This window comes from Phaseolus vulgaris, chromosome 6 (genome assembly GCF_051622355.1).
Source record: "Phaseolus vulgaris cultivar YP4 chromosome 6, ASM5162235v1, whole genome shotgun sequence".
NCBI lineage: Eukaryota > Viridiplantae > Streptophyta > Magnoliopsida > Fabales > Fabaceae > Phaseolus > Phaseolus vulgaris.
The window spans coordinates 5,554,100-5,675,995 of record NC_143503.1 but is presented as its reverse complement, the minus strand read 5'-3'; the positions used below and the strand labels follow the sequence as shown (position 1 = coordinate 5,675,995).

Here is a 121,896-nt window from a genome sequence, read left to right as displayed (position 1 = left end):
TTGACATTCTTAGGAGCAACTTGAGCTGGATTTGAAAGGCACTTTACTTTAGAATTGGATCAATGTTCTAAATTCAAGAACTCACCAAAACTTAGCACCAACCAAGACTCATATGGAAGTCCATGTATTGTCAAATTGAATCAAACACAAGGAATGAAGAACAAGAATTAAAAACTGGACAAAATTGAAAAGCTAGCTACTGAACCGAATAGAATAAATGGAAACCAAGCTGAAAACAGAAATGTAAACGGTAGAAAAATGAAGGAAAACACTAGGAAATTAAGCTACCGAATGGAAATTGAAGAAAAGGAAGAAGAACACTTATAGAAGAAGATGCTTGCTGGATTTTGAGAATTGGAAGAAGCCATTCACGCCACTTGGAACCTTGAACCAAGATAAGTGATGGAGTGCCACCACTTGAAGCTCACCATAGCTCACAAGATAAGGCAAAGAAGAAGAAGACTCAAAACTCACAAATTCTCACCAAATTTGAGTATAGTCTCTCTACTATAAAATTCCAATCTGAATTGTGAAGGACCTAAGCCCTCCTTTTATAGGAGTAAGGGCTGGTCATTTACATAGCTTATTCCCTAAGCTACCCAAAAAAACTCCTAAGATCACACCCCCCTTACTAAGCTCACTCCCCAAGCTTCTAGAATTTGCTAAACTAAAGCCTAAAGATGCTTTTACAAAAGAGGTGTCTCATGTTTCCCTCTAAGCACCTTTCTAAACATTATTCTATATTATTTACAATTTAAAAGAAACTATAAAGAGAGATATTTAATATGAAGCCTATTATTTGAGAGTTTGTAGACTTCTTTATCTTTAGGCTTGATCTTCTCTTTGACTTCTTTTAATTTATGAGAAGACTAGAAGGAAGAACTTCAAATGTGTAGGTGAAAATCCTCTTCCTTCATTAATAAAATCCTCTCCTAGTGGATATCCATCATAAAGCAATGTCATGAATTATAGGAAATACTATTATAGAATAAATAGCAACTTTATTACTTGTGACCAAGTCTATTTAATGCTGAATTCATATAACAATTTTGCAACAATTTCATGGGAAATGTAAAATAAATTCCATAACAAAAGAAGTAAGATGTATTGTTAAATTCAAAGCTTTATAACAGAAACAAAAAACCCAGTAAACGAACATACTAAAAATAATACAAAATGGACTACATAGTTGCTTTTCTTTAGGTGTTATAATATGAGCATTGATCAATGTTGTATTTAATGTCAACACATATCAATTCGCACCTCATGTTAATTACATCTGTACAGACCAGGTCATCAGGTGTGATGACATGGACAAAAGGAAAGTAGTTGGTCCAGAAGTCAACATAATCGGTCATCGCCAAGATGAGTCATCGCTAGGAGAAGGACATCGCCCGAAGAATTAACCCGCGTGACAGAAGCATTTCGCAGAGAAGAGGGCCCACACGATGGAATAACCCTAAGTTGGGTGGCGGCGCTGCGGGACCCTCCGCACAGAGTAAACGATCAAGTCAAAGGGGGCACGTGACAATGTCCACGTGCTCATTAAAGACCTCCAAGGAAGGCTGCATGCATGACACGTGATTAATTAGGGCACTCAAATAGTATGATGGTGCGAGAAATACAGTACCTAAGTTAGAGCCCAAATGGCCGCAAGGTGATTCATTGCACTCTAGATAAGGGAAGTCCATGGGCCAGATACGCTAAGATCCTAAGGATAGCGGCGCAAGGACCTTCTCCAAGGAACCCTAGATAATAGCAGCAACACAAAGGTAAACCCTAGTTTTCATCTATATAAAGGGCACGAAGAACCCTAGTAAGGTACGTTTTTTCACAGTTTACAAGCTTTAATCTAGTTCTCATAGAGTTACTCAGAACATTAGACCCTAGTTGTTCTTGACGGCGCACCCAGCTGTGAGCACAAGGCAATTAGGGCAACACAGTTTAGCCACACAGTTCCAGTTATTGAGATAATCATACAATTTTCAGTCACTTTGGTGTTTCTCGCTAGCTGACTTGACCGTCGGAGTGCAAACGGCCGCGAGGGCGCCCCTTTGTTCTTCTTTTTCAGGTACTCATATACAGGAGAGAACGGAGGTGCTCTAGCTCATGAGTACAAGCCACTCGTAAAGACGACCCAGGTCAACCGGCCGGAACAACATCATTGCAAAAAATAATAAATAAAAGAGAAACCTCAATATAAGAATGAACAATTAATAGAATCATGGAAATATTGTAAATTATTAAGAATGATTGAGTACCTGTCATAGGTTTTGTCTTAGTAGTTTAAAGAAATGTACTGCTGAAGTTAATAGTTATGAAACAAATAAGATAGAATAATATGATACAATAAATTTAATTAACAAAAGTTTTATTAATTTTTGGTGACTATGCTGCTTGTTTTTGTAAACAAAGAACCATAGACCTGTCTGAATACAGCTGAAGTCTGATCACTTTATTTAGGGAGCATTATGTAACAACACATATGTAAAATATTATAATATAGAACCTATGTAAAGTATAATAGCTTCCCATTTTATGTACTGAATATCTCCTTGTTTCTCACTAAGTACAATGAAGTTTCTTTATTAAAACCCTCCAAAAGAAACAAATTTATCAAACCAAAATTATACACAATTTAAATTATGAAATTTATTAAGAAGTTATAGATGAATACCATTCTTTGTAATGCAATATAGTCATGTTGAAAGATTTACTATGGAAAATAAGAAGAAACCTGTAAATACAAAAAAAAAAAAATATTGGTTTCTTGTTGATATATTAGAAGAAATATATGAGAAATATAAATAGTTTTGGATTAAAGAATTTTCATACCTAGTATGGCTGTAACAATATGTTTCAAACATTTTCAAATATTTATCTGTAAACCATATTAGTAGTTGAATTAGTGGTATTTCCATCATCATCCAAAATCAATATTTTCAACCATTTATTGGATTTTATTATGGAAACAACAACATATAACTGTCCATATGTAAACACTGGACGTGGTAGATATAAACCAACTTTATTAAGTGTTTGACCTTGGCTTTTGTTTATTGTCATAGCAAAGCACAAAGATATTGAGAATTTTCTTCTCTGAAACTTAAAAGGCATGCCAGATTCAAAAGGAGTCAAATTCATTCTAGGAATAAATATGTTATCACCAATATTTTTTCCGGTAATAACTTTGGCACCAATAACATTCTTCCCCAAGTGAATTACTTATTCTCTAGGCATTAAACATATGATAAATTCATTAACTTGATCTACACATTCAGTTGTCGGACTAAGTATTGCACCGTCATAAAACGCTGCGCATGAACCCATATGAAACGCAGTGCATAATCCAATAAAAGCAAAACAACGAGGTTCAAATTAATGAATTGGATTTTTCAAAATCCAATATAGATCCAATCCAAATCCAAATAAATGGATTGGATTTAAAATCCAGATCCATTTTAACTAGATCAAATTTATTTGGATTTTTCTTAAATCCATTTAAAATGGATTAAATCTAGATTAAATCCACTTTCTTAATTAGATTAAATCCACTTTGTCAAATACATTAAATCCATTTTGATATTGACACAACCTAACTTGGCTCGAATTGGGCCTAATCCGACTCAACTTGGACGTGGATCGACGCGGACCAACTCGGCTCAACATCGACCCAGACCCGGACAACTCAACATCCTGAGCCCCAAAGACTCAACATCGGCCCAGGCACATACGACCCAAAATTGGCCCAAGCCCGGACGACTCGACATCGGCTCGGGCCTGGACGACTTGACATCAACCCAAGCCCAGACGACTCGACATCGACTTGGGCCCTCTCGGCTCGACATTAGCCCGGGCCCAGACGGATAGACATCAGGCCCGGGACCGGACAACTCGACATCAGTCTAGGCCCGTATGACTTAACATCGGTACGAGCCTGTACGACTCGACATTGGCCTGGGCCCATACGACTTGACATCAGCCCAGGCCCGTACCACTCGACATCGACCCAGGCCCGTACCACTCAACATCGACCCGGGCCCGTACGACTCGACATCGGCCCAGGCCCATACGAATCGAGATTGGCTCGGGCCCGTACGATTCGAGATCGTCTCGGGCACGTACAACTCGAGATCGGCCCAGGTCCGTACGAATCGAGATCGGCCCAGGCCCGTACGACTCAAGATCGGCCAAGGCCCGTACAACTCGACAACGACCCGGGCCCTACGACTCGACATCGACCCGGGACCGTACGACTCGACATTGACCCGGTCTCGTACGACTCGACATCGACTCGGGCCTGTATGACTCGACATCGACCCAGGCCCGTACGACTCGGCATCAGTTTGTGCCCGTACGACTCGACATCGGCCTGGGCCCGCACGACTAGACATCGGCCCAGACGCGCACGACTAGACATCGACCTGAGCCCGTACGAATTGACATCAGCCCAGGCCCGCACGACTCCACATCGGCACGGGCCCGTACGATTCAACATCGGCCTGGGCCTACTCGGATCGACATCGGCCAAAGCCCACTCGGATCGACATTGGCCCGGGCCACCTCGGCTCGACATCAGTTTGGGTCCGCTCGACGTGACAACGGCCCAGACCCACTCGACTCGACATCGGCCTAGGCCCGCTCGACTCGATATCAGCCTGGGCCCGCTCGAATCGACATGACCCGGGCCCACTCGGCTCAATATCGACCTTGGCCCGGTCAGCTTGAAATCGCCATCGACCCGGTCGACTCGACATCGGCTCGGGCCCGGACACTCGATAACTACCCAGGCCCGAACAACTCGACATCGGTTCAGGCCTGCTCTGCGTGACATCGGCCGGGGCCTGCTCGGCTCGACATCTTCCCGGGCCCACTCGACTCAATATCGGCTTTGGCCCGCTCGGCTCGACATTGGCTCGAGCCTGGACGACCCTAACATCGGCTTGGGCCCGCTCAACTCCATATCGAACCCGAAAGACTCAACTCGACATGGGCATGGACTGACTCGAGTAGACATTGGCCTAGGCCAACTTGGCTCGATATCGGCTCCGGACGACTCGGGTCGACTCAATATCGGCCACTCAGCTCGACTTGGCCCATGGTTGACTCGGCTCGACTTTGGTCCAGAACGACCTTATCAACTTTGGCCCATACCGACTCGATTCAACTTGGGCCCGGACGACTCGGCTTGATGTGGACTTGGGCTGACTTTGCTCAACTTGGGCCCGGATTGTCTTGGCTCGACCTGGATCGAGCCAAGTCAAAATCCAACCCAAAATGCAATTTGGATAATCCAAAAATGTATCTAATCCATATCCAATTAAATGGATTAGATTTAAAATCCAAAAATATGGATTTGGATTTGAGATAAATCCATTTAAATAGATTAAAACTAATATGGATTTGGATCATTATGGATTGGATTTTGTAATTTGGATTTTTTGCCCACCCTTAGTTTAAATGAATATGAAATAAATCGACGAATGCAATGAGAAGAGGATGAAAAGAGAATGAACATCAATATGAAATGGACCGAATAATGGATGAGAATAGCACACTTCAAAAAATTAAACCAGATGAACATCAATATCAAAGACATCTAAGAATCGAATGAGAAGCAGAAAAAAAAAAAAAAAGATACTCAATGCAGTGCAAAATCAATCTAGAAGATGAGGTATATGTAGTCTGAAAAAGGCGCCACAATTCATCCGAAATCAAATTTGAATTTGAAAAAACATTACCTTGTTTGTGATTTATGATACTTCTGCAAATTGTTCTGTAAACACAGTTGCGAAAAAAAAAATCCAATTTAACCTTTGTTGAGAGAAGAACGAAACCCTAATCCTCCATTTTGAAGACATTGCTTTTGGGTCAAATGTGAAGCAATGAACCCTTCAGAAGTTCCGTATGAGTGACACAGTTGCCAAAATGGTGAAAATGAGTAAAGGAAAAGGACATAAGCGAGGGCGGAAGGGCTGCCATTAGGGTTTTAGGTAAAGAAGAGTTTCAAAGAGAGAGAATGGAGAAAACGGAATGAGAGAGAAAAGGAAAACGAAATGGAATGAGAGAGAAAAAAAAAGTGATTTTAAAAAGTGCTACGTGATACGTTTTGGTTGGTCCAGGTGTGTTGTTTTCATTTGTGGAAATTTTCCTACTTTTGGTATTAAATGTTTTTTATTTATTTTTTTTGTGAAAATTTATGGAGATGACATGTGTTTAAACTTATCCTGAGAGCCCTCCCCATATTTCCATCACCAATCTTTAGAATCCAATCAACAAATTATTTGATATCTCTAGCACTTTCAACTGATTCCTAACTTGTTAATCTCACATTCTCTAGAAGTTCCAAATACAACAACTTTACCATCAAAAGGCTTGTTACTGTTCTCTTCATCTACAACCTTCATAATAATAATATCATAAAATAATTATAATAAAAATACAATAAAATTGTATATATTAATTTTAATTAAAAAAATTTAGAATGATTTGATATAATGTAATGTGTAGATTTTGAAACGTATTAAATAAATTGCACGTGTAAACAAATCATTACATATTAGTTATAATAAATAATTCAATAATTTTTAAGTATAAATAATTCAAATTTTCAAATAAATAAATTCTTAATGTAGTAGTTGGAAGTCATTATTAACAATGCTTACTGCTGCAACCATCTTTATTTTAAAAGTAATGAGTTTTTATTTTTTTTTTATGTAGAGTTTGTAAAATTATCATTGATTTTAATTTGTGACTTTATTTGTACATTTGTTAATATATTTTAAGAAATATTTTGTTAAATTAGACATAGTTGCAATATTTTGTATTAATGTAAGCTAGATTATTGAAATAAATAAAAAAAATAATGACAAAATCATTTTGTTCCAAATAATATGAGATACTAACAATAAGTACCTGAGATTTTCAATTTATTGAAATTATTATGGTTAAAGAAGATTGATAATTATTTGCAATAGATAGACAAAAATATTTGCAATATTTATTAGAAGAAATTTGTTTTAAAAAATGGATTTAAATGATAAACCGGAAACAATGCCAAATAAAATATTCTATAAACCACAAAGATTTAATTATTTTCATTTTTATTACTAATTAGACATAGTTGCAATATTTTGTATTAATGTAAGCTAGATTATTGAAATAAATAAAAAAAATAATGACAAAATCATTTTGTTCCAAATAATATGAGATACTAACAATAAGTACCTGAGATTTTCAATTTATTGAAATTATTATGGTTAAAGAAGATTGATAATTATTTGCAATAGATAGACAAAAATATTTGCAATATTTATTAGAAGAAATTTGTTTTAAAAAATGGATTTAAATGATAAACCGGAAACAATGCCAAATAAAATATTCTATAAACCACAAAGATTTAATTATTTTCATTTTTATTACTAATTAACTTTTTTAAAAAATCAGAAAATTATTTAAATGATAAACCGGAAACAATGCCAAATAAAATATTCTATAAACCACAAAGATTTAATTCTTTTCATTTTTATTACTAATTAACTTTTTTAAAAAATCAGAAAATTATTTATTGTTATATGCATATCTGTTTGGATTTGTGCAATTACACAATGTTTGAAATTCTTCCCCATTTTTACTCTAATAATTATTGTTTATTGAGTTTCTTCGCTATTTTTATACCATTCTTCTTTGTTATATTTTTCAAGTTGTTTCTCTTAGTTGGTTTGAGAGAAGAGAATAACATTAAATAAAAATAAAAAATAATATTAAATAAGGAAATAACATTAAATTACATTAAATAAAATTGCAGAAGAAAACACACATAGAACGCATATAAGGGTATAAATCAATGACATTACAATAAATTTAAATTCACTTTATTTTTAAAAAATTAATAAAAGAGTAGTGATTATAATAATGAAAATGTGACACTTATAATGAAAACAGACACTTATAAATTTTTTGCTTAAGTTTATTAAGCTTTTTCAAGTAGTAATGATTTAGTGCAATACAATTACGAAATTTAAAGTCTGAAAAAATATAATTTTTTATAAATTGTGTTAAGTTTAGTTATTTATTTATAATTACAATTTTATTTCATTGTATTCCATTTTATTAAATGTTCATAAACGAAAAAAAAAACTGTATTTTTGTTCTCATTTAATTCTAATGTTATTCCACTTTAATATGTAATTTGTTTTTTTTTTTAATTTATTAACCCAAATTTAGTATGAATATTTAGGGTTCAAAATTTTAATGGAGAAAACGAATTAAAATTATAAATAAATTCACAACACTTTTAAAATTAAATTAAAATTGAAATAACAAAATACAACTTACACGTTAAATGAAAATTACATTATATTTAATTTATATTCCAATTTCACAACATTTTTGAATTGTACATTTGAAGGAAAAAAATCCTAAAAGAAACCAAAAAAAAAGGTAATGAAGTGTAAAAAATGAAAAGAGGGAGCCTTAGCGCCAAAATAAATGAAAGAGAGAGAAATGAAAGAATAATAAAAGAGAGGGAAACGAAAGAAGTAATAAAAAGAAGAAAGCATGGTGAAGAATTTTAAAATGAGAGTTTCACTTGTTACTTACTCCCATAAAGATTCCTATTTTGGGTTAAATTTGCATTGTTTTTATTTTGAACTTTTTCTCTTGTGTTTGTTAAAAGTTTCCGTGAGAATCCCCTCTATTTGATATTTCTGCTGCCCAATTCACACATTATAATTTTTTTCTTTTTCTTCTCTCATATTTTGCATCATCAGATCCAAAACTAAAAGAAAAGTAATTAAAAAAAATTATAGATAAAATTAAGTTTACCATTGCTTGTCTCAAATATGGATGTTGTGTTCGGATTTTGATGTTATGGAAAATAACACCCATGAAAAGAAAAAGTCGTTTTATAAAATAACATAAATAATACACGTGAATAAATAAATTGTTTAAGAATAACCAAAATTCTTCCATCCCACTTTAAGTTTATTTATTTATTTATTTCAGATTTTATTTAAATAGGACATTAAATATTTAAAAGTTGTATTTATATAAGATTTTCAATAATTTAAAAATTTTAAACATTAAATATTCAGAGTTTCTTTCTTTGGCAATTTTGAATAATTTTAAAAAATTAATTTATTTCGTATTTTTATTTAATTAGTACATTAAATAATTTAGGTTTTGTATTTATTTAAGATTTTGAAAATTTTAGAAATTTTATTTATTTTTACATTATTATTTAAGTAGGAAATATAATAATTTAAGATTTTGAAAAACTTCAAAATTTTATTTATTTTAGATTTTTAGTTAATAATGACATTATAATTTAGGATATGGGTTTATTTATAATTTTAAATAATTTTGAAATTTTATTCATTTTAATTTCTATTTATTTAAGAATGACATTACAAATTTTTGGATTTTTATTATTTAAGAATTGAAAAATTTAGAAATTTTATTTATTTTAGATTTTTATTTAAGTAAGAAATAAAATAATTTCAAATTTTGTATTTTATATGAGAATTTGGAAAACTTAAAATTTTTATTTAAGAATGGCATAAAATAACTTAGGATTTGTGTTTATTTTTAATATTTTGGATATTTTAAAAATTTATTTATTTTAAATTTGTATTTAAGTAGGACATTAATTAGTATTTATTGAGATTTTGAATAATTTAAGAATTTTATTTATTTTAGATATTTATTTATTGTAATTATTTTGTTTAAGTATGACATTAAATAATTTATTATTTGTATTTATTTAGGATTTAGAATAATTTAATAATTTAATTTATTTCGGATTTTTATTTAAGTAGAACATTAAATGATTTCGTTTTTATATTTATTTTACACTATTATTTATGTAGGTAATAAAATAATTTAGGATTTGTGTTTATTTAAAACTTTGAAAAACTTAAAAATTTAATGAATTTAGATTTTTAGTTAATAATTTAAAATTTTGAATAATTTAAGAATTTTATTGATTTTCAATTTTTATTTAAGAATAACATTAAAAACTTTCTATTTTTTTATTTAATATTTTGAATAATTTACAAATTAATTTTATTTTATATTTTCATTTAAGTAGAAGAATAAATCATTTAGATTTTGTATTTATTTTTTATTATTATTTAAGTAGAAAATAAAATAATTTGGGATTTGTATTTATTTAGGATTTTGAAAAACTTATAAACTTTATTAATTTTAGATTTTTAGTTAATAATGAAATTACATAATTTAGGATATGGATTAATTTAGAATTTTTAATAATTTAGAAATTTCATTAATTTTCTATTTTTATTTAAGAATGACAATAAAACTTTTTGGATTTTATTTTTATTTAGGATTTTGAATAATTTAGAAATTTAATTTATTTCAAATTTTTATTTAAGTAGAACATCAAATCATTAGATTTTGTATTTAGTTTAGATTATTATTTAAGTAAAAAATAAAATAATTTAATGTTCATGAGTTGATTTTAACTTGCTCATGAAACCCAGTACATTCTATTACACAAATCAATGAAAGAAGAAAGTAGTAGTATAGAAAAATGAACTTGCATCCTACTTCCTCACATTTATCCTCTTAGAAACATGGATTCTCAAAACGGTTGTAACAAACAACGTAGTTTACCTCTTTTTTGATTCTCGTGATTGTTCGGTTCAGTTCTCAAACATTTTACTTCTGATCCAACCTTGCGAGTTCTTATTCCAAAGAGTATGACCTAGCATAGAAAATCTCATGGTTAGTAATTTTTTTCCCTTCCTTTCTTGGCCAATATTTGTAAGTAGCAGCAACCAAGTAGAACAAAAAATGATTGCACCACTATGATCTCTTCCAAAATCTCATACACTACACTTTAATATAGGTAGTGATTCACAGTCAACAACATATAAATGGGGAGACAAAATAAAAAAACTGACTAAAAATTTTCACAAAGTCTATTCAATAATAAAACAACTGATAGCCTATCCATATCAGAATAGAACACAAAAGATTGAATAAAAGAATATATCAGTGTCAAAATAAAAAGAGGAAAAAGCATATGAATGTCACATAACCAAAATAATGTACATGAACTCTGATGTAACAAAGGACTCACCCTAAACGTCGAGTCGAATAACCCGAATTTCATTATTTGGTATGTTAACCTCTGCTTCAAAACAATCTTATTGTCTTTTTTGAAGTCATTTAACATAAAGTTATTTCATTCTGCTCCAAATTTTGTTGATCTGACGAATTTTCTTTCACTTTTCTGTATAAAAATATAATTTATATAATTATATATATATATATAAATAAGAAAATAAGAAAGTAAAAATAAAATTACAATTCAAATATTAATATAAGAAATAAACAATAACATATACAAATAAGTAATTTTAGAAATTTTATTTATTTGAGATTATTATTTAAGTAGGAAATAAAATAATTTAGGGTTTTTATTTATTTAAAATTTTAAAAAACATAGAAAATTATTTATTTTAGAATTTTATCTAAGGATGACATTAAATAATTTATAATATGAATTTATTTAAAATTTTGATTAATTTAGAAATTTTATTGATTTTTTTATTTTTATCTAAGAAAAATATTACAAATTTTTGGATTTTTATTTATTTAGAATTTTGGTCCTTCATGAATGTACGTTTCTTTTAACGCGAAACAGGATCATAATGTTATTTAATACATCTCATTATGGTAACACATGCATAATAATAACGACTAAATGAAAAACAAAGTATAAATACAATAAAGTCATAACAACACATTCAAAACAATATATTGCTAATATGCTTAAATTAAATAAACTTGAAAAAAATAAATTAAGTAGAAAATGTTATTTAGAAATTTTATTTCTTTTAAATTATTATTTAAGTAGAAAATAAAATAATTTAGGATTGGTATTTGTTTAGAATTTTGAAAAACTTAGAAATTTTATTAATTTTAGATTTTTATCCGAGAGAAATTAAATAATTTAGAATATGGATATATTTAGAATTTTGAAATTTAATTAATTTAGATTTTTATTTAAAAATGACATTAAATAATTTATTTATTTTTATTAATTTTCAATTTTTATTTAAGAATGACATTAAATTTTTGGGACTTATGTTTATTTAGAATTTTAAAAACTTGTAAATTTTATTTAGCTTAGATTTTTATTTAAGTAGGAAATAAAATAATTTAAGATTTTATATTTATTTCATATTTTTAACTTTAATTACCATTAATATTTTATTTTATTGATTAATTTGTCAAAATTATAATTTATAATGGGTTCATAAAATTAGATGGAAAGAAAATCAAAAACATTAACTTTACTATGATTTGACAGTCTTTACTCTATTCCATGATATCTGTATATACATTCATATAAAATCAAATTAACTTCATGTGTTATGGTTTGAAAATCTTGATTTATGATTTAAATTTAAATTATGGTTTAAGTAAATATTTGTTTTACTGTATTAACAAAAACATATTATCGAGTAGTACTAAAAATTGTATGAAGAAAACCAACACTGTATATATTGTAAAAATCAGTATAATTCACTAAAAATTCACTATAATACAGTACAAATTATGTGAAGCTGGACACAACAAATTAGGTCAACTACAATTTAAAATTTAAAATAAAAAATATAATTATATTGCATATTACATTGAAATTACATCAAATTTATCTTCTAAAGATATCAATTATACATGAATGAATAAATAAATCAAAAAATTCCTAAAAAATGAACGTAATCATATTCCTACATCAATATCAGCTTACCTCTTACCTTCAAATTGAAATAATATGTGTATCTATACGGAAATAGATTATGGAATTAGGTAGTAACTACTGAATTAAAATAATAAAATATAAATACAAAAAAAATAATAAATTATTGAATGTTGAATACATGATTTTCACATATAATTATGTCAAATACTCCATTAAATCACACTATAAACACTATAATGGTTTAGAGCTCAACAAAAATAATATAATACATATTACTATTCAAATTAAAACCTGAACTCAACAAAAATAATATAATACTAATTACAATTCAAATTGGATTGAACTCAATAGAAAAATATAATAATTCAAATTCTCAACATAAATATGTATACAAATATAAATGCAATAAATATCTTGTTAAAAATTACTCTAGTGGCAAAAAAATATATATAAATGCATAAAAAACAAATATAAATGAAAACAAATATCACAAAAACGAACAAAAATATATATATTACTAATTACTATTTACTAATTACTAACATTACTAATTACCTATTGTACCGACCAGGTAGTCGGGAGTGATGACGTGGCAGCAAGAGATAAAATAGGCGTGCTGAGCGGAACACCTGGCTGGCAGAAGGGAAGCACATCGGGGAGTTCGTGTAGTCGCCAGTCGTTAAGTTGGCGTGCTCCGATCTCTAGCATATCTAAACCGGCGGTCACCAGGCTTGTGTTGTAGTCGCCGTATGCGAGCTTGGGTGACCAAGTGATCAGAGATCGCCGAGAGGAGGACATCGCCGAAAGATCAGGAAAGCTTGTTCAAGGCTTTCAAAGGGCACGAGTGCGAAGGATGAAGTTATCAGATGATCATTCCCTAGCTAGCCAGAGGTTGAGGCCAGGGAACAGCTTACCAGGACATGCACGGTGAAGCAAGTGAAGCAGATCATGATGGCGGCCGGCGAGACCACAGAGAAGGTGTGCATGGTGACACCCCGCACTCGCCACACAGAAGAGATCGCGCTCCAAGGCAGCTATACACCGAGTTGCTCATTGCATGGGTAACTTAGTCGAACAGCCTGAAGAGTAAGAACTGACGCTCAAGCAGAGGACGCTCCAGATGGTGACACGTGTACAGCTGGATGCGAGCCACGTGTCCAGAGGTGTAACTGTCAGGAGAGAGAAAGTGCACAGGTATATAAGGGATTCTAACGAACTTCTGAGGTACGCGCGTTTAGAACACTTCTTTACGCTTGAGAATACTTGAGTACGCTGAGAGAGTTTTTGCACGGTCCCTTGAGTTCTTAGTTTTCTCTCTTAGAGTTTTTGGTGGTTCCGTCACTGACTTGAGCGTCGGAGCGCGATCGGCCGCAGCGGCGCCACTCTGTCTTTTGCAGGTTCTTGAGGTGAATCGAGGTGTGAAGGACGGAAGCTAGCGTGGTGTAAAGCCGATCCAGAGGAAGACACCTTTGACGAGGCAAGGCTCTTGCGCTCTGGTCAACAGGCAGGATCATCAGGCGTCCACCGTGGGGCCGTGTAAAACCTGTTCCCATCCACAACGTCAAGTTCTTGAGGTTTCTGTAGTTTCCGCGTGGTTGTGTGCTGGTGCAACCATTTTCCACCGTTCGTTCGAGTTTTGTTCGGTGAATTCGAGTTTTCCACCGTTCGTTCGAGTTTTTGTTCGTTGAATTCGAGTTTTCTGCCGTTCGCTTGGGTTTTAATCGGTAGTCTGAAGTTTGCCACCGTTCTTTCGAGCTTTCGATCGTTTTCTTGAGGTTTCTTGCTGTTTGTGCGGTTTTCAATCGGTTGATTCGAAGTTTTACCGTTCGTTCGCGTTTCTGATCGGTGAATCGGGAGTTTTGCTGGAGAAGCGGTAGGTTCGTGGTGAGGTTGCTAGATTCTGTGAAGGTTTGGACGTCCGAATCTATCGGCGTGCTGTTGTGGTTGCGTTTGAGGAAGTTCTTGGGAGTTTGGAAGTTTCGGACCGATTGACTACTGGATCGATCGTTTGCTGGAGAAGGTTTTGCTCGTTGAAGTGTGGTTTGCTGAGTTTTCATGAGAAAGATGAGAAGCAACCGTTCAAGTCCCGTTGTGCCAGTTGCTACAGAAGGCGCCATGACCATGGCGCAGATGGTGGAGATCATGCGTGCGCTGCAGGCGAATGTGGAGGCCTCGCGCATAGAGCAAGCGAAGATGCATGAAGACCTGGTCGCCTCTCGGGCCAGGAATGAAGAGCTCAGTAAAGTAACTGAGGAGTTGCGTCAAGCTATTCAGGAGCAGAGAGGACGCCCAGCTGTTGAGGAGGTCGCGCCGTCGTCGCCACCGCGCGTTTTCCCTATGCCGTTTCCTCAGGCGATCACAGACACGCCTATTCCTGCGAGCGTAGTACCAGTGAAAGCTTCTTTCACCGGCGTGGAGGACCCTAAGGCACATCTCACCACGTTCCACACGCAGATGATGTTGTTAGGAGGCTCGGATGCTGTATACTGCAAGATGTTTGTGAGCACGCTCCAGGGAACAGCGCTAGAATGGTTTGTGAGCTTGCCTACAGGTCACATAACCAACTTTCAGCAGTTTTCGAAGCTTTTCGTCGAGCAGTACATTGTGAACAAGGCGCCACCTAGGGTGTCTTATGACCTGTTCAACATAAGGCAATACCAGGGAGAGTCCCTCAGGGACTATCTGAATCGTTTTGGAGCACAGATGGTCTGCTCACCTGCTAAAGACGAGGAGATGCTGGTATACGCCTTCAAAAAGGACGTGCTGCGGGGACCTTTCTGTGAGGCGTTGATTAGGGCACACCCCGCCACGTTTGTTGAAGTTAGGCGACTTGCGGTGGCCCACATCGCCGATGAGAGTGAGGTCGCCGAGAAGAGAGGGAGCGTGGCCCCTGCTAGGCCACGTGCCCAGACGAGAATCCAGCCGCAGAGGGTGCTGGAGACGATGGCGGCCAGGAAGGATCAGAGGACTCGCCATCCTTATGATCCCAAGAGAAACAAGGGAAGGGGCCCAGGGCGCCCCAGGGAGTACAATCGCCCACCAAAGCACAAGTTTGTCATGGGGTTGGTGATCTGATCGCCTTTCCCAACATAGCAGCCAGGCTTAAGGCACCTGAGAAAGTGGGCGACAAGGTGTTGGGACCAAAACCAGACGCCTGGTGTGAGTTCCACCAGAGTTTTGGTCACACCGTTGATTCGTGTTTGGCCCTGGGATACCAGCTCGACGACCTGGTCAAGAGCGGTTTCTTGAATGATTACCTGCTGGACAGGAGGACGGGGGGTGCGTCGAGCTCCCAGCCGGCGAGTGGTGAGGGTCAGCAGCATGAGATGCCAACCCACGGCGAGATCCACACCATCGCTGGAGGTTTCTCGGGTGGTGGATGCACTGCATCACAGAGGAAGAAATATGCAAGGTCTGTGATGACGGTGGACATGTTCGAGGACCACTCGCCAGATGTGGACATCACGTTCACAAAAGAAGATCTCAGGGACGTTGTGCCTCACGACAACGATCCCATAGTCATCTCGCTCGTCACAGCGGGAAGGAAAGTCCACCGGGTGTTAGTGGACCAAGGAAGCTCGGCAGATGTAATGTTCTGGCCGACTTTCACACAGTTGCAGCTACCCGTTGACCAGCTAAGACCCTATGGAGGATGCTTGTATGGGTTTGCTGGCGATCAGGTGGAGGTCAGGGGGTACATCGAGCTAAGAACAACGTTCACGAATGAGGTGGCCTCGAGGACGGAGAAAATCAAGTACCTCGTTGTGAACGCCCCCTCAGCATATAACATTCTGTTGGGGAGACCAACCCTCAACAGAATAGGCGTTGTGCCCTCAACTAGGCACATGAAGGTTAAGTTACCATCGATGGAGGGGGTGGTGATCACTATCAGATCTGACCAGAAGGAGGCGAAAAAATGCTATGAGAATAGCCTAAAGAATAGGAGGTCAGTAAGTTACATCATCACGACCCCGCCTCCTGGTGTGAAGCCCAAGCCAACAGAATGGCGAGTTGTTGATGCGGCGATAGAGGAGGCCGCCGAAGGCGATGTCACCATGGTGGAGGCTGAGGTTGAGGGAGAGAGCGTCGGACGGGGGGAAGAGGCGAGGAATCGCCCGGAGGAAGCGAGGGAATTGGGAATCGCCAGGGCGGTGATCGCCAGGGCGGTGATCGCCAGGGAAGCCAGACCCAAACCCGTCGAGGAGTGGCTCGAAAGGGAGATCGGGGGGAAGATCTTCAAGCTGGGAAGATCTTTGGAGGCTGAGCTCCAAGATCAGATCGCCAAGGTGATAGAACGGCATCTGGATGCTTTTGCATGGTCTGCTTCAGACATGCCGGGAATAGACCCCGACTTCTTGTGCCACCATCTAGCAATGGACAACCAGGTCAGACCAGTGCGGCAGAGAAGAAGGAAGTTCAATGAGGAGAGGAGAGAGGCGATCAGGGATGAAACACAGAAGCTCCTCGCCGCAGGCCATATCAGGGAAGTCCAGTACCCTGAGTGGTTGGCTAATGTCGTGCTGGTGAAGAAAAGCAATGGGAAGTGGCGCATGTGCGTCGACTTCACTGACCTGAACAAGGCTTGCCCAAAGGATTCGTACCCTTTGCCAAGCATAGATGCCCTGGTCGACAGTGCAACAGGGTGCAAGTTGCTGAGCTTTCTGGACGCCTTCTCAGGGTATAATCAGATAAAGATGCATCCCATGGATGAAGAGAAAACTGCCTTCATGACTGAGAGGTCGTGCTACTGTTACAAGGTGATGCCCTTTGGGCTGAAGAATGCGGGGGCCACGTACCAAAGATTGGTGGATAAGGTACTTGCACCAATGCTGGGAAGGAATGTGCAAGCGTACGTAGATGATATGGTCGTGACCTCGCCAGAAAAGAGCAAGCACGTTGCGGATCTAGATGAGTTGTTCACCACAATCGCCAAGTTCAGATTAAAGCTGAACCCCGAGAAGTGCATTTTTGGCGTGGAGGCAGGGAAGTTCTTGGGATTCCTCTTAACTGAAAGAGGAATAGAGGCAAATTCTGATAAGTGTGCTGCCATATTGGTGATGAGGAGCCCGGCTACCGTGAAGGAGGTGCAGCAACTTACAGGTCGGATGGCCGCCCTGTCTCGTTTCGTATCGGCTAGCGGAGAGAAAGGCCATCCGTACTTCCAGTGTTTAAGACGAAACAATAAGTTTGTCTGGTCGAAGGAGTGTGAAAAAGCCTTCGTGAAGCTTAAAGAGTACTTGGCGAGCCCGCCGGTTTTGTGTAAACCCTTGGTAGGAACCCCTCTCAGGTTGTATTTTGCTGTGACTGAGAGGGCGGTGAGTGTGGTGCTCGCCCAAGATCAAGACCAGGCTCAGAAGCCTATTTATTTCGTCAGCAAGGTGTTGCAAGGCCCGGAGGTGAGGTATCAGGCCTTGGAGAAAGCTGCACTGGCTGTAGTATTTTCGGCGAGGAGGTTGCGCCACTATTTTCACAGTTTTACAGTGCTGGTGATGACCGACTTGCCCATCCAGAAAGTCTTGAAGAAGCCTGACGTAGCTGGGAGAATGGTGAAGTGGGCGGTGGAGCTGTCGGAGTTCGACATCAAGTATGAGCCCCGAGGTCCGATCAAGGGGCAGATCTTCGCCGATTTTGTGGTCGAGCTCTCGTCGGAAGCGACACGAGTTGAAGGGGACGATTTTCGTTGGGTGCTCTCGGTGGACGGATCGTCAAACCAGCAGGGTAGCGGTGCTGGAGTCATTCTAGAAGGGCCCAACGGCGTGCTGATAGAACAATCCCTGAGGTTTGCCTTCAAAGCCAGCAACAATCAAGCAGAGTATGAGGCGTTGATCGCCAGGATCCTGCTGGCTAAGGAGATGGGAGCTAGGGTGTTGATGGCTAAGAGTGACTCGTTATTAGTCACGGGACAAGTAACAAGCGAGTTCCAGGCCAAGGATCCACAAATAGCGGCTTACTTGGAGTATGTGCAGGAGTTGAAGAGTTCCTTTGTCTCGTTTGAAGTGGTGCATGTCCCCAGAGAGCAGAATGCCCGAGCAGACTTGCTAGCTAAGCTCGCCAGTTCGGGCAAGGGGGGTAGGCAGAGGACAGTGATCCAAGAAACTCTGAAGACGCCTAGAGCATTTTTGGCAGACCACCTGGTTCTTCAGATAAGCAAGTCGACGGAGAAAGCGGCGAGGAGTCACAGGTCCTTGACTCAGGAGACCTTGAGATCGCCGAGAATAAGAGCATGTCGGGGGGAGAGGGTGAACATGACGCAAGTCTGTGCCATGCATGAGCCAGACACGTGGATAACCCAGTACCAGCGCTCCTGGCAGATAGCCTTCTCTCGCTGGATGGAGGCTAGAAAGATAAAGAAGAACTCCAGCAAGTTCACCATGATTGATGGCGAGTTGTACAGATTTGGGTTCACACACCCACTCCTGGAATGTGTGCACGGAGAAAAATGTACAAGAATTATGGCCGAGCTCCATGAAGGGATATGTGGAAGCCATGTCGGGGGTCGAGCTCTGGCTGCAAGAACTCTCCGTGCAGGCTATTATTGGCCAACAATGAGGGAAGACTGCAAGAAGTATGCACAGTGTTGCAAGCAATGTTAGCAGCACGCCGATTGGCACAAAGCGCCTCCAGAAGAGTTAAAGTCAATTTACAGCCCTTGGCCGTTTCATACGTGGGGAATTGACATTCTGGGACCTTTCCCATTGGCGATCAGGCAGATGAAGTACTTGGTGGTGGCGATTGAATACTTCACCAAGTGGATCGAAGCAGAACCAGTAGCCCAGATCACCGCACACAAGATTGAAAGCTTTGTATGGAAGAACATTGTGTGCCGGTTTGGTGTGCCTAAGCGCCTGGTGTCTGACAATGGGACTCAGTTTGCAAGTCACCTACTGAAGAAGCTATGCGAAGAAGTGGGAATTCAGCAGATGTTTGCATCCGTCGAGCACCCTCAGACAAACGGCCAAGTAGAGTCCGCCAATCGGGTGTTGCTAAGAGGCTTGAAGAGAAGGCTGTAGAAAGCTAAGGGGTCGTGGGCCGAGGAGGTACCCCGCATAGTTTGGGCGTACCATACCACCGAGCAGTCAGGAACTCATGAGACCCCGTTTAGCTTGGTTTATGGATGTGATGCAATGATTCCAGTGGAAATCCAGGAGAGCTCGCCGAGATTCCAGAACTTTGTAGCGGAAGACTCGAACGAAGAAAGAAGGTTGAATCTGGATTTACTGGATGAGGTCAGGGAGGAGGCAAGGGTAAAGGCTGAGGCAGTGAAAAGGAGATTGAACGAAGGTATAACTCGAAGGTGATGCCAAGGTAGTTTAAAGAAGGCGACCTGGTGATGAGGAAGGCCCACCAGTACGAGATGGAAAACAAGTTATCGCCTAAGTGGACAAGACCGTTCAGGATAACCGAGGCGCTCGGGAGCGGCGCCTACCGCTTAGAGACATTGGAAGGAGGGGCGATTCCTCGCACTTGGAACGCCACACACCTCAAGTTATATTACAGTTAAAGCTTTGTAAGTAAAAACAAACACGAAGAGATTTGCAAGCTTTCTGTTAAAACAGTTTGAAGGGGGCACTCTTTTTTCCCTAAGGAGGGTTTTTAATGAGGCCACCCAATAAAGAAGAGTTTTCAAAGTTTAAAGTTCTTAAGATTGCATGCTTGATTGTTTCGAAAGTTTTAGAAAAAGACCTTATCACTCGTACGTGATTCAAGGCAAGTTTGAAGTTATGCTGCATGTTTTCTAAGAAAAAGTTTTAAAGTCCCCATCGCTTTTCGGCGATTGGCGGCATCAGTTAAAGTTTTGAAGTCCTCATCGTCTTTCGGCGATCGGAGGCACCAGCGACGACTAAAGACCTCCTCGCCCTCGAGCGAGCGCAAGCGAGAAAGAGTAAAAGACCTCCTCGCCCTTGTGCGAGTGCAGGCGAGAAAGAGAAAAAGTCCTCAGTGCATCCAGGGGGGAGGAGATGTACACCCTGGGCAAGTTGAGGCACCAGATAAAGTCCTTCTCGCCGTCGAGCGAGTTCAGGCCAGATAAAGTCCTTCTCGCCGTCGAGCGAGTCCAGGCGAGAAAAAGTTCTTCTCGCCGTCGAGCGAGTTCAGGCAAGATAAAGTCCTTCTCGCCGTCGAGCGAGTTCAGGCGAGAAAAAGTCCTTTTCACCTCAGAGTGAGTTCAGGCAAGATGAACTGAAAGGTCAGGGGTGTTCGTAACTTTAAACGGCGGGAAAGGAAGGAAAACGCCTTCCCCCCTTTAAGTGAAACATCAATATTGACTTAGTAAGACCAGAGAAGACTTCCACGCTTGTAGGCGGTGTGAAGGCAGATAAAATCCTTCTCGTCTTGAACGAGTTCAGGTATGGCGTGAAGGGTGGAAAAAGTTTTAAAAGATGGCTAAGGTAGGTTCAAAAAGAACACCTCGCTATCCGGCTTATTGTTCTGAAACTCAGGGAGGTAGAGAAGGATCCGAAAGGCGCCTCTACCCCCCAGATGAGGGAACAATAGCCAAGTTATGAAGGCAATGAAAGCTTACATCGCCAGAACCCTATGGCGATCAGAAGAATTCCGGGCGATGACAGGAGTAAAGGCTAACCTTGCCGGGCATATCAGGTAAACTGTATTGTGATACCAGTTTAAGTTAAAACTTGCTGCCTAGTAAGTAACTAATTGCCTTAAGTTTGCAAGTTATGTTAAATGTCATCGCTTGAAGGTTAATGAGTCGCTCAAGTTTTACTTCGAGTTAACAGTTCGATAAATTGTTATGAGATTAATGGTTTGCTCAAGTTCAAAGCGTGAGTAAGAGAGCAGATAATGGATGATGCGAATCGGTTAAGATGCAGCAAATATCAACAGAAGAAGTAAAAGAGGTACCTTTTTGTGATCGGATGAGCGTTGAAGAGAGTTGGAGATTGAGAGAGTTAAGAAGCTTCGTGGGTTCGCAGAGAAAAACTTAGAACGTGTGAGAATGCAGAAAAGTGATGTAACAGTGGAAACGAAAGGGTTTAAGGGTTTTTTCGAACGTTTCTGGAAGCGCAAACGTCAATTGAAGATAACTGTTGATGAAGCCACGTGTCGAGCGATGGGAAAGGAAGTTGGTGGAGCGTCAGAAAACAGAGGGTACGGATGTACGGAAACCTGCACCAGAGCCACGTAGATCGAGAGTGACGTGACCTCTACTCTTTTCGCTGGACAAGTCTCCGCTTAAGACTGGGGGGCTTGTGTATCGACCAGGTAGTCGGGAGTGATGACGTGGCAGCAAGAGATAAAATAGGCGTGCTGAGCGGAACACCTGGCTGGCAGAAGGGAAGCACATCGGGGAGTTCGTGTAGTCGCCAGTCGTTAAGTTGGCGTGCTCCGATCTCTAGCATATCTAAACCGGCGGTCACCAGGCTTGTGTTGTAGTCGCCGTATGCGAGCTTGGGTGACCAAGTGATCAGAGATCGCCGAGAGGAGGACATCGCCGAAAGATCAGGAAAGCTTGTTCAAGGCTTTCAAAGGGCACGAGTGCGAAGGATGAAGTTATCAGATGATCATTCCCTAGCTAGCCAGAGGTTGAGGCCAGGGAACAGCTTACCAGGACATGCACGGTGAAGCAAGTGAAGCAAATCATGATGGCGGCCAGCGAGACCACAGAGAAGGTGTGCATGGTGACACCCCGCACTCGCCACACAGAAGAGATCGCGCTCCAAGGCAGCTATACACCGAGTTGCTCATTGCATGGGTAACTTAGTCGAACAGCCTGAAGAGTAAGAACTGACGCTCAAGCAGAGGACGCTCCAGATGGTGACACGTGTACAGCTGGATGCGAGCCACGTGTCCAGAGGTGTAACTGTCAGGAGAGAGAAAGTGCACAGGTATATAAGGGATTCTAACGAACTTCTGAGGTACGCGCGTTTAGAACACTTCTTTACGCTTGAGAATACTTGAGTACGCTGAGAGAGTTTTTGCACGGTCCCTTGAGTTCTTAGTTTTCTCTCTTAGAGTTTTTGGTGGTTCCGTCACTGACTTGAGCGTCGGAGCGCGATCGGCCGCAGCGGCGCCACTGTGTCTTTTGCAGGTTCTTGAGGTGAATCGAGGTGTGAAGGACGGAAGCTAGCGTGGTGCAAAGCCGATCCAGAGGAAGACACCTTTGACGAGGCAAGGCTCTTGCGCTCTGGTCAACAGGCAGGATCACCTCTATATATTACTAATTAAATTAAATTAAATATATTAATATTGATATATTAAAATATATGAAATATTTTAATATATTAAAAAAATAAATTACAAATATACATATATTAAAATTTAAAATATTAATACATTAAATTAAAATGGACTGATATGAAATAAAAGAGTAAGAATTAGAAAACATCATTACACATAATTATAAATTATATTGAAATTGGAAATGAACACCATTGAAAATATAAAACAATAATAACATGTTATAATGACTTTCAAAATATTTAATGCAAAAAGGTAACTACTATGCTTGGATTAAATAATAATAATAATAATTATAGTTAAATAATATAAATGGTGGAAACAAAAATATTTTTTTAAAGTTGAATCAAATACACAAATTAGGTGAAGAAAAAAAAATGACAAAGTTATCAATAAACCCTAAATGAGATCAACAAAATGGCCGCCATAGACTAAAAGATTTGGAAGATTTCTCCCAACTCATTTACTGTACAGAGATGAAATGTAATATTTGAAATCAGAGACTGTACAAACTGTACCATTACAATTAGATGATTTTTACAACTTTTTCCTTGTTTTTTTTTAACCGTCAACAGTCGAGGAAGTGAATACAGTATACCATCTGACCAAAATCAAAGGTCAGGGATAACATCCAGGATTTATTATCAACTTTCCAAATTACCCTTCTTTACCATTGTCAAAGCTCGTACCCACGGATCACCGATCACGGATCACAGATCAGCATGCATGTCAACACTTAGCAAACCTTTAACTTTGAGTACAATCAAATGGAGCCATGCGTAACGAATCCTCCAATCTAAACGGTTCCATAAGGTCAAAGGGCCTGCAGATAACAAAATCACTTAACCCAAAAGATATCTGAATAGTTGATTCTTTCAAAATACACTAAGGGATAGGCCAATATAATTAAGCATATCAGTGTAACACAAATAAAAATCTAATAATGGATCTTAACAAACTGTCAAAGATGAGACGTTTACTTCATAATAATCGGTTTAAATAAGCTCTTATCAAATAACTGTGATCTCTAAAGTTGGAGGTGATGAGTAATATAGAAAAATGGACATGTATGTTAATAAGTATTTCAAAAAAGCCTCCCAATATTAAGAGAAGAATGACAGACTAAAATACAAGTCATGCTCATTACTGTGCATTGCCACCATCAATTAATAAAATATGAGGTCTAAAATTCTTACATTATAGAAAGACGGCTACCAGATAAATTTTGTTGATTGCTCTCCATAACAGCCAACACATCACCAGTTTCTGGTCCTGCTGATCCACCAGCTACAGAAGATGGAACAGGAGCACTCGGAGTCCATATCTAGAATAATGTACCCTCAGAAAGCTTCAGAGATTGAAGTTTTTATTCCATTTAAGAAATACTAGCATCATATAGTCACCATTCTCACCTTTACTGTGCTATCAATCCCACTGGTTGCTACAACAAAATCAAATGGATGGCATTGTATGCAATTTACAGCTGTAGCATCAGCAAGAAAACAACAGCTACAGACAACCAAACAAAAGAAGACTAAATAAAACCTGAAAATCATAAGGAAAACAGTGTTTACCAGATCCATCACCATTTAGAACTTTTATGAGTCTACCAGTACGTCTTTCCCAAATAAACCATCTGCCATCATCACTTCCACTGGCAACATACTCTCCTACAAATAAACATGTGAGATGATCTTGAACAAATTTCCAACTATGTCAGACCAACTTTGAACTCAAAACTAACCGCTTATATTAGGTTCATGCCTCAACAACAAAATACATTTCTTCTGTGCAAACAATATAGAACAACTGTTTAACGAACTTACCCCATAGTTTTATGTTATTCTGTTATTATTTTCATCTATAAATAAACACTCCAAAACATGTATATTCTATAAAAGGGATATCAATCTTATATTTATTTTCTTCATTCTTAATAGCAACCATAAGGAAACGAAAAAAAAAAAAAATTTTATATTTGGATTGGTATATGAGGACTCACTATGCAGAACCAATTATAATTTACAAAATCACGCGTGAAAGAAATAACAGACCTCTAGAACCAAGAAAATTGGCCTGTTTTATGTCCGTCCCAATATTGCAGTGGCCAATAAATCTACGTTCATATCAACAGCTGTTTCAGGCTGCAATGACAAGCAATCAAAAGGCCTTTACAAATAAAACCTATAAATAAATAAAAAAAAAAACTTCTAAAACACTTCAAATGTTGTTGCACCATTTCCACATAACACTAACCATTACATTCAAGGATTGTGCATTAGAACCAATAGAGAGAAAAATAAATAAAATCAAATGAAGCAATTACAAAACTCCAGGAAATAAAATTTAAACAGAGAAATATTTTGTCATAGTAATGAGAAATCACCAACAATAATTAAATTTGAAGATAGTAATATGTACCGGATAACAAGGTGATTCACATGGGCCACTAGCACCTGCATTGTCTCTAGAGTCACCTCTCCGGTGAATTCTAACATTTAAACTTCCATGAAGAATATTTGAATCGAGATCATGTGCCTCGTCACCAGATATTGATGCTTCGGCTGTTAAACCAGTTAGGTCCAACATAAAATATTAAAAATATAGTACATAATTTTCTGATCATAAAGAGCAATATTTGAAAGTAGATTTTTTCTTTAGCAGTTATGAAAATAAAGTAACTGTTAAGTACTCTCTAATATCTTTTGTCGACAAAAGCAAAACATAAAGCATGTTACAGAACCTGGTCACAAGCTTCTTTAAGCAATACCTAAAGCAATAACCTTCTTCAAATTCTCCACTCTTTCTGCGACTTCAGATTTGAGTGGGCCAGTGAATGGGAAGCAACAGCAAAATCAAAAGCATCTTCATGTCTACCCAACTGCAACAAAATAACATTAGTATAATGGGTTTTAAAACTTAATAGGCAGGTTCTACTATAACAGGGTATACATGCAAACAAAATGGCATGAAGTCAAAAAGACCCATACACAAGTTCCTCCAGCCAAAAAAAGGCAAAACATAAACACATACTGAACTGTTTTGTCAAATATGCCTTCAATCTCAATTTTTTTTTAATATAAACTTTTTGAAATCCTGTACAAATATTTTCTAAATTTTATCAAGTTGGGGTTGACACCTATAACTTCAAATGAAGATATCACAGATAAAATGGTCTCAATTTCAAAATACTCTTTGGTTTCTCTGTTTCCTTCTGGGTTTCAATAGGGTTGGTAAAACAATTCATTTATCAATCATCCATGTGATCTATCCATAAGTAAATTCATCCGTTTCATACATTGGATCAAATCCATCCATCTAATTTTATGGATGGATCACGATCCACCTATTATTTATCAAAATTCAATGAATCCTCCTGATCCCGCCGGTTGACTTAGCGCAAGAGCGTTGCCTCGTCACAGTCTTCCTCACCAGCTTGACACCACGTGCCCTCCAAGTCCACACCACAGATAGCCTCTCTGAGAACCTGAAAAACACACGGTGGCGCCTCTGCGGCTGGTGGCGCTCCGACGCTCAAGTCAATGACAAGAACACCCAAAAAACTGAGAGAAAATATGCTCTGTAGGACCGTACTGAAAAGCACACAACTCTAGCAGAATGAGCCGTAATGAAAACGTACCTCTGCAAATTCTGTTAAGGTTACCTTTATAGCTAGGTTTTTTCTCTCTCCAAGCCGTTATGCTTTTGGACGCGTGGCTCGCATCCAGCCCTGCACGTGTCGCCATCTGGGCTGGGATGGCAGGTAGCACCCAGCCCTACACGTGTCATCATCTGAGCTAGGATAACTCGAGCGTCACTTCTTTATTTCTCCCAGCCTTACACGTGTCATCACCTGGGTTAGAGTAACTGAGAGCATCAAACCCTACACGTGTCGTCATCTGGGCTGGGGCAACTTGAACGTCACTTCTGCGTAGTAGCCAGTCGCGCGGCTAAGTCCTCAACTCAAGGAGTAAACTAACACGCGACATGCTCTAGAGCACCACCCGACAAGGCGAGTATCGAGTGCAGCAAAGTGCACCATCTCTGTGATATCGCTTGTCTCTAACGACACCCTCCTTACCGCTGCGCCATGCATGTTCTGGCTGGGGAAACCTTGCCATCAACGAATGTCCACTCTGGGAATCCCGTCGTTGATAGGCGAGCTGTCCCCTCAACCCAAACTCCTTTCACGCCCCATGCTGGCGCAACAATCGCCTCACTGGAGTTGTACACTTGAACTTACACCTCTGGGCCTTTATCAGCTTCAATCTGAGCTTGTCGGAAGATCTGGCGACGTGCTTCCTGCGGCGATGTCAAGCTACATGATCGCCAATCGCCAAATACGTCGATGACGAGCCAACCTGGCGACAACCGGGCATGTTCATCGCAAAACGCCAGTTCCATGAACCAGCGACCACGCTCACCTCTGAACCATCCATCTTTTCTTCCCTACGTGTTCCACTGAGCACGCCCCACCTAGGCACGTGCAAGACACGTCATCACACCCGATGACCTGGTCGGTACACAAGCCCCCCAGTCTCGAGCTGCAACTTGTTCAGCGAGGAGACTAAAGAGGTTTAAATCCGGCGGCTTACGTGGCTTTGCGCGTTGGCGCTAAAACTGTTCACTGACTTGACATTTCACCAACTCCTTCGATCATTCGACATGTGGACCCATCAACGGCCATTGTTCACTTTCGTTTGCACTTCTTGCAACGTTTGACATTCTTCGAAACTCTTAAACCCTTCGCGTCATTTCACTGTTTCATTATCTTCCACCTCTCTTCGAACTCTCAAAACGCTCCAGCGAACGCTCCGATTCTCCCAACCTCCATCTTTCTGACCACTCTTCCGATCATACAAAGGTAACTCTTTTGTCACTCCTACTGATATTTGTTGCATTTTAATCGGTTTGCATCATCCAATACTTGTCTGGAGCATACGTTGTGGGATGTTTCTCTGTTTTGTTTTCTTCTTTCTTCGCTTAGGGTTTCTGAACCTTTCTCTGCGAACCCCTGTTTGCGAACTCTTATGCCTTTTCGTCTTCTTGTAGCTTCGTCAATGACTCGTCCAAAAACCACACCAAACTCTCCTCCATCTCCTCGCAACCCTCCGGCGAAAACCCGTAGGGCAAATCCCTCATCTTCCCGCGACCCCCCAAGGGGTTCCAACGTCCCTTCCGACCGAGTCGCGAGACCCGCGTCCTCTCATCCCAGCCAACCACAACCAAACCCACCACAAACTAACGCGATGGCGAAACCTCTCCCAGATTATAAGCGTCTATACCCGTGGGCCTCTGCAACTTTGCTGGGTGAGACTTCAACCGTTAACTCCGACCTTGACATCCTCCGCCTCAAGAAGGGTGACAGGGAAAACCTCTCTTTCAGTAAAGAGCATGACGACAGAATGGTCGTGCGACCTTGTCCTCCCGGTGAACCAATCTGCACCGATGACCAGGGGAGCGACGAGACCCCCTTCTGCTTCATATACACAACCATGTTCAAGAAGGTCAAACTCCGATTTCCCATCACACGCTTCGAGAGGGAGCTTCTGACCAAGCTCGACATTGCCCCCGCCCAGCTCCATCCCAACAGCTGGGCGTTCGTGCGAGCTTACCAGGTTCTCTGCGCCCACTTGGGATTCCCGGCCTCCGTCGATGTATTCTTGTACTTGTTCGAGGCGAAGAACCCGGGTAATCGCTAATGGCTCAAGTGTCCAAGCTCGAGAAGAAGTCAACCGAAAGGGAAGTTCTTTTGGGTAAAGTCGAGCAAGATCGGGATAAGGCGATCAAAGAACTAGGCGAGACTGCTGCTGAGTTGGCCCGGGCTCGCGAAGAGAACAACGAGCTCAAAGAAAAAGTCGAAGAGCTCCAGCTTGAGGCCGCCCAAGTTCTTGTTTCCGGCTTCGGGGTAGCTCTAGAGCAATTCGCCTGCAAGTTTCCCGATCTGGACCTGTCCGAGTTCTCCGTGTACAGCGAGGTGGTCGATGGCAAAATCGTGCCCCCAGCTGATCCATCGCCTTAAAACCCTTCGTACCTCACTCTGACCCGTATGTAATATTTTCATTATGTTCGAACTGTTTAATACTTATGTGCACACATATAGATATATATGTATGTTAATCTTTCGACTTATCTGCCGTGCGATTAATTGTTTCGAACTGCTTCTTAACTCATGTACTTCGCCCCAACCTGTACTTAACTTTTAAAACTCAGCGCACTTTGCACTCACCGGTGCTTAACTTTCTGCAAACCACCTTAACTTAAACAAATGGTTAATTTGAAGCGATAACGTTTAGTACGAAATTACTTACTTAGCACTTGGAACTTCTCTCGCCTGACCCATCAAGGGCCAAAGGCATCTCTACATTGTCGCTCAGAACTTCGGTTGTGCGGCTCTTGCCATGCGGTTCGCCTTATACCTCAATCTTAGAACATGGGTTTCTGGCGACGCCACCTTCCTTTCAATCGAACGCGTCCCGACGGGGCCGCTCCCGATTTTCCCACCTTCTTATTCTGGGACTGCTTATCTCCTTGTTCCCCCATCTGGGGGTAGAGCCACCTTTCGGATCCTTCTCTACCTCCCTGGGTTTCAGAACAATCATCTGGGTGGTGGGGTGCCCTCTGCGAACCTCTCCCACCACCCTTTAACTTCTAACTTAACTGGTCTTACTAGGTCAACATTGGTGTCTCACTCAAGGGGAAAGAGTTCTTCTCCAACCCTCCTTTCCTATACTTGAGATCATTAACACCCCTGACTTTTCAGTTTCATCTTGCCTGAACTCACTCGAGGGTGAGAAGAACTTTTCCTGATGCCTCAACTTGCCCAGGGGCTACATCTCCTCCCCCCCGGATGCACTGAGGGCTTTCAACTTGCCTCAACTTGCTCACGCAAAGAGGTCTTGCGATCTGTTCTTGCCTGTGCTCGCTCATGGCGAGTAGGACTTTAATCTTTTCTCGCCTACGCTTGCTCGAGGCGAGGAGGTCTTTTAAATCTCTTTCTCGCCTGCGCTCGCTCGAGGCGATGAGGTCTTTTTAAATCTCTTTCTCGCCTTCGCTCGCTCGAGGCGAGGAGGTCTTTTCTAAATCTCTTCTCGCCTAGCGGCGGTCAGAAAAAATTTAAATCTACTTGTGCCTCCGATCGCCAGGTGGCGGTGAGGGCTTAAAAACTTTGTTCCTGTACCTCCGATCGCCGGGTGGCGATGAGGATTTTAAAGACTTCACGTTTCGAAAATTTTGTACTGGATGCATGCTATTTGGGTTTACTATTTTTGATCTTTCCCCGCAAACAGCATGCAAATTTAATAACTGGGAAACTTCTAGAAACTTCGAAACTTTCTTTATTGGGTGGCCTCATTAAAAACCCTTCTCGGGGGAAAAGAGTGCCCCCTTGAAAAATTGTTTCAACTGATACATCTCAAACTGTTGGAGTTTATTGCTACTTACAATGCCTTAGTTGTAGTAAAACTTGAGGTGGGTGGCGTTCCATGTGCGGGGGATCGCCCCTCCCTCCAGCGTCTCCAAGCAGTAGGCGCCATTCCCGAGTGCTTCGGTTATTCTGAATGGACCGGTCCACTTGGGCGACAATTTGTTTTCCATCTCGTATTGATGGGCCTTCCTCATCACCAGATCGCCATCTCCGAACTGCCTCGGCTTTATCTTGGAGTTGTACTTGTGCTCGACCCTTCTCTTTACTGCTTCGGCCTTCACCCGCACTTCCTCCCTGACCTCATCCAGCAGATCCAAGTTCATCCTCCTCTCTTCGTTCGAGTCTTCTGACACGAAGTTTAGAAACCTCAGGGAGCTCTCTTGGATTTCAACTGGGATCATCGCGTCGCACCCGTACACCATGCTAAACGGGGTTTCGTGGGTTCCCGATTGCTCAGTAGTATGGTATGCCCACACTATGCGGGGAACCTCCTCAGCCCAAGACCCCTTGGCCTTTTCCAACCACCTCTTCAATCCTGTGAGCAGAACCCGATTAGCGGACTCCACCTGCCCATTCGTTTGCGGGTGTTCCACAGATGCAAACACTTGTTGTGTCTCGATGTCCTCGCAAAGTTTCTTCAACAGGTGGCTTGCGAACTGGGTCCCATTGTCTGATACTAGACGTTTGGGCACGCCAAAACGACACACAATATTCTTCCAATACGAAACTCTGGATTTTGTGTGCGGTGATCTGGGCCACTGGTTCTGCTTCAATCCATTTCGTGAAGTATTCGATCGCCACAACCAAATACTTCATTTGTCTGATTGCCAATGGGAAGGGTCCCAGGATGTCGATTCCCCACGTGTGGAACGGCCAAGGACTATAGATTGACTTTAACTCTTCTGGGGGCGCCTTATGCCAGTCGGCGTGCTGTTGGCATTGCTTGCAACGCTGGGCGTATCTCTTGCAATCTTCTCGCATCGTGGGCCAGTAATAGCCTGCACGGATAGTCCTTGTTGCCAGCGATCGACCTCCAATGTGGCTCCCGCAAATCCCCTCATGGAGCTCAGCCATAATCCTCGTGCACTTCTCTCCGTGTACACATACAAGAAGAGGGTGCGTAAATCCAAACCTGTATAGCTCGCCGTCAATAAGGGAAAACTTGCTGGAGCTCTTCTTTATCTTTCTGGCCTCAGTTGAGTCAACTCGAAGCACATCATCCGCTAAATAGCGTTGGTATGGCGTTATCCACGTGTCTGGTTCGTGGACAGCGCAAACTTGCATCGATCTCACCCCTTCCGCTGGGCGCGCTTAGACCCTCGGCGTCCTCAGAGTTTCCTGCGTTAGGGATCTATGACTTCTCGCCGTTCTTTCCATTGATATGCAAACATGAAGAACCTGGTGGTCTGCCACGAATGCTCGAAGCGCTTTCAAGGTTTCTTGAATGACAGTCCTCTGCCTGCCCCCCTTGCCCGAACTGGCGAGCTTGGCTAGCAAGTCAGCTCGGGCATTCTGTTCTCTCGGCACGTGCACCACTTCAAATGAAGTGAAAGATCTCCTTAGCTCTTGCACGTACTCCAAGTAGGCTGCCATCTGCGGGTCCTTGGCTTGGAACTCGCCAGTCACTTGTCCAGTGACCAACAACGAATCGCTCTTGGCCATCAGCACTTTCGCCCCCATTTCCTTCGCCAGCAGGATTCCGGTGATCAAAGCCTCTCTGCTTGATTGTTGCTTGCTTTGAAAGCAAACCTCAATGATTGCTCTATCAACACTCCGTTGGGCCCTTCCAAAATGACCCCAGCCCCGCTGCCCAGCTGGTTGGACGACCCATCAACCGAGAGTACCCAGCAAAAGTCATCCTCGGCGTTCTATGCTACTTCGGAGGACAACTCGACCACAAAATCGACGAAGACTTGCCCCTTGATCGATCCCCGGGGTTCATATTTGATGTCGAACTCCGACAGCTCGACTGCCCACTTCACCATCCTTCCGGCCACATCGGGTTTCTTCAAAACCTTCTGGATTGGCAGATCAGTCATCACCAATACCGTAAAGCTCTGAAAGTAATGGCGCAATCTCCTTGCCGAGAATACAACCGCTAATGCTGCCTTTTCTAGGACCTGGTACCTCACCTCTGGGCCTTGCAGCACCTTGCTAACGAAATATATGGGCCTTTGGATCTGATCCTGACCCTGCACGAGCATTGAGCTGATCGCCCTCTCAGTTATGGCAAAGTACAGCCTGAGCGGTGTTACGGCTTGGGGCTTGCACAGAACTGGAGGGCTCGCCAAATATTCCTTGAGCTTTACGAAGGCCTCCTCACACTCCTTTGTCCAAACAAACCTGTTGTTCCTTTTCAAACATTGGAGGTATGGGTGGCCCTTCTCTCCGCTTGCCGATACGAATCGGGACAAGGCGGCCATCCGCCCCGTGAGTTGCTGCACCTCCTTCACATTGGCGGGGCTCCTCATTGCCAAAATGGCGGCGCACTTCTCGGGGTTAGCCTCGATTCCCCTCTCCGACAGGAGGAACCCCAGAAATTTCCCTGCTTCTACACCAAAAACACACTTTTCAGGATTCAGTTTCAGCTTGTACCTGGCTATCGTGATGAACAACTCTTCCAAGTCGGCGATGTGCTTGTCTTTCTCCAGGGACGTCACGACCATGTCGTCGACGTGTGCCTGCACATTCCTTCCGAGCATGGGTGCGAGCACCTTGTCCATCAGCCTTTGGTATGTGGCCCCTGCATTCTTCAACCCGAAGGGCATTACCCTGTAGCAATAGCATGACCTTTCCGTCATGAAGGCGGTCTTCTCTTCGTCCATGGGGTGCATTTTGATTTGGTTGTACCTCGAGAAGGCATCCAGAAAACTGAACAGCTTGCACCCCGATGCACTGTCTACCAGGGCGTCTATGCTTGGCAAAGGATAAGAATCCTTTGGGCAGGCCTTGTTCAGGTCTGTAAAGTCAACACACATCCGCCATTTTCCGTTGCTCTTCTTGACCAGAACAACATTAGCGAGCCATTCTGGATATTGGATCTCCCTGATGTGGCCCGCTGCAAGGAGTTTCTGTGTCTCTTCCTTGATCGCCTGTCTCTTCTCCTCATTGAACTTTCTTCTTCTTTGGCGGATGGGCCTGACTTGGGGGTCCATTGCTAAACGATGGCACAAGAAATCGGGGTCGATTCCCGGCATATCTGAAGCAGCCCACGCAAACGCATCCAAGTGTCTACTTATCACCTTGGCGATTTGGTCTTGTGTCTCACTATCCAGGGTTCTTCCCAACTTAAACACCTTACCGTTGATCTCCTTCTCGAGCCATTCCTCTACTGGCTGAGGTTTCCTTTCGCTGGCGATCAGCGCCCTCGCGATACCGGTTTCTCTGGCGGTCTCCGAGCAGTTTCTTTCTCCCTCCCAGCTCTCTGACCTCGCCTCTACATTCCCCATCGGCACATCGTCCTCGGCGACCACCTCTAACGCCGTATCCGAAACTCGCCGGGATTCGCGCTCCGGCTCCACGCCAGGGGGAGGTGTTGTGGTTACGTGGCACACATACCTCTTGTTCTTAAGGCTGTTTTCGTAACACTTATTCGCCTCCTTCTGGTCAGAGCAAATAATGATGATCATGCCCTCCATAGACGGCAACTTGACCTTCATGTGCCTTGTCGAAGGCACAGCTTCTGTTCTGTTGAGCGTTGGCCTTCCCAACAGTATGTTGTACGCTGACGGGGCGTTTACAACAAGATACCTGATCTTCTCCGTTCGTGAGGCCAAACCGTCAGTGAAGGTCGTCCTCAACTCGATATACCCCCTCACCTCCACTTGGTCCCCGACAAAACCGTACAAGCAGCCCCCATACGGTCTCAGTTGATCGGGGGACAGTTGTAACTTCTCAAAAGTCGGCCAAAACATCACATCTGCTGAACTTCCTTGGTCTACCAGCACCCGGTGGACAGTCCTTCCCGCCGTGACAAGCGAGATCACAATAGGGTCGTTGTCGTGAGGCACCACGTCCCTAAGATCCCCCTTGGTGAACGTGATGTCCACGTCGGGCGAGTGATCCTTAAAGATTTCCACTGACATTACCGACCTCGCGTACCTCTTGCGTTGCGACGCAGTGCACCCCCCGCCGGAGAATCCGCCAGCTATGGTGTGGATCTCACCGTGAATGGACCTTGTGCTGCTGCCCTCCGCTGCCCGCTGGTTGAGATCCTGCCGCTTGGTCCGCCTGCTTCTCTAGCAAGTAATCCTTTAGGAAACCACATTTGACCAACTCGGCGAGCTGGTGTCCCAGAGCCAAACACGAGTTGATAGAGTGGCCAAAACTCTTGTGGAACTCGGACCATGCGTCTGGCTTTGGCCCCAAAACCTTCTCCGTCGTTTTCTCAGGCACTTTGAGCCTGGCAGCAATGTTTGGGATGGCGATCAAATCGGCCAAACCCATTACAAACTCATACCTTGGGGGCGATTAGTCTCCCTGGGCCACCCTGGCCCCCTGCTCTTATTTTTCTTAGGGTTGTAAGGATGGCGCATCCTTTGTCCCTCTTTCCCGCCGCCGCCTACATTACCCTTTGCGGCTGTACCCTTGCTTGGGTGCGCGGTTTAGCTGGGGCCACGTTTCCCCTCTTCTCGGTGATCTCGCTCTCGGCGGTGATGTGAGCCACAACACGTCGCCGGATTTAAGCAAACGTGGCGGGGTGGCTCCTGATGAGCGACTCACTAAAAGGCCCAGGTAACACACCCTTTTTGAAGGCGTGCACGAACATCTCTTCGTCCTTTCCTGGCAAACAGACTATCTGAGCTCCGAATCTGTTCAGGAAATCCTTCAGGGACTCCCCTTGGTACTGCCTTATATCAAACAGGTCGTAAGACACCAAAGGTGGCGCCTTGTTCACTATATACTGCTCAACAAACATCTTGGAAAACTGTTGAAACGTGGTAATGTGGCTAGTAGGTATACTGACGAACCAGTCCAACGCTGTTCCGCTCAAAGTGCTCATGAACACCTTACAGTACACCGCGTCTGAGACCCCCGAGAGCATCATCTGAGTATGAAACGCCATGAGATGGGCTTCAGGGTCCTCCACCCCAGTGATAGACACTTTCACCGCCACAGTGTTAGCCGAGACCACCGAGTCCATGATCTCTTGGGAAAATGGCATAGGAAAGCTGCGCGGTGGGGATGGGGGTGCAGATCTGTCCCCAGTCGCACGCTCCTCCCGCTCCTGAAGGGCTTTATGCAGTTCTTCGTTGATCCTGTTAAGCTCTTCATTCCTTGCTTGCGAGGCTACCAGCGCCTCATGCATCCTTTACTGTTCAGAACGCGATGCAACCACGTTCTCCTGCAGCGTCCTCATCATGTCCATCACTTGTGTCATGGACACAACATCTTCGTCTGTTGATGGCGCGACTGAATTGGAGCGTGTTGTCCTCATCCTTCCTCAGCAAACTCAGTGACTCAAAGAACTCCAAACAAACGGTGAAGACTCCAGGAATCGACTGCGATAGCGAGCAGTCGAACAGAAAACACCAAAAACACCACAAACACGAACTATGGTTGAGAATCACCTTTTATACGACCCCACGGTGGGCGCCAGATGATCCCGCCGGTTGACTTAGCGCAAGAGCGTTGCCTCGTCACAGTTTTCCTCACCAGCTTGACACCACGTGCCCTCCAAGTCCACACCACAGATAGCCTCTTCGAGAACCTGAAAAACACACGGTGGCGCCTCTGCGGCCGGTGGCGCTCCGACGCTCAAGTCAATGACAAGAACACCCAAAAAACTGAGAGAAAATATGCTCTGTAGGACCGTACTGAAAAGCACACAACCCTAGCAGAATGAGCCGTAATGAAAATGTACCTCTGCAAATTCTGTTAAGGTTACCTTTATAGCTAGGTTTTTTCTCTCTCCAAGCCGTTATGCTTTTGGACGTGTGGCTCGCATCCAGCCCTGCACGTGTCGCCATCTGGGCTGGGATGGCAGGTAGCACCCAGACCTACACGTGTCATCATCTGAGCTAGGATAACTCGAGCGTCACTTCTTTATTTCTCCCAGCCCTACACGTGTCATCACCTGGGTTGGAGTAACTGAGAGCATCAAACCCTACACGTGTCGTCATCTGGGCTGGGGCAACTTGAACGTCACTTCTGCGTAGTAGCCAGTCGCGCGGCTAAGTCCTCAACTCAAGGAGTAAACTAACACGCGACATGCTCTAGAGCACCACCCGACAAGGCGAGTATCGAGTGTAACAGAGTGCACCATCTCTGTGATATCGCTTGTCTCTAACGGCACCCTCCTTACCGCTGCGCCATGCATGTTCTAGCTGAGGAAACCTTGCCATCAACGAATGTCCTCTCTGGGAATCCCGTCGCTGATAGGCGAGCTGTCCCCTCAACCCAAACACCCTTCACGCCCCATGCTGGCGCAACAATCGCCTCACTGGAGTTGTACACTTGAACTTACACCTCTGGGCCTTTATCAGCTTCAATCTGAGCTTGTCGGAAGATCTGGCGACGTGCTTCCTGCGGCGATGTCAAGCTACATGATTGCCAATCGCCAAATACGTCGATGACGAGCCAACCCGGCGACAACCGGGCATGTTCATCGCAGAACGCCAGTTCCATGAACCAGCGACCACGCTCACCTCTGAACCATCCATCTTTTCTTGCCTACGTGTTCCACTGAGCACGCCCCACCTAGGCACGTGCAAGACACGTCATCACACCCGATGACCTGGTCGGTACACCTCCTATCAATACGAAACATATTAAAATAAAAAAAATGAATGTCTATATTTATTTATTAATTTTTTTTCAAAAATATATGTTTCAAAATTTATTTTAAATTTTTAAAAAATTTGTCTTTTATATGAAAAAAATTGTTAATGGATCAAAATGGACTAATAGATTTTTTTGTATCCGAGCCTTCCAGTTTACCACCCCAAGATTTCCATGACCTTGTCTCTTCATGCTTTAGTTGGCATTTTCTTATCTACAACAAATTTTTCAGTAGTTGAACTATCTTGTTTCTCAAGAGATTTTAAAATGTTCCCAACTTGAATAGCGCTCCTCTAATACTCAAGTTTATAACCCTTTGCTAGTCCCACACCAATACCCTGGTTGGCAGGGGAATGTTACGGATTTTAAAATGTTCCCAACTTGAATAGCGCTCCTCTAATACTCAAGTTTATAACCCTTTGCTAGTCCCACACCAATACCCAAAGACACTAATAATAATTGATATCGGTAACAAGTACTTCTGCCTCAATTATCTCTCCCATTCTCACTACTACAACAACCCTATGTGTACCGACCAGGTCACCGGGTGTGATGACGTGCTCAACAGTACACGTGGACAAGAGAAAGAGGGATGGTTCAGAAGTGTACATGGTCGCCGTTTGGATAAGTGGCGTTCTGCGGTGCACATGATCGGTTGTCGCCGCAAGAAGCACATCGCCGGTTGTCGCCAGGTTGGTGTCGTCGCCGTGTTAGATGACGGAAGATCAGGTGGTCTGACATCGCCGCCAGAAGCACATCGCCGGATTTCCCAGTAAACTCAGTTGAAGCTGTTGGGGGTTTAGGCGAGGAAGTTCAAGTGTGTAAGTTCAGTCAAGATGATTGTTACGCCAGCATGATGCGTGAAGGTTAAATGAGTTGGAGTAAACAACTTGCTCCTCGACAACGGGATTCCCAGAGTGGACATTCGTCGATGGCGAGTTCCTCTCAGTTAGAACATGCATGGCGTGGCAAAGAGGAAGGTGGCACCTGCGACAAGCGATATCACAGAGATGGTGTACTTTGTGGCATCCGATACTCGCCTTGTCAGGTGGCATTCCAGAGCGTGTTATGTGCTAGGTTGCACCTTGAATAGGAGACTTGGTCGCGTAACTGCATGCTACATAGAAATAGTCCTCAAATTACCCCAACCCAGATGACGACACGTGTAGGGTTGGATGCTACCTGTTACCCCAACCCAGATGATGACACGTGTAGGGTTGGATGCTACATGGAAATGACGCTCGAGTTATCCTAGCTCAGATGATGACACGTGTAGGGTTGGGTACTACCTGCTACCCCAGCCCAGATGATGACATGTGCAGGGTTGGATGCGAGCCACGCGTCCAAAGCATAACGGCCTGGAGAGAGAAAAAACCTAGCTATAAAGGTAAACTTAACAGAATTTGCAGAGGTACGTTTTCATTACGACTCATTGCTAGGGTTGTGTGCACTTTAGTACGGTTCTACAAAGTATATTTTCTCTCAGTTTTTGGGTGTTCTTGTAACTGACTTGAGCGTCGGAGCGCCACCGGCCGCAGAGGCGCCATCTTGTGTTTTCAAGTTCTGAGAGAGACTATCTATGGTGTGGACTTGAAGGGCACGTGGTGTCAAGCTGGTGAGGAAGATCGTGACGAGGCAACGCTCTTGCGCTAGGTCAACCGACAGAATCATCTGGCGCCCACCGTGGGGCTGTAAAAAAGGTGACTCCCAACCATAGTTTGTGATTGTTGAAGTTTTGGTGCTTTTGCTCGACTGCTCGCTGTCGCAGTCGGTTTCTGGAGTTTTCACCGTTCGTTTGGAGTTTCTTTGAGTCGCTGAGTTTGCTGAGAAGGGATGAGGACAACGCGGTCTAGTTCAGTTGCACCGTCAACAGATGAGGATGCTATGTCTATGACGCAGGTCATGGACATGATGAGGACGCTGCAGGAGAACGTGGCTGCATCACGTTCTGAATAGGAGAGGATGCACGAGGCGCTGGTGGCCTCGCAAGCTAGGAATGAGGAGCTCAACAGGGTCAACGAAGAGCTGCGTAAAGCTCTTCAAGAGCGGGAGGAGCGTGCGGTCGGGGACAGATCTGCACCCCCATCCCCACCGCGCGGCTTTCCCATGCCATTTTCTCAAGAGATCATGGACTCGGTGGTCCCGGCCAATACGGTGGCGGTGAAGGCGTCTTTCACCGGTGTGGAGGACCCTGAGGCTCATCTCACGGCATTTCACACCCAGATGATGCTCTCGGGGGGGTCGGACGCGGTCTACTGTAAGGTGTTCATGAGCACTCTTAGTGGAACAGCGTTGGACTGGTTCGTCAGTTTACCTACTGGCCCATAATGAGGGAAGATTGCAAGAGATATGCCCAGCGCTGCAAGCAATGCCAGCAGCACGCCGATTGGCACCTGCCGCAGAGGCGCCATCTTGTGTTTTCAGGTTCTCAGAGAGACTATCTATGGTGTGGACTTGAAGGGCACGTGGTGTCAAGCTAGTGAGGAAGATCGTGACGAGGCAACGCTCTTGCGCTAGGTCAACCGGCAGGATCACTATGCAACCAAAAAACTTTTTTTTCCATGAAGATAAAAACAGAATACACGTGCTCAAAAAATCCTTCCACTATCAGCTTCATTGGTATAAGTACATTTCCATTTTTCACTTTTATGAAGCTTTTGTTTCTGCTAACAAACAAGAAAGTATACGACTTGGTACCATATTTTAAGTAAGAGGCTTAACGAGTCTCAAAAACCAGTATAATGCATTATTTCAAAGTGAACATTTTCAAATTTGAAGTTCATACAATAAAATTACCTGTGACAGTGCTTCTGACATGTAGTACAGTGCAATCTCTTATAGCCATATGTGCATCATTTTTCCACTCCCTCTGGATAAAGAGTGGAAAATTCAAAATATGTCCAGTCCAGCGAAAATGATAAAAACAACTAAACTGAAAGCAGGAAAACAAAATGCCGAGACCGAAAATAATAATAATAATAATAACCTTGATCAATAGCATAGCACGAGTGCACAAGCATGCATTCATGTTTCAGTGCAGACTCAATGATATGGCTATAGCCATTCAAAACTTCATTACATGCCTCAATTCCATAATAGGGTGTCCCATTGTCCAATGAATTCTTAGCATATGTTATAAGTTTCCTGCACTTGTCAAGCTGTAAAACCCAATTAGTCAAGAAAAATATTATGCAAAACTAAAGTGACATCTCTTAGTTACAGCCCTTATCTACTGTAAAAATATACGTAGGCATTCCCCGTCCCCCCAAAAAATAAAAACTGCATACCTTTGCATCAATGTTCTTTTCACTAGTAATTTCATTTGGAGACTGCAATTCTGTCCCATTAATTGTTGGAGAGTTAGTCATCATCTCTTTGATACGTCTCCTGAAGCATATTGCATCTTATTCACTCCAGCTGCATAATGAAAAAAAAAATAAGTACTGTCTCAACTATAAAATCTACATAAACATAGAAACCAACATAACAGAATGGAAGTTACTTCAGTAACACAGTTATAGATAGTTGAGTTGAGAGCATCCAAATCCACACCATAATAAAAAATTAGAAAATAACTGACACAACAACGAAAACCTGCCGACAAATGAAATAAATACTGCCTTCAAAAGGATTATTTAATAAATTGGAACTTCTGCTTAGGTCTTCAAAAGATGCATGGCGAGTTCCAGTTGAAAACGCTAAACAAAGAGTATAAAATATGCAGGATTAGCATGTAGATCACATCATGGAAGACATCAAAGAGAAACACAGTATCAATTAGCCTCTTAAAAACACAAGAAAATAAATAAATAAAGGATATTTTATTCCATTATTTAGAGTTTCAATATTTTCTAACCAAGAGTTCATATAACAACACATTAGACTTATGTATCTAATAATGTGACTTAAAGGTTACAATGCAAACAAGCATAGCATAACCAAATAAAATGACACTGCAAGAAAAACAACGTATCCCCTTTCCAGCCATTCATAAAGCAAACTGTCAAGAAGTTAAAGAACTTCTATAATTTACCCATATCTCAAGTTGAACAAACAAACAAAAACATATTATGTTAACACTACTTCTGAAAAACAAATAAATAGGAAGTGAAGAATCAAGGTTCAAAGTGATACACTTTACCATGATTTACATTCATCAGGTAAGCATGCTCTCCACTATAGATGAGGAGAACCTCATGTCCATCCGGACTGAATGTAACATGAGTTAAGTGTATGCTTGAATGTCCCTGTAAAAAAAGATACAATTTGAGAACAAAAACATTTGGCTTGAAGTGTTATAACTACTTACATGTCCATAACACAACATATACCAAGGAGGAAATGGAAAACAAATTCGATAAACCTAGAGCATGTAGTGCATTAGGTATGAAGAATGAAAAACTAACATTACAAACTGCTTTATTTCGGTTTAGGCATTTTGCATAATAGAGATAGGAAATACTAATGATATTTGTAAAGCAATTTTTTTTTTTAATATGTGTAGACTCCTGTGTATCTTAAATTCATTTTCAAAGAACACCTGTTTAAAATTAATAATATAACCAATATCCAAAGAAAAAACTGCCACCACCACCATCCCTATTTTATGCTTTGTATGATATACATATATATGTTCATCATTTGTGCTTCCACACACTAGAGGATTCTATCACATGAATATGTCATTCCTCTCTAGAACAACAATATAAACACTTCAAGAATTGATAATCACATATAAGTCAAGCAAATGACTCACACGATCAGAAACATGCATTGGACAAAAGTAATTAACACAAGGAGGAGGAGACATTGTTTTTCGACATGAGCTAAGAGATGGCAGCATCCTTCTATCATATAAGCGTGCAAAGGAATCACTACAAGATATAGAAATTCTAACATCAGTTTTGAAATACAAGGATGAATTAATTAACATAATTAATCACCAGAAATATTTACCTCCCACCAACAAAGAGGAAATGAGGCCTAGTTGAACTAATATCAAAAGACTTTAAAGAAAGGACTTGTTTAGGAGGATCAGCAAGTTATCTTTTAGATCCACCTCGTAAGTCAAGCTAACATTAAACAAGAAAATTAGTTAAATTAGTTAATTAAAAAAAACCAAGGATTCCAACTTTATAAAACAGTGATCATAGTTAATCAGCTTCCTGACTAACTTACAGTACAAAACTACAAAAACTACACTCTAGAAAGATTGTTATCACACACTGACTATTACTAGAGCCATTTAATTTCCAAAATGTTTAAGAAAAGGCAATAACGATAGCATCGTGAGATCAAAGATGCAACCAAGATCTCAAGCATAGAATTAACAATTCTCTTGACATGCCTTTGTCATATAGGTTTCCCATGTGCACTTATGATGAGAATCAAAAAGATGTTATCAATAGAAGAAATGGACAAGGGCCAAAGCATTTAAAGTTCTTCTTATTAGTCTTTGCAAAAGATGAGGCCCAAGCCCAAAGCCAAGCCCAAGAAGGCCAAGCACAAGAAAGCCCAAGTCCAAACCATGAGGGGCATGACCAAGCATTAAATAAAAGAGCATCATTTGAATTACTTTTGTATAGTTGTAGGAGGTGTGAATATTAAATAAAGAGTGTGAATAATTACGGGGGTGTAGACGCAATTTTAGGAGGTGCTAAAAATAGGAAGTGAATCACACTTACTTCATGACTAGGTGGCACCAATTTGAATTAGATTTAGAGGGAAATTTGAATTTCATTAGCTTTACATTTCAGCACGTCTAAAGGTTATAAATAGAGGTGTGTGCTCTTGTAAAATGCAGATTGGAAAAATAGAGTAAAGTTACTATGCTCCATTTGTGAGTGATTGTGAGACTAGTTCTCCTTTTCCTTGTCTTATCTTGTGATGCATTGGGAGCATTCAAGTGGCGGCAAATCTGCACTTATCTTGGAACATTCATCATCCAAGTGGCGTGTCCATTCCCAATCCTTGCTTCAATCACATAAGTCATCTTCCTTCATCTTGTTCTTCAATTTCAATCGGTAATTTTATTTCTAGGTTTTTTTCTTCAATTTTAATCGGTGCATTTTGTTCTTTTGATGATTTCAATCGGTAGATTAATTTCTTCTTTCAATTCTGTCCAGTTCTTGCAATTTACACATTTCAATTGTGTTTCTATTTGTGTTCTTGTTTTTGTTCTTGCTTTCCTTTCAATTCCGCCAAGTGTTTGTGATAAGGACATGACACTCATGATGTATATGAGTTTGGCTCTTCATTTGGATGGCTTTGTCCTCCATTAATTTGTCCTTAAGCCTCCTTAAAGTGTTGTTTCTTATCAAAGTGCCTATCCAACTCATATCAACTTATAGTTAGCAATCTACATGAAAAATCAAATTAAAAGTTTGATCCCTCCTCTCCATCCAATAACAACTTCCCATTAGTGTAATATGCATAATATATAATGGGATGTTTTCATTTTAATGAAAAAGAATAAGCTCATTGATGAGACAAACATAAATGCTACATGATGCTCTAATAGCAAATGAATTATTCTCAGCAAACAAATTGATAATTTGGTAAAATCAAATATTACAGAAATGGAGGATAATCAGTTTTCCCATATCACATATATGCATGGAAGAGCTGTAGATTTTAAATTTACAATTCAACTCGGATGTTCATAACAGACAAGGTTCAATTGCATTCAAAACAATTAAGTATGAATACAACTGAGTTGAACCACTTACAACAATATTTCGACACTCTTGGTGTGAAGACCCAGCTGGAAGACAAGAGCTACCTTCCCGAAAATCATGTTGTCTCAAGGTCCCATCTTCACTAGCACTCCATACTACAGTAGGGGTGCCATCTTCAACCTGTAAAAAGAGAATAAGAAAGACATGAAAACCAACAGGATGCAAATTAAATTAGGCATTCCTACATAGGTTTTGTTTTATTTCCTATAACCTTATTGATGTAATGTTATTCAAACTATGCTAAATTGGTAAATTCTTAGACCACATAACTTACAGCCAATTTCTTGACTCTTTGAGAGTGGCATTGTAAAAGTGCATATGGAGTGTTGCTAGAGCGAGACAAGTTAAACAACCAGACCTGGCAAAATGAAAATAAATGAAATGAGAGAATTAAAGCCGTATTACTCATTAAAAATATTAAAGAATCACAATACTACTCGAGCATCTCCAGCTGCAAAGGCTACAAGCTCATCAGTTTCTGGTAAAAACTTGGTACAAAATATATTTGTACAATGTCCGGTATCAATTGACAGTAGAAGTTTTCGATCAGAATAAATATTCAACTGCAAAATTTCAGAAACAATTAACAGCTGAAAAAATACCATGGGAGTGTGTTTGATATCTTTTGACAGTTATGACTATAACATTCAAAATAAATTACTTACCCGAGTGTCATCGGACCCAGATACCAATAGTGAACCTCTCGAATCCCAAGCCAACGCATTGACACAGCCAACGTGGCCCTTAGATTATTTGTTTCGAGGGTACATAAAATAGATATAAGAAAATGATAAAAAATGTTTGTTCTTCTCTTATGTGTATGGTTACATCACTTCATGTATAGGAAATATATAGGGAGTTTCTCTCTCCAAATTACAATCTAATTAGGTAGGATACTAATAATGAGATTCTATCATTATTAAATTAATTGCATATAATTGGGTACAATATCGTATAATATTGCATACAATAATTGCATATAATTTGATAATTATTATTTTCTTAATACTCCCCTCAAGTTGGTAGGTGAAAATCATGAACCCCCAACTTGTGTCGTAGCGTCAAAACCGTTCCTTGTCTAGTGCCTTTGTAAAAATATCTGCAAGCTGATACTGTGTCGGTCTATCTCAGCTTGTAATTTTTCTCGCAAAATGTGACCGTCTATCTCAATGTGTTTTGTGCGTTCATGAAATACTGGGTTTCCTGCTATATGTAATGTCGCTTGATTGTCACAGAAAAGTTGAGCTGACAAGTTACATGACACCTTTAAATCCTGCAACAGATATCGCAACCAAACTATCTCCAAACAAGTATTGGCCATCGTGCGGTATTCTGCTTTCGCTGATGATCTTGATACGTTTGTTTGCTTTTTTGACTTCCATGAGATAATAGAAGAACCAAGAAAAATGCAATACCCAGATACTGATCTCCGAGTTGTCTGACAACCTCCCCAGTCTGAGTCGCAATAAGCTGTCAATGTCAGATTGTTTTTGGATGGCAATAACAATCCTTGTCCTGGTGATCCTTTGATGTAATTTAGGACTCGAATTGCGGTATCCCAATGAGGTTTCCGTGGATCCTGTATATATTGACTTAGGGTCCAAACCGAAAATGCTATGTCAGGCCGAGTAACCGTGAGGTATATGTCGTCCCACAAGTCGCCTGTATTTGACTGGATCTATTAATAACTCTCCATCGTCTGGTGTGAGTTTTAGGTATTGTTTGATTGGAAATTTGTCTGGACGAGCACCTGTGAGTCCCGTATCCTGCAAAATATCAAGCGCATATTTTCTTTGGGATATGTAAATACCAGCTTTGGAACGGGAAAATTCAATCCCTAGAAAATATTTTAAGTCTCCAAGATCTTTAATGCGAAATTGTTGTCATAAACAATCTTTAACACGCTGAATTTCTGTCAAAAGAATATCATCCACATAAATCAAAAGGGCAGTAAATGATGAGTTATTCTGTCTTGTGAATAGAGAGTAATTTGTCTTGGACTGTTGAAATCCTACAGATTTAATCACATGAGAAAATGTTGAAAACCATGTTCGAGATGCTTGTTTGAGACCATAAAGGGATTTGTTGAGTCGACATACAATGTTCTCCCCCTGTCGATGATGCCCGAGTGGCAAGTGCATGTAAATAATTTCATGCAATGTGCCATGTAAGAAGGCATTTTGCACATCTAGCTGGTGAGTAAACCAATTTCTGGTTGCTGCAATGGTGAGGAGACACTTCAAAGTTGTTAATTTTGCTGTTGGTGAAAAAGTTTTAAAATAGTCGACACCTTCAATCTGAGTGTACCCCTTTGCGACAAGGCACGCCTTATATCTATCGATGCTACCATCTGAGTTGTACTTTATTTTATAGACCCATTTGCATCCGATGGGTTTCTGCCCAACGGGTAATGGTGTCAAGGTCCACGTTTGATTTAGCTATTAGGCGGAAAGCTCTTCGTCCATTGCTTTTTGCCAATTTGGATTAAGTATAGCTTGAGCATAAGTGTGAGGTTCTTTGGTGGCTGTGATGTTAGCAAGATATGCACTATGTGTAGAAGAAAATCGTGAATTAGAAAGAAAATGATGCATAGGATACCTGGTTCCGTTTGGCCGGTTTTGGGCAGTGGTCGAATGATTGGCTTGGGATCCCGTTACGTAGTCTTGAATCCAGGAATGTGAGGTTGATGTGCGACTGGATCGTCGAACAGGAAGGTCGGTTGGAGAAGGTTTGGTAATGGGTGCTAGACTTCTTGGCATGGGAGAAGAAGGTTGGTCTACTGGAGGTTCAGGTGTATTATGACGAGTAGGAGAAGAAGGTTGGTTTGGTGGAGGTTCAGGTGCATTGTGACGAGTAGGAGAAGAAAGTTGGTTTGATAGAGGTTCAGGTGTATTGTGACGAGTAGGAGAAGAAGGTTGGTTTGATGGAAGTTCAGGTGCATTGTGATGAGTAAGAGAAGAAGGTTGATCGAGTGAATGTTAGACAGGAGTGGGTAAGTCAATGTCAATAGTGGGCAAAATACCTTGTAATGGAGGTGAGGATTGTGTCTGTGACTGTTGGTAGAATGGGAAAACACTTTCATGGAAGATGACATCCCGACTTGTAAAAAAAGTGCCTGCATCTGTATCAAATAATTTGTATGCTTTTTGACTGTGAGGATAACCAATGAAGATGCATTGTCGGGCGCGCAGATCACATTTTTGCTTAGGTGAAACAACAGTTGCGTAATAGAAGCAACCAAAAGTTTTTAGGTGAGAAAGTGAAGGTGGTTGATTATATAGTAACTCAAAAGGTGATTTATTTTTTAGTAAAGGTGATGGCAAGCGATTAATGATATATGTGGCGGTTAAAACACATTCTCCCCAAAATTCTAATGGTAAATTGGACTGAAATAGAACGGCTCGTGCTGTGTTTAAAACGTGTCTATGTTTGCGTTCTACTACTCCATTTTGTTGAGGAGTGTAGACGCAAGTGCGTTGACATTCAATACCTTTTTTGAGAAAAAAATCATACATTGAAGTAAATTCTAGTCCGTTGTCAACGCGGATGGTTTTAATAGATGCTTGAAATTGATTTTGTGCAATGTAATGAATGACTCTAAGAGATGTTGGGTTTCAGATTTGTGATTCATAAGAAATAACCAAGTACAATATTGTACAATATTGCATACAATAATTGTATATAATTTGATAATTATTATTTCCTTAATATAAGAAACATAAAGAATTATTCCCTAAATTCTTGGAGTGATGTTAACCAAGGTTGTCAAACTTAAACATGATCTTAACTTAATCTACTACATCAGTTATCAATATCGAATAACATTTTGGAAGATACGTTACCAACCTCTAACTCTCCGTCTAGGGAAAGCTTCCGAACGAGGGAGGAATGAGTCTGCAAAGTGTGTTTAACCTCCTAAAGAAAACAAGAGGAACATGTGGTCAAGAATCATAAAATACAGCACAAGAATCGTACAATATCGTACAATATTGCATACAATAATTGTATATAATTTGATAATTATTATTTCCTTAATATAAGAAACATAAAGAATTATTCCCTAAATTCTTGGAGTGATGTTAATCAAGGTTGTCAAACTTAAACATGATCTTAACTTAATCTACTACATCAGTTATCAATATCGAATAACATTTTGGAAGATACATTACCAACCTCTAACTCTCCGTCTAGGGAAAGCTTCCGAACGAGGGAGGAATGAGTCTGCAAAGTGTGTTTAACCTTCTAAAGAAAACAAGAGGAACATGTGGTCAAGTGATCCGATCGGTCATCGGTAGTCGATGACGTCAGCAGCAGAGGACCACGTGGACCACTCGCAGGGTGACACGTGGACCAAGTGACAGAGAGATCAAGGAGACGATCACCGAGAGCGGTGATCGGGGGTCAGTAACCGAGTGACCATCGACAGATCAGGCGGCCGAGAGGTCAGGGCACAGATCACCCAGAACGGTGATCGGTGGTCAGTAGCCAAGTGGCCACCAACAGACCAGCTCCCAGACTCACGCCTGGGGGCAGAACGCGAGAAGCAAATAGAGCACTGATCAGTCATCGGGTGCATTGACATCGGGGTCTCGTGTTACACGCAGTTAAACTGGGACTTAGGTTCCCAGCGAGAGCGTTATACATGGACCTCGCATGAGCACATCTCAGTGAATCGCGCACGAGAGTGGCCTGAGGGAGCTAGTAAACCGATCAGTGATTGGTGACTCCCTCAATCCATTACGTGCGTGAGGGGTAAGTCGTCTACGCAGAGAGCAACGCTTGGTGAGTGTGCCTAGACCAGCCACACCTGGCGTTCTCCTGAGAGTATGCAATTTACCCAGATGAAAGAAATATGCTAAGCTACTCTGTAAGGGAGTAACTTAGCACGCAAAGAGAAGCGCTAGAGCCCTTCCAGTAAGTGACACGTGTGTGGTTAGATGCGAGTCGCATGCCTCCACGTGTCATCATCTGAGAGGGGTGCGGTCCAGATAAAGGTGCACTCCGTACCACTAAAGGTACAGACAGGTACAGACAAGCGCAGCCAAGCGCAGAGACGCGCGGACACGCACAGACACCCACACTCTACTGATTCTGCAGGTACACTGTCTCTGAAAAGCCTAACAGGGTTCTGACACATGTCAGGAAAGCATAACAGAATTCTGTTAGGCCCAGAAACAGAGAGAGAGACATAAAAGAGAATCAGGGAGAGATTGAGGGGATACGAAAAAAACAGAGAGCAAGAGTTTTCACACACACTACTAGTTTTCTGATCTTTGGTGGTTCTGTGGACTAACTTGATCGTCGGAGTGCAAACGACCGCTAGAGGCGCCGTCTGTGTCTTTTGCAGGTCACGTTTGGAGATCCAAGAGAAGGTTCTGAGGGTGATTCTGCAGAAGACACAGTCGCGTAGACGGGACAGAGAGTGCTACAAAGCGATTCCTCCACGTTCGAGTTGCCGGCAGGATCATTTGGCGCCCACCGTGGGGCCCGAGTGAATCGTGGTCCCATATACACCACAGTATTGAAGCTTACCAGAGTTTTACCAACTTCTTTGATAGGGAAAGATGCCAAGAAATAGACAACCATCACCTGCGCCATCCGCTGACGAAGGAGCTGTGACAATGGCGCAGGTCCTGGAAATGGTGCGCACGCTACAGGATAATGCCGCAGCGTCAAAAGCTGAACAAGAAAGGATGCAGACGGAGTTGGCCGCGTCGCAAAGCAGGAACGACGAACTGAATCACGTCAATGAAGAATTGAGGAGGACGTTGCAGGCGCAGAGAGAACACGTGGTTGACGAAAGGATGTCTAGGCAGCCGTCACCCCCAAGAGCGTTCCCCATGCCATTCTCCCCTGAAATCATGGGAACCATGGTGCCTCCCAACCTGGTGGGGGTGAAGGCGTCGTTCAAGGGGGTAGAAGACCCGGAGGCACATCTGACGGCGTTCCACACCCAGATGATGTTGTCTGGGGGCTCAGACGCTGTGTACTGCAAAATGTTCATGAGCACACTAAGCGGAATCGCCATGGAGTGGTTCGTGAGCTTACCAGAAGGGCATATCACGTCTTTCTCTCAGTTTTCAAAGCTCTTCACTGAGCAATATATCGTCAACAAAGCACCTGCAGTGGTGTCATACGATTTGTTCGACGTGCGTCAGTACCAAGGTGAGTCGTTGAAAGACTACCTCAACCGCTTTGGAGCACAAGTGGTTAGACTTCCCAGTAAAGATGAAGATATGATGGTGCACGCGTTTAAGAAGGGGGTGTTGCCTGGCCCCTTCAGCGAGTCTCTCATCAGAAGCCATCCCAGCACCTTTGCAGAGATCCGACGACGCGCGGTGGCGCACATAGTGGCAGAAACAGAGGTTTCTGAGAAGAGAGGAAGTGCTGCACCACCAAGACCGCGTGGAGGGCAAGGGAAACCGCAGCAAGCAAGGGTGCATGAGGCCAAGGAGGGGAAAAAGGTGCGGGAAAAACCTCGTCCCTATGCACCAGGCAAAGATCAGAGCAGGGGGCGTGCAAGGGAGAACAATGCGCCCCCAAGGTACAATTTCATGGTGGGATTGACGGATCTCATCGCCCTTCCTGCTGTAGCAGCAAGACTACGCGTACCGGAGAAAACTGATAAGGTACTTGGTAGAAAGAAGAACGAGTGGTGTGAGTTTCACCAGGCCTTTGGCCACACACTTCACTCCTGTTTGGCGTTGGGTCATGAACTGGCAGAGTTGGTGAAGTCTGGGTTCCTAGCAGATTACCTGCGTGAGCCGCAGGGTGATCGCGCATCGGGGTCCCAGACCGGAGAACAGCAGCATGAAGTCCCTGTACATGGGGAAGTGCAAACAATCGCGGGAGGCTTCTCTGGTGGGGGATGCACAGCGTCACAGAGAAGGTTTCTTATATTGGTGTGTTTAACCTCCTAAAGAAAACAAGAGGAACATGTGGTCAAGAATCATAAAATACAGCACAAGAATCGTACAATATCGTACAATATTGCATACAAATATTGTATATAATTTGATAATTATTATTTCCTTAATATAAGAAACATAAAGAATTATTCCCTAAATTCTTGGAGTGATGTTAATCAAGGTTGTCAAACTTAAACATGATCTTAACTTAATCTACTACATCAGTTATCAATATCGAATAACATTTTGGAAGATACGTTACCAACCTCTAACTCTCCGTCTAGGGAAAGCTTCCGAACGAGGGAGGAATGAGTCTGCAAAGTGTGTTTAACCTTCTAAAGAAAACAAGAGGAACATGTGGTCAAGAATCATAAAATACGGCACAAGAATCGTACAATATCGTACAATATTGCATACAATAATTGCATATAATTTGATAATTATTAGGTTCCTTGGGCTCATAATAGTTTCTATGTTTATGTTTTTTAGGGTTTTTTTGGTAGTAGTCTTTTTTATGGCGACTACTATGATCATCTTGGCTTTGTGAAGGGTTTATATGATGAATGCTTCTGTTTGTGAGACCGTTCCCCATACCTACTCCTAGACCTATAGACTTTGTCTTCCTGAAGTTGCAAAAGTCTATTTAATTTATCCTTCAACTCATAAATATATTTTGTTTATTTTGCTAGCGTTTCATGGACATCATTAGAATATTGAGGGTTAAGGTTACCATGAACACTGGATTTATGTGAGGGATCACCCATATTTGATTTAAAACATAAATTGTTTCCACAAAGATTTACAAATCAACTTGAATGATCAAAGATTTTTGAAAATGTTAATTTTTTTGAAGTGAATCAAGGAATCAAGTATGAGTATTCCCCAAGTTCACTTTCAGGAAAGTGAGGTGAGTCACAATGAACTATTTAAGTACCAAAAATTTCCTACCTAGAGTTTAACTTAGATAGTTTTCACAAAAGTTCACTTAAAGAACTTCAGTACAATTTTTTATGAATGTGAGTTTGTGAATGCAATAAAATGATCCTAAGATCAAAGGAAGATAAACTAATAGCAAGAAATTAAAAATGCTATGTATCACAGAGACTTAAACACGAGCAAATAAAGGAAGGAAAAAGCAAAAACAAAGGCAAGAAAATAAAAGCTAGTAAAGTAAACTAGTCGAATCCTAAGGTGAAAATGCAGTTGACACGAAGAGCCCACTGACACACTTGCACCACTAATGCTCGTGTAAACTATTAGAATGTCTAAGACCATCCTTGTTAAAGACACCATTCTTCTCAACTAAGAGAAAATGTTCAACTTGGAAGAATTCAGAAATAATATTTGCCTTAGTTTTTGTATAAAATGTAAATAATATAATATTATTTTCTGGCCTTGTAATTTTGAGCCAACTTTAGAATATGAATATCTTTCTCTCCGAACAAGACTACCTTGGGGCGCCTCTTTCTTTGTATGTTGACTCTTCAAGCTCCTTAAGAAGTTAGGCGCCTCCTTCCATGACCCTCCAAATCTCTAAAAGTCACATCTCAAGCTATGAATGGAGAGCTTTTTGTAAATAAGATTGACACATGGCAAGCTAGGAATGAAGAGTCTCTTGTAAATAGGATTGCCACATGACAAGATAAAAATGGAGAGTTTTCTATATATAGGATTGCCACATGGCATGTTAGGAGTGGAAAGTATTTTGAGAACTCATTAGTCATTTTTAGGAGTCTCTTTAGATTACAAAATAAGAGACTCCTCTCTTGTAATTTCTAGACTTGATAGATATATGAAATTGTGTTTCTGAAATTCTCAACACACTTTATCTATGTCTCTCTTTATGATGCTCATTGCATTCTTAGAAACTCAAGGAAGTTGGCCTAACATCTTCCTTGGCCCTTGCACCTTGTAAAACTCGTACCCAATCCAAGAACTTCCATGTCCATTCGGTGCATCCTCCATAAACCTACAAGTATTTCGTTGTCCATCAATCTCCACTCAACACTCAAGAAGAATTTAAGTAAACTATTAGAATTTCTACTGGGATTGCCTTTGGAGCAAATTCCAAATCAACCAAAAGTAAAATTCCACAAAGGTTTTCTGATACAAAAATTCAAGAACAAAAATAGAACACAATTGTGATGAACTCCTTTAGTGATTGAAGATTCTTGATGTGGAAGATGAATTAAAGTTGTCCTCTAAAATTTATTTTCTCCTTCTCTTCTTTTATAGAAACTTTCTCAACCAAGTATCACCCTCAAAGAAGAAATCCAAAAGTTCTCTTCCTCAACACCAAAAGTTGAATCAACAAACCTGTTAGAATTATAGGCCTTAAACAAGAGGGGGTGAATTGTTTATGGAAGATTTTCGCAAATATTGAAGTTTGATTGAAAGACAATGAAGAATCAATCAATTAGAAATCTGTTAAGCCAAAAAGAAAACTGATTTTAACTTGATTCCAAAAAATCAACCAGTTGTTTTTGCGAAACAAATGGTTGTTTATATCAGCAGTTTATAAAATCAAAGCTAAAGTAGTTTAAAGAGTATAAGGAAAGAAAAGCTAAAGTAGTTTAAAGAGTTTAAGGAAAGAGAGATTCATACTGAATGTTTATATTGGTTCACTCTTTACCAAGAACTACATCCAGTCCTCAAAAACCAATGAGAACACTAAGTAATCAAACCTTGATTACAAATAACACACCAAAGTGATGATCTAGAACCCTTCAAGAACACACACCACCTTTGGCAACACCACACAGTTTTCAGAACAACCTCTGAAACTACACAACACCAATTCACACAGAATTACAATAATTAAGAAAGAATAAATGGAGCACACCTGGATACAATCTTAGATTAAAGCACTATTGATACAACACAATCCTATTCCACTCTTAAGAATGATCCAAAGCTCTTTGCAATCTTGGAAAAACTGATTTGAATGTTTTCTCTTAGTTGATTAACAACCAGGAGTGTAAAACAACTTATTTAAACTCCAAACAGTTGGTAAAAACATTTAATGCAAGAGCCAAAATCAGTTTAAATCATTTAAAGCATATTAAAACCACTTAATAGAATTTTGTTAAGGTATTCAGAAAAACAATCGATTGAAAACATGAAACAATCAATTGAATTGGTTTGACAACAAAGTCAACCAAAGTCAAGCTTTTTCAAATCCTTTTCAAAATACACTAAGTGTAAAATATTATATTTAAATATCACTTCAATACACAAGAGTTTGAACAAATTACTCCTAATCCCAAAGGGTGGAATTAGCCATTCATGTTGGCCATTACAAGCATGAAAAGTAAGAAATGAAGATCCAGGATGTTTCTCCTTGATGGCTGCCTTCTCAAGGGTTTTCTATCACCTTCTATTCTCCCAATGATGTTTAGGGTTGTGCCTCACGCCTCATATTTAACCTAGTTGGACTTTGGCTAATTGACTTCTCGCCTGGGCGAGTTGGACGAGAAAAAGCCCAACTTCGCTGGAATGATCTCGCCCAAGCAAGATTGGGCTCGCTTGAGCGAATTCCTCTAGAGTGCTTCTAGCTTAGGCGAGTTTTTGGGCGAGTTTTGAGCATTCCAACCTTCCATTTTCACCCTGTTTATTCTCTTTTAGCCCTTTCATCTCCATTTTCCCCTAGAATCCTGAAATTAACACAAATTTGGGAATAAATCGTTTTATTCATATTATAAGACTTTGGATAAAGTGTGATGAGAATTTTAGAAACACAATTTCATATATCAATGAAGTCTATATATTACAAGAGGGGAGTCTCTTATTTATAATCTAAAGAGACTCCTAAAAGTGACTACTGAGTTATCAAAATACTCTACATTCCTAACATGTCATGTTGCAATCCTATGTATAAAAAACTCTTTATTCTTATCTTGTCATGCGAAAATCCTATTTACATGAAGCTCCCCATTCCTAGCTTGTCATATGACAATCATATTTACAAGAAACTCACCATTCATAACTTGAGATCTATCTTTGAGTAATTTGGAGAGTCATGGAAGGAGGCACCCCAAGGTAGTCTTGTTTGGAGAGAAAGATATTCCTATTCTAAAGTTGGCTCATAAATACGAAGCCAAAAAATATTATTCTATTGTTTACATTTAGTACAAAAACTAAGGCAAATATTATATTTTAATTCTTCCAAGTTGAATCTCTGCTCTTAGTTGAGAAGAATGGTAGTTTTAGCAAGGATGGTCTTCCATCATAAGAACTCAACGATTACAAAACAAAAGGGTTCAAAGTTTATACTACAATTTTATGACACACAAAAAAACATAAACACATGGTGTGCATTCTAAGAGACATTTTATCAAACACATATAAAGGCTAAAAACTAAAATTATATGACAAAATTAAATAAAATTTAGACAAGACTATTGAAATACAAGGTTTAAAAACACAAAACAACACCTAATAGTACACATATCTTGAATCAAACAACAATTAAACCAAGAAATAAAACCCAAAAATCAAACTACAAAGAACATTAAACTCTTTGGGGTTTTGTTGCGGAAAGTGTATAGAAAGAAATGGCACAAGAAAAAATCAAAACAAACGAAACTAAATCGATTAAACTGACAACAAAAGGATATTAAAAGGTATAAAACATCATGAAACAAAGAAAAAACTGATTACACTCAAGAAAATTGCAAAACCAAGTGATGAACATCAAGAACAATGAAAATAAACGGTGAAAAATGAAAATAAACGGTAGAAACTCAAAATAAATGGTTGAAACTCAAAATAAACGATGAAAACTCAAAATAAACAGTGGAAAATTGAAGAACAACGTAGAACACATGACAAAAACACAAGAACATAATTTGGAATTCAAAGTCCTTAAGAACACAAAAAATAAATTGGGATTAAGGCTTATCTAAATCATGTTGCCTTGCTCTGATCCACTTGATGCAATCTGGTTCTTGAGTTTTGGAGGAGATTCATGGAGGAAGTGAAATTTTTGGAAGAGATTAAGTGAAGCACCAAAATGGGTTTGGGGAAAAGGAGAGGAAAGAGAGATTTCTAGGTTCAAAGGCCAAGAAAGAGGTTAGGCCAACTTCCTTGAGTTTCTACTAGTCTAGAAAGCATCTAGTAAAGAGAGACTTGGCGAGAAATGTGTTGAAAATTCAGAAACACAATTCAATATTCATTCAAGTCTAAAGAATACAAGAGATGAGCCACTTATTTATAGGTTCAAGTGTTCACAAACCATGCCTCTTGGATGCCTTCACCTTAGTTAAGTGAAACTTAACATGGTGAAGGTTAAAGCTCAAAACTGTGTATCTCTCCTCAAGATGCTTCTAGAAACCTATCATTACAAAAAAAGTGTATATTGTGGCGGTTATTTTCATATAAATTGGCGTTTATAACCGCCACAATATACACGTTTGGCGGTTTCCCAAACCGCCATAGAACTGGCCGCCACAAAGTTTAATGTGGCGGTTTTATGCTACTCGCCACAACACTCGCCACTTTAAACAGTGTAAGTAGTGGTGGTTTTTATATGTAGGTAGTGTCAGTTATAACTTTCGTAATTTAATTCATTGAAGAAGATTATGGCGCCATTATATATGGTATAATGTGGCATTTTTAACTAACGTAATTTTAATTTTGAATAAATAAAATTTAACCACCACTTTTTTACAATCTGTTTTGTACAATTAACCTAAACATAATAAAATAAAATAACGTATAAAGTTATAATCATCCATTCATTTCATTGAAAATTAAAGCACACATAATATTGGTCTAAAGTTTATACATAATTGAAAATTAAAACACATAAAAAGTTCATACATCCTTAATCAAGTTTAAAAGTACAACATGTACCGCCCTGGTGGTCGGGTGCGATGACGTGGCATCCTGCTACAGTATAGGCGTGTTGACAAGGCGCCAGGTTGACAGTTGGGGAGGAAGTCGGGAGGCACGTGTAGTCGCCGATAGTTAAGTTGGTGTGTTCCGATCTCCAGCTTACCAGAATAGGCGATCGCCAGGTTGGGGATGAAGTCGCCAGATGCAGACTCAGGCGACCAGGCAGTCGGAGATCGCCAGAACAAGCACATCGCCGAAGATAAAGGAGAAGCAGATTATGAAGGCGGCCAGCGAGACCACAGGGAAGGTGTATGAAGGCCTTACCTCGCCAGTTTCAGTAGAGATCGCACTCCTGAGTTAGCTATGCACTGGGCAGTACCATGCATAGGTAACTTAGCCAAAATGAGAGTAGAAACAGCGCCAAGTCAGGAAGCCTCCAGATGATGGCACGTGTACAGTTGGATACGAGCCACGTGTCCAAGTCTGTAACTGCCAGGAGAGAGAAAACCACCAGGTATATAAGAGTTCCTAACGGATTTTCTAAGGTACGCACGTTCAGTTCATACACTTTACGCTTGCGAGTGACAGAGCTGTTTGTGAGAGAGATTTGCACGGTTCCAGTTCTTAGTATTTGGTGATACCGTCACTGACTTGAGCGTCGGAGTGCGATCGGCCGCAGCGGCGCCGTATCGTTTCTTTGCAGGTTCTTGAGATAGATCCAGAGGAGGAACAGAGGTGAGAAGCGGCGCGCACGTCGATCCTTTGACGAGGCATTCTCCAGCGCTCCGGTCAACAGGCAGGATCATCAGGCGCCCACCGTGGGGCCGTGTAAAACGTGCTCCCATCCACAGCGTGAGTTCGTGGAAGTTTTCGAGGTTTTCTGCGCGGTTGTGTGTTGGTGCAACCGTCGTTCTTGGTTTCTTTGAGTTTCGTTCGGTGAAGTTTGTGTTTTAAACCGTTCGTTCGGCTTTTCGATCGGTGGATTCGAGTTCTTTCGTTTGGTTGTTTGGTTCGCGGGGAAACGGTGGTTTTTGGTGAAGCTGCGATCTTCTTCGAAGGTTTGCGGCGTTCTTGAAGTTCTTGCGCAGTTTCTTGAAGTTTTCTCCGGTTGATCGCTGGTTCGATAGTGGTTGAAGTGTCGTTTGCTGTATTTCTGTGGTTCGCTGAAGTTAATGAGAAAGATGAGAAGCAATCGTTCCAGTCCCGTGGCTCCCGTCGCAGCTGAAGGCGACGCCGCCATGACCATGGCGCAGATGGCAGAAATGATGCGCTCATTGCAGGCCACTGTAGAAGCCTCGCGCGTCGAGCAGGCAAGGATACATGAAGACCTGGTCGCCTCTCGCGCCAGGAACGAGGAGCTCAGCAAGGTAGTTGAGGAGCTACGTCGAGCTCTTCAGGAGCAGCAGGTTCGTGCTTCTGCTGAAGAGGTGGCACCGTCGACGCCGCCTCGTGTTTTCCCAATGCCTTTCATTCAGGCGATTACCGACACGCCAATTCCCACGAGCGTGGTCCCGGTTAAAGCTGTTTTTACTGGCGTGGAGGATCCAGAGGCTCATCTGACCACGTTCCACACACAGATGATGCTGTCAGGAGGGTCGGACGCCGTCTATTGTAAGATGTTCGTGAGCACGCTCCAGGGAACGGCGATGGAGTGGTTTGTGAGCCTGCCTAATGGCCACATAACTAATTTTCAACAATTCTCGAAAATCTTTGTCGAGCAGTATATTGTGAACAAGGCACCGCCCAGGGTGTCCTATGATCTGTTTGATATAAGGCAGTACCATGGGGAGTCCCTCAGAGACTACCTCAATCGCTTCGGAGCACAGATGGTCAGATCGCCGGCTAAGGATGAAGAAATGCTGGTTTATGCCTTCAAGAAGGGCGTGCAGCCAGGGCCATTCTGCGAAGCCTTGATCAGGGCTCATCCAGCGACGTTTGCTGAAGTCAGGCGACTTGCGGTGGCCCACATCGCCGACGAGAGTGAGGTCGCCGAGAAGAGAGGCAGCGCGGCTCCCGCCAGGCCACGCGCCCAGACCAGGATCCAGCCACAGAGGGTGCTGGAAAACGGCAGCGGCGGCCAGAAAGGACCAAAGGACTCGCTATCCTTACGATAGGAGAAATAAGGGAAGAAGCCAGGCGCGCCAACCGCCGGCACGCCAACAACCAGCACGCCGGGAATACAATCGCCCGCCTAAGCACAAATTCGTCATGGGACTAGCGGACCTGATTGCTATCCCTAACATATCTGCTAGGTTGAAGGCGCCCGAAAAGGTGGGCGACAAGGTGCTGGGGTCGAAGCCGGACGTCTGGTGCGAGTTTCACCAGTGCTTTGGCCACAACCTGGACTCGTGTTTGTCTTTAGGATACCAGCTCGACGATCTGGTTAAGAGCGGGTTCCTAAACGACTATCTGCTGGACAGAAGGACCGGAGGAGCGTCGAGTTCCCAGCCGGCAGGTGGAGAAGCCCAGCAACACGAGATGCCCATCCATGGGGAGATCCACACCATTGCAGGGGGTTTCTCAGGTGGTGGATGCACCGCATCGCAGAGGAAAAAGTACGCACGTTCAGTTCATACACTTTACGCTTGCGAGTGACAGAGCTGTTTGTGAGAGAGATTTGCACGGTTCCAGTTCTTAGTATTTGGTGATACCGTCACTGACTTGAGCGTCGGAGTGCGATCGGCCGCAGCGGCGCCGTATCGTTTCTTTGCAGGTTCTTGAGATAGATCCAGAGGAGGAACAGAGGTGAGAAGCGGCGCGCACGTCGATCCTTTGACGAGGCATTCTCCAGCGCTCCGGTCAACAGGCAGGATCACAACACATAATTGTTCAAAAGTTCATACATCCCTAATCAAGTTTAAAATTAAAACACACATCCCTAATCAGTTTTGCTTCTAGTACTTGATTTTATTATTTGATTAGGTGATGGAGCACCACTTCCATTATCTTATGCCTGAAATAAATAATTTTAAGTTAATGAATTTGTATGTTTATAATTATAAAATAAAAGACACCAATAAATATTTAAATATATTAATACCTCATTGATGGATGCATGAACCAAATTAGCTGCCATTGCAGCAAAATGTTATGGAACATCTTTTCTTGAAGCAATATATGCAAGCAAAGTGCTCATTTGATTTTTCACAGTTGCAAGCTCAGTTTCCTCCACATTTGATGAAGTTGAACTAGAGGAAGCATAGTTCATACCACTTAGCCTTGTTGTGGATCCTTTGAAAGCAAGGTTGGGACAAACTCCATATGATAACCCTCTAACTCGACCCGGATGCTCCTTACCAAATATGACACCAATTGAATTTTCTGCAGATATATCTGAACCACCTTTTGGATTTGTCAACATTAGTTCAGCAATTTTTTCCTTGGATAAAATTGAAAATAATTAAAAGAACAACATCAACAACTAAGCCTAATCATACATGTCGAGGATCATTTGCAAATTCTAAATGCAATAAATCAAATGATTTCCAAGCCTCAAAATCTCTAGGTTTCCTCATCAACCCATCTTGATTATCCTTTGATGCATGCCATGTCATAGACTCAATCGTCTTAGAACTCAAAAAATCTTTGCAAATGCGGTTTTAATGGAAGGTAACGCAAGATTTTTGCGTATTGCTTCTTATCTTTATTTTTCCACTTAGATGTTTTGCACCGTTTACATTCTTCTAAGCCTTCATTGTCTTCACCCGAATAAAGCATACAGCCTTTTGGGCAAGTTTGGTAATCACAGTCTTCGCCTCATAGACAAGTTAGGAAACTTAGCATGTTCAAATGCGTCCTTTAGCAACTCTATAATCATGGTCATTGCTTTGTCACTCATTCTACTCATGCATTTGATATGGTACAACTTCAACATGAATGATAACTTCGAATACTTTGTACAACCTTCATATAAGGGTTCATTATTATCCCTCATCAATTCATCAAAGTTTGTATTTCCTTCATCACCCATAGTTTGCAGAACATCAACTTCAGTATCCTCATCATGCCCCGTAAACTCGAATGCATCAATCAACATGTCTGCCATCGGATTTTGAGATTCCAATAAATCTTCAATGACATGCACACTTATAGCGACCATTGACTCAGTTACACTTGATCTGCAAATACCAAGTTTTGTAGTTTTGAGAGAAAATTGTACATTTTAAGTGTTCTTGAACTACATCCCTTGTTTGTCACTTTTTGAAACCAGACTTTGCCTATGGACACTTAATTACAGGGCCATTAGCATGTTGAAATGCAATATCCAAAAACACGTTCAACCCATTTGCATACTCAATGGTGTTTCGTGGTTTACAAATCCACAATTTATCAATTGGCGTACTGCAATTAATGAATGAATGAAACTTTACAGGAAGAGATTATTAAGTTGCAAATATTATTTAATATGAATAGTAATTATATATAATATATTATTTAACCAAAAGTATAAATTACATTATATATTATTTTCTGAGCATAACTTAAATATTGGTTTATTATCCATAATAAAAACAAATAGAAATGCGTGTGCACATCACTGTAATAAGAAAACTGGTGTGAGTATTTAATAAATATAAGATTATTAAGAATGAACATAGAAATGCGTGTGCGTAGTTGCTAAATGGATTTTCAATAATATTGTAAAGGTTTTTTAATGTTTTTGTGTTGTATGGTGAAGGGAGATAATATAATTAATAATATAAAAATTATTAATAATATTTATATATTTAATATCATTTATATTATTAATTTCATTAATATTATTATTATTCAGATACACATCTCACGAAAACAACTGCTTCAGTTTTAGATATTCACAAACATACAAACATGAGTTTTTGAGTAATGTTGAGGAGAGGTGTAATCCTAGGGTTACATATGTGATGGATCCATATTATTTAATTATCTTATTTTATTTAACAATAAGCGTTGATTATATATTAACTTAAATATAATTATATTTATATTTTATTATTTATATAAATATATTATAAGGTCTATAATAAAATAATAATTTTAATTGTATATTATATATTATGATGTTAATGACAAACTTCACTGCATATTTTTGTAAGACAATATTGACAACATTGATAAACCTAATTTCAAAGAGTTTGCCTTTTTCTCATAATAAGCCTAAATACGAACATCTTATTCATATCTTAACTCTGAGATATTTGAAGATATACCTTCTTTCAACATATGTGGAGAACAATATTTCAACATATGTGGAGAACAATACATGATAACTAATTTAGTTATAACTTATATCTTTCAACATATGTGGAGAACAATACATGATAACTGATTTAATCATAACTTATATCTTTCAACATATGTGGAGAACAATACATGATAACTGATTTAGTTATAACTGACAGAATTATAAGTTTCAAACTTATTTTTGAATATTTTAACCAGTTATAACTAAAAGCCTACAAATAGAGATTGATTCATTATCCTCTATATTTATGCATTTATACATAATAACAAACTTTGTACTTAATCATTTATATTTTATAATTATATTTATTTTTAGAAAGAGATAAAATTTAATAAATAGTACAAGTCTATATCATTTATAAAGTATGAAGAAAAAAGAACATAGTCAAATAAAAATAGTGTTAAATTGAAAAGATAAGATAAAAAAAAATTGTTGACCGATGAATTATGTACTTTTAATTATTTATTCTATAATTTTATGAATTCTGATTATATGTTTTCTTTTTCACTTTAACACATTAGTTGTATAATTTCTTAAATTGTTAATGTATCGGTGGGTACTAGACGAGTCAGTCACTCGATCTTAGTGACCGACCAATCGTGTCAAAATAAGTATTGTAATTGTAAAGTGACACAATGAAAGTAAAATTATCTCTTTAATAAAAAATTATGAGTTCAAATTTAAAATAGACAAAATTTAATATTTTTCACAATTACTAGTGATATAATAATAACGAAGTTGGTATTTTATGATATGTTATATTAAATAATCATTATTAATTTATAAAAATTCAATAAATTTTTTATTAATCATATTTTTATTGAAAGAAAAATAAATTTATCATATGCTATTTTACATTAATAAATAATTATTTATAACATGTATATTTTTTATTTTTAATAAAAATTTAGTGACAACTTAAAAATAGTCACAAGTAATATACAAACAGTGACAACTTTAAATATAGTCACAAGTAATATACAAATAGTAACAACTAATATACAAATAGTGACAATTTAAAATATAGTTACAACTAATATACAAATAGTGACAACTTAAAATATAGTCACAACTAATATACAAATAGTGACAAATTTTATATATAACACTATTAATTACATTATCACAAAATAAAAATAATATTGAATTATGAAAAATAAGATCATAAATATAAAATAACATAAATTTAATAGTTTTTTTCGTAACAATAAATTTATAACATATTACTATTGATACAAACTTTGTTATAATTCTAAAGTGGTATAGTGGAAATAATGAATTTTTTTCATTCAAGGGTTTTGAGTTCAAATTTAAAGTAGAACAATTATTTTTTAACTTTTTGTGACAAAGTAAAAAAATAGTCATAATTTTTATACTTATCATTGTTAATTATATTATCATAAAATGAAAATAATGTTAGACATATTATAACAAACTAATAATTAATAACTTATCATTGATAAAAATAACTATTAATTTATAAATATTTAATAAATTTATATTAATTATATTCTTATTATAAAAAAATATTATATATTTTTTAGTAATTATTTATGATGTGTTCTTAACCTTTTAATATAGTTATTGTGATATTTCTTAATTTTGTCACTATTATAAATAACATTTGTGACAAATAAAATGAGTAATCACAAATAATAGATAAATAGTGACAAATTTGATTTTTATCACTAATTTTAATATATTTATTGTGATATTTTTTAGTTTTGTCACTATTATAAACAATATTAGTGACATTAAAAAAAATAGTCACAAATAATATATAAATAGTGACAAATTTTATGTTTATCACTAATCTTTTGTCACTAAAACTAATTTTTCCTGTAGTGCATGGTGGATGTCCCAGTTAAGGTTCCATATAGCATATTAATTTCGTGGTTTTACTTATATCCTAATTCTTTTAAATAAAGAAAATTAGAATGTGGTAGATATATTGAAAGACCTCCAAAGATGAAAGTAGCATAGCTGGAAAAATTCTACTTAAGGTAGGTCAACTTACACTAGAATGTATATATGTTAATGACATAGCATAACTAGCATACAAGTTTTGAATTCTACAGTATTACTGAATAATCTACATTACTCTATCCAACAATGAAGTAAGTTGACTTACTTACCAAAGTATAAAACACTCTCAAATAATTTACAAGATTAACAACAGTCTTACCATATTATAAGATAGAATAAAGATGAACAAAAGAGTAAAAGGAAGACAAATGATATGAGAATCAATATATCTTTTTTATTGATTGAAATCAAATCAAATAGTTTGAATATATACAAGCAGTACACTCATTCTAGGTCTAGCTAAAAAGAGAAAGAATTAATCAATAAATACTAGAATCATAACAGACAAAGACAAAAATAAAGGTTATTCACCTCTATAAAGAGAAACAACTAAGAATTAGAAAAGACACAATTAATATTAGCATCCTTCTACAACTCTTTTATCCATATCCTTTAATATCCCCCACAAGCTGGGGAACAAATATTGATGAGACTCAGCTTGGAACAAATACTCTTGAAAGATTGAGGACTTAAAGTTTTGGTATAAATGTCAGTCAGTTGCTCTGTGGTGGAAATGGGAAGCAAATGGATGAGACCCTTCTTTAATTTTTCCTTAACAACGTGACAATATATTTCTATCTATTCTTACGCTCGTGAAACACTGTGGATTTGTTGCAATATATCTTGCTGAGTCATTGTCACAATATAAAAGAGATGGTTGCTCAAAAGGAATTTTGAAATCTTGAAGAAGATAAGTTAGCCATTAAATTTCATATGTAACAGTGGTCATTTCCCTGCATTCAGCTTCATAAGAACTCTTTGATATTGTTCCTTGCTTCTTTGATTTCCATATGAGAGAATTCCCAAGATACACACTAGAACCATCACTGATTTTCTTGAATCACTACAGGTGCCCCAATCACTAACACAAAAGGCTTTGAGATGAGCAGAAGTGTTGGAAGAGAAAAATAAACCAAGACTTAGAGCTCTTTTAATATATATGAGAATTCTAATCGTTGCAGTAGAGTGAGCAATTGTAGGCTTAACAAGAAATTGAGAAAGTTGTTGCACGAAAAATGTTATGTCAGGTCGGGTATTAGTAAGATATATAAGTCTTCCAATCAATCTTTTGTAGGCTTGAATATCTGTGAAAGGAACACTTCCAGTAGAAGAGATTTTTTCATGATTATTAATAGGAATGAGTGCAGGTTTGCAGGCTAAAAGGCATGCATCTGTTAACAATTCCAATGCATATTTCCTTTGATTCACCATTAATCCTTTCTTACTTCTTGCTACTTCTAGACCAAGAAAATATCTTAAATCCCCAAGATCTTTAATCTTGAATTTCTTATTCAAGGGTTCTTTAATTCGAGCAATCTCTTCTTTATCATTTGCTGCCAATATTATATCATCAGAAGAATGTTGTAAAAGATCCTTCAGAAGAATGCAACATACACCAATAATGTTGTAAAAGATCCTTCAGAAGAATTAATGTTCCCGCCGGTTGACAGGGTGCGTCTTCGTGCGTGGCTTGTCCTCGCGAGCTAGGACACCTTCGTTCTGCTCCGTCTGTGAGTACCTGAAAAGAAGTGAACAAAGGGGCGCCCTCGTGGCCGTTTGCACTCCGACGATCAAGTCAGCTAGTGAGAAACATCAAAGGGTGACACACCCCCGTATCGGAACACCGTGAAGGGTTGCTCTGAAGGTGGTCGAAAATACTGAGGAACTAATACTGTGTTGCCCTAATTGTTTGTGCGTACAGTGGGTGCACAACGAAGCAAGTAGGGTTTACGTGTGTGTAAAACTGCGAGAATTAGGTCAAAACTCGGATCCTCTTTCAAACTTCCCAAGACCCTTTTTTTATACACCTCCCGCATTTAAAGCGCGTTGAAGCGCATTGAAAGTGTGTAAAAGTATGCCTTGAAATATTTGATACGTAAACTAAATTAACGCGTACCTTAGCGAACTTTCAGGAGAATATTGATGTTCCAGTACTTATTGCCACGTGTTCTTCTGACTTGATCGTTATCCTACGCGGAGAACCTCATAGCGTCGTAACCCAACTTAGGGTTATTCCATTGTGCGAGTCCTCTTTCCTTGAAGTGCATATGGTGCGTGGGGTGACTTTCTGAGCGCCAACTCAGACCCCCCCAATCCTCTAGTCGCTTCCCCTGGGAGTGTATTTACCTTCCTCTCGCACTACGCACGTGGTTTGCCCTTAGGCGTGGCCCTCTCATGGGTCGTATCTATCCTAAGGGCCTCCCAGCGGTGGCATGAGTACTTCACGAGTCAGGTTACTCCCTATTAGTACTAGAACTATGGACTTGAAGCCACCTTTCTCTTCTCTTTGTTACTGTTCTAGGCCACGTCTTAACCTGGCGATGCTTCAACTTGATGACACCCTCTCCTGGTGACGCCTTACTTTGGCGACGCCTTCTCTTGGCGACGCCTCATCTTGGCGACGCCTCAAGCGGTCAGTCTGTTGACTTCCTTCCTTGGACTCCTCGAGTGGTCCCACTATATGTTGACTTTGACTTAATCATTGACTTTGACTTTGGTCAACGCCCGGGGACGGGACGGTACAATTAATAAACAAGGAATGATCATTCATAGATTGAGTATATCCCATAGAAAGCAAAAAAGATGACAGTTTGACAAACCACTCTCTGTTAGATTGCTTAAGGCCATATAAAGCCTTTTTTAGTTTACAAGCTTTTTCTGGTGGAATGGAAGTCAATCCAGGAGGAGCAACCATGTATACATCTTCTTTCAAATCTCCATTTAAAAAGGCATTATTTATATGTAATTGTTTCAATTCCCAACTATAGATAGAAGATAGAGAAAGAAGCAACCTTATGGTGGTCATCTTTGCTACTGAAGAGAAAGTATTAAGGTAGTCAATGCCTTCTGTTTGTGTGTATCCTTTTCCCACTAACCTTGCTTTATACCTCTCAATTGTCCCATCAGTCTTATATTTTATTTTGAATACCCATTTGCAACTTGTGGCAGCTTTGTCCTTAGGAAGAAGAGCAGTCTCCCAAGTTTGATTTGACTCCAAAGCAAATATCTCACATTGTATAGCTTTTCTCCAACAGTCATGTTTAACAACTTCAGAATAAGTGTTTGGCTCACCATGTGAAGAAATAGACATGACAAAAGATGTGTAAGAAAGTGATAAATTGTTATAACACAAAACAGAATTCAAAGGATATTTAACCATTGAAGATGTATTGGAAACATTAAGATTACAATGATAGGTGGTCTTTTTATTCTTGTACTCATTCGGATAAATTGATCTTATTCAAAATTTTGTTCTATGGCATGACCTTCATTGAGGTTTTGGTATATATGGGAACAAACTTCATCTGGAAACTCAATGTGTGACTGACATTTATTATTAATGTTATTTTCAGCATTATCACAAGGTGCAAAAATGGCTTGTTATGGCTAACTCAAAACAGGTTGATCTTTAGTAAAAAAAAATTGATCATGAATGTTAGGACTGTTAGTTTCATTGTTAGTATCTTGAACCCTTTGATATGGAAAAACATGTTCATAAAAGACAACATCCTTAGACACAAAAATTTCTCTTGATTGAATATTCAACAAAATATATCTTTTTGTCCCCCTTTTAAAACCAATAAAAACACATTTTGATGCCCTTGGATCAAATTTTTTTCTATTTGTTGACAAAGTGCTAACATAACATAAAGAACCAAACACTTTTAATCCATTAAAATCTGCTTCAATTTTGTAAAGCATTTCATGAGGAGAAGAATAGTTTAAAACAGGTGTGAGAAACATGTTTATAATATACGCAACATGCATCACAGAATATGACCAATAAATTTTGGGTAAATGAGATTGTATCATGAGAGCTCTTGCTACATTTAATAAATGAGCATTTTCCTTTCAACTATACTATTTTGTTGTGGAGTATTGACACATGATGTTTGATGTACTATTCCATTATTGACAAAGAAATTAGTCATGAAAAATTCAGTTCCATTATCGCTTCTTATTATTTTTATTGCTGTCTCAAATTGTGTTTGAACAAAAACAACAAAATTTTTCAAAACCTTGACAACTTCAGATTTTTGTTTTAAAGGAAAAATCCATGTGTACCTCGATAGTCATCAACTATGGTCAAGAAATATTTATGACCATGAATTGATGGTATTGAGGATGGTCCCCAAATATCTTCTGCTACTAAATTTTACTCAATTAGTTACAACCACGAGGGCTAGTACTGGTGGGACTAAGAGTAACTCTTTGGTTTTTCTTAATGTTCAATAATATGTTCCAGTACCAAGTTTTGTTATCTCTATTTCTGTAGATCTACAGTTCTACCATACTATGCCCTTTTCTATATCTTAGGTTGCTTCTACTGATATGTATATATCATGCTATAGAAAATAAAAGGAGACAAAATAAATCACTTATTCATGGTTAAATAAAACACAGTTAACATAGCAGGTAGTAAAACTACAATTTCAAAGAACCAAGGAGAGTGTCAATTTACTTGGTAAATAACTGATACCCCTTTCACCTCAAAAACCCATTTTCCCCAACCAATTTCTCTGTGATTTACAATAAAATAAATTGCGTCTTTACTGTAAATAAAATATAACTAAACTGTGAAAGAAAATGTCACATGTTTTATTATTCATATCTTATTTTGTTCATCAGAATGCATGATCACATTGTGTTCCTGCTAGGGAGATGGGACCTAGAGAACTATTGAAGTCTTCGTCTTCCTCCTTCGATCGGGCAGGTTGCTAGGGCTTCACTGGGATCCTTCTCGCCTTCGTGTTACTCGGTCTCGGGTGAATGCCAAATGGGGGAGGTACCTGCAGAACCTCGCAAAATTTCATTTTATCTTCTTGCCCTCCTCGGGCTCTACTGGGAGTATCCCATCAGCAAGGTAGCGCCTATAGGGCGTCATCCACGTGTCCCCTTCTTCCAGGACGCACACCTGCATGGGGTCCTTTCCTCTTGGTGAGATCGGGTAAATGCTCAGGCTGGGGGTTCTTACCGTGCCCTGAGTCAACGATCGATGACTCCTCACCCTACCTTTAGACCTGCTGATCTGGAGGACGTTCACCTTGTTATCTACCACAAACGTTCGCAACGTTTTGAGGGTCTCCTGTATGATCGTCCTCTGCCTTCCCCCCTTTCCCGAGCTGGCCAGCTTGGCGAGCAGGTCAGCACGGGCATTCTGCTCCCTCGGGACGTGCACCAGCTCAAACGCCACGAATGCCCCCTTCAGAACTTGAACATAACTTAGGTACGCAGCCATTTGTGGATCTTTGGCTTGGTACTCCCCGGTTACCTGTCCCGTGACCAACTGCGAGTCACTCTTTGCTAGCAGACTCTGCGCACCTATCTCTTTGGCCAAAAGCATTCTAGCTATCAAGGCCTCAAACTCTGCCTGGTTATTACTTGCCTTGAAGGCGAACCTCAGGGCCTATTCGATCAACAACCCGTTTGGCCCCTCCAGGACTATGCCGGCTCCACTTCCATGCTGATTCGAGGATCCATCCACCGAAAGCACCCACTGGGAGCCAACTTCCTCTTCCTGTTGCGCGCTCCCTGGCGAGAGCTCCGCCACGAAGTTCGCGTAGACTTGTCCCTTTATAGACCCCCTAGGCTTGTACTAGATGTCAAACTCAAACAGCTCCACCGCCCAGTGGACCATCCTTCCCGCCACGTCTGGCTTTTGCAACACTTTCTGAATAGGGAGGTCCGTCATTACCACCACCGTGAAGCTTTGGAAGTAGTGACGGAGCCTCCTGGTCGAGAACACCATGGCCAGAGCTGCCTTCTCCAAACTCTGATACCTCGCTTCTGTCCCTTGTAGGACCTTGCTTACGAAGCATATCGGCTTCTGCGTTTGGTCCTGCTCTTGAACTAGCACCGAACTAATTGCCCACTCAGTTACCGCGAAATACAACCGGAGGGGCACGCCTATCTGCGGCTTACATAGCACGGGAGGAGCAGCCAGATACTCATTGAGGTTGAGGAATGTCGCCTCGCACTTCGCAGTCCATACGAACCAGCTGTTTCTCTTCAAGCACTGGAATTAAGGGTGACCCTTGTCCCCTCCAGCGGACACGAATCTGGACAGGGCCGCCATCCGCCCTGTCAACTGCTGCACCTTTTTCACCGAGGCGGGGCTCCTCATCGCAAGGATCGCCGCACACTTGTCAGGGTTCGCCTCTTTCCCGCTCGGTGAGCAGAGTAGGCCTGCACGTTCCTACCTAACATGAGTGCAAGGACCTTGTCCATCAATCTTTGATAGGTGGCGCCTGCGTTCTTCAACCCAAACGGCATCACATTGTAGCAGAAATAGCACCTCTCGGTCATGAACGCCGTTTTACACTCGTCGCGAGGGTGCATCTTAATTTGGTTGTACCCAGAGAACGCGTCCAGGAAGCTAAGCATTTTTCAGCCCGAGGTGTTGTCCACCAGCGCATCGATGCTTGGCAACGGGTACGAGTCTTTTGGGCACGCCTTGTTCAGGTCAGTGAAGTCCACGCACATCCTCCACTTCCCATTCGCCTTTTTTACTAACACCACGTTGGCCAGCCACTCAGGGTATTGGATCTCCCTGATGTGGCCAACGCACAACAGTTTTTTCGTCTCCTCCTGCACGACCAGTCGCCTCTCCTCGTTGAACTTTCTTCTTCTTTGGCGCACAGGTCGAACCTTGGGGTCCATGGTGAGATGATTGCACAGAAAGTCCGGGTCGATGCCTGGCATATCCGAGGCGGTCCACGCGAAGGCGTTCAGGTGACGTGAGATCACTTCCGCCACCTGGTCCTGCTCCTCTCGATCCAACGATCGACCCAGCTTAAACGTCTTACCACCAATTTGTCTCCCCACCACATTCTCGACCGGCTCGGACCGCCTCTCCCGAGCGCTCTCTGCGCGAGATACGCCTATGCGGCCCTTTTCCCTGGGTATGGCCTCTACAAGCGCCTCCTCCATGGTTAATACCTCCGCAGGCGCCTCCTCCAAGGGTACTATTTCCATGGGCGTCTCCTCCATGGGTGGGCGTTCCACCACCATGAATACACCCCTCTTCGTTTTAAGGCTATTTTCATAGCACTTCTTGGCTTCCTTCTGATCAGATTTAATCACGACCACCTTCCCACTAAGGTCGGGCAGCTTCAACTTCATGTGCCGTGTAGACGACACCCCCTTAGTCTATTCAAGGCTGGCCTTCCTAGCAAAATGTTGTACGCCGAGTTAGCGTTCACAACCAAGTACCTTATGTTCTCGGTGCGAGACGCGGTGCCATCTGTGAAAGTCGTCCTCAGCTCCAGATAGTCGCGCACCTGCACCTAATCCCCTGTGAAGCTATACAAACATCCTGTGTATGGTCTCAACAGGTCGGGAGACAACTGTAGCTTGTTGAACGTGGACCAGAACACCACATCTGCCGAACTGCCCTAGTCCACGAGCACTCGGTGCACCTTTCTTCCCGCGGTCACAACCGAAATCACCACGCGGTCGTTATCGTGCGGAACAACATCGTGAAGATCGACCTTAGTGAATGTGAGGCCGATGTCTAGCGAGTCGTCCGCCCCCTGCTCTGCTATTGACATTATTGACCGCACGTACCTCTTGCGCTGAGAGGCAGTGCATCCTCCACCCGAGAAATCGCCAGAGATAGTGTGGACCTCCCCATGGATAGGCATCTCATGGGCCTGGTCCTCTGCTGATGTCGTCAAGGTCGCGGCTTCTGATGACCCCACCAGGTAATTGTTCAAGAAACCGCTCTTCACAAGCTCATCCAATTGATCGCCCAAAGCCAAGCAGTTGGTGATCGGATGCCCGAACGCCTGATGGAACTCACACCACGCATCCTTGCGTGGTCCCAACACCTTATCCGTCTTCGTCTGGATCCTCAACCTATCCGCTATGTTGGGCACAACGATTAGATCTTTCAGCTCTACCACAAAATTGTGCCTTACCGGCCTATTCTCCCCTGAGCGTCCCCTAGCCTGAGGCTTTCTGGGCTCGTATGGGCACTTCCTCTCTTGACCTCTCTGTTGAACCAAGTGGTGTTCAAGCTTTGAAGAATCCAAACCCTTTGAAGGATGTTGAAGGCTAGGTTGTGCTTGTTGTTGCTGAGTTGTCTTAGATAGGATCTGGGGTAGATTGAGTTTTGTAATCCACTCTTGATTGAATCCAAAGCATAGGCATTCTCAATCTTTTTAAAAGAAAAGTGTTTTTCAAGCTAAGTGAAAAACAACCTGTTGTTTTGCCCAAAACAACCGATTGTTTTATACTTAGGTGTTTTTAGAAAAGATTAAAAACTGTTTTTCAAATGGTTGAGCTGTCAAAACCAAAACAACCGATTGATTCGTGGAAACAACTGATTGTTTGTTTTGGTACCTTAACAGAAAACTGTTTTGTGCTTTGACTGAGCATTAAATGATTTTCTAACTGTTTACACTCCAATTTTTAATGCTTTGACCAATTTTTAAATGCAATGAAAAGTTTGTTAAGATTTGATAACAAACAACAACTTTGATATATTCAGGAAAACAGATTTGAGTTTTTCAATTAACACAAGTTTTGAGATTTTGAAAGAGTTGAGATTTGCTTAGAGATTGAGATTGATCAAAGAGTGTGAGCTAGGATTTCTGCTTGTATTGATTTCAGATTTGCTTATGTAACAAGTGTAATCCTTGTATTTGTTGAAAGAACTTTGTGTGTTTGCTGAGAAGTGTTGTGTGTTCTTGAGGGGATCAAGATCAGCATTCTTAGTGTTGGTGTGTTGGCCAAGAGAAGTGTGTTTCTTGAAGGGATCAAGGTCACTTTCTTGGTTGTGTTGTAAGTGATCTAGGTTTGGTTGCTTAGTGGAATTCCTCATTGGTTTCTGAGAAGACTGGATGTAGCTCTGGGTTTAGAGTGAACCAGTATAAATCTCTGTGTGCATTTTCTCTATCCCTTAACTCTTTAAATTCAGTTTTGATATTTGTGAACTGATATAAACAACCGATTGTTTCTGCGAAATAACCGATTGTTTTTTTAGTGTTGTGCTTTTTGCTTTGTGTTTTGGAAAACTGATTTCTTTATCAATATATTCTCGAAGCAATTTAATTCAAGGCTTAAAAGTTTTCGAAAACCCTCTTTAAACCATTCACCCCCCTATAGTTTAAAGCCATATATTCTAACAATTGGTATCAGAGCTTGGTTCTTGAATGTTATTCAAGTTGATCCAAAAATCTTTTTTCTATGGCTGGAAAACAATCTTTTGAGGAAGGTGCTTCAATCTACAAACCACCTTTATTTTGTAGATTGAATTACAAGTATTGGGAAGCTAGAATGAAAATCTTTGTGGAATCGATTGATTAAGGAATTTGGGATTCAATTGAGAATGGTCCTTACATTCCAAAGTTTAAAAAGAATGGTTCTTTCATTGCAAAACCTTTGTCTCAATGGACCAATGATGAATGTAAAATGGCCAAGCTTGATTGTACTGCTCAAAACATAATAGCTTCTGCACTAGATACTAATGAGTTTTTCAGGGTATCAAAATGCAAAACTGCTAAAGAGATGTGGGACACACTCAAGGCTGCTCATGGAAACAATGAACCAAAGGAGGCAAGGTCAAAGAGTCAAGCAAGAAGGAAAAGAAGGAAAAACAAGAAAAGCCTCAACCTCTGCTTCATGGCCAGAAAGGAAGAAGACTCAAGCAGTGTAAGTTCATCTAACTCATCAAATTCTGAAAATTATGGTCAATTGCTTCAAGCCTTTTAAGAAACGTATGAAGAAGCCAACTGATTGGCCCTCTTTAACAATCGATTAAAGGAAAAGAATAGTTAGCTTGATAACAAAGTCAAATCACTGGAAGAGGAATTAGAAAATTTGAAAAACAGATTTTGAAAACCTTGAAATTGTTTACAAAAACTCCTCTTGCAAGTGTGATACTCTTATTTGTGAAAATTACGAAAATATTGAAAAGAAGGTCCACTATCTTGTTAAAACTGTGGATAAGCTTTCCAAAGGTCAATCCAACTTTGAGACTGTCTTAGCATCTCAAAACTGTGTTTTTGGAAAATCTGGATTGGGTTTTAACCCACAAAACAAGCAAGATAGATTTTCAAAGTCATTTTCGAAAATGCCAGTAAAACAACCGATTGGACCATCGAAACAACCAATTGTTACATGCTTCTATTGCATGAAAAGAGGTCATTCTGTGAGGTTTTGTAAAATCAGAAAATATGTTGTTCCTACGGGCTTTATGAAGTGGATTCCTAAGTGCAATAAGAATTCTGATCCTGCCTGTTGACCAGAACGTTGGAACCTGCCTCGTCAAAGGATCAACTCGTGCACCGCTTCGAACCTCCGTCCTTCTTCGAGATCCACCTCAAGAACCCGCAAAAGAACAGAGCGGCGCCGCTGCGGCCGATCGCACTCCAACGCCCAAGTCAGTGACCGAACCACCAAATACTAAGAGCAAGAACACTCAAGAAAACTCAAGGAACCGTGCAATGTTCTCTCTCACAGTAAGCTCTAGAACTCGCAAGCGTAAAGAGTGTAATCTGAACGTGCGTACCTCAGAAAGTTTGTTGAGAACTCTTATATACCTGGTCACTTTCTCTCTCCTGGCAGTTACAGACCTGGACACGTGGCTCGCATCCAGTCGTACACGTGCCATCATCTGGAGACTCCTTGACTTGGGCGCTGCTTCTGACTCTCTTTTTGGCTAAGTTATTTATGCATGGTACTGCCCAGTGCATAGCTAACTTGGGACGCGATCTCTACTGGAACTGGCGAGTTAGGGTGCCCTCGTACACCTTCCCTGTGGTCTCGCCGGCCGCCTTCATAATCTGCACCACTTTCATCTCTGGCGATGTGCTTGCTCTGGCGATCTCCAATCGCTTGGTCGCCTGAGTTCACATCTGGCGACTTCACTTTCTACTGGGCGATCGCCTGGTATGCTTAAGATCGGAACACGCCAACTTAACAACTGACGACTTCACGAGCCCCCGACTTCCTCCCCTTCTGTCAACCTGGCGCCTTGTCAACACGCCTACACTGTAGCTTGGTGCCACGTCATCACTTCCGACTACCAGGGCGGTACACAAGCCCCCCAGTCTTAAGCGAAGACTTGTCCAGCGAAAAGACTGAAAGAGTCACGTCAACACCGACCTACGTGGCACTGACGCAGAATTCCAAGCGGTTGTACTTTCTGCTCCTCTGACGCTCCACCAAACCCCTCACCCATCGCTCGACACGTGGCTTCATCAACGGTTACCTTTAGTTACCGTTTGCGCTTCCCAAACCCATTTCGAAAAACCCTTAAACCCATTTTCACTCCACACTGTTCCATCACTTTTCTTCGTATTCACAAACGCTCTAACCTTCTTCTGCGAAAAAGCTCTCGACGTTCTTCAACTCTCTGAATCACCAACATTCTTCATCGCCTTTCTGATCATAAAAAGGTACTTCCTTTTCTTCTTCTGCTGGTTTTCCCTGCATTTTAACCGATTCGCATCATCCTGTAACTGCCTGGTGCATACGTTGTGGGTTGCTTTTGCCATTTCTCCTTCTTCGTAACTTAGGGCTTCGTCAATCGTTGCAACGAACCTACGTTCGTTCGTTTTTCACCTTTCTTCCATGATCGAGTCAGCCTCTGTGACCCCTGATCATTTTTTCCTTTTCTTCTTCCTTTGCAGCTTCCATCATGACTCGCACCAAGATCACCCCGAATCCTCCTCCTTCATCGCGAAACCCTTCTTCTCAAACACTCAACCCACCGCGAGCACGCGGTGCTTCATCTTCCCAGGCTGAGAGGCCTGCACCTTCCTGCCCCAACCTGGCCCAGGCTACTCCGCCAGTCACCGGAGGAGCCTCCGTCCCCACACCAGACTTCAAAAAATTGTATCCCTGGGCCAACTCGACCCTGCTGAGGGAAACATCTTCTGTGAACACTACGGGGGCAGTTTTGCGGTTGAAGAAGGGGGATGAACTTCATCAATCATTCCACAAGGAGCACGATGAGAAGATGACAGTGCTACCTTGCCCCCCCGATCTGCCCGTTTGTGCCGACGATAAGGCGAGCAATGACGGGTCCTTCTGCTTCGTCTACACAACGCTATTCAAGAAGGTGAAACTAAGGTTTCCCTTTACACGTTTCGAGAGGGAGCTCCTCACCGAGCTCAACATTGCCGCCGCCCAGCTCCACCCCAACAGCTGGGCGTTTGTGCGAGCATTCCAAGTGATGTGCGACCATCTGGGGTTGCCAGCATCCGTAAACGTATTCTTGTTCCTTTTTGAAGCCAAGCACCCAGGAGACCGCCTGTGGGTTAGCTTAAATGGGATTGCTGGGAGGTCGATCCTCTCCATCTTCCAGCAGTCCTATAAAGACTGGAAGGGAAAGTTCGTCCAAGTGCGCCCCAACGACAAGGACACTTCCCTACTCGACGGCTTCCCATTGTACTGGGTAAACAAGGGGAGCAAAGAGTCCAAGAGCTGCTTCAGGAGACCCAGAAGTCCTGATAGCATGGGTGCACTGGACAGGGATCTCTGCTTCTTTTGGAAGAGTGTGGCGGATGCCAACATCACCTTCCTCACCACCACCCTGATCTGCTTCGAATTCTTTGAGGACCAACTCGAAATTCGAATAGGTTAGAACATTCGAGCTTCTTGTTTTAATACTTGCTTCTGTTAACTGTTTCTGGGCGTCTTGTGCGTTGTGCGCAAGACTTTGGTTTTATATTTCTGCACTATTTGTCTGCTTTGCTGTTGCATACTGCCTTATGCATTTATCTTTTCTCTGAACTAACCCATGCATTTTTGCTCTTATGCAGATAACATGTTGGGCCAGGACAAGCTTGCTGAATTGAGGACGCTCTCAAACAGTGCCAAATTCTGTGGTGGAGATCGCCGCCGCACAGGGCCGATCGCCACCTAAGGGCCCAGCTCCCTCCGACGTCCAACCCGCCGCCCAGCGTAAAAAACTCGTTCTCAAAAGGCCCAAGAGGAAAGCTCCCCAGGTAGTCCACGAGGAGGAGGAAGAAGACGACGAGGTCACCGAAGATGGCCTCGTTACAAAGAGGAAGAGGGTGGCACCTTCTTCACCACCTGCCCCACCCCCTCTTCCAACCTCAACACCGCCATCCACACCTGCTCCACCTCCAACAATGCCATCTCCACCAGCTCCCGCTTCCCCAGTCCAAGCCATTCCATTGGCAACTGCACCACCCGCGGTTGAGGCCGCCGAAGACAATTTCTTGGAGGACCCCCCAAGCGCCTCCACGCCATATGTATCAGCTGGAGGGGGACCTCCTTCCAACGCCTCAGCCGCAGATGTTGCTCCAATCGGGGATGAGGTTGCCCACACCTCTCCGATTCTGATCACCGAGTCCCCGACGTCGCCACCACGAGCAGAAGCGCCTACTGAAGAACCAACTAAAGAAGGTGGCGACGAAAACCAACAACAGGCCCACCCAGCGCCTCTCCAAGCTGCAAACCTCCCTCTTGAGGTCACGAGGATGTGGGAGCCTTTATCTGCTAAGCTGAAGACGATAGTAGAAGACATTCCCGCCATCATAACTAGAGCTGTGCAGAGCTCCACCAGGAAGCTCCAGGACGACCTCTTCAACCTTAAAACTGAGAACAGCACCATGAAGGTTGAGGTGGAGAAGTTGTCCTTCAATCTCACGCTCGCGGAGATTGAACACATCCGAGTAGAAGATGCGATGAGCACCGAGCTCCGATTGGCGCGCAAGGAGGCCACTGAACTCCGCCATAAGGTACAACAACTGGCTCAAGAAAAGATCGAACTAGAGAGCAAAATTGTGCCTTCTCGCATTAAGGTGGCTGACTTGGAAGCTTCGATAAAAACTGACGCCGCCAAGGTGAAAAAACTGGAGCAGAGGTCTGCTGATCGGGAGATCTTCCTGGGTAAGGTGGAGAAGGCGAGGGACGACGCCATTGCTGAGCTTGCCGAGGCCAACAAAGAGAAAGGGAAAATCACTGCTGAACTGGGCCAAGTGCAAGCGGAATCCAAGAAGGTTGCTGAAGACCTTCTCCAAGCTCAAGAGATCAACGAAAAACTCAAGAAACAAATCGAAGAGCTGGAGCAGCAGAATAAGGGGCTGAAGGAGCAAACTGAAGGACTCCAGAAGCAGATTGAAGATCTTAAAATGAGTTCTGCCCAGATTCTGGCTGCTGGATTCGCTGCTGCACGGGAACAGTTTGCATGCTTGTTTCCCGATCTGGATCTCAGCATGGTGTCTTTAAACAACGAGGTGGTGGATGGGAAGGTGGTTCCCGTCGAAGACTGATCAATTTCCCCTCATCCATCACCTTTATGCTTTTTTCTTTGTATGCAGTTGTAATGAACTTTCTTCTTTTTCTATACATGTGCTTTGAATTGTTATTTACTTTAATGAAATTGCCTTTGTATTTCTTTCTGCAATTTCTTTGCCTGCTTCAACTTTCCTTGCGCAATTTTACTTCAGCAAAAATAACTTAGTAATTTTGTAGGCCCGATCTTGCACTTAACTGTTTCGAACCGTTTCAACTTCAAGCAATAATCACTTTCAGAGCTCGTAATCTTAAGGCAATTAACCTTAACGTAAAGTCCCTCTTCAAGCAACAAACTTCAACTCAACCACTGGCTTAAAACATTTCTTCACCCGATCTGCTCCATCAGCACGGGTCTTTAACTTTCTCGCCGCTGCTTGAACTTTCCCTGGTAGCCAAAAACTCTTGGCGATATCAGCTTCTTTCTGGCTTCATGCCTTGGCCATTGTTCTTTTATTTGGGGGTAGAGGCGCCTTTCGGATCCTTCTCTACCTTCCTGAACTTCAGAATAAAAGACCGGGTGGCTAGGCGTTCTCTTCGAACCTACCTCAGCCACCTTCCAAACTTCGTCCACCCTTAACACCATACCTGAACTCGTTCAAGACGAGAAGGATTTTATCTTGCCTGAACTCGCTCATAGGCGAGAAGGTCTTTTACTTGCCTCTACATTGCCCCGGGGGTTACATCTTCTCGCCCCCAGAAACACTGAGGACTTTTCGCTCTTCCTCGCCTGCACTCGCTCGACGGCGAGGAGGTCTTTAACTCGCCTCAGGACGCGCGAGGGCGTTGAGGGCTTTTAGCTGGTGCCTCCGATCGCCGAAAGACGATGAGGACTTTAACTTTAACTTGTGCCTCCAATCGCTGAAAGACGATGAGGACTTAAAACTTTAACTGGTGCCTCCGATCGCCGAAAGACGATGAGGACTTAAAACTTTTAACTGGTGCCTCTGATCGCCGAAAGACGATGAGGACTTAAAACTTTTAACTGGTGCCTCCGATCGCCGAAAGACGATGAGGACTTAAAACTTTTAGAAAGCATGCAACATATCTTTAACTTGCCTTAAGCCACATACAAGTGACAAGGTCTTTCTTCAAAACTTTCTGAAAACAACAGGCACGCGATCTAAAAGAACTTGTACTTCGAAAACTTCTCTTTATTGGGTGGCCTCATTAAAAACCCTCCTTAGGGAAAAAAGAGTGCCCCCTTCAAACTGTTTCAACAGAGACATTGTAATATAACTTCGCGTTTGTCTTTACTTACAAGGCTTCTTAACTGTAATACAACTTTAGGTGCGTGGCGTTCCAAGTGCGAGGAATCGCCCCTCCTTCCAATGTCTCTAAGCGGTAGGCGCCGTTCCCGAGCGCCTCGGTTATTCTGAACAGCCCTGTCCACTTGGGCGACAGTTTATTCTCCATCTCGTACTGGTGGGCTTTCCTCATCACCAGGTCGCCTTCTCTAAACTGTCTTGGCATCACCTTCGAGTTGTATCTTCGTTCAACCCTTCTCTTTACTGCTTCAGCCTTCAATCTCGCCTCTTCCCTGACTTCATCTAGTAGAACCAGGTTCAGCCTTCTCTCTTCATTCGAGTCTTCCTCTACAAAGTTCTGGAATCTCGACGAGCTCTCCTGGATCTCTACTGGAATCATTGCATCACACCCATAGACCAAGCTGAATGGAGTCTCATGGGTTCCTGACTGCTCGGTGGTGTGGTACGCCCAGACTATACGGGGTACCTCCTCAGCCCAGCTTCCTTTGGCTTTCTCTAGTCTTCTTTTCAAACCTCTCAGCAACACCCGATTAGCTGACTCCACCTGGCCATTCGTCTGAGGGTGCTCGACGGATGCAAACACTTGTTGAATTCCCACCCCTTCGCACAGCTTCTTCAACAAGTGGCTTGCAAACTGAGTCCCATTGTCTGACACCAGGCGCTTGGGCACTCCAAACCGGCACACAATATTCTTCCACACGAAACCTTCGATCTTGTGTGCGGTGATCTGGGCCACTGGCTCTGCTTCGATCCACTTGGTGAAATACTCAATCGCCACCACCAAGTACTTCATCTGCCTGATCGCCAGCGGGAAAGGTCCCAGGATGTCGATTCCCCACGTATGAAACGGCCAAGGGCTGTAGATCGACTTCAACTCTTCGGGAGGCGCCTTGTGCCAATCGGCGTGCCAGTAATACCCTGCACGGAGAGTTCTTGCGGCCAGAGCTCGACCCCCGACGTGGCTTCCGCATATACCTTCGTGGAGCTCTGCCATGATTCTCGTGCACTTCTCGCCATGTACGCATTCCAGGAGTGGGTGAGTGAACCCAAACCTGTACAGATCACCATCAATCAATGTGTACTTGCTAGAATTTTTCTTTACCTTCCTAGCCTCTGTCGGATCCAGTGGGAGAATGCCATCTGCCAGGCATCGCTTGTACTGTGTTATCCAGGTGTCTGGCTCATGGATCGCGCAGACCTGCGTTATGTTCACCTTCTCTCCTCGACATGCTCTAATTCTCGGCGATCTCAAAGTCTCTTGCGTCAGGGACTTATGACTTCTCGCTGCTTTCTCCGTCGACTTGCTTATCTGAAGAACCAGGTGATCTGCCACAAATGCTCTCGGCGTCTTCAGAGTTTCTTGAATCACCGTCCTCTGCCTACCCCCCTTGCCTGAGCTGGCGAGCTTAGCTAGCAAGTCAGCTCGGGCATTCTGCTCCCTGGGCACATGTACTACTTCAAAGGAGGCAAAGGAACTCTTCAATTCCTGCACATACTCCAAATAGGCCGCCATTTGTGGATCTTTAGCCTGGAACTCGCCTGTTACTTGCCCTGTGACTAGCAGCGAGTCGCTCTTGGCCATTAACACCCTGGCTCCCATCTCCTTGGCCAGCAAAATCCCGGCGATCAGTGCCTCATATTCTGCTTGATTGTTACTGGCCTTGAAGGCAAATCTCAAAGATTGTTCGATCAGCACGCCATTGGGTCCTTCTAAAATGACTCCAGCACCGCTGCCCTGCTGGTTCGACGATCCATCCACCGAGAGTACCCAACGGAAGTCGTCCCCTTCAACTCGCGTCGCCTCAGATGAGAGCTCAACCACGAAATCTGCAAAGATTTGCCCCTTGATCGGGCCTCGAGGCTCATATTTAATATCAAACTCTGACAATTCTACTGCCCATTTCACCATCCTTCCTGCAACGTCAGGCTTCTTCAAGACCTTCTGGATGGGCAGGTCAGTCATCACCAGAATGGTGAAGCTATGGAAATAGTGGCGCAACCTCCTCGCCGAAAATACCACAGCCAGCGCAGCCTTTTCCAGGGCCTGATATCTCGTTTCGGGGCCCTGCAACACCTTACTCACAAAATAAATAGGCTTTTGAGCCTGATCTTGATCCTGGGCGAGCACCGCACTCACCGCCCTCTCAGTTACAGCAAAATACAACCTGAGAGGGGTTCCCACCAACGGTTTGCATAAGACCGGCGGGCTCGCCAGATATTCCTTCAGCTTGACGAAGGCTCCCTCGCACTCCTTCGTCCACGCAAACTTGTTATTGCGCCTCAAGCACTGAAAATAGGGATGGCCCTTTTCTCCGCTAGCTGACACAAAGCGAGACAGGGCTGCCATCCGACCTGTTCGCTGTTGAACCTCCTTCACCGTAGCTGGGCTCCTCATCGCCAGGATGGCGGCACACTTATCAGGGTTGGCCTCTATGCCTCTTTCAGTCAAGAGGAAACCCAAAAACTTTCCAGCCTCCACGCCGAAAATGCATTTCTCTGGATTAAGCTTTAATCTGAACTTGGCGATCGTCGTGAACAATTCTTCCAAGTCTGCAACGTGCTTGCTTTTTTCCGGCGAGGTCACGGCCATGTCATCGACGTACGCTTGCACGTTCCTTCCCAGCATCGGTGCAAGTACTCGATCCATCAGCCTCTGGTACGTGGCCCCCGCGTTCTTCAGCCCAAACGGCATCACCTTGTAGCAGTAGCACGATCTCTCCGTCATGAAGGCTGTCTTCTCTTCATCCATGGGATGCATCTTAATCTGATTATACCCCGAGAAGGCATCCAGGAAGCTCAACAGCTTACACCCTGCAGCACTATCCACCAGGGCGTCTATGCTTGGTAAAGGATACGAATCCTTTGGGCAAGCCTTGTTCAGGTCAGTGAAATCGAAGCACATGCGCCATTTCCCGTTACTCTTCTTCACCAGCACGACATTTGCCAACCATTCAGGATACTGAACTTCCCTGATGTGGCCTGCAGCGAGGAGTTTCTGTGTTTCATCCCTGATCGCCTGCCTCCTCTCTTCATTGAACTTTCTCCTTCTTTGCCGCACTGGTCTTACCAAGTTGTCCATCGCCAGATGATGGCACAGGAAGTCGGGATCGATCCCGGGCATGTCCGAAGCGGACCATGCAAACGCGTCCAGATGCCGCTCAATCACCTTGGCGATCTGGTCCTGGAGCTCAACCTCCAGGGATCTTCCTAGCTTGAAGATCTTTCCCCCGATTTCTCTCTCGAGCCACTGCTCGACGGGTTTTGGTCTGGTTTCTCTGGCGATCACCGCCCTGGCAATTCCCAGTTCTCTCGCTTCCTCAGGGCGATTCCTTGCCTCTTCCTCCTCCAGACCAACATTCCCCTCCTCCAGACCGTCGATCTGGGCTTCACACCGGGAGGCGGGGTGGTTGTTACGTAACTCACCGATCTCTTGTTTTTCAGGCTATTCTCATAGCACTTCTTTGCTTCCTTCTGATCGGATTTGATGGTGATGACCACCCCCTCCATGGACGGCAACTTCACCTTCATGTGCCGGGTTGATGGTATGGCACCTATCCTGTTGAGCGTGGGTCTTCCCAACAGGATGTTGTACGCTGAAGGAGCGTTTACAACCAGATACTTGATTTTTTCCGTTCTTGAACCCGCCACGTCTGTAAACGTTGTCCTTAACTCTATGTACCCCCTGACCTCCACTTGGTCACCAGCGAACCCATACAAACACCCTCCATAGGGCCTCAGCTGGTCAAGGGGCAGCTCCAACTGCGTGAAAGTCGGCCAAAACATCACATCTGCCGAGCTTCCCTGGTCCACCAACACCCTGTGGACCTTTCTTCCTGCTGTTATCAACGAAATTACTATGGGATCGTTGTCATGAGGCACAACATCCTGGAGATCTTGCTTGGTGAATTTAATATCCACTTCTGGCGAGTGGTCTTCAAACATATCCACCGTCATCACAGACCTTGCGTACTTCTTCCTCTGTGATGTGGTGCATCCACCGCCTGAGAAACCCCCTGCGATGGTGTGGATTTCTCCGTGCGTGGGCATCTCGTGTTGCTAAGCTTCAGCACCTGCTGGTTGGGAGCTCGTCGCGCCCCCCGTCCTTCTGTCCAGCAAATAATCATTTAGGAACCCGCTCTTTACCAGATCGTCGAGCTGGTATCCTAGTGCTAAACATGAGTCCACTGTATGGCCAAAGCCTTGGTGAAACTCACACCAGGCGTCTGGCTTTGGTCCCAGCACCTTGTCGCCCACCTTTTCTGGCGCCTTCAACCTAGCGGATATGTTGGGAATGGCAATCAGATCCGCCAATCCCATGACAAACTTGTGCTTAGGCGGGCGATTGTATTCCCGGCGTGCTGGTTGCTGGCGTCCTTGGCCCCTACCCTTGTTCTTCCTTGGATCATAAGGATGGCGAGTCCTCTGATCCCTCCTGGCCGCCGCTGTCTCCAGCACCCTCTGTGGCTGGATCCTCGTCTGGGCGCGTGGCCTAGCGGGAGCCACGCTTCCTCTCTTCTCGGCGACTTCGCTCTCGTCGGCGATGTGGGCCACCGCAAGTCGCCTAACCTCAGCAAACGTGGCGGGGTGCGCCCTGATCAACGCCTCGCAGAATGGTCCCGGCAACACGCCCTTCTTGAATGCATAGACCAGCATTTCTTCATCTTTGGCCGGCGATCTGACCATCTGCGCCCCAAAGCGATTCAGGTAGTCTCTGAGGGACTCTCCCTGATATTGCCTTATATCAAACAAATCATAAGACACCCTGGGCGGTGCCTTATTCACAATGTACTGCTCGACGAAAATCTTCGAGAACTGTTGGAAGCTGGTTATGTGACCATTAGGCAGGCTCACAAACCATTCCAGCGCCGTTCCCTGGAGCATGCTCACGAACATCTTGCAATACACGGCGTCTGATCCCCCTGACAGCATCATCTGCGTATGGAACGTGGTGAGATGAGCCTCGGGATCCTCCACGCCAGTGAAAACAGCCTTAATAGGAACCACACTCGCGGGAATAGGCGTGTCAGTAATCGCCTGAACAAAAGGCATAGGAAAAACACGAGGTGGCGACGACGGCGCAACCTCTTCAGCGGAAGAACGCCCTTGCTGCTCCTGAAGAGCTTGACGTAGCTCCTCAGTCACCTTGCTAAGCTCCTCATTCTTGGCGCGAGAGGTGATCAGGTCCTCATGCATTCTCGCCTGTTCTATGCGCGAGGCTTCCACAGTTGCTTGCAACGAACGCATCATCTCCGCCATCTGTGCCATGGTCATGGCGGCGGCGCCTTCAGCAGCGACGGGCGCAACCGGACTTGAACGATTGCTTCTCATTTTTCTCATGAAACTTAGCGAATCACAGAATGCAGCGAACAACACTTACTTCAGCCACGATCGATTCAGCGATCAATCGGAAAAACTGCGCGAAACTCCGCAAGAACACCGCAAACCTTCAAACAAACCTGCAACTCCACCAGAAACCACCGCTTCTCCCACAGATAACCAAACGAGCGAGGGAACTCAAACTCCACCGAACAGATCGCACGTAAACAGCAGAAAGCTTCACTTCACCGAACAAAAATCCACACGAACGGTGGAAAATGCGAAAACACCGAACAAATCTCAAGCGAACAGCAAACTACGGTTGCACCAGCACACAACCACACAGAAAATCACGAAAACCTCCAAGAACTCACGCTGTGGATGGGAACAGGTTTTACACGGCCCCACGGTGGGCGCCTGATGATCCTGCCTGTTGACCAGAACGTTGGAACCTGCCTCGTCAAAGGATCAACTCGTGCACCGCTTCGAACCTCCGTCCTTCTTCGAGATCCACCTCAAGAACCTGCAAAAGAACAGAGCGGCGCCGCTGCGGCCGATCGCACTCCAATGCCCAAGTCAGTGACCGAACCACCAAATACTAAGAGCAAGAACACTCAAGAAAACTCAAGGAACCGTGCAATGTTCTCTCTCACAGTAAGCTCTAGAACTCGCAAGCGTAAAGAGTGTAATCTGAACGTGCGTACCTCAGAAAGTTCGTTGAGAACTCTTATATACCTGGTCACTTTCTCTCTCCTGGCAGTTACAGACCTGGACACGTGGCTCGCATCCAGTCGTACACGTGCCATCATCTGGAGCCTCCTTGACTTGGGCGCTGCTTCTGACTCTCTTTTTGGCTAAGTTATTTATGCATGGTACTGCCCAGTGCATAGCTAACTTGGGAGTGCGATCTCTACTGGAACTGGCGAGTTAGGGTGCCCTCGTACACCTTCCCTGTGGTCTCGCCGGCCGCCTTCATAATCTGCACCACTTTCATCTCTGGCGATGTGCTTGCTCTGGCGATCTCCAATCGCTTGGTCGCCTGAGTTCACATCTGGCGACTTCACTTTCTACTGGGCGATCGCCTGGTATGCTTAAGATCGGAACACGCCAACTTAACAACTGGCGACTTCACGAGCCCCCGACTTCCTCCCCTTCTGTCAACCTGGCGCCTTGTCAACACGCCTACACTGTAGCTTGGTGCCACGTCATCACTTCCGACTACCAGGGCGGTACAAATTCAAATGATGAATGTAAACAAAATGGACCCACATTCATAAGGGGACCAAATCTTTGTACTTGAAAATCTTCTTTTTAGGAAATCTTGGAGGAGAGCAAGCAACAATGGTACTTGGACAGTGGATGTTCCAAGCACATGACTGTGGACAAATCAAAGCTCATAAGCATCTCCTTTAAGCAAGAAGGGCATGTCACCTATGGGGACAACAACAAGGGAAGGATTCTTGGAAGAAGATCCATAGGAGACAAAGACATCTTAGTCATCCATGATGTGCTCTATGTAGAAGGTCTAAAGCACAGTCTACTGAGCATTATCCAACTATGTGACAAGGGATATCAAGTGATGTTCAAGTCAAACACATGTGAAATCTGTCTACCCAACACCAAAGAGGTTCACTTGGACTCTTTTCTTGGAATCAAAGAGTGATGCCTTTTCTGCATTCAAGAAGCTAGCAAGGAGGTTGCAAAATACAAAGAACAGCAACATAGGCTCTATTAGAAGTGATCATGGAGGAGAATTCCAAAATGAGAAGTTTAGCAAGTTCTGTGAAAAGATGGGGATTCTGCACAATTTCTCTGCACCAAGAACTCCACAACAGAATGGTGTGGTAGAGAGGAATAACAGGTCTCTTGAAGAGCTAGCAAGGACAATGCTTAGTGAATCATCTCTTCCTAAGTACTTTTGGGCGGATGCAGTGAGCACTTCTTGTTATGTGATGAATAGAGTGCTTATTAGGCCTATTCTGAAGAAGACTCCATATGAACTCTTCAATGGAAGGAAGCCTAGCATCAATCATCTCAGAGTCTTTGGCTGCAGTTGCTTCGTTCTCAACAATGGAAAAGAAAACTTGGGGAAGTTTGATGAGAAAGCGGATCTTGGCATCTTCATAGGGTATTCTCTCACAAGTCATGCATATAGAATCTACAATAAGAAGTTGATGACTGTAGAAGAATCAGTTCACGTTGTCTTAGATGAGGTAGATCACAGAAACCTCTAAATCCCGAAGTCCAGAGCTGAAGAGGATGAACAGAGCATCAGTTTGGAGAAGCTGAAAATCTGTGCAGAAAAACAACCGGTTGATTCGCAGAAACAACCGATTAAAATTCTGCAACAGAGAGAGTTTCCCAAATAATGGAGGATTTGTAGAGATCTGTCAGTGGAAAACATCATAGGGCAGATAAAGGAAGGTGTCTCCACACGAAGCTCCATCTCAAACTTCTGCAGGCACACAGCTATTTTCTCAGAAATTGAACCAAAGTCAATTGATGAAGCTCTCAAGGATGAGAATTGGGTTGAAGCTATGCATGAAGAGTTGAATCAGTTTGCAAGGAATGAGGTATGGTTTCTTGTCCCTAGAACAGATGAGATGAACATTATATGTTCGAAGTGGGTGTTTAGGAACAAGTTGGATGAAGATGGTGTGATCACAAGAAACAAAGCAAGGCTAGTTGCCAAAGGCTACAATCAAGAGGAGGGCATAGATTATGGTAAAACCTTTGCCCCTGTTGCAAGGTTGGAGGCTGTGAGGTTGCTGGTGGCTTTTGCTTGTTTGAGTGGTTTCAAACTCTTCCAAATGGATGTCAAGAGTGCCTTCCTGAATGGTTACATCAATGAGGAAGTGTGTGTGGATCAACCACCGGGCTTTGAAGATCATCAACATCCCAACCATGTCTTCAAGTTGAAGAAGGCTTTGTATGGACTGAAACAAGCTCCAAGGCAGTGGTATGAGAGGCTTAACAATTTTCTGCTATCTCATGGTTATGAAAGGGGAATGGTAGACAAGACTCTCTTCATCAAAAAGTCAAATTCAGAAATAATTCTTGTGCAAATCTATGTTGATGACATCATCTTTGGTGCTACACAAGATAGTTTGTGTGAAGAATTTGTGGCTGCAATGAAAGGTGAGTTTGAAATGTCTATGATGGGAGAATTGTCTTTCTTTTTTGGATTGCAGGTTAAGCAAACAAAGGATGGGATCTTTCTATGTCAATCAAAGTATTGCAAGGAGATTCTTAAGAAATTTGAAATGGAAAGCTGCAAAGAAGCAAGCACTCCAATGCCATCAAGCTGCTACATGGATGTTGATTCTGCTGGAAAGAGTGTAGATCAAACCAAATACAGAGGATTGATTGGCTCTTTACTATATCTAACAGCAAGTAGGCCGGACATCATGTTCACGGTGTGTATATGTGCTAGATATCAAGCAAATCCTAAAGAGTCACACTTCAAAGCTGCAAAAAGAATTTTGAAATATCTCAAAGGAACATCAACTGTTGGGTTATGGTATCCTTCTCACTCTCCAATTCATTTAATTGGTTATTCAGATTCTGACTTTGTAGGTTGCAAGCTAGATAGGAAGAGCACAAGTGGCACTTGCCACCTTCTTGGCTCAAGCCTAATCTCATGGCATAGCAAGAAGCAAGCATGTGTTGCTCTCTTTACTGCTGAGGCTGAGTATATTGCTGCTGGAAGCTGTTGTGCACAGATTCTGTGGCTCAAACAACAACTTGCAGACTTTGGATTGCAAATCAACAAAGTCCCTTTGATGTGTGATAACACAAGTGCCATCAATCTTACAAAAAATCAGATTCAGCACTCAAGGACCAAACATATTGAGATAAGGCATCATTTCATCAGGGATCATGTAAACAATGGGAACTGTGAAGTGAAGTTTGTGGAGACCAAACTGCAGTTAGCTGACATCTTCACTAAACCACTACCAAAAGAAAGGTTCTTCTTTCTAAGAAATGAGTTAGGTATCCTTGATCTTAATAATCTCTCTTAAATCTGTTTTAATTACGTGTTAAAGTCTATTTGTGAAGACAAATAGGGGGAGAATTAATTGGTCATGTGTATTCTTATCTGAAACTGTTTAATCTCTAATATAAAACTGGTTTCTGCTGCTGCTATAGAAACAACCGATTGTTTATCAGGTTTTATGTTTTAAATGTGTAAAAATCTAACCTACTGCTATAAGAAACATTGGATGGTAGATATGCTATTTTTTGCAGGTTCTGCTTCAGATTCAATCAGATCAAACACAAGCACCAGGGATTTGTCTTCATCAAATACGGGGAGATTGTTGAACCAAGTGGTGTTCAAGCTTTGAAGAATCCAAACCCTTTGAAGGATGTTGAAGGCTAGGTTGTGCTTGTTGTTGTTGAGTTGTCTTAGATAGGATCTGGGGTAGATTAAGTTTTGTAATCCACTCTTGATTGAATCCAAAGCATATGCATTCTCAATCTTTTTAAAAGAAAAGTGTTTTTCAAGCTAAGTGAAAAACAACTTGTTGTTTTGCCGAAACAACCGATTGTTTTATACTTAGGTGTTTTTAGAAAAGATTGAAAACTGTTTTTCAAATGGATGAGCTGTCAAAACCAAAACAACCGATTGATTCATGGAAACAACTGATTGTTTGTTTTGGTACCTTAACAGAAAACTGTTTTGTGCTTTGACTGAGCATTAAATGATTTTCTAACTGTTTACGCTCCAATTTTTAATGCTTTGACCAATTTTTAAATGCAATGAAAAGTTTGTTAAGATTTGATAACAAACAACAACTTTGATATATTAAGGAAAACAGATTTGAGTTTTTCAATTAACACAAGTTTTGAGATTTTGAAAGAGTTGAGATTTGCTTAGAGATTGAGATTGATCAAAGAGTGTGAGCTAGGATTTCTGCTTGTATTGATTTCATATTTGCTTATGTAACAAGTGTAATCCTTGTATTTGTTGAAAGAACTTTGTGTGTTTGCTGAGAAGTGTTGTGTGTTCTTGAGGGGATGAAGATCAGCATTCTTAGTGTTGGTGTGGTTGCCAAGAGAAGTGTGTTTCTTGAAGGGATCAAGGTCACTTTCTTGGTTGTGTTGTAAGTGATCTAGGTTTGATTGCTTAGTGGAATTCCTCATTGGTTTCTGAGAAGACTGGACGTAGCTCTCGGTTTAGAGTGAACCAGTATAAATCTCTGTGTGCATTTTTTCTATCCCTTAACTCTTTAAATTCAGTTTTGATATTTGTGAACTGATATAAAAAACCGATTGTTTCTGCGAAACAACCGATTGTTTTTCTGGTGTTGTGCTTTTTGCTTTGTGTTTTGAAAAACTGATTTCTTTATCAATATATTCTCGAAGCAATTTCATTCAAGGCTTAAAAGTTTTCGAAAACCCTCTTTAAACCATTCACCCCCCCTCTAGTTTAAAGTCATATATTGTAGCACGCTGTCATGGCCTCGTTCACCCTCGCGAGTTGTGCACGTGACGGTGCTCGAGGGCATTCAGGTACAACACTTGCGCGCTTCTCACATACCTCTCCCTCCGTTGCGATGTGCTCCACTGCACGACGCCTGATCTCAGCGAAGGTCCTGGGGCGGTTCCTGATGAGCGACTCCCTAAGTGGTCCAGGACAAATTCCCTTTCTGAACGCATAGACTATCATCGGCTCTTTAGTGGTGTTGACCTTCACCACCTGCGCCCCAAAGCGATTGATATACTCCTTCAATGTCTCCCCCTGGTACTGCTTCACGTCAAAAAGATCATCCGACATCTGTGGGGGAGCCCGGTTCGCGATGTACTGCTCCCTGAGCAGTTGTGATAACTGTGCAAACGAGGTCACATAGCCGTCTGGGAGACTGATGAACCAGTCCATCGCCATCCCTGCCAACGTGCTCATGAACAACTTGCACCTTACGGCGTCAGAACCGCCAACCAGCATTATCTGCGTATGGAACGCAGTGAGGTGTGCCTCGGGGTCGACCATCCCAGTGAACGTAACCTTCGAGCCTACGAACGTGGGTGGTATTACTGCTTCCATGATAGACTGCGAGAAGGGCATGGGGAACTCCCTGGGGGTGTGAAGCACTCGCGATCCTCTGTTTCACGATTCCCAGGGTGGTTGCGCATCCCACGACGCAATTCTTCGTTGGCGCGACACAACTCCTCGTTTCTTGCTTGCGACGTTGCAAGGTCTAACTGAATATGTTCTTGCTCCGCCTTCGACGCCGCCATCGCCTCTTGAAGGCCCTGCATCACCTCCATGACCTGCTGCAAGGTCATGCTCTCCCCCTCTGCACGCGCCGTAGAACTCTGCCTTGTATTCCTCTTTCTTTGATGTTTCTTGGAGAATCTTGAATTGTTTTGCAAATCTTGGAACTTTCTTCGGTAAACCTGAGCAAATCTTGAGGATTCCTGACGAACCTTTCAAGAATCTTGGAAAACTTCGATGAACTTCCACGATCTTCCACAATCTTCACTGAATCTCGTACTTCTTGCGGTGGGACTGTTTCAAATCAGGCCCCACGGTGGGCGCCAAATGTTCCCGCCGGTTGACTTGGACCCCCTTCGTGCGTTGCTACGAACTACGCTTCTAGGACTCCTTCGCTTTCGTTCCAGCTACACCTTCTACCTCCAGTGAATACCTGAAAGAGAGAGACAGATGGGCACCCTCGCGGCCGTTTGCACTCTGACGGTCAAGTCAGTTGTGGCGGAACACACCGTTACACTTCTTGTTGCAAAACACCACCAACTCAGTGCTCAAGAAGTGTGTAACTGAATTCTCTCTCTCTGAATTCACTTGTGTGTAAAGTGTGAAAAGCATACCTTAGTCTATTTGTAGCAAAGCCTTATATACCTTTGCCCGTGTTTCTGCCACGTGTCTACCTTTGACTTAAGCCTATCTGTGGGTGCAGCCTCACGACACTGTAGCCCAAACTTAGGGAAATCCTAGTGTGCAAGGTAATTCTACTGGAGTGCATCCTGCACGGGGGTGACTGCTTGGGTGCCAACTCATGCGCCCAAGCTCCTAGTCATTCGCCCTGGGAGTACTTCCGCCTTCCTCACGTGCCATGCATGCTGATCACCCCCTGGGATGTGACCCTCTCATGGGTCGTCTCTGTCCCAGTGGCTTTCCAATGGTGGCGCGTACTGCCGCGTCCCCACACCTCATGCATGGATCCCTCGTGAGTTGGGTCTCTCCCTGCTGGAACGGGGGGTGTGGCTTGGAAACCACCTTTCTCGTCTATTATTACTGTCTGGATGTCGAGGCCCGAGGCCTCCACACCCCTGTCGTGTCGGCTCCTACTATGCCGCCCCTTCCACGGTCATTCCTACCCACGAATAACGAGGGGTGACACCATTCAGGAACAGGCACAGGCACATTCCTGGTACCAATCCGGTCAACGCCCGGGGCCGGTCAACATCCTCCATTCTTTGGGCAACTCACTCTGCTGCAGAATTTCAATCGGTTGTTTTGAGGAATCAACCGGTTGTTTTTCTGCATAGATGTCCAGCTTCTCCAAAGTGATGTTCTGCTCATCCTCTTCACCACTGTTCTTCGAGATTTGAATGCTTTTATGATCCACTTCATCAAAGACAACATAAACAAACTCTTCTATAGTCATTAGCCTCTTGTTGTAGATTCTGTATGCATGACTTGTTAGAGAATAGCCTATGAAGATACCATGATCATCTTTTTCATCAAACTTCCCTAGGTTTTCATTTCCATTGTTGAGAAAAAAACAGTTGCAACCGAAAACTCTGACATGATTGATGTTTGGCTTCCTTCCATTGAAGAGTTCATAAGGAGTCTTCTTCAGAATTGGCCTAAGTAGCACTCTATTCATCACATAGCAAAAGGTGCTCACTACATCAGCCCAAAAATACTTAGGAAGAGAATATTCACTTAGCATTGTTCTAGCTAGCTCTTCAAGAGACCTAGTCTTCCTCTCCACCACACCATTCTGTTGTGGAGTTCTTGGAGCAGAAAAAGTATGCAAAATTCCCATCTTTTCACAAAACTTGCTGAACTTTTCATTTTGGAATTCACCTCCATGATCACTTCTTATTGAGCCTATGTAGTTGTTCTTTGTATTTTTGCAATCTTCTTGCAAGCTTCTTGAATGCAGAAAAGGCATCACTTTTTTATTCCAAGAAGAGAGTCCAAGTGAACCTAGAAAAATCATCCACAATAACAAGAGCATAGTAGTTTCCACCAAGGCTCATGGTTCCTGAAGGTCCAAAAAAATCCATGTGAGGTAGCTCAAGAGGTTTTAAAGAAGAAACAACATTTTTTATTTTAAAAGAGTTTTTCACTTGTTTCCCCTTTTGGCAAGCTTCACAAATATGGTCCTTCTCAAACTTGAGCTTTGGCAGCCCAATCACAAGATCTTTAGAAATTAACTTGTTCAAGTGATTCATGTGAATGTGAGCAATTCTTCTATGCCAAAGCCAAGACTCATCATGCTTGGATAGAAGACAACCAATTGAACAAGGTGAAGAGATATCTAGACGATAAACAATATTGATTCTCTTACCAATCAACATTACCTCTTTTGTGTTAGGAAGACAGATTTCACAGGAGTTTGTTTTGAAGATAACCTGATATCCTTTGTCACTCAATTGACTAATGCTCAGCAGATTGTGCTTTAATCCTTCTACATAGAGAACATCATGAATGACCAAGATATCTTTGTCTCCTATGGATCCTCTCCCAAGAATCCTCCCCTTGTTGTTGTCCCCATAGGTAACGTGCCCTTCTTGCTTAAAGGAGATGCTTAGAAACTTTGATTTGTCCCCAATCATGTGCTTGGAGCACCCACTGTCCAGGTACCATTGTTACATGCTCTCCTTCAAGGTTTCCTACAAAAAAGATTTTTAAGTACAAAGATTTGGTCCCCTTACGAATGTGGGTCCATTTGGTTTACATTCATCATTTGAACCTTTACTACATTTAGGAATCCACTTCATAAAGCCCCTAGGAACAACATATTTTCTGATTTTACAGAATCTGACAGAATGGCCTCTTTTCATGCACTAGAAGCATGTAACAACCGGTTGTTTCGACAGTCCAATCGGTTGTTTTTCTGGCAGTTTAGAAAATGACTTTGAAAATCTATCTTGCTTGTTCTGTGGGTTAAAACCCAATCCAACTTTTCCAAAAACACAGTTTTGAGATGCCAAGACATTCTCAAAGTTGGATTGACCTTTAGAAAGCTTATCCACAGTTTTAACAAGATAATGGACTTTCTTTTCAAGATTTTCGCAATTTTCACAAATAAGAGTATCACACTTGCAAGAGGAGTTTTTGTAAACTATTTCAAGGTTTTCAAAATCTGCTTTTGAATTTTCCAATTCCTCTTCCAGTGTTTTGACTCTGTTTTCAAGCCAGCTATTCATTCCCGTTAACCGGTTGTTCAAGAGGGTCAATCGGTTAGCTTCTTCATGTGTTTCTTGAAAGGCTTGAAGCAATTGACTGTAATTTTCAGAGTTTGAGGAGTTAGAAGAACTTACACTACTTAAGTCATCTTCCTTTTTGGCCATGAAGCAGAGGTTGAGACTTTTTCTGTTTTGCCTCCTTTTCCTTCATGCTTGACTTCTTAACCTTACTTCCTTTGGTTCATTGATGTTCCCATGAGTAGCTTTGAGTGTGTCCCACATCTCTTTAGCAGTTTTGCATTTTGATATCCTAAAAAACTCATTAGTATCTAGTGCAAAAGCTATTATGTTTTGAGCGGTACAATCAAGCTTGGCCATCTTACATTCTTCATTGGTCCATTGGGACCAAGGTTTTGCAATAAAAGAACCATTCTTTTTAAGCTTTGGAATGAAAGGACCATTCTTGATTGAATCCCAAATTCCTTGATCAATAGATTCAACAAAGATTTTCATTCTAGCCTCCCAATACTTGTAATTCAATCCACAAAATAAAGGTGGTTTGTAGATTGAAGCACCTTCCTCAAAAGATAGTTTTCCAGTCATAGAAAAAGATTTTCGGATCAAACTTGATTATCTTTCAAGTACCAAGCTCTTGATGCCAATTGTAAGAAAGTATAACTTTAAACTAGAGGGGGGTGAATGGTTTAAAGAGGGTTTTCGCAAAATTTTAAGTCTAGAATGAAATCACTTCGACAAAACTTGATTAAGAAATCAGTTTGCCAAAAACACAAAGCAAATAAGCACACCACCAGAAAAACAATCGGTTGTTTCGTAGAAACAATCGGTTGTTTATACCAGTTCACAATATAAACTGAATTTAAAGAGTTCAAGGGATAGAGAGAATGCACACAGAGGTTTATACTGGTTCACTCTTAAACTAAGAGCAACATCCAGTCTTCCCATAAACCACTGGGGAATCCACTAAGCAATTAACCCTAGATTACTTACAACACCACCAAAGAAGTGACCTTGATCCCCTCAAGACACACACTTCCTTTGGCTCAGCACAAACACCACTAAGAATGCTGATCTTGACAACCTCAAGAACACACAACACTTCTCAGCTTCACACACAGAGTTTCTTCAAACTACAAAAGGATTACACTTGTTATAGAAAGATCTGAAATCAATACAAGTTTAAAATCCTATTCCACACTCTCTTGATCCAAGCAAACTCAAAGCAAACTTCAACTCTTCAAAAGCAAAATCAGTAAAAAAACTCAAATCTGTTTTTCTTTTATTTAATCTCAGTTCTTGTTTGTTACATAAACTGAACAAACTATTTATTGCTTTCAAAGACTGGTCAAAGCATTTAAAACTGGAGCGTAATCAGTTATAAAATCATTTAATGCTCAGTCAAAGCACAAAACAGTTTTCTGTTATGGTCCCAAAAGAAACAATCGGTTGAATACTCGAATCAATCGGTTGTTTTGGTTTGACAACAAGTCAACCATCAAAAATAGTTTTCAACCTTTCTAAAAAGACCTAAGTATAAAACATCGGTTGTTTCGGAAAAACAACAGGTTGTTTTTCACTTAGTTTGAAAAACACTTTCAATTAAAAGGTTTAAGAATGCTTAAGCTTTGGATTCAATCAAGAGTGGATTTACACAGAGAATCTACCCCATATCCTATTCTAAAACCCATCAGCAACAACAAGCACATCCTGCCTTCCATTAACCTTCAAAGGGTTTGGATTCTTCAAAGCTTGAACACACTTGATTCAACAATATCTTCTACCAGTCTCTTAATCACATTAGTTAGCAAGTATCCTTATTAAACTAAAGTCCTTCCACCATGTCTGTTTCACTCCAATTTATCCAAACTGAAGCTTTTTGACCTCTTCCAATATCGAGCTTGTGAGGAGTTGAAAGAAGACCTACAACAACCCAAACAAATCAATAATTTCAACCCAATCACAAGAAATACATAACCAATATTATGCATTGTCTAAATTTTTTTATAGTAGAACTTTCGAGAAAGAGAATAAGGTGTATCTGTCCTATGAGTTGTATTTTTTTGTTATTTTCTTTTGTCCTTTTTTTACACATACAATGTGTATATATTTTGAGCATTGTTTTCAAAATGAATATAACAAACTTTTTCAACATTTTTTTGTTTTGAGCTTTTTTGTTTTCACCTTCTTTTCTCACAAAAAAGATCGTAAAGTGAAAATTATCACGAATTCATTTTTACAAATCCTCACAAATTAGCCGAGACGAACATACAACAATTTCTTCGCTTTTCTTTTGTTAGCTATAGCACATTCAAAAATACAAACATCACATAAGGGCTCCACATCTCACGTCATCGCCAATATAAATAGCCTTAGCAAGCAACAAAGTACAAGAATGAGATGAAGATCAAACTGAAATAAAACTCACAACGACACTTGGTATTTTAAATAAATTAGGAAGTGCTTGTAGAAGATGAAGGTATTGTTGAACAAAATGCTTTGATGTTTCCAAATCCAAGAGGAAAGCTTGAAGACCTTGCTGTTGGGTGTGTGTGTGTTGTCTAGTTGTTTGAAACTTGTTAATTCACTCCTTAAGATGATCCAAGTTCATTTGAATCTTTAACCTTTTGAAAAGATGAGTTTTCTAAAATGTTGTTGAAATTTCAAAAGGTTGTTTTTTGAAACAACAAGTTGTTTTACCTTAGTAGTTTCAACAGGTTGAAATTTCGAAACAACAGGTTGTTTTACCTTAGCAGTTTTTGAAAAGGTTTTGAAAAACTTGACTTTGCTGTCAAGTCAATTCAACCGATTGTTTCGACAAAACAATCGATTGTTTTTCTAAAAACCTTAATATAATTCTGTTAAGTGGTTTTAATATGCTTTAAATGATCCTAACTGTTAGAATGTATGGCCTTAAACTAGACGGGGGGTGAATGGTTTAAAGAGGGTTTTCGCAAACTTTTAAGTCAAGAATGAAATTACTTCGAGAAACACTTGAATCAGAATTCAGTTCGCCAAAACACAAAGCAAATAAGCAGAGTACCAAAAAAACAATCGGTTGTTTCGCAGAAACAATCGATTGTTTATACCAATTCACAAATATAAAAACTGAATTTAAAGAGATTAAGGATAGAGAAAATGCACACAGAGGTTTATACTGGTTCACTCTAAACCCAGAGCTACATCCAGTCTTCCCAGAAACCACTGGGGAATCCACTAAGCAATCAACCCTAGGACACTTACAACACAACCAAAGAAGTGACCTTGATCCCCTCAAGACACACACTTCCTTTGGTCCTGTACCGCCCTGGAAGTCGGAAGTGATGACGTGGCATCAAGCTATTGTATAGGCGTGTTGATGGGACGCCTGGCTGGCAGAAGGGAAGGAAGTCGGGGGGCTCGTGTAGTCGCCGGTTATTAAGTTGGCGTGCTCCGATCTCCAGCACACCAGAACCGGCGGTCACCGGGTCAAAGATGAAGTCGCCAGATGTAGACCCAGGCGACCAAGTGATTAGAGATCGCCGAAACAAGGACATCGCCGGAGATGAAGGCAGATAGACATTTCCCAGCTGGCCAGAGGATGAGGTCGGGGGACAGCTTGCTTGAGCATACACGGTGAAACAGGTGGTGCAGATCATGAAGGCGGCCGGCGATACCACAGGGAAGGTGTGTACGAAGGCACCCTAACTCGCCAATCCAGAAGAGATCACACTCCAAGACAACTATGCACTGAGCAGTATCATGCATAAGTAACTTAGCCAAAGGAGAGTCAGAAGTAGCGCCCAAGTCAAGGAGGCTCCAGATGATGGCACGTGTACAGCTGGATGCGAGCCACGTGTCCAGATGTGTAACTGCCAGGAGAGAGAAAGTGTCCAGGTATATAAGGGTTTCCCAACGAACTTTTGAGGTACGCACGTTCAGATTGTCTTCTTTACGCTTGCGAGTTCTTGAGTATACTGAGAGAGAACATTGCACGGTTCCTTGCGAGTTCTTGAGTGTTACTCTTAGTAATTGGTGGTTCAGTCACTGACTTGGGCTTTGGAGTGCGATCGGCCGCAGCGGCGCCGTTTCGTCTTTTGCAGGTTCTTGAGGTGGATCGCGGTGAAGGACGGAGGCAAACACGGCGCATACGTCGATCCAAGTTTGACGAGGCAAAGCTCCATCGTTTTGGTTAACAGGCACGATCATCAGGCGCCCACCGTGGGGCCGTGTAAAACCTGTTCCCATCCACAGCGTGAGTTCTTGGAGGTTTTCGCAGTTTTCTGTGTGGTTGTGTGCTGGTGCAACCATTGTTCGCTGTTCATCTAGGTTTTGTTCGGTGATTTCGCGTTTTCCACCGTTCGTCTGGGTTTCATGAGAAAAGTGAGAAGCAACCGTTCAAGTCTAGTTGCGCCCGTTGCTGCTGAAGGCGCCATGACTATGGCGCAGATGGTGGAAATCATGCGTTCGTTGCAGGCGAATGTGGAAGCCTCGCGTATAGAACAGGCGAGAATGCATGAGGACCTGGTCGCCTCTCGGGCCAGGAATGACGAGCTTAGCAAAGTGACTGAAGAACTGCGTCAAGCTCTTCAGGAGCAGCAAGGGCGTCCAGTCGCTGAAGAGGTCGTGCCGTCAATGCCGCCTCGTGTTTTTCCTATGCCTTTCGCTCAGGCGATTACCGACACGCCCATCCCTGCGAGTGTGGTACCTGTGAAGGCTGTTTTTACCGGCGTGGAGGATCCTGAAGCACATCTCACCACGTTCCATACGTAGATGATGCTGTCAGGAGGATCAGACGCCGTGTACTGCGAGATATTTGTGAGCACACTCCAGGGAACGGCGCCGGAATGGTTTGTGAGCCTGCCTACAGGTCACATAACCAACTTCCAACAGTTTTCGAAAATTTTTGTCGAGCAGTACATCGTGAACAAGGCACCGCCCAGGGTGTCTTATGATTTGTTCGACATAAGGCAGTATCAGGGAGAGTCCCTCAGGGACTACCTGAATCGTTTTGGGGCACAGATGGTCCGATCGCCGGCCAAAGATGAAGAGATGCTGGTCTACGCATTCAAGAAGGGCGTGCTGCCGGGACCATTCTGCGAGGCATTGATCAGGGCTCACCCCGCCACGTTTGCTGAGGTCAGGCGACTTGCGGTGGCCCACATCGCCGATGAGAGTGAAGTCGCCGAGAAGAGGGGCAGCGTGGCTCCCGCCAGGCCACGTGCCCAGACCAGGATCCAGCCACAGAGGGTGCTGGAGACGGCGGCGGCCAGGAGGGATCAGAGGACTCGCCATCCTTATGATCCAAGGAAGAACAAGGGCAGGGGTCAAGGGCGCTCGCAACCAGCACGCCGGGAGTACAATCGCCCGCCAAAGCACAAGTTTGTCATGGGATTGGCGGACCTGATCGCCATTCCCAATATATCAGCTAAGTTGAAAGCGCCCGAGAAGGTGGGCGACAAGGTGCTGGGACCAAAGCCAGACGCCTGGTGTGAGTTTCACCAGGGCTTTGGCCACACCGTGGATTCGTGTTTGGCTTTAGGATACCAGCTCGACGATCTGGTCAAGAGCGGTTTCCTAAACGACTACTTGCTGGACAGAAGGACGGGGGGCGCGTCGAGCTCCCAACCAGCAGGTGGAGAGGCTCAGCAGCACGAGATGCCTACACACGGGGAAATCCATACCATTGCAGGGGGTTTCTCGGGTGGTGGATGCACCGCGTCACAGAGGAAGAAATACGCGAGGTCTGTGATGACGGTCGATATGTTTGAAGACCACTCGCCGGATGTGGACATTACGTTCACCAAGCAAGATCTTCGGGACGTTGTGCCTCATGACAACGATCCCATAGTCATCTCGTTGATCACAGCAGGAAGGAAGGTCCACAGGGTTCTGGTGGACCAAGGAAGCTCGGCAGACGTGATGTTCTGGCCGACTTTCACGCAGTTGGAGTTACCCCTTGACCAGCTGAGGCCCTATGGAGGGTGTTTGTATGGTTTCGCTGGTGACCAGGTGGAGGTCAGGGGGTACATCGAGTTGAGGACTACGTTTACAGATGAGGCGGGTTCGAGAACAGAGAGAATCAAATACCTTGTCGTAAACGCCCCTTCAGCCTACAACATTCTGCTGGGAAGACCCACGCTCAACAGAATAGGCGTTATACCGTCAACCCGGCACATGAAGGTGAAGTTGCCATCTATGGAGGGGGTGGTGATCACCATCAAATCCGACCAGAAAGAAGTGAAGAAGTGCTATGAGAATAGCCTGAAGAACAAGAGGTCGGTGAGTTACGTGACAACCACCCCGCCTCCTGGTGTGAAGCCCAGATCGACGGTAATAGAAGAGACTGCCGGAAGAGACGTGGAGATGGTGGATGCTGAGCTGGAGGGGGGGAACGCCGGTCTGGAGGAAGAAGAGGCGAGGAATCGCCCTAAGGAAGCGAGGGAGCTGGGAATCGCCAGGGCGGTGATCGCCAGAGAAACCAGGCCAAAACCCGTCGAGCAGTGGCTCGAGAGAGAGATCGGAGGAAAGATTTTCAAGCTGGGAAGATCTCTGGAGGTCGAGCTCCAGGACCAGATCGCCAAGGTGATAGAGCGACATCTGGATGCGTTTGCATGGTCCGCTTCGGACATGCCCGGGATTGATCCCGACTTCTTGTGCCATCATTTGGCGATGGACAACTTGGTGAGACCAGTGCGGCAGAGGAGAAGAAAGTTCAACGAGGAGAGGAGGCAGGCGATTAGAGACGAAACACAGAAACTCCTCGCTGCAGGCCATATCAGGGAGGTACAGTACCCCGATTGGCTGGCCAATGTCGTGCTGGTGAAGAAGAGTAATGGGAAATGGCGCATGTGCGTCGATTTCACTGATCTGAATAAGGCTTGCCCGAAGGATTCGTATCCTTTACCAAGCATAGACGCCCTGGTGGACAGTGCTGCAGGGTGTAAGTTGTTGATTTTCCTGGATGCCTTCTCGGGGTATAACCAGATCAAGATGCATCCCATGGATGAAGAGAAGACTGCCTTCATGACCGAGAGATCGTGCTACTGCTACAAGGTGATGCCGTTTGGGCTGAAGAACGCGGGGGCCACGTACCAGAGGTTGATGGATCGAGTACTTGCACCCATGCTGGGAAGGAATGTGCAAGCGTACGTGGATGACATGGTCGTGACCTCGCCAGAGAAAAGCAAGCACGTTGCGGACTTGGAGGAGTTGTTCACTACGATCGCCAAGTTTAGGTTGAAGCTGAATCCGGAGAAGTGCATTTTTGGCGTGGAGGCTGGGAAGTTCTTGGGTTTCCTCTTAACTGAGAGAGGAATAGAAGCCAACCCTGATAAGTGTGCCGCCATCTTGGCGATCAGGAGCCCCGCCACCATGAAGGAAGTACAACAGCTTACAGGTCGGATGGCCGCCCTGTCTCGCTTCGTGTCGGCTAGCGGAGAGAAGGGCCACCCATATTTCCAGTGTTTAAGGCGGAACAACAAATTTGCCTGGACGAAGGAGTGTGAGGAAGCCTTCGTCAAGCTGAAGGAGTATCTGGCGAGCCCGCCGGTTTTGTGCAAACCGCTGGTGGGAACCCCTCTCAGGTTGTATTTTGCTGTAACTGAGAGGGCGGTGAGTGCGGTGCTCGCCTAGGACCAAGATCAGGCTCAAAAGCCCATTTATTTTGTTAGTAAGGTGCTGCAGGGGCCCGAAACGAGATATCAGGCCCTGGAGAAGGCTGCACTGGCTGTGGTATTTTCGGCGAGGAGGTTGCGCCACTATTTCCACAGTTTTACGATACTGGTGATGACCGACCTGCCCATCCAGAAGGTCTTGAAGAAGCCCGATGTTGCGGGAAGGATGGTGAAGTGGGCAGTGGAGCTGTCGGAGTTTGATATTAAATATGAGCCCCGAGGTCCGATCAAGGGGCAGATCTTCGCAGACTTCGTGGTCGAGCTCTCGTCTGAAACGACACGAGTTGAAGGGGATGATTTCCGTTGGGTGCTTTCGGTGGACGGATCGTCGAACCAGCAGGGTAGCGGTGCTGGAGTCATCTTGGAGGGACCCAACGGCGTGCTGATCGAACAATCTTTAAGGTTTGCCTTCAAGGCCAGCAACAATCAAGCAGAATATGAGGCGCTGATCGTCGGGATCTTGCTGGCCAAAGAGATGGGAGCTAGGGTGCTGATGGCAAAGAGTGACTCGCTGCTAGTCACGGGGCAAGTAACAGGCGAGTTCCAGGCTAAAGATCCACAAATGGCGGCTTACCTAGAGTATGTACAGGAATTGAAGAGTTCTTTTATCTCCTTTGAAGTGGTGCATGTGCCCAGAGAGCAGAATGCCGAGCTGACTTGCTAGCCAAGCTCGCCAGTTCGGGCAAGGGGGGTAGACAGAGGACGGTGATTCAGGAAACTCTGAAGACGCCGAGAGCATTTGTGGCAGATCACCTGGTTCTTCAGATAAGCAAGTCGACGGAGAAAGTGGCGAGGAGTCACAGATCCTTGACCCAAGAGACCTTGAGATCGCCGAGAGTAAGAGCATGTCGGGGAGAAAGGGTGAACATGACGCAGGTCTGCGCTACACATGAGCCCGACACCTGGGTAACGCAGTACAAGCGATGCCTGGCGGATGGCCTGCTCCCGCTGGACCCGACAGAGGCCAGGAAGATAAAGAAGAATTCTAGCAAGTTCACAATGATTGACGGCGAGTTGTACAGGTTTGGGTTCACTCACCCACTCCTGGAGTGTGTGCACGGGGAAAAATGTACAAGAATTATGGCAGAGCTCCATGAAGGGATATGCGGAAGCCACGTCAGGGGTCGAGCTCTGGCCGCAAGGACTCTCCGTGCAGGTTACTATTGGCCAACAATGAGAGAAGATTGCAAGAGGTATGCGCAGTGCTGCAAGCAATGCCAGCAGCACGCCGATTGGCACAAGGCGCCTCCCGAGGAGTTGAAGTCGATTTACAGTCCTTGGCCGTTTCACACATGGGGAATCGACATCCTGGGACCATTCCCGCTGGCGATCAGGCAGATGAAGTACTTGGTGGTGGCGATTGAATATTTCACCAAGTGGATCGAAGCGGGACCAGTGGCCCAGATCACCGCACACAAGATCGAGGGTTTCGTGTGGAAGAACATTGTGTGCCGGTTTGGTGTGCCCAAGCGCCTGGTGTCGGACAATGGGACTCAGTTTGCAAGTCACCTGTTGAAGAAGCTGTGCGAAGGGGTGGGAATTCAACAAGTATTTGCATCCGTCGAGCACCCACAGACGAATGGCCAAGTAGAGTCAGCCAATCGGGTGTTGCTAAGAGGTTTGAAGAGAAGGCTAGAGAAAGCCAAAGGAAGTTGGGCTGAGGAGGTACCCCGTATAGTTTGGGTGTACCACACCACCGAGCAGTCAGGAACCCATGAGACCCCGTTCAGCTTGGTCTATGGATGCGACGCAATGATTCCAGTAGAAATCCAAGAGAGCTCGCCGAGATTCCAGAACTTCGTGGAGGAAGACTCGAATGAGGAGAGAAGGTTGAACCTGGACCTACTGGATGAGGTCAGGGAAGAGGCGAGATTAAAAGCTGAGGCGGTGAAGAGAAGGATTGAACGAAGATATAACTCGAAGGTGATGCCAAGGCAGTTCAGAGAGGGCGACCTGGTGATGAGGAAGGCCCACCAGTACGAGATGGAGAATAAGCTGTCGCCTAAGTGGACGGGACCGTTCAGAATAACCGAGGCGCTCGGGAACGACGCCTACCGCTTAGAAACATTGGAAGGAGGGGCGATTCCTCGCACTTGGAACGCCACGCACCTCAAGATATATTACAGTTAAGAACTTTGTAAGTACAGACAAACACGAAGTTATATTACAATGTTTCTGTTAAAACAGTTTGGAGGGGGCACTCTTTTTTCCCTAAGGAGGGTTTTTAATGAGGCCGCCCAATAAAGAAGAGTTTTCGAAGTTTAAGATGTTTTAGATTGCATGCTTGTTGTTTTCCGAGAGTTTTGAAGAAAGACCTTGTCGCTTATATGTGATTTAAGGCAAGTTAAAGATATATTGCATGCTTTCTAAAAAGTTTCTAAGTCCCCATCGTCTTTCGGTGATTGGCGGCATCAGTTAAAGTTAAAGTCCTCATCGTCCTTCGGCGATCGGAGGCACCAGTTAAAAGACCTCAACGCCCTCGCGCGTCCTGAGGCGAGATAAAGACCTCCTCGCCGTCGAGCGAGTGCAGGCGAGGAAGAGTAAAAAGTCCTCAGTGCTTCCAGAGGAGAGAAGATGTAGCCTCTGGAGCAATGTAGAGGCACCAGTGAAAAGTCCTCAGTGTTTCTGGGGGGGAGAAGATGTAACCCCTGGGGCAATGTAGAGGCACCAGTAAAAAGTCCTCAGTGATTCCAGAGGAGAGAAGATGTAGCCTCTGGAGCAATGTAGAGGCACCAGTGAAAAGTCCTCAGTGTTTCTGAGGGGGAGAAGATGTAACCCCTGGGGCAATGTAGAGGCACGAGTAAAAAGTCCTCAGTGTTTCTGGGGGGGAGAAGATGTAACCCCTGGGGCAATGTAGAGGCACCAGTAAAAAGTCCTCAGTGCTTCCAGAGGAGAGAAGATGTAGCCTCTGGAGCAATGTAGAGGCACCAGTGAAAAGTCCTCAGTGTTTCTGGGGGGAGAAGATGTAACCCCTGGGGCAATGTAGAGGCACCAGTAAAAAGTCCTCAATGTTTCTGGGGAGAGAAGATGTAACCCCCGGGGCAATGTAGAGGCACGAGTTAAAGACCTTCTCGCCGACGAGCGAGTTCAGGCGAGTTAAAGACCTTCTCGCCGATGAGCGAGTTCAGGCGAGTTAAAGACCTTCTCGCCGATGAGCGAGTTCAGGCAAGAGAAAATCCTTCTCGTCTTGAACGAGTTCAGGTATGGTGTGAAGGGTGGAAGAAGTTTGGAGGGTGGCTAAGGTAGGTTCGAAGAGAACGCCTAGCCACCCGGTCTCTTGTTCTGAAGCTCAGGGAGGTAGAGAAGGATCCGAAAGGCGCCTCTACCCCCAGATAAAGGAACAATGGCCAAGTTGTGAAGCCAGGAGGAAGCTGAAATCGCCAAGAGTCTTTGGCGACCAGGAGAAATTCAAGCAATAACGAGAAAGTCAAGACCCGTTTTGATAAGGCAGATCAGATGAGCGGTGTCTTAAGCCATTAGTTGAGTTGAAGTTCGTTATTTGAAGAGCGATTTTACACTAAGGTTCATTACCTTGAAGTTACAAGTTGTTAGAGTGTTATTGTTCGAAAGTCGGTGGTTCGAAGCAGTTAAGTATACAATTGTGCTTACGAAGTTACTAAGTTAATTTCTTTGAAGTAAATTATACAAGGAGAGATAAAGCAGACAAAGAAGTTATAAGAAGAAGCGCAAAGACTTTATCATAAGGTAAACATCAGTTCAAGGTACATATACAGAAAAAGGGAAAGTCTATTACAATTATGTGTAGAGAGAAAGCATAAGAATCGTGGATGGAGGGAAGCAATCAGTCTTCAGAAGGAACAACCTTCCCGTCCACCACCTCGTTGTTGAGAGACACCATGGAAAGGTCCGAGTCGGGATACAGGCAGGCGAACTGTTCCCGGGCGGCCTCGAATCCAGCAGCGAGAATCTGGGCAGAGCTCAGCTCAAGTTCTTCGATCTGTTTCTTTAGCCCCTCGTTCTGCTGCTTCAGCTCTTCAGCTTGTTTCTTAAGTTCTTCAATTGTTTCCCGAGCTTGCAGAAGGTCTTCAGTAACCTTCTTTGATTCCGCCTGCGCCTGGGCCAGTTGTGTGGTGATCTTCCCGTTTTCCTCGTTGGCTTCGGCGAGCTTGGCCATGGTGTCGTCTCTCTCCTTTTCCACCTTCCCCAAGAAGACCTCCCGATCGGCTGACCTTTTCTCGAGGTTCTTTACCCTGGCGGCGTCTGCTTTGATCAACGCCTCCAGGTCAACCACTTTGACGCGATAGGGCACCAGCTTGCTCTCCAGCTCAATCTTCTCTTGAGCCAAAAGCTGCACCTTATGGCGTAGATCGGTGGCCTCCTTGCGTGCCACCCGGAGCTCAGTGCTCATAGCATCTTCCACTCGGGAGTGTTCGATCTCGGCGAGCGTTAGATTGCAGGATAACCTCTCCGCCTCAATCCTTATGGAGCGATTCTCGGTTCGGAGTGTGAAGATGTCATCCTGGAGCTTCTTGGTGGAACTCTCCACAGCTTTAGATATGATGGAGGGGAAATCCTCCGCCATCATCTTCAGTTTTGCTGAGAAGGGCTCCCACACCCTTTTGACCTCAAGAGAGAGGTTTGCTTGTGGAGGCATCGGGGGGGCTTGTTGTTGGTTCTCGCCGCCACCTTCTTGAGTTGGTTGTGGAATGAGCGCTTCTTGGCGTGGTGGCGACGTCGGGGATTCAGTGATGATGATAGGTGAATTGTGAGCACCTTCATCCCCGACTGGTGCAGCATTTGCAGTTGAGGCGTTTGAAGGAGGACCCCCTCCAGCTGATACATAGGGCGTGGAGGCGCTCGGGGGGTTCTCCATGAAGTTGGGCTCGGCGGCCTCAACCACAGGAAGTGCAGACGCCAGTGGAACCGCTTGGACTGGCGAGGTGGGAGCTGGTGGAGGAAGCAGTGTTGGAGGCGGAGCGGGTGTGGAAGGTGGTGTTGATGTTGGAGGAGGAGGTGGAGCAGATGGTGAAGAAGGCGCCACCCTCTTCCTCTTGGTGATGAGGCCATCTTCAGTCGCCTCATCGTCTTCTTCTTCTTCCTCATGAACCACTTGAGGGGTTTTCCTCTTTGGTTTCCTGAGGATAAGCTTTTTGCGCTGATTGGCGGGCTGGGCCTCGGAAGGAGTTGGTCCTTTGGGTGGCGATCTGCCCTGTGCAGCGGCGGTCTCCACCACTGAGTTTGGCACGGTCTGGGAACCCAATGCCAACCCGTGGGCTCGGGCGAGCGCCCTCAGTTCAGCAAGTTTTCCCTGGCCCAACATGCGATCTTCATAATGCCAAGATACATGGGTTAGCTCAGAGAGAAAGATAAACGCATAAGTCAGTATGCAGCAAAAGCAGATAAGTGGTGCAGAAAATAAAACCAAAGTCTTGTGCACAACAGACAAGACGCCCAGAAACAGTTAGCAGAGGTAAGGTTAAGGTAATGACTTAGACGTTGAGGTGAGTTCTAACCTATGCGAACTTCGAGTTGATCTTCGAAGAACTCGAAGGAGATGAGCGTAGTGGTGAGGAAAGTAATATTGGCGTCTGCCACGCTTTTCCAGAAGAAGCACAGATCCTTGTCCAAAGCACCCATGCTGTCAGGACTCCTTGGCCTCCTGAAGCTTCCTTTGGACTCTTTACTCCCCTTGTTTACCCAATACAAGCGGAAGCCGTCGAGCAGTGAGGCGTCCTTGTCGTTTGGGCGCACCTGGACAAACTTGCCCTTCCAGTCTTTGTAAGATTGCTGGAAGATAGAGAGGATTGACCTCCCAGCAATCCCGTTAAGACTCACCCACAGGCGATCTCCTGGGTGCTTGGCTTCAAAAAGGAAGAGAAAGACGTCCACTGACGCTGGCAGCCCCAGGTGGTCGCACATGATTAGGAACGCCCGCACGAATGCCCAGCTGTTGGGATGTAGCTGGGCGGCGGCGATGTCGAGCTCGGTAAGTAGCTCCCTTTCAAAACGAGTGAAGGGAAACCTAAGTTTCACCTTCTTAAACAAAGTGGTGTATACGAAGCAGAACAACCCGTCGTTGTTCCCTTTGTCGTCGGTGCACACTGGCATGTCGGGGGAGCAAGGTAGCACCATCATCTTGTCGTCATGATCCTTGTGGAACGACAGGTGAGGCTCGTCCCCTTTCTTCAATCGAAGAACTGCCCCAGCAGAGTTTACTGAGGAGGTTTCCTTCAGCAAGGTCGGGGTGGCCCATGGGTATAATTTTTAGAAGTCTGGGGAAGGAACGGAGGCTCCTCCGGCGACAGGTGGAGTAGCCTGAGCCAAGTTAGGGCGGGAGGGTGCAGGCCTCTCAGCACCAGGTGCTCGCGGTGGGTTGTGTGCTTGAGATGAAGGGTTTCGTGACGAGGGAGGAGGATTTGGGGTGATCTTTGAGCGAGCCATCGCGGAAACTGCAAAGGAAGAAGAAAAGAAAAGGTGATCAGGGTTCGCAGAGGCTGACTCGATCGTGAAAGAAGGGTGAAAAACGAACGAACGAAGGTTCGTTGTAACGAAGACGAAGCCCTAAGTTACAAGAAAGGAGAAATAGAAGAAACATCCCACAGCGTATGCATTAGACAGTTAATGGATGATGCGAATCGGTTAAAATGCAGGAAAAATCAGCAGAAGAAGTAAAGGGGGTACCTTTTTATGATCGGGAGAACGATGAAGAAAGTTGAGGATTCAGGAAGTTGAAGAGCGTCGTGAGCTTTTGCAGAAGAAACTTGAAGCGTATGAGAAAGCAAAGAGTGATGGAACAGTAGAGGTGAAATGGGTTTAAGGGTTTTTCGAATGGGTTTTGGAAGCGCAAACGACAACTAAAGGTAACCGTTGATGAAGCCACGTGTCGAGCGATGGGAGGAGTGTTTGGTGGAGCGTCAGGAAAGCAGAAAGTACAACCGCTTGGAATTCTGCGCCAGCGCCACGTAGATCGGTATTGACGTGACTCCTTTAGTCTTTTCGTTGGACAAGTCTTCGCTTAAGACTGGAGGGCTTGTGTACCGCCCTGGTAGTCGGAAGTGATGACGTGGCATCAAGCTATTGTATAGGCGTGTTGACGGGACGCCTGGCTGGCAGAAGGGAAGGAAGTCGGGGGGCTCGTGTAGTCGCCGGTTATTAAGTTGGCGTGCTCCGATCTCCAGCACACCAGAACCGGCGGTCACCGGGTCAAAGATGAAGTCGCCAGATGTAGACCCAGGCGACCAAGTGATTAGAGATCGCCGAAACAAGGACATCGCCGGAGATGAAGGCAGATAGACATTTCCCAGCTGGCCAGAGGATGAGGTCGGGGGACAGCTTGCTTGAGCATACACGGTGAAACAGGTGGTGCAGATCATGAAGGCGGCCGGCGAGACCACAGGGAAGGTGTGTACGAAGGCACCCTAACTCGCCAATCCAGAAGAGATCGCACTCCAAGACAACTATGCACTGAGCAGTATCATGCATAAGTAACTTAGCCAAAGGAGAGTCAGAAGTAGCGCCCAAGTCAAGGAGGCTCCAGATGATGGCACGTGTACAGCTGGATGCGAGCCACGTGTCCAGATGTGTAACTGCCAGGAGAGAGAAAGTGTCCAGGTATATAAGGGTTTCCCAACGAACTTCTGAGGTACGCACGTTCAGATTGTCTTCTTTACGCTTGCGAGTTCTTGAGTATACTGAGAGAGAACATTGCACGGTTCCTTGCGAGTTCTTGAGTGTTACTCTTAGTAATTGGTGGTTCAGTCACTGACTTGGGCGTTGGAGTGCGATCGGCCGCAGCGGCGCCGTTTCATCTTTTGCAGGTTCTTGAGGTGGATCGCGGTGAAGGACGGAGGCAAACACGGCGCATACGTCGATCCAAGTTTGACGAGGCAAAGCTCCATCGTTTTGGTCAACAGGCAGGATCAGGTCCAACACACCAACACTAAGAATGCTGATCTTTATCCACTCAAGAACACACAATACTTCTCAGCAAAACACACAAGGTTTCTTTCAAAAGTACAAAGGATTACACTTGTTACAGAACAAATCTGAAATCAATACAAGCTAAAAATCCTATGTCACACTCTTTGATCAAATGCAATCTCTAAGCAATTCTCAACTTTTCAAAATCTCAAATCTGTTGAATCAGTTCAAAAACTCAAATTTGTTTTTCTATATTTAAAACAAAGTTGTTTGTTGCATAATCTTAACAAACTATTAATTGCATTTAAAGATTGGTCAAAGCATTAAAAACTAGAGCGTAAACAGTTGGAAAATCATTTAATGCTCAGTTAAAGCACAAAACAGTTTTCTGTTATGGTCCCAAAACAAACAATCGGTTGTTTCCACGAATCAATCGGCTGTTTTGGTTTGACAGTAAGTCAACCATCAAAAACAGTTTTCAACCTTTCTAAAAACACCTAAGTATAAAACAATCGGTTGTTTCGACAAAACAACAGGTTGTTTTTCACTTAGTTTGAAAAACACTTTTCATTTAAAAGGTTTGAGAATGCTTATGCTTTGAATTTAATCAAGAGTGGATTATACATAAAGTCTACCCCGGATCCTATCTAAAAGACAGCTCAGCAACAGCAGACTCATCCTGCCTTTCATCAACCTTCAAAGGGTTTGGATTCTTCAAAGCTTGAACACACTTCGTTCAACACTAACTACCTTGGTTCCTTTGTTAAATGTTTTTGACCACTTGGTTGATCTATATAAAGATGGTTTTACACTCCTAATCTTGGAGTAAGAGAAAAAGTTTATCAAAACAGTTTTTCCAAGATTTGAAAGAGCTTTGGATCATTCTTAAGTGTGTGGAATGGGATTGGGTTGTAATTCTGAACTTTAAGCTTTGTAATACCCAGGTGTATTCTATTCCCTTCTTCCTTGATTACTGTATTTCTTTATTTGTGTTGCCAAGGAGTGTTGTGTGTTCTTGAGGTGTTCAAGATCAACATTCTTGTTGTGGTTTGCCAAAGGTAGTGTGTTTCTTGAGGGGTTCAAGGTCATTACTTTGGTGTGTGGTGTTTGTAATCTGGTTTTGATTGCATAGTGGTTTACCCAGTGGTTTTTGAGGATTGGATGTAGCTCTTAGTGTAAGAGTGAACCAGTATAAATTGCTTGTGTGCTTATCTCTTACCCTTAACTCTTTAAATTCTATTTTTAAGTTGTTTAAGTTCTAACTGGTATAAACAACTGATTGTTTCGAAGAAACAACCGATTGTTTTTCTGATATCATCTTAAAACAGTTTTGGGTCTTTGTTTCCTTGATTCTTTTATCTGTAATTCAACATTGAATTTCATTATACCTTCAAAGTTTGCGAAATCTCTTATAAACAATTCACCCCCCTCTTGTTTAAGGCCACATATTCTAACAGGAATGATGACTTTTTACGGTATGTGCACCGTGTTTTCAGAAGTAATAATTTGTCCATAAGGATGGATATCGATCCCACAAGGAACAATTGAATAATTAAGTAAAAGATTCACTTAATATAAAACAGAATAATAAAAGTTTGTTGGGATTTGTTATTCTGACAATGATTAACAAGAAAATAAGTCAAAGAGTTGTTGCTTCAATTGGAAAAATAGGTATTAGGTTTCATCTTTAGCCCGCCTCGTGTTTTTTACCAGCGGGCCGCGGGTTGACCCGCACGGCCCGCCCCGCTTTGCCATCCCTAACTATGGTCAAGAAAAGTTTTACCAAATTTCATGACCAATATCAAATATTCTTATTAAAAAACATACATCTTAGGTCCAAACTCTTTGCGAGACAACAATCCTTCTATCTCATTGAGTCGAAGTCCATGTGTTAAATATATAAAGAATAGAACAAAACCAAATAGAAGTTCACATGTTAATGATGATACTCAACACATGTTAATGACATTCTAATACTCAGTATTAGAATAAAAACATATATGAACGAAAATTAACATGATATTGAAGTTTAATGGAAATAAGTCTTCTATTATAGGCAAGTTTTTAAAAGTGTTATATTTTAGTCTTTTATATAATATTTGCTATTTGTTATTGTATTAAGTCCTATTAAATTGTTGTAATTAAATAATATATTAGATGTAGCAGTCGACCTGATAAGTTTTACTTTTTGACATATCCTATTAACTGATTCATATCCGAGCATGGAACTACTTAAGAAACATAAGCATGGAAACATTCTAACGTAAAATTAGAAGAATATGCAAAAAGCTACTTTAGTAGCGTTGAAGTTTATGTGCGTCTAAACGTAAATGGCACAGTTTCCTACACAATTTTCTGTGGCATTGATTGCAAAAGGTTCATAAAAAATCAAGTACAATTTTGAGTTCCTCCTTCAATGGGCTAAACCAAGCTTCGACAACTGCAGAACAAGGTTGGGGGCCTACTGTTCTAGGAGTTCCAAGAAGCTTAACTCCCTGCTTCCAGTACTTCCTACCTACAATCTTAAAATGGGAACAATAAGCTATAGCTCATAGATTTGTTTTTAGAACCTTTACAAGAATGAGTTCAGTGTTAGGTGTTCATTTAGTCTTTCATATATAAATTATAATTCTCCAGTGTTACGGAAGAGTGGAGATTCAGAGGTTTATATGTATTAGAAATGTAGGAGTGACCTGGACCAGTTGAAATCACAATAGAATTTTGTAAATCCATCACCCAGTCAATCCATGACATACCCCCTTTTGGTGAACCTAACCTGCAACAGACCATTTTCAATATTCATTATATAAAAATTATTTATATTTGCAAATTACTATTCTATAAGATATATAGGCAGATAAAATTAAAGTCAATTGATGTCCTTTGTAATCTCCTGTTAATAACTGGTTAGTAGTTAGGTCAAGTTTTTCCTATGAGCATGCTTCTCTCGAGCTAATAATAATTATTCAGTTAATAGGCTACACCAGGGACTAACTGTTGTGCAATATAATAACTAGACATCATAGTCCCTGACAACGCCAAGTACCAAACCTTCTGATGACGCCAATGAGTCCAAAACTTAGATTATATATCATAATACCTGAGATTTTCCTTGACATTAGCACATTTTATTTTGAAAAATCAAACTCCATCACGTCAAATGTCTCACTAAGCACCTGAAACATTATGCATAATAAGGCCAAATTGATACTACTACACTATTGTTTTTTGATAAGTGGAATTTTCTTTCTTCACTGAGGGAACCAGCTCATTGCAAAACATGAATTACATCAAATTCTCCACACTGCCAGACGAAAAAAGGGAGACAGGGACCCTCTTCTAGTTCAGGTAGACGACCGCAAGCCCCCAATGTAACATTTACCACTGAATGGTCAAAACCTTCAATATTACTCAGGCAACAACGACTTCTCCAAAGATCCTGCAAATTGTATGTCACATTAATCCATGTATATGGCTCCACTATCAACCAAAAAAGAATAGTCATGTTCTCTTAATCCACTGAATAAATAAAAGAAAAATTCCTAAGCTACATATTTGAGCTTTGATTAATCCCCAATAACTTACAGGAAGAGACACGGCACATGCTCTCAATATTCCTTTACTAGGAATTATCAAAGCATCTTCAGAGAGGATATCATTAAGTGTAGTGCGATCTCTCCTAAAAGGAATAAAAGTAACTGTAATGGTGTGATGACATATATTGAGTTTGGTATTCAACTAACAACGCAACCAGTAAACAAAAGTTCATAATTAAATCAATAATAAAAGATAGCAACAATTCCAATACGTGATGGAATAGTAGGGTGGATGTATGAATGGCAACAGAGTCAACCCGCAATGGAATGAGGGATATTCAAATGTTGATTAAAGAAAAAATGATTCAGGGAAAGAAGAAGAATGTCAGACACTATGGATTTTGGAATGCCATGCAATTTCACCACATTGTTGATGAATGCGTCTGCCACTTATTTGCTGTTGAAATCAGACCTCATCGGAATGAAGTGACCAAACTTAGATAACCTATCCACAATAACCATAATAGCAGTGAAACCTTGTGAAGGAGGAAAGCCTATGATGAAATCCATAGTGATGTCATCCCATACTTGAATAGGAATTGGGAGAGGTTGCAAGAGTAAAACAGGGAAAGTTGTCTCAGTTTTGGCTTGTTGGCATATCTGACAGTTCTGCACAAACATTCTAATGTCTTGTTGCATATTCACCCAATAGGATAGAGAACATATTCGAGCAATTGTCTTAGCTCTACCAGCAAGGCCTCTAACCAAGCTATTATGAAATTCTGTCATAATTTTCTTCTTCAATTCCTCATCAATAGGAATAAATGTTTGTTTATTCCAAAACAGAATGTCATTGTGAACAACAAAGTGCTTTATTGTTGCAGGTTCTAAATGAAGTTTGGCCACTATGGTTTGCAACTCAGGATCCTCCTTTATCCTTTCTTGTATGTCTTGTAGCCATTGGTTGGCAGGTTCGGATATAGCCATGGACATGCATCTTGACAATGCATCTGCTACCACATTTTCTTTTCCATGCTTATATTGAATTGTGAAATCATACCCAAGAAATTTAGGGAGTCATTGTTGTTGTTCTGGGGTGTGCAGGGATAGATCAAGGAGTTCTTTCAAGCTTTTCTGATCAGTTTTGATGTTGAACTTATGGCCAAGCAAGTAGTGCCTAAATTTGGAAATTGCTTGAGTGATGGCATATAGCTCCCTATAATAGGCAGATTGCTTCTGTTGTCTACTAGATAATTTCTTAGAATAGTAGACCACATGATGAGCATTCTGTAATAAGACAACTCCAATTCCTATCCCTGATGCATCTGTTTCCAGAGTGAAGGGTTGAGTAAAGTTGGGTAGTGCTAATTCTGGTGAGGAGGTAAGAGTTGCTTTCAGTTTCGCAAATGCTTCCTCTGCTGTAGTGATCCACTTAAAATATCTTTCTTGAGCATATCTGTTAGCGGGGCTGCCAAAGAAGCGTAATTCCTAATAAACCGTTTATAGTAGCCTGTGAGGCCTAAGAAGCCTCTCAATAACTTGAGAGATGTTGGTTTTGGCCAATCATTCACAACACCGACTTTATCTATCTCCATTGCAATACCATCATTGGATATAGTGTGACCAAGGTAGTCAATGTTGGTGGCACCAAATGAACATTTGGACAGCTTGGCAAAGAGGTGTTCCTTTTGTAAGACATGCAAAACAGTCGCTAGGTGTTGTAAGTGAGAGGACCAATCAGGGCTATAAACCACTATGTCATCAAAGAATACTAACACAAATTTTCTCAGTAACCCTTGGAAAATGTGATTCATTAAACTCTAGAAAGTAGTAGGGGCATTAGTGAGACCAAATGGCATGACTAGCCATTCATAATGGCCTTGATGAGTATGAAAAGTTGGTTTATACCTGATGTGATTCCAATAGCCACATAGAGAAAGGTTCTTGACCTTCTTAGGAATCAACTTGAGTTGGACAATAGTTAGGCACTTTTTCTTAGAATTGGATCATTGTTCTAAGTCAAGAACTCTCCAAAAACTAGCACCAATTCCAAACTCATATGGAAGTTCCAATTATAGTCTAATTGAACCGAACAAAATGGAACAAAAGATAAGCAAACTGAATTAGAAGTGCTGGAAATTAAAATGCACCGAACCAAAACAGAAAAGAATAAGAACAGCTGCTGGAAAATGAAAGATAACCAAACCAAAACTCAAGAACACAAGTTAAACATGAACAATTGAAAGAGTAGAAAGGAAGGAGAAGAGAAAAGCTTATGGAGATGGAAGAGAAGGTGAGTGATCACGCCACTAGAAGGTTGGTTGCTCCTAGATGAGTGTGCTGCCGCCACTTGAGGACACCATGGATCCTTCAAGATAAGACTAGAGAAGAAGGCTCAAAAGCTCTCCAATTCTCACGCAAAAATTGAGTATAGTTTCTTTACTCCAATTTCAATTCTGAAAAATACAAAGGGAGCACCTCTATTTATAGCCTAAGGTGCTGAAATGCAAGCTACACAAATTCAAAAACTCCCTCCTAAAAGCTTCTAGAATTGGCGCCTAAAACAATGCATGAGGAAGGTGTGACCTCTTCCTTCACTTTGGCACCTCCTATTCTACTCCTACACCTATCTACTAACACACCCCCCTAAGACTCCTAACTAAAGACTAAAAGATGCTTTAACAAAAGAGGTTTCTAATGTTTCCCTCTAAGCACCTTCAACAATATTCTTTATTATTTAATACTTGGTCTTGCCCTTCATAGGATGGACTTGGGTTTGGGCTTGGGCTTTGGGCTTGGGCCTCTCTTTATTTTATGTCTTCTTTCAATTTTGAGAAGACTAGAAGGAAGAACTTCAAGTGTGATGGTGAATTGCCTCTTCCTTCATTAATAAAAACCTCCTTTACTTGACTTTCATCATACTCCCCGAGTTGGAGAGAATTCGTCCACGAATTCTGTATCCCTGCATATAACAAAGTCAGTTTACTTTTACAATCAAAAGTGTAAGAAAAAGGAAGACATGACTTAGCAGATGGAACCAAAGGGATTGCAGAAAAGGAGGTCCTATAAATCGACCAAGTTGGAAAAATTTGTTTGGGAATGATGATGTTTTTTGGAAAAAGACCTCTTAAATGGTGAAACCCATTAGGAGGTATGAAAAAATCATCCTTAACATATTTTAACCAAGGTGGTGTTGAAATAGGAACCTTGGGTAATGAAAAAGATAAAGAAGAAGAAGACCTTGGAGGGTCCATTTGAGGTATAGCACGAGTCAACATGATGGATTTAGAGGAGAAAATGGTGTGACTTGGTGTAGTACTTACTTCTTTTTCTTTCTCATTTTCTCTTTTAGTTTTCATTTTTATTTGGTCCTCATGAACCTTTTTGGGAGAGAGGGGTTTTAATATAACCTTGCGCCCTAGGAAGGAAAAAGACATTGTATTGGATAGGCCATCATGTAAAACATGTCTATCATATTGCCAAGGCCTTCCTAAAAGAAGATGAGATGCTTCCATGGGCACAACATTACATAAAACCTCATCTTTATACTTTCCTATTGCAAAGTTAATGAGGACTTGTTTATTCACCATGATTTCACCTACTTCACTAAGCCATTGTAATTTGTAGGGCTTGGTATGAGAGATAGTGGGTAAGGCTAACTTCTCCACAACTCTTGTACTAGCCACATTAGTGCAACTTCCCCCATCAATAATCAAGGAACATAACTTGTTGTTGATATGACATCGGGTGTGAAAAATATTTTCTCTTTGAGTATCATTCAAAGATTTTGGAATTGTGCCCAACATACGTCTTACCATCAATAAGTCACCTTCACAAGGACTTTCACTCTCATTTTCACTTGATGGTCTAGAAGGTGAAGAATGCCTAGGTGAATTGGAATCATGCTCACTAACTACAATGCCTTCATGCATGTACATACTTCGTTTAGAAGGACAATTAGCAGCAATGTGACCATATCCCAAACATTTAAAACACTTTTGACTAGACGATTTAATTAGGGATTTAGGCCTAGAAGTAGATGGCGTAGGATCCTTGGGTTTGAAAGAAGAATCTTTGGAAGGAAATTTTGAAAAAGACTTTTTGTTCTTCCAAGAATTGTTGTAGTAATCATCTTTGGGAATATTTTTAAAAATATTTTTCTTTGCAAGTTGGGCTTCCACCTTCATTGCAAGATGAACTAAAGAGCCCAATGATGAATACTCTTGTAACTCAACAATGTCTTGAATATCCTTCCTAAGACCACTCACAAACCTAGCAATCATAGCTTCCTCACTTTCCTCTAATTCAATTTTAAGCACAAGCGTTTCTAGCTCCTTATAATATTCATCCACATTTAGCGTGCCTTGTTGAAATCGTTGGAGTCTCAACATGAGGTCTTTCCTAAAATGTGGGGGCACAAATCTAGCGCGCATTTGATCCTTTAAAGAGTTCCAAGAGTCCACGGGAGGACCCTTATGATAGATAATGTCCTTTACAATACCATGCCACCATTTCATGGCATAATCACTAAACTCTAAAGTGGCTAGCTTAAGCTTATGCTCATCTTGGATCTCATGGATCTCAAATATTTGTTCACACTTAGCCTCCCAATCTAAATATACATTAGGATCACTAGAGCCATTAAAACAAGGAAGCTTGACCGAAGGAAGCCTAGACTTTGCATCTTGATAGAAGCCATTGCCGTAGTGAGTTCTTTCCCCTTGGTGATGATGTCTTTGTCCATGGACTTGGGGTGGAGTTCTCCTTCTCCTATGCTCATCTTCACGGCCAAAATCATTGGAAGAAGCTCTTGTTGAAGGTCTATGATGCTCATCATGAATTGAAGGAGATGGTCTAGCTTGTTGCACCTCCATCTTTTGCAATTTCTCCTCCAAGCGTCTAATGGTTCTTTGAGCTTCATGTAATTCACCAAGGATTGAAGCTTTGGAAGGAGAATTCTGCTTGTATGATGCATCACTTGAAAATCCAGCCATTTTGGAAATAAAAAAACAGCAAACACACAAAAACAACAAACAAGTTAAGAAACAAAAATTAGCAAAAACAGTGAGTGTTTTAAACAAAAATGCCGAAGTGAATTGAGGCATAAAAATAGGTCACTCTCAAAGAAATAATGTCCTTGCACCAATCTGATCTTGAGGTCTTGGAATCCTCAAATGAAAGATGTCAAAGCAAGCACACCAATCTCAAAGGCAACCACCACAAAACCAATGAAACAATAAAGACAAACAAGAAAAGGTATAAGCAAAGAAAGGTAATTGCAAAAGGAAAACTATATGCAAGACAAACTCAAAGAGTAAAGAATGAAAGACAATCAAGAAAATAAAGAACTCAATGAGAAAGTAGGCACACAAAAGAATACTTAAGGAAAAGCACTAGAGTAGATGAAGAAAACAAAAAAAAATTAGCTACTGGAAATTTTTTTTTTTTTATGCAAACTGTGCTTGATTTTCACTGATTTAACTGGAATGATGTAGAGCGAACTGGATTATGAAATTTAAACCACAGAAACTTCAAGATGTTAAATCAATAATGGCACTGGAATCAATTAAAAACAGTAAGCCAATTAATTGAGATAAATTTTTTAAAATCGCTGCCAGATTACCGTATTCTTTTCGGCAGAATTGTACACTTTTTTTATTTTATTTATCATTTTTTGTGTACTTTGAATTTTTGAATGATTCTTTTTTCTACTCTTTTCTAACACTTTGAATATCACAAATCCAGAATTTCAGAATTTTCCAGTCAGTAAATCAATTGCAATAAGGAAAAACAGTAAGCACTTTTTTTTTCAGAAACAGAGGAATCCTAATAGGAAAAAAAAAACAGAATTATGAACTAGCAAAGACATAATGGAAAATGATGTATTGGAACTTGTATAGGTCTAGAATACAAGTATGAACTCAATTCTAAAAAGAAAAATGCACAAAGGATCAATATCAATTCAGAAAATTATATGACACTAAAGCAAGAAACAATCAAAAAACAATAAAAGTACTACTAGAAGTAATGACAATTATGGAATAACAAGACTAAGACAAAACTTGACATGATTCAAAAAGGAAAATACTCAAACATATGATAGGCAAAAGAATTAAAACAGCAAGTAAACTCAAAATAAGCCTAAAACAGAAACTTAAATTGCAAGAAATTAAAAGAGCTCTTGAAATAAAGTGCTACACAACTCAACAATTAAACAAGAACACACCTAAACTCATGATACCACATGATATGATTCCAATAGTCACATAGAGAAAGGTTCTTGACCTTCTTAGGAATCAACTTGAGTTGGACAATAGTTAGGCACTTTTTCTTAGAATTGGATCATTGTTCTAAGTCAAGAACTCTCCAAAAACTAGCACCAATTTCAAACTCATATGGAAGTTCCAATTATAGTCTAATTGAACCGAACAAAATGGAACAAAAGATAAGCAAACTGAATTAGAAGTGCTGGAAATTAAAATGCACCGAACCAAAACAGAAAAGAATAAGAACAGCTGCTGGAAAATGAAAGATAACCAAACCAAAACTCAAGAACACAAGTTAAACATGAACAATTGAAAGAGTAGGAAGGAAGGAGAAGAGAAAAGCTTATGGAGATGGAAGAGAAGGTGAGTGATCACGCCAATAGAAGGTTGGTTGCTCCTAGATGAGTGTGCTGCCGCCACTTGAGGACACCATGGATCCTTCAAGATAAGACTAGAGAAGAAGGCTCAAAAGCTCTCCAATTCTCACTCAAAAATTGAGTATAGTTTCTTTACTCCAATTTCAATTCTGAAAAATACAAAGGGAGCACCTCTATTTATAGCCTAAGGTGCTGAAATGCAAGCTACACAAATTCAAAAACTCCCTCCTAAAAGCTTCTAGAATTGGCGCCTAAAACAATGCATGAGGAAGGTGTGACCTCTTCCTTCACTTTGGCACCTCCTATTCTACTCCTACACCTATCTACTAACACACCCCCCCTAAGACTCCTAACTAAAGACTAAAAGATGCTTTAACAAAAGAGGTTTCTAATGTTTCCCTCTAAGCACCTTCAACAATATTCTTTATTATTTAATACTTGGCCTTGCCCTTCATAGGATGGACTTGGGTTTGGGCTTGGGCTTTGGGCTTGGGCCTCTCTTTATTTTATGTCTTCTTTTAATTTTGAGAAGACTAGAAGGAAGAACTTCAAGTGTGATGGTGAATTGCCTCTTCCTTCATTAATAAAAACCTCCTTTACTTGACTCTCATCAATACCTGTCTTCAGGCTTCACCAATATCTGATGATATACGGACCTCGGGTCAAGTTTAGAGAAATGAGTGGCTCTATGTAGTTCATGAATTAACTCATCTACTATTGGAATGGAAAAACTATCCTTAATGGTTAGAGCATTAAGAGCTCTATAATCCGTGCAAAATCGCCAGGTTCCATCCTTTTTCTTCACAAGAATAATTGGTGATGAAAATGGACTCGTGCTTGGCTGGATGAGCCCTTCATGCAGCATTTCTTGAATCATTTTCTCTATTTGAGCTTTTTGGCTGTAAGGATATCGATAAGGCTTAACATTGACCGGGTTTGATCCTTCCAATAATGGAATAGAGTGGTCATGCAGCCTGGGAGGGGGTAAACCAATGGGAACATGAAACACTTGTCTATAGGTTTGCAATAAGATTGCAAGTTCAGGTTCCATTTGTTTTGGCAGTTGTAATACGTTGATATCTGCTGCTGTTGCAACCTGAATGGCATAACACTCGTCAATGGCATTAGTGCTAGAGAGCCTTATGATATGGTGGTATTGAGCAGTTTCAAGGTGTATTTGGTGGTACTTGTCTCCTTATAGAGTAACCTTCTGCCCTTTATAATGAAATTGTATGTTGAGATCCTTATAATCATGGATGTGAAGGTCTACCGTTGAAAGCCAATTAGTACCAATAATCAAATCAGCCCCAGAAACTGGTAGTAAAAGGACAGGAAGATCAATTTGGGCACTCTGCATATTGATAGAGATTTTCTGAATATAACCTTCAGTTTCCAATCTGTTTCCATTTCCCACCATTACTCTTAATTTTGGACTTTGTTCCACTTTGAGCTGCAGGAACTTAGCCAATCGTGGTTGAAGAAAATTGTCGTTGTTGCCTCCATCTATCATAACTTGAATGACAATACCATTTAGTTCTGCTGCAAATCTGATAGTTCTGGCACACCTAACACCTTCAAAAGCATCCAAGGATAAGTGGAGGTCTTCAACAAGGACTTCAATTGGTGAGGCTTTAGTGTCTGGGGGTTCTGGTGGTTGAAGTACTAGGTCTGTTTCAGTGTCTTCATCATCAGCTTGCAAAATCATCAAATGTCGGTTGGGACATCTATGGTTGAATGAGAATTTTTCATCACATGTATAACATTGGCCCTTTTCTCTCCTAAGTTGCATCTCTGCAGTAGTGAGCTTTTTTATTTGGTTGGGTTTGGAAGATGGTGCGGGGAGTAGGGGAGATAGTGGACTTTTAGATGGTGAAGGGCTAAAATGATTGGTGTTATAAAAGTTGGGTTTGGGGTTGAAAATTCTAGTGATGGTATTTGATGCCTGAGGTTTGGTTATCTGTCTTCATAAAGCTTGGCAAACGCCACAGCTCTCAATAAGGAA

General features: G+C 42.3%; 2 pseudogenes; both read right to left on the bottom strand.

Annotated features, from left to right (window-relative positions):
* Positions 1-23,677: 23,677 nt before the first annotated feature.
* On the bottom strand, positions 23,678-59,692 carry LOC137833204 (protein ALTERED SEED GERMINATION 2-like; annotated as a pseudogene).
* A 52,401-nt stretch (positions 59,693-112,093) lies between these two features.
* On the bottom strand, positions 112,094-116,792 carry LOC137833000 (protein arginine N-methyltransferase 1.6-like; annotated as a pseudogene).
* Positions 116,793-121,896: the final 5,104 nt, after the last annotated feature.